This window comes from Ranitomeya imitator, chromosome 1, assembly GCF_032444005.1.
Source record: "Ranitomeya imitator isolate aRanImi1 chromosome 1, aRanImi1.pri, whole genome shotgun sequence".
Classification (NCBI taxonomy): Eukaryota; Metazoa; Chordata; class Amphibia; order Anura; family Dendrobatidae; genus Ranitomeya; species Ranitomeya imitator.
The window spans coordinates 861,850,488-861,968,443 of NC_091282.1; the positions used below are offsets into that span (position 1 = coordinate 861,850,488).

General features: G+C 47.0%; 1 protein-coding gene across 1 annotated transcript; it reads right to left on the reverse strand.

Annotated features, from left to right (window-relative positions):
• Window positions 1–1,973: 1,973 nt before the first annotated feature.
• On the reverse strand, window positions 1,974–57,764 carry LOC138658173 (calcyphosin-like protein). The gene is made up of 5 exons (XM_069745696.1): window positions 57,734–57,764; window positions 46,652–46,795; window positions 13,998–14,175; window positions 2,323–2,532; window positions 1,974–2,242 (listed from the first exon to the last, which is right to left on the reverse strand). The coding sequence occupies exons 2-5, from the start codon at window positions 46,786–46,788 to the stop codon at window positions 2,141–2,143; spliced, it is 627 nt and encodes a 208-aa protein (XP_069601797.1). The 5' UTR covers window positions 46,789–46,795; window positions 57,734–57,764; the 3' UTR covers window positions 1,974–2,140.
• Between the last annotated feature and the right edge of the window lie 60,192 nt (window positions 57,765–117,956).

Consider the following 117,956-nt stretch of genomic DNA (forward strand, 5'->3'; position numbering starts at 1 on the left):
GGCCATACCACTCATGAATGGTGAGGGCTTGGCAATTAATTCCCCCATAGTGAAGGATGATTACCGATGCCCCCGGAAGAAGCAGGAGGCACAACGCGCATCGGGGTGAGGGGACACGGCGGACACCAGCACATGCACCAGGTAATCATCCTTCACTATGGGGGAATTATGACAGGTGATGCCATATTGGATCTTAGCACCAGATGGGTGGCTGTAGATGGTTTAGCCTAGGAAGGTTTGGGGGATTGAATAACCCATGAGCCATGGTGCTCGGTTTGGTAGTAACTCGACTACCTATTATGAACTACAGTAAACAAGATAACCTCCATCTTTTGTATTTGGGTATGATTTTATATTTTCCATAGGCTGGTGGTATATTTAGGCTAAATATTTAGATATTTTTATCGGAGAAATTTTGGCATCCCTTGTTTAATTGCTTTATATGCACCATTTGGTGTGTTTAGTGATACAACATACCTGTATTGTAGCATATGTGTTTTGGTGCCCTTTATGGTGTCCCCTACCGTACTTTTTTGCTTTCTTTTATATGTATGTATTTTAAACTAATTACCAATAAATACTGTTTTTTAATGATTTTGGGATCTCTTCTTGTTCTCACATATATATTTTGTGGGATCTAGTTGTCGCATGAGAAAGAAGAAGACAAAGTAATTGCCAAGCCCTCACCATTCATGAGAAAGTAGAGGACAAAGTAATTGCCAAGCCATCACTATTGCAAGCCCTCACCATGCATGAGAAAAAAGAGGACAAAGTAATTGCCAAGCTATCGCCATCCCTGAGAAAGAAGAGGACAAAGTAATTGCCAAACCCTCACCATTCATGAGAAAGAAGAGGACAAAGTAATTGCCAAACCCTCACCATTCATGAGAAAGTAGAGGACAAAGAAATTGCCAAGCTATCGCCATCCCTGAGAAAGAAGAGGACAAAGTAATTGCCAAGCCCTCACCATTCATGAGAAAGAAGAGGACAAAGTAATTGCCAAGCTATCGCCATCCCTGAGAAAGAAGAGGACAAAGTAATTGCCAAGCCCTCACCATTCATGAGAAAGAAGAGGACAAAGTAATTGCCAAACCCTCACCATTCATGAGAAAGTAGAGGACAAAGAAATTGCCAAGCTATCGCCATTCCTGAGAAAGAAGAGGTCAAAGTAATTGCCAAGCCCTCACCATTCATGAGAAAGAAGAGGACAAAGTAATTGCCAAGCTATCGCCATCCCTGAGAAAGAAGAGGACAAAGTAATTGCCAAGCCCTCACCATTCATAAGAAAGAAGAGGACAAAGTAATTGCCAAACCCTCACCATTCATGAGAAAGAAGAGGACAAAGTAATTGCCAAACCCTCACCATTCATGAGAAAGTAGAGGACAAAGTAATTGCCAAGCTATCGCCATCCCTGAGAAAGAAGAGGACAAAGTAATTGCCAAGCCCTCACCATTCATGAGAAAGAAGAGGACAAAGTAATTACCAAACCCTCACCATTCATGAGAAAGAAGAGGACAAAGTAATTGCCAAACCCTCACCATTCATGAGAAAGTAGAGGACAAAGTAATTGCCAAGCTATCGCCATCCATAAGAAGAAGAGGACAAAGTAATTGCCAAGCCATCGCCATTGCACACCCTCACCATTTATGAGAAAGAAGAGGATAAAGTAATTGCCAATCCAACAAATAATGAGAACTAAAACACCAAGAAATTACCTGCATATTAGGAGACTAGATGGTCCACCTTGCAGATAAGTACTGCAGCAGTTTACTCGCACTGATGCTCCTTTATTCGGAATATTGGTGGGAATGCAGCAAATTTACTCTGATCAGTGAGTCATGGCATATCCTAGTGATATACCATTGTCAGAATACCCCTCTATTTTTTTTTATTTTCAATTCTAATGCTGCATAGAGCAATGCCAGAGTGTGTTATATATGGCAAGATCATCCATTGAATCATTGAATTAGGTTTATTAAACATTTGGGATAAAACATTTTCAGTAGAACGCTCCTTCATGTAAAATAATGGGGTGATGTAGTGCACTTTATTAGAAGTAATTATGTTGGTGGTATATAGTGAATATGTATGTGGCTGGGCACTTAGTTTAATGCAATAACAGGAAACACATACAGTATATTAAATTTTCCATTCATTCTTCATCATCACCACAAAGTATGCATCACTGTCTATAGAGGCACTGACCCCACTGTAATAATTCAAGAATTCTTCTTCTGTCACCTGAGAACAAAAGAAAATTTGTTGTGACTTCTGTCTCATATCTATGCATATTTCTATTGTGATTTATCCACCAGACATACCTGTCCATCCTTATTATTGGGGGAATCAAAGTTCTCCAAGAAATGTTGGAACACTTGTCTCTCATTCCATTCTCCGTTCTTATACTTCTGGTGAGATTTTGGGTTGTAGACTCCTTTTAGGTCTTCAATAGTGATTTTTCCATCTCCTGTTTTATCCATTTTATGGAAAGCCTCTATTATGACTTGTCTGCGAGCATTGGACATTGGAGGCTGCAGAGACAGAATTTGCGTGCGTTATTAATAGAATTTTAGCATCTTACACCAGTTACGTCCATATGACAACCAGTATACAATGAATGCTACAATGGGTTGTGTAATTATAATAATGGAGACAAAGCGCAGGAACATTGGCTATACGCACTCAATAAGTGAATAAAATGTGTTGCTATGTGGGACCTATGGTTGACCACACCAGGTTTGCTATTACATTTTTTATTAATGGATAATATGCTTACTCTTTTGGATACAACTATTTTAATTAGACATAAGATGGATTGATTTAATGGACTCTTGCAACATGTTAAGAAAGATCTGTTTGAGATCTATTTAAATATTTTTCAGGAAAAATGCGGAATTACTATTTAAGGCCCCCTTCACACGTCCGCTTTTTATGTCCATATGCGGTCCGTTTTTTAAGGACTGCAAATACGGACACACACACACACCCATTGTATTCAATGGTGGTGCGCACATGTCATATTTTCCGTGTGAAAAACTCACAGGCATGTTTTTTTTTTCAGCACCATGGATGGAATGCATGCTACACACGTGCACACTGATGATACACAGATTACATCCGTGTGACACGTTGTTAAAAATCGTTATTGCGCAAAAATATCTAATCAAGACTTAACCAGGTGCGTTATTCTTAAAAGAAAAATGTCATGATTTTCTGAGGAAAGTATAGTGGTTTATTGACTAGTCCACAGAAAAACCAAATTGCAGAAAACATAAAAATAGATTGTCCATGTGTAGATATCAGCGCTTTTCTTGTTACTCATCTTTCCAAGGTCCTGAATGGTAGAAGTCATCTGTCTGTGTGGAGTTTGAAGGTCATCATGGCATGGAGTAGCTAACAGCTGTTGTTCCTCGTGTCTTGTCCCATGTCCATGGAGAATGATGGTGAAGGCAGGGAGGTGACCGTCCCACGTGACAAAAGCCCCCCACCCTCCTTAGAGACGTTATTTATATGATTTCTACAGATCACATGTCCTCTGTATATGGAGTTAACTTATACTCTGAGCTACATACACAGAAATAGCTTTAGATAGTGTCAGCAAGAAACCATGTGCTCGGTACAGAATAAAAATAAGAATAATTAATATTTAACACACGTCCCGGAATTAAATGAAATGCTCTGGAGTACTGCTCTGGGGAAAGAAGTACACTCAGTGCTTTTCCCAGCCACTGACTACAACTATCATCATACTCGCCCTTGTCTCCCTGCGATCAGCCAGACTAGGGGACACTGATGAGAGTTGTAGTCAGCATCCGCCATCTGTGAATAGCGTGCATGAAATATATTCATTTAAAAACCGACGCAGAATCCAACTTATTTTGAACTTCCAGCTGAGGGAAAGCAGACAGCGGGGGTCTGGTGTTATCATTCTAGGAAGGGGCCAATATCCATAAAGGTTCCCAGCCTATTACTATCAGCTCACAGCTGTCTGCGTAGCCTTTACTGGTTATTAAAAAGCACAAAACTCACGGTGACTTCACACAACACCGGCTTCACTCTCCTCCCCTGCTTAGATCCAGATTAAGCTTTGGAGCGCCAGCCCTTCAGATGATGCTTGTTATTATAAATCCTATAACATCACTGATGGGGCTGGCGCTTCAAACCATCAGAAGGCTCCAATCAGATGGATTGTCCGATTCCTATTTCCAGATCGGAAGTTGCAGAGCCTGCATGACAACTGAGGAATATATGACCCACACAGAGATGCGCTCACAGGAAGCAGCACAGGTAATAAATGCGCTAGAAAACTGATTGTTAGGAGCATTAGGACATATGGAAAGGGGGTGAAATAGTAGTTTAAAACCCCTTTAAAAGCCTCAGCATGACTGCTGTGTCTGAAGGCAGCCTTAAGGTAAGTTCACACAGGGCGCTTTTGCTGCTTTTTTTTTTCTGCAGCAAAACCTGATCGTCTTGGCAGGAAAGAAGCTGCGTCAAAAATGCAGGATTAGGTGCGTTTTTAGATGCGGATTTGGTGCGTTTTTTTTTCTCTTTGTCCTTGCTTGACCCTGGTATTGTCGAAGGCGCTTCATGGGAAAGAGGGAAATACCTCCTGCTCACACCCTTTCAATCCCTTACCTTTAGTCCCAACACGACCACCCAAACCCATTTTCCCAATTAAAACAGAAACAGGTGTTTCTTTTGGAATTATGTAGGCCACAGCAGCCTGTTTATTAAACAAAACAACAGTTAACAATGAATGTAAAAGCATACATTTCACAAACTAGGAGAAGTCCTTGGAGCCCACAAGAATCTGGTGATTTTAACCATACCGCGAACATAACTTAAAACCATATTTTACTCCCAGCCGTTGTAACCCTGCCTCGGGAGCACCAAAAACCCCACAAGAGGGTTCACTGTTCGCGGTAAAAACTGGAGATCCGACCACCCCTGCCGGAACTCCCCACCACCATTCACCAGATCCTAAACATATTAAACTCCAAAACAGAGGAGCCATATACCGATGGACCCCCCAAACCAATTTCCACCAACTCCAAGGACTCCCCCCAGCCGCCACAACGAGAGGCCTTTGAACACCTTAAAGGCCCGAGACCCCACCCGACCAAAAAGCTATGGCCCTTTCAATGCCCTCCTGCAACCCGAGAGCCCAGAAATCCATTCCCACAGCATTCAAATGAACGCCGTCCGCCAACCAATACTCCCCTTTTCCTGATTCCAGTTCAAAATGTCTAACTGCTGCGCCCCCATTCCTAACCACAAAGGTGGACACCGCCCTGTTAACCTTTATGCGGGCCTTGTCAATTTTTACCAAAGACCGCATGTGCTTCCACCGTTTCCGCGGCACGATTTCCGACCAAACGATACTCAACCCCGGTACAAAACCCACAACCGCAAATAATCCTGCTTTATGTCTCTAACCAACTCCCGAAAAGGTCGGACCCCTAGATCGTTACCCCCCACGTGCAAGACCAAAACGTCGGGATCTCTATCCAATCTCATGCTGTTATGGATCTCCCGCAACACGTGATTCCAGGCCATTCCCCGAAAACCGAGCCACCGGATGACTGCCACGCTTCGGTCAAAACCAAGTTGCCTGCCCTCAGTCCGAACATCGGCGCGCAGAGCTCCCCAATGCACGTACGAGTGTCCGAGAATCCACACCAATAAAGCCTGGGGACCTGGAAAACAAAACACAAACTCAACAAATGTCACCGCCTAAGGAAAGCCACTCCATCCAGACCTATAAAACCGCCTCAACCACCCCTTGTGTCCGCACATAACTCTTAAAACGGTTGGAGCGCCACCTACCAATCCTGCGAATGGCGGAATCCCCCAACCCCCCAATTGCCGCCCCAGTTGCGGCTCCTATCCGGAAGGAGTGAGGGGCAAAACAAGCGCCATCCAAACCTAACAAAGCAATCGCCTTTTTAAAGACCGCCGTGAACTGGTATCGAGACAAGCAGGAACCGTCTTGGTGACATTACAAAGACCGATCACACCTAGGCTGAAGGCCCCAAAAGCTGTTAAGGCAAGAGACCGGACACATAATAGAACCCGCGACTGAACCCAAAACAATTCTACTACCCCGACCCTCCTGATCCGACTTTGAACGTCGCAACCATAGCTCCACCCGACCCTCAGCCAACAACACGTCTCTGGCCAACAAGCCCCCCGCCCCTTTTTTGTTAGGTGCCACCAACTCACCTACTCTAAACGCCCCAAAAAAGGCCAACAAAAAAGCCAGCCGAAACAAACAAAGCTCAAAAAACGAAAAACACAATGAAGACAACGCCTCGCCCAACTTTTCCAAAACGTTAAAAGACACGGCCGCCTTGAATCTATTCTTCCGGACCGCCGCCTGAAACCTTTTACAGCCCTCTGCACCAAAAATGACTTGGTGATATCGTCCTGACACCGCACTTTGCAACCAAAAGCCAAAGCCGCCATGACTCTTGACACCTTGGCAGACGACCAACCCACTAATGCCCCCCGGCTTAACCATGGCAACAAGATCCCGACCTGATCCTGGTGGCTCAGCCCACCCGATGCAGCCGCTAACAAAACCTCCCACTCCCGCCAAATTGCCTGATAAGCCTCCCAGGTTCTGGGAGCCAACAACGCCTTAATCAACGCCTGAGCGTCCCGGACACCACTAGCCAAAGTTCTGGAGGGCACTCCAAACCGACCATCTCCGCCTCCGGGGCCAATGACCGAAAACGATCGAACTGTAAACGAGAACGAGAGTCAGCGATAGAATTATGAACTCCCGGCACATGCGACGCTGTGACATGCGCTTTCAAAGTCAAACACAACAACACCAAATGCCGTAACACGCAAACCACCGGAGGCGATGATGCGGACAAACTGTTAATCGCGCACACCACCCCCATGTTATCGCAGCGAAACCGAACGTGCCTGTTCCGAAAAATCCCTTGCCACAAGTGCACCGCTACCAGAATGGGAAAAATCTCCAAAAGAGCAATGTTACGAACCAAACCGGAAGAAATCCAACTCGCCGGCCATTTTGCCGCACACCATTGCCCTTGAAAGTATGCTCCAAAACCCGAACCTCCGGCTGCATCAGTAAATAACTCCAAAGACTCGTTGTCAATCACTCCCGCCATAAACAAAGACCTGCCGTTATACGACTTCAGGAACTCACACCACACTGCCAAATCCTCCTTGTGCTCGGCCGATAACCGCACGAAATGGTGAGGAGCCTTAACTCCCGCCATGGCGCTAGCCAACCTCCTAGAAAAAACTCGTCCCATCGGCATGACTCGACAAGCAAAATTAAGTTTACCAAACAGTGATTGCAGGTCTCGCAAAGGCAACTTACGCAGGTGACCAGCCCGCCCAACGTCTTCCCGCAGGCCCGCCACTTTGTCCTCGGGCAACCGAAACTCCCACCGCACGGTATCAATGACTATGCCTAAGAAACACAAACACGTACTCGGGCCCTCTGTCTTACCAGGGGCCAGCGGAACGCCGAACCGCAAAGCCACCCATTCAATCGCACTCAAAATCCTCGAACAACAATCAAACCCCGCCGGGCCGACGCACAAAAAATCGTCTAAGTAGTGCAGTACCGAGTCACAACCAGACACATCCCGCACAACCCATTCCAAAAAGGAACTAAACGCCTGGAACAGAGCACAAGACAACAAACAACCCATGGGCAAACATCTGTCAACAAAAAATCGATCCTCCCAAAAACAACCAAGAAGTCTAACGCTAGACGGATGAACCGGCAGCAATCGAAAAGTGAATTCTATGTCCGTTTTTGCAAGAAGGGCGCCTTTTCCGCATTTTTGCACCCAAACTACCGCCTCATCAAATGATGCGTAAACCACTGAAAACAACTCAGGATCAATGCCGTTGTTCACCAACCTACCCTTAGGATACGACAGGTGCTGAATAAGGCAAAATTTACCCGCTTCCTTCTTAGGGACCACCCCCAGGGGGGAAACAACTAAGTCCTCAAACGGAGCATGGTCAAATGGGCCCGCCATGCGGCCCAGAGCCACCTCCTTGCGTAACTTCTCCGAAACCACCTCAGAGTGTAACAAGGCTGAATGCAAATTTTTCCTAACCAAAGGAACCATAAAAGGAGGGGCCGGAATAACAAAACCTTCCATAAAACCGGACAACAACAAGGCCGCCTTTTCCCTATCCGGGTACCTATTTAGATAAGGGACCATCCTTTCCACCATCACCGGAGTCTCCCCCATGGGAATTACCTGAACCTGATTTTGCCTTGCCCTTCTTAAAGCATTTTGCGGCTCCGTGGGAGGAACCACTGCAGTGGGAGCACAAATGTTTAAACTTACAATTGGCTCCAAATTTGCACTGTCCCTCATTAAATTGCCAGCGGACGCCCAACTTCTGTCCGCCTGCCTGACCAGCGTTGCCTGAGGTACTCCCCGCACCGGACTGTGATCCATGGCCGGACACACCGGCCCCCCCCCTGAAAGGGATGGCCGAACTTGTACTGCGCCATTACCCGCAACCAGAGACCAATATCTTTCTGGTCCCACCAAATGGCCGGCCGCACTGCTTTTCTCTGCCTAAACTGCTCGTCATACCTAAGCCACGCCTGACCGCCATATACCCTGTGAGCCTCACTGATGGAATCCATGTAGCAAAATAGCCCCGAGCAATTCTCAGGAGCCTTCTCGCCAATGACACTGGCCAGAATGGCAAAAGCCTGAAGCCAGTTAGCGAAAGTCTGGGGAATCAAACGCCAACGCCGTTTTTCTTCCTCCTCCTTTTTTGAATCCTCCTTCTTTCCCTTATCAATGTTAAATTTCTCTAGCGGAAGCAGTGAAAAAATTTCAACATACTCGTCCTTACTTATCTTTTCCCTCACCTCTTTCTTAAGATGCGCCCCCAACGGGCCCTCAAAACACACGTATACTTCGCCGTGCGCCCTATCATCTAAGTGGACCCTGCACTCCTTTTCCTTCTCAGTCTGCACAGAAACAGAAACCGGCTCCGCGACCTCGGCCTGCACCACTGCTGCATTAACCGGACTGCGCTGCGCACCAGACCAAACACCCAAAAATCCCTGCAGAGCCACATCGCGATCCAATCTAGCTAGCAGGTTCTGCACACTAGCCAAAAGCTCCCGCACCCCTGCCACTTCACCGCCGCCTGCTACCCCTGCCGCAGCTACGCCGCTAAGCGCTCCCTGAGCACCACTAAACGCAGGCGCACCAGCATCAGAAAGACAAACACGAGACACAAACGCATACTCACCGGGCTGCAAGGGATCTGTGGTCCCTCCAGCCGGAGTGCTGGTATCCGGACGTCCACGAGCTGTCCAATCCGCCACCGACCCGTCCACCGATGTGCCCTGGAGGTGTCCATCAGACCCGCTGCTCCGTGAGGTCGCCGACACGTGGGACACCGGATTCGGACTCCAAGCGATAGGGGGAGACTCCGCCTGGACCGGTGAGGGCACGTCCTGCTGACCGGCGCCAGCCGCACTCCCGGCCGCTGCAGGAGGCTGTCCGCTCCACAGCCCTGGAGAAGGGGGACCCCCCGCCGCTGCTGCAGGGGCCGACCCAGTGCCGTCCAGCCTCGGACCACCCGCCCCGCTTCCATCCACCGCTCCTCTGGACCCAGCTTGCACCGCCGAGGCAGGCCGCGCGGCAGGAACAACACCGCCGCGGCCTCCCGCTGTTCTAGGCTCCAGGCGCTGCCCGGCGTGTCTAGGCTCCGCCCCCATCGCACCACGAGGTGAGGGCCTCGCAACCGCCGCTGCGCCCCGTCTGGCAGTCGGATTACTCCCAGGCCGGGGCCTGCTCCCCGCTGCTCTTACCGGCGCCCGGCCTGGAGGGTCCTGGGAGGGGCTCCTGCGCCTGCGGGGGGCGCTTGGCCTGGGATCCGGTGAAAGGCGCTCGGGGGGCCGTGACCGCCGAGCTCACCGATCAAGAGGGGGGACCACCGGCAAGGATCCGCCGGCGCCGGCGTCCAGCAGGTGGGCCACCTGCACCTCCAGCCATCCAGGAGGCCGAGAGGCTGCAGCCGCCCTCAGGCTCTGCAGCACAGTGTCCACTCCAGACATGCTGCTTCTTGTGAAGGTGAGCGGAAACTGACCGGCCCCCGCCCCCTGACACTTCTCTAACCCCTCCACCACTAGCCCCCACCCCCTAATGTAATTAACCTCTTCAGCCCCACCCCCTCCTCTCCAACCCATTGTCATGCTGGCCTTCCCTTCGGCCCTGGGGGGAGGGGACGGCTCGCTCCGGCCTGTCCTAATGTCCTTGCATTTTCAGCAGCAAAAACGCAGCAAATAATGATAGCTGCGTTTTTGCTGTGTTTTTTTCAACACCCATTGAAGTCAATGGGTGAAAAAAAGCAGCAAAAACGCTGAAAGAAGTGACATGCTCTACGTCCAAAAAACGCAGCAAAGCACAAAATACTGACCAAACAAAAAACCAATGTGTGTGCGTGAGATTTCTGAAACTTCATAGGCTTTGCTGGTATTGTAAAAAGCAGCTGAAAACTAGCATAAAAAACAGAGCAAAAACGCCCCGTGTGAACTTACCCTTAGGGTATGTTTCCACGTTCAGGAAACGCTGCGTTTTTGACGCTGCTTTGAGCCGCAGCGTCAAAAACGCAGCGTCCAGATGTTACAGCATAGTGGAGGGGATTTAATGAAATCCTGTCTCCACTATGCAGTAAAAAACGCATGCGGCAGACCCGCGAAAATGCACATGCGGCGTGTCTTTTCAGAACGCAGCATGTCGTTACAATGAGCAAAACACGCAAGGACAACGCAGGTGACCTGCTAGTGACCTCAGGTGCAGATTTGGTCAGGATTTTACCTGCATAAAATCCTGACCAAATCCTGAAGCAAGCCTGATCGTGGACACATACCCTTAATGTGCATCTTACTTATTTGGAGATTAACGAGGTGTGTAACTGAAGGACACCGCTAGCATTGCTCATCTGACCGCCACACTAGATAAAGAAGGATAAGTTGGGGAACTAGCTGATGTGATCAGGCTAACTAGGAGATAAACGTGCAGTCAGTCCCATGTGATGTCCACTTTTACTTACACTTCTTCGTTTTGACAAGTCAGAAGGAAAATCAGCTGGCCTGCTATTCTGGTGATGCTGGGGATGGCAAAGGTGAATCCTTTTATGGAGATTTAAAGTATCCAAATCCTCTTCAGACAAGTGTTTCTGATTTATTTCCGATTTATTGGATGAGGTAGAGATGTCAGACTGTGTGGGCTAGCCATTTTATAGTATATTTACACTGAACCTGCCCTAATATTGTATAGATCTGCATAATGATTTATTCTAAAAGGCATAATTTGTATGTTACGCAGCTTACTTGATCCTCAGTTACTCAGACTTGATCTCAACATTCACTCCTTTACTTGCCTCTGCAGCAGGGGCAAATTCTTGACTGTGTTAGTGTATTGTGTATCACAATATGTGCATAGCTCTAGTGAAAATTATGTTACATTTATAGATTTTCAATCAGTTTTGCTTTGTATAACCCTTTCACACAAAGCATACAGAGTATTGAAATTTGCATGCTGGTTGGTACCTCTTAAAGAAGATCTGTTATCAGATGCCAGAATAAAAGCTGCATACATTATTGATTATCTTTCTTGGACCTGATGAGGCTAATATACTTACTTTGAAAATCGATGTTGGGACACCGAGCCCTTGATTGATTCCAGCTAAAGGAGTTAGGCCAGTCTCACACATCCAGATAATTCCGGTACCGGAAAAATCGGTACCGGAATTATCCGTGTCCGTGTGTCCGTGCGTTTATGTGGCACATCAGTGTGGCACACGTGCAGCACACGTGTGCCGCCCGTGTGCCGACTGGGTACCACACGGAGCGTGCAGGAGACAGCGCTAGAGATAAGCGCTGTCCCCTGCATCTGGTGCTGAAGCCGCCATTCATATCTTCTCTCCAGCAGCGTTCGCTGGATAGAAGATATTTTTGTTTTTCGTGTTTAAAATAAAGATCCCTGTCCCCACCCCCCTCCCACCCCCTGTGCGCCCGCCCGCTGTTAATAAAATACTCACCTGGCTCCCTCGCAGCGTCCTGTCCTCGCCGCACCTTATCCTGTAGTGAGCGGTCACGTGGTGCCGCCCATTACAGTAATGAATATGCGGCTCCACCCCTATGGGAGGTGGAGGCGCATATTCATGACTGTAATCGGCGGCCCCACGTGACCGCTCATAGAGGAGAAGCTGCGGCGAGGCCACCCAGCCTGACTGATAGCTGCAGCTTGTACTGAGCAGTGTGAGATCGCAACAGCAGGAGGGACACTGAGGAGTCTATAATAAAATGTATCTTGCTCATATTCATTAATGATCTGGTAGAAGGTTTACACAGTAAAATATCGATATTTGCAGATGATACAAAACTATGTAAAGCAGTTAATACAAGAGAAGATAGTATTCTGCTACAGATGGATCTGGATAAGTTGGAAACTTGGGCTGAAAGGTGGCAGATGAGGTTTAACAATGATAAATGTAAGGTTATACACATGGGAAGAGGGAATCAATATCACCATTACACACTGAACGGGAAACCACTGGGTAAATCTGACAGGGAGAAGGACTTGGGGATCCTAGTTAATGATAAACTTACCTGGAGCAGCCAGTGCCAGGCAGCAGCTGCCAAGGCAAACAGGATCATGGGGTGCATTAAAAGAGGTCTGGATACACATGATGAGAGCATTATACTGCCTCTGTACAAATCCCTAGTTAGACCGCACATGGAGTACTGTGTCCAGTTTTGGGCACCGGTGCTCAGGAAGGATATAATGGAACTAGAGAGAGTACAAAGGAGGGCAACAAAATTAATAAAGGGGATGGGAGAACTACAATACCCAGATAGATTAGCGAAATTAGGATTATTTAGTCTAGAAAAAAGACGACTGAGGGGCGATCTAATAACCATGTATAAGTATATAAGGGGACAATACAAATATCTCGCTGAGGATCTGTTTATACCAAGGAAGGTGACGGGCACAAAGGGGCATTCTTTGCGTCTGGAGGAGAGAAGGTTTTTCCACCAACATAGAAGAGGATTCTTTACTGTTAGGGCAGTGAGAATCTGGAATTGCTTGCCTGAGGAGGTGGTGATGGCGAACTCAGTCGAGGGGTTCAAGAGAGGCCTGGATGTCTTCCTGGAGCAGAACAATATTGTATCATACAATTATTAGGTTCTGTAGAAGGACGTAGATCTGGGGATTTATTATGATGGAATATAGGCTGAACTGGATGGACAAATGTCTTTTTTCGGCCTTACTAACTATGTTACTATGTTACTATGCTCCATGTATGGCTTGTTTTTGATGAAAAAGTATTTACTAATTTTTTTTTTTTTTCCAAACTGTATTTATTAAACATTTTCAATTAAACATTTTCAACATTAGCATATCAACATGCAAACATAGGTACACGGAATTACCTCTCCCTTTCCGGTAATACAGAAGCCCACTATTAAAGACGATAACTATTTTAGCGATCCAGTTTGCAAGTTAAAGGCAAAGTGCCTCTCAATCAAGGTAAACATAAGGCTAAAGACATAGAATTCAACATGGAAATACAATACGAGTGGACTACCACTCTGTAACTAGATAACCCCAAATGGTGAGAGAGGGGAAGTAATAGCTAAAGAAAAGATGAAGAACAAAAAAGAGGGGGGAGGGGTCAACAAACAGACTAGGGAAAAGTATTTACTAATTTAATACTGTTACCAAAAAACACTAGAAAAAAATGAAATGCATGGTGCTTTTCCACATGTGCTTTAAAACATTGAAAGTTAGTGTATGTGTCGGAGCAGTGAGGATGACTTCTGTAAAAGAGCTGTTGAGTATAATATAATTATTTAACATATTACAGCATAGTTGTACCACACAGTTCTCTGCAAGAGCAAATACATGGGGCATTCACAAAATACATGAAGCCATTATCGTCTGCCATTTGTTCTTACCCTGATAGAATTCAAGAATTCATCAAAGTTGATGGTTCCATTTTCATTTTTGTCAAACTGCACAAAAATGTCCTGTATTTCTTCTGGTTGCAGTGAGAGGCCGTAGTTTTGCAGTCCTTTGGTAAATTCTTCCAAATCCAATGAATTACTGTAATTATCATCCATTATACGAAAAGCTCTGTATTTTATTATAAAGAAAGCATACAACAGTGTGACAAGTAGAGAAGTTTCAGCCAAACCAAAAAAACAACAAAAACATTTGTTTCACGAGCATTTCCACCATTCTTAAAGGGAACCTGTCAGGCGAATCATGCTGCCCAAACCGCAGGCAGCAACAATCACAGCCTCTCTGCTCGACTGGTGCAGTTAGGTACATTATTCTCCGAGTTGTGCTGGTGTTTCAGAGAAGATCTGCAGATCTGACTGGGGATCAGAACTGGAGAGCAGACTAGTCCAGCTAGTTGACTGACAAGTCTCTTCCTCTCAAGTACGCAGGGATAGAGCTGTCAGTCACATGCAGCGGCACGGGGAAGGTTTTAAAAGTATGTTTAAGTATTTTTAAAGTATATCTTTTTCTGTAAAGCGGAACGTTTCAGTGAATATGATACCTGGCTGAAATTGTGCAGCCAAGCTTCAATACTTTCTGCCTGCGATTTGGGCAGCATGAAGTACCTGACAGGTTCCATTTAAACATAATTACATTTAAACACCATGCCCCCTTGACAAAAAAAGACCATAGTGATGAACACTAAATAAAAAGGTCTATGTCTCTGGAACCAAATGGTGGATTTAAAAAAAATAAAAAACTTAATACACAGGAGAACAGCAGGCATAAATAAAAAAAAAAACTGCCTATTTTTCACGTTGTAAGAGATCCTCTTTAAATGATCCATGTGCCCTCAACTAGACAAAACTATTCAACAAGGTTAAAAAAAATTGCTCCCAAATCCATTTTTTTTTAAATATGCTATTGGAGCGCCCGCCAGGGCCTAGGGGTACTCGGTACAGGGTCCGATCTTCATTAAAGGGGTGGTCACGGTGGCAGCGACCCGGTCACGGTGGCAGCGACCCGGTCCGTGGCTCTGGGCGTCCAAATAAAAGGAAAGGACTTTAAAGGGGTTATTTGAAATAAAGTTTGTTCATGATGCCACCTGTGGTATTTGGTCAGAGGTGACCAACGCTGCTTAAAGGGGTCCTCTGGGGAGTGATGGCACTGCATCAAGGATGGTATAGCTCCCCACAGGTGAAGGTGGGTCCCCAGGGCTCCCGGTGTATTTGGCAGAGATAGTGTTGTGCCAGAAATAATCAGATGACACAAGGTTGCAGTCTCTTTACTTGTTTACTGGTGATTCACAGCCAAAGTCCAGGGTACCGGTAACAGGTGTTGGTAAGGTCTGGTCGGCCTGGAAGCGATTATGGATCCCCCTTTCCAGGTGAGGTTGTAAGCCTTCCTTCTTGCTCTGTAAGGCGAATCCCTTGCTGCCTAAGGCTCCACACAAGGTCCTCTCTTTCCCTGTCCTAAGACAGTACCCGAATGGTAGGCAACGTGAGCCTTTTTAAAGGTGTCTCTAAGATAAGTTTGGGCTCTGTATGTTGCTGTACCTTCGGGTGTGGATGCGGACAGACAACCTGAAGTCTTCTGCCCTCCGGTTCTGCTATGGGACGTACAGTTCCACACAGCCTCGGGCTCCTGGTGCCCGGTTAGGCTACGTTCACATTGGCGTTCCGCCAATGTGCGTCGCTGTTGCGCCGGCGACGCAGCGGCGACGCAGCGGCGACGCGCCCCTATGTTTAACATAGGGGACGCGTGCGTCGTTTTGGTGGCGTTTTTCGCCACGTGCGTCGTTTCCGACGCTAGCGTCGGACGCAAGAAAACGCTACTTGTAGCATTTTCTGTGCGTCCGATTTTCGTCGGAAAACGACGCACGCGTCGCAAAACGCGCGCGTTTTTGCGCGCGTTTGCGTGCGTTTGCGCGCGTTTTAGCGTGCGTCGCGCGTTGCGTCGCCGACGCACGGCGGCGCAACGCTAATGTGAACGTAGCCTTACTGCGCAACAGCCTGGAAGGAGCTCAGTCACAGCTTCCTTACAGCTCCTTAATTTTCCTGTGCTTTTTCCCTCTGGTACGTCCTACAGGTACAACGCTGTCTGCCTCTCCTCTCTGGCCTGGAGCTGCAGCACCTCGTGGCTGCACGGCCCCAGCTTCTCTCTCTCTCCAACTCCCTGTCTGACCCAAACTAACTTACTCTCTAACTCCTCCTCCAAGCCAGAATATATATCTAGGGAAGCTTCCCTGAAACCAGGTTCAGAGCTCCCCTTCTGGTCTGGAATCAGAACATGTTGTGTGTATTTACCACCTGTTAAAGGGATCCTCCTCGCTTCCAGACATGGCATCACCCTCCCCAAAAGGAAAGCGACACCACAGTAACAGTTGGCTTCCTGGGGTGTTACACTATCAACATTGAATATTTGCTGTAAATTTCTTGCATTTTTGTATTACGGGAACTGACTGTGTTTTTTAACAATGTAAATGAACTAACTGTATATATATATATATATATATATATATATATATATATATATATTATCTTGGATGCTCTTCGTTTTTTGTAGGTTGGTGGCTTGTAATGCCATACTGCACTGTCATGACAGGCTGAGGGGTTGGCTGCAGAAACAACAGTCTTGGCCGTTGTCCACTAGAGAAGAGGGTGTGTATTGTAAGTGGGCACAGGTAGAGCCATGGTTATACAAGGTATTGCAGATGTGCCGCACAATCTGACTATCAAAGGGCAGCTGTTGGGAGGAATTTGGAGGTGCAGATTAAATGGTATGTTTTGCAACAATAGGAGAAGAGAGTTTGGTAGAAACATTTGCTTACATGGATTGAAATATAACGATGGTCCTAGGAAAAGGCCTAATGTATGGAGATTTACCTCTGAGGTAGGGGAGAATTGTAATTCTGTTGTACTGTGATGATGACCTTGGACCCAGTGGATGCTTTTTAGGTCCTGTCAGGGTTGTGATGTGCACAAATTATGAGTAGGGATGGGCGGACCAGTGGATGTTCGGGTCTCTCAGGTTTGGCCGAACTTTGCAAAAAAGTTCGGATCGGGCACCAGAATGGCACTCGAACTCAAACCCCATTCAAATAAATGGGGGGCCTCGAAAATCTGGTTGTTCCCACACTGTCATCTGTGTGACAGCACAGGAAACAACGGCTCTAACCAGCGGTAACCTTACTGAAGTCAAAGAGACATAAAAACAAATTTTGTTAAAATTAGCAAAACATAAATAAATGTTAACATCTGTTATGGCTGTAATCATACTGACCCAAAGAATAAAGTTGTTTTATCACTTATACTGCACAGGCATGAAAAATAAAAGTAGCTCTTGAACTGCTGTTTTTTGTTCATTCTGGCTTACAAAAATCATTTTGTGGCTTGGTTCATATTTCTCCTGTGCTCTAGGCTGAGCACTCACCTCACCTTTAAAAGGGGTTGTCCGGTCCAAATCGATAAGTCTGCAGTCACTCTGTGAGACTGCAGACTTATGAATGCCCCCAGCGAACACACTATGCACTGCGAGGATTCGCTGTTTTTGGACCCAGAACTGCAGGTTATGTATGCGCTATATGGAGTGCCCCCGTAGGGAAGTGGGGTACTCGGAGCCGGGCCCTTCGGTTCTCAAGGGGGATGTCACGGTGGCTGACCCGGTCCGTGGCCCTCGGGAGGTCCATTGTAAATGGGGGAAAGGTCTTTAAAGGGGAAATGTTCGTGACGCCACCTGTGGTATTCGGTCAGGGTGAACGACGCTGCTTAGGGGTCCACTGGGGTGATGTTATGGCAGCTGGATGGTATACCTTCCCACAGGTGAAGTGTGTCTCCAGGGCAGTGTAGATGGTGGATGGTGAAAGGCGCCGTGAAGAACGTGGACACAAGGTTGCAGTCTCTTTACCTTTACTGAAGGCTTCAGCGTCCACAGTCCAGAGCACCAGATCACAGGGCAGGCAGAGTCCGGCCGGTCTGAAGGCAAATCCAGAGTCCCCTTATCCAGGTGGAAATCAGTAGCCTTCCTCTAGCGCCTGGATGTTGTAGTACCTTACTGCTAAGCTTCTCATAAGGTCCTCACAACTGATGTTGGTGTTCTAGATGTTATGTCTTTCTCTCTGTCCCCCAGATGGATAGGAACAACCCGTATGACTGGTTGCCTGAGGCTTTTTACAGGAGCTCTAGGATACCCCGGCCTCCACAGTTGCCACCGTGCCTGGGTAAAGGTCGGGCAACTAATATGGAATTAGCTGTCCTGCCGGTCTCTGGAGCCAGGCTTGGAGACGATGACTCCCTCGGTGTTCCGGCTACCGGATCCTGCGCCTTAAGAAAGGAGGCAGCCTTTTACAGGGCAGAGCTCCTTCTGGTTTCCTCTCCTTTTGCTATGACTTCATTTCTCACTCTCTGCAACACAATTCTCCTTCAATGTCTCTTTCTTAGGACTTTTGTTATTAGTTATTTATTTATTTCTTATGAACCACGGCCTATGTCATGGCTGTCCCACCTCTAATATTCAACTACACTTTCTATATCTCCACATTGTCCCCCCCACCATGCTACCTCCTCTCCATATTGTGCCCCCAATTCACACTGTCCCCTCTCCATATCCATTCTGTGCCCCTTTTCACACACTGCCCTCACACTGCCCACCACACTGCCCTCTTAAAACTGTAACTACTCGTCACACTGTCTCTCTACACAGCATGATGGTCACTACAGCCGCTGATACGGTATTATATCCACAACAATCCCCCAATATATAGTATGGTCCCACAAGACCTCCCCCATATATAGTATGATGTCCACCACACACCCCCATAAATAGTTTGATGTTCAAAACAGCCCCCATGTATACTATGATCCCAACAACACCCCATACAGTATTATGGCCCACAAACAACACCCCAAACAGCAATCCGCCTGAAAAAGATAATATGGCCCACAAAATACAAGCATCCCAACATGAAAACGATATGTCCAGTCTCATTTTCTAAAAGTTACCGTAGCTACTTCTGTAAGGAAGGTAAGGCAGCGGTAAACTGGTGATTGCGTCAGTACACATGGGCCAGTGATGTGTGCTTGTGCCCAGACTGAAACGTGCCAGCCAGCCCTTGTTTTTTACCATCAGTATTTCATTAGTGATTTTCACGTATGAAAAAAAATGAATGAATTACAAAGCTTCTCCCATACATTACAATGTTAATCATGGACCATGCAAATTGTACACTTGTGCTATGTGTTGTCTATGTGCTGTCCGCGATTGTCACAGGTTCATATTGGTGATTTTGTGATGCTGATAAAAAATGAAAATGTCTGATTTTTTTTTTTTTTAGGGGGGGGGGGGGGCCATGGTGAGCAAAAACATACAAGCCTATGAACAGCACCATAGACTATAATGGAAAAGCAATAATGAAAACCACAGTTTGACCATGTACGTTAGAAACGGACGTCTGAATGAGACCTGACTGTCATTAACGTGCATCCACCGATCAGCTACATGCAAGTCAGTCAACGTCCTATAGGGCCTACTCACATAGGAGGCCACACTTCTCTGTGCACACAGCGACTGTTAATATGTTTTGTGCACATAGAATGTCCTGTTGTCAGGAGCGCATGTCCTGTTTACCAGGAGCAATGTGCTACCAAGTACCTTGATTTTTAAGCCATCTGTGACTAATAATCATTTTGCTCTTACATCAGGTTATTACTGACCTATTTAAATGAGCCAATAATCAGGAAGATGCATGTGGTGGGCCACTGGGAAGGCGCCAGATGTTGCAGAAGGGCCAGCTGGGGTTTGTAGTCCTACTGGCAGCAGATAATGATGTCACTGTAGCTGAAGTGTGTCGCTGGACCCCTCAACACTTCCCTCGTGTCCAGAACAATTGTCAATAGCAGGAGGTGGTACTTGTGGATAGTATAGGACCCCCCGTGCCACTCCTGTAGCGGTGGTGTCTGGGTGCAGAGTTTTTAGCGCCCGTGGTGTTTGTGCAATCTCAAGAAGCCAGACACACAGGTGACCTTGTAAACGTAACAATTTTACTGAAAGAGGTAACGGGTACAGTCAGCGTCGGACTGGAGCACCTTGGGCCCACCAGAGAAAATAATTCTTGGGGCCCACTATTTAGCTACATAGAAATAAATACAAGACCACTAATTGTGCGGTAAAACGCGCTAATAACAGGGTTTAAGTAAGGTAGTACACGTCTTAATTCTGTAGCAGGGATTGGGGTAGCCCCCTCATAGAATATAAAGTAGCCCCCTCATATAGTATAATGTATCCCCTTCATAGTATATAAAGTAGTCCCCTCATATAGTATAATGTAGCCCCCTCACAGAATATAATGCAGCCCTCATATAGAATATAATGTAGCCCCCTCATAGCATATAATTTAGCCCCCCATAGAACATAATGCAACCAGCCTCAAAGTATAATGCAGCCCCCCGTAGGGTATAATGCAGCCCCCTTAGAGTATAGTGCAACCCTCTCATAAGTTATAATGCAGCCCCCCATAGAATATAATGTTGCCCCCTCAAAAGGTATAATGCAACCCCCTTCAAATAGTATAATAGTATAATACAGCCCCCCACAGAATATAATGTAGCCCCCTTAGAGTAGCCCCCTCATAAGGTATAATACAGCCCCTCGATGAAATATAATGCAGCCCCCCACAGAATATAATGTATCATGCTGCACGGTGGCTCAGTGGTTAGCACTGCAGCCTTGCTGTGCTGGAGTCCTAGGTTCAAACCCCACCAAGGACAACATCTGCAAGGAATTTGCATGTTCTCCCTGTGTTTGCGTGGGTTTCCTCCGGGTACTCCGGTTTCCGCCCACATTCCAAAGACATACTGATAGGGAATTTAGATTGTGAGCCCCATCATGGACAGCAATGACAATGTGTGCAAACTGTAAAGCGCTGCGGAATATGCTAGCGCTATATAAAAATTAAGATTATTTATTATTATGCTGCCCCCCCTAATAGGGTATCATGCTGCCCCCCTCATAGGGTATCATGCTGCCCCCATCATAAGGTATCATGCTGCCCCCCATAGCATATCATGCTGCCCCCTCATAGCATACCATGCTGCCCCCCCTCATATGGTATCATGCTGCCCCCCTCATAGGGTATCATGCTGCCCCCTCTCATAGGATATCATGCTGCCCTTCCCTCATAGGGCATCATGCTGCTCCCCTCTCAAAGGATATCATGCTGCTCCCCTCATAGGGTATCATGCTGCCCCCCCTCATAGGGTTATATGCTGCCCCCCCTCATAGGGTATCATGCTGCCCCCTCATATAGTATCATGGTGCCCCCCATAGGGTGTCATGCTGCCCCCCTCATAGGGTATCATGCTGCCCCCTCATAGGATATCATGCTGCCCCCATAAGGTATCATGCAGCTTTCCCATAGGGTATCATGCATCTCCCCCCATAGGGTATCATGCAGCTCCCCCCCATAGGGTATCATGCTGCTCCCTTCCCATAGGGTATCATGCAGCTCCCCCATAGGATATCATGCAGCTCACCCTCCCATAGGGTATCATGCAGCTCCCCCCCATACAAACAGGACTCACTGATATACGGTATATAAAAAAAAACCCACAATACTCACCTCTCCTCCTCGCTCCCACGGTGATTATGGCGGCGGCTCTGCTCCGATGTTACACAGCAGGTACGCGATGAAGTGACGTCATCGCGCACACGCTGTATGTCAGAGGCAGATGGGAATGATGGGAGCGGTAGCGTCATCTGACGCTCTTTCCTCCATTAATGCGCACTGGGAGGCAGCGCTGACGCCGGGACCCCGTGGCTTACGGCCCCATAGCAGCTGCGTGAGCTGGGGGCCCCTGAGGGAGTGGGGGCACTGGTGACCGGGCCCTGATAGCGGACAGTATTAGCTGCAGTCTGCGGCAAACACTGCCCGCTATTAAAGTGAAAGGAAGTCACTCCTCTCCACGCCCCATTTCACTTTAGCAGCGGGAACAGGCTTAGGCTTCCTGTCACCTGCTGCTGCTCCGCTGGCACCGGGGGCCCTCATAGCAGCTGCGTGGTGTGCCACTATTAGCGACACCCCACTGGCTGGGGACCCCTGGAGCAGTGGGGGCCCTAGGCAGCTGCTGGACCTGTATGCCAGCAGGTGTCAGGACCTGGGCCCACCGGAGAATCCTCCGGTTCCCCGGTGGCGCAGTCAGACCCAGAGTACAGTCTCTCTCTTAAAGGCAAAGTTCACAGTATATTGTGCATATGAGAGTAATGATTCTCTCCTCATGAGACAAGCAAGGTTATGGCCGCTCAGGGCAACTGGAGCTAAATTCTCTTTACTTGCTATTAGAGGAAGTGTGGCGCCCCAGGGTCCTGGTCGTCACAATAATGTCGCTTTCCTCATCCTGGAGAGTGATGCTACATTTGGAGGCAAGAAAGGATAACTTATTCACACTCCAGGCCACCAGGGGGAGCTTTTGATCCTATTTACTAGGTGACCCCCCATATATATATAACTGGTAGTCTATAAGGAGAGTTAGAAAGTTCCAGACAGCAGTCTGAGGAGGATAGAGGGTTTATGGAGCTGTGCATGCCCTAAGAGCTGCAGCTCCCAGAAAGAGACAAATAGGAAGCTGAATACATTGGCAGTGAGCGTGCAGGAAATCAAAGCACGGGAGAGGATACCAGAAGCCCCAAGCAGGCTGCTTCCTTCTGAGGCGCAGATAACCGGTAGCTGGAACACCGAGGTAGTAAGGACCTCTACGCCTTACTTCAGAGACCGGCAGGACAGCTAATTGCACGTTACCTGTCCGCACCAACACCCAGGAGGCATGGTGACATCACACAGAGCCGGGTTATCTAAGAGACCCTATAAACAGGCTCAGGTCACCAGTCATATGGGTTCTGTCCTATCCTATACGGGGGACAAAGAGAGAGAGAGAAACACCACATCTGTGAGGACCTTACGAGAGGCTTAGCAGTAAGGGACTACACCACTACGGCGCAAGGGAAGGCTATTGATTTCCAACTGGACAAGGGAAATCTGGACTTACCTCCAAACCGGCTGGACCCTACCTGTCCTGTGATCTGGTGCTCTGCACTGTGGCTGCTGAAACCAACAGTAAACAAGATAAAGAGACTGCAATCCTGTGTCCTCGTTCTTCACTGCACTTCTCACCATTCTACTATCTACACACTGGGAAACCCTGAGGATATAATTCACCTGTGGGAAGATATACCATCGAGCTGCCATAACATCACCCCAGCGGACCCCTTAAAGCAGTGTCAGTCACCCTGACCGAATACCACAGGTGGCGTCACAAACAAACTCATTTAAAGACTTTTCCCTTTTACATGGGCGCCCTGGGTCACGGACAGGGTCGCCACCGTGACATCCCCCTGAAACAGCAGGACCCGGTACCGAATACCCCACGGCCCTGGCAGGCGACTCAGAAAGTGTTATGCGCAGTCCAAGAAATATTACACTGATGAAGGGACCTTCACAGATTGGCTGTTGTGTAGGTTAAGAAAAGTCGGTGGCGTGGCAGCCACGTGGATCTGGTCCTGGCTGGAAGCAAACAGGATAACCAACATGCAGGAGAGTACATGTGCAGCGTTATCTCTCCTGACTGGATGAGGCTTCACTCTTTTGTGAAGAAGATTATGAGGAGAAAAATATCCCCCCAGCGTAGTGTCTGCTTTCCCAGGCAACTTCAACCGCCCCCAGAACTTGAAGTTACCTTAGGAAGTGTGTGAGCCCTCAGCCATGAGCTGGAAGGCTCCTCCTAGCCTTTTCTATGGCAGGTTGTTGCGAGGAGAATAATCACTTAACCTTCATATACACACATTGGCCAGTAGATGGCAGCAAAGCACATTTATGAATCATCAGTATACAAACTAATTCTGACACACTGGAACAAATCTACTACCACACGACAACTGTCTCATTCAGCAGCAGTAGAATCAGTACCCGGGTACCACATGCGCTCTTACAATCACACATTGCACAATTATTGGCTCATTTAAATTGGCCATAATTCCTTGGCTGCTAGCTATGCAGGTCTGCAGCACAAACCGTTTTCATTTTATGCTGCTGATGTCACGATATCTGACAACCCAACGGGGGGGGGTGGGGGGGTGGGGTGTATTAGCGGTCGGCGGACAGCACAACAAACACAACGGGATGGTAAATGGGTGAGGCTAGTGCACTGGCAAGCAAGGGTGCTAGCCTCACCACTGCAGATAGTACAACACAGGGGACAGTGATAAACCCGAGACTGACAGGATAATAACACAATTAAGCTTTACAATTTCCTCTGCTGCAAAGCACTGCACAGCAGAATAAAGGCACCAGGATCACAAGCTCACAAAACCAGCTGATAAACCACAGCAGCCAGCAAGCTCCATACTCCAGGCTTGGTCACTGTAGGTTGCTCTATCACTGACAGTCAGCTGATGCATCAGGTGACGATTTAACCCCTTCCCGACCCATGACGCCACGTAGGCGTTATGAAAGTCGGTGCCAATCCGACCCATGACGCCTATGTGGCGTCATGGAAAGATCACGTCCCTGCAGATCCGGTGAAAGGGTTAACTCCAATTTCACCCAATCTGCAGGGACAGGGGAGTGGTACTTTAGCCCAGGGGGGTGGCTTCACCCCCCCGTGGCTACGATCGCTCTGATTGGCTGTTGAAAGTGAAACTGCCAATCAGAGCGATTTGTAATATTTCACCTAAAAAACTGGAGAAATATTACAATCCAGCCATGGCCGATGCTGCAATATCATCGGCCATGGCTGGAAACACTGATGTGCCCACCCCCCACCCCACCGATCGCCCCCCCCAAGCCACTGATCTGTGGTCCACTCCCCTCCGTCCTGTGCTCCGCTCCCCCGTCCTCCTGTCCGCTCCCCCTGTACTCATATGCCACCCCCCCATGCTCCGACGTCCCCCCATGCCCCGATCTCCCCCCCTTATACTTACCGAGGCTCCTGGGGTCCGTCCGTCCGTCTTCTTCATGGGTGCCGCCATCTTCCAAAATGGCGGGCGCATGCGCAGTGCACCCGCTGAATCTGCCGGCCGGCAGATTCCTTCCATGTACAGTTTGATCACTGTGATAAAACATCACAGTGATCAAAATAAAAAAAAAGTAAATGACCCCCCCTTTATCACCCCCATAGGTAGGGACAATAATAAAATAAAGAAACATTTTTTTTTCCACTACAGTTGGAATTAGGGTTAGGGTTAGGGTTAGGGAATGTGCACACGTATTCTGGTCCTCTGCGGATTTTTCCGCAGCGGTTTTTATAAATCCGCAGTGTAAAACCACTGCGGATTTATCGCGGATTTTACCACGGTTTTTCTGCGGATTTCACTGCGGTTTTCTATTGGAGCAGTTGTAAAACCGCTGCAGAATCCGCAGAAAGAAGTGAAATGTGCGGAATGTAAACCGCTGCGTTTCCGCACAGTTTTTTCCGCAGCATGTGCGCAGCGTTTTTTATAAACTCATGGGAAACTGCTGCGGACCTGCAGCGGCGGAAACGCTGTGGATCCGCAGCGTTTTCCGCATCGTGTGCACATACCCTTAGAAGTAGGCTATGTGCACACGGTGTGGATTTGGCTGCGGATCCGCAGCGGATTTGGCTGCGGATCCGCAGCGGATTGGCCGCTGCGGATTCGTAGCAGTTTTCCATCAGCTTTACAGTTCCATGTAAACCTATGGAAAACCAAATCCGCTGAGCCCATGGTGCGGAAAATACCGCACGGGAACGCTATGTTGTATTTTCCGCAGCATGTCAATTCTTTGTGCGGATTCCGCAGCGTTTTACACCTGTTCCTCAATAGGAATCCGCAGGTGAAATCTGCACAAAAAACACTGGAAATCTGCGGTAAATCCGCAGGTAAAACGCAGTACCTTTTACCCGCGGATTTTTCAAAAATGGTGCGGAAAAATCTCACACAAATCCGCAACGTGGGCACATAACCTTAGAGCAGGGGTCCCCAACTCCAGTCCTCAAGGCCCACCAACAGGTCATGTTTTCAGGATTTCCTTTGCATTGCACAGGTGATGCAATTATTACCTGGGCAAGACTAAGGAAATCCTGAAAACATGAAATGTTGGTGGGCCTTGAGGACTGGAGTTGGGGACCCCTGCCTTAGAGTTAGGGTTGGAAATAGAGTTAGGGTTGGAATTAGGGCTAGGGTTGGAAATAGGGTTAAGATTAGGCTTGTGGTTAGGGTTATGGTTAGGGGTGTGTTGGCGTTAGGGTTGTGGTTAGGGGTGTGTTGGGGTTAGGGTTTGGATTAGGGTTAGGATTATGTTTAGGGTTGGGATTAGGGTTAGGGGTGTGTTGGGGTTAGGGCTGTGGTTAGGGGTGTGTTGGGGTTAGGGTTGTGATTAGGGTTATGGCTAGAGTTGAGATTAGGGTTAGGGGTGTGTTTGGGTTAGTGTTGGAGTTAGAGTTTAGGGGTTTCCACTGTTTAGGCACATCAGGGGTCTCCAAACGCAACATGGCGCCACCATTGATTACAGCCAATCTTACGTTCAAAAAGTCAAATGGTGCTCCCTCCCTTCCGAGCCCCGACATGCGCCAAAACAGTGGTTTACCCCCACATATGGGGTACCAGCATACTCGGGACAAACAGGGCAACAACTATTGGGGTCCAATTTCTCCTGTTACCCTTGTGAAAATAAAAAACTGCTTGCTAAAACATCATTTTTGAGGAAAGAAAAATTATTTTTTATTTTCACGGCTCTGCGTTACAAACTTCTGTGAAGCACTTGGGGGTTCAAAGTGCTCACCACATATCTAGATAAGTTCCTTTGGGGGTCTAGTTTCCAAAATGTGGCCACTTGTGGGGGGGTTCTACTGTTTAGGCACATCAGGGGCTCTGCAAATGCAACATGACGCCCGCAGACCATTCCATCAAAGTCTGCATTTCAAAGCGTCACTACTTCCCTTCCGAGCCCCGACGTGCACCCAAACAGTGGTTTACCCCCACATTTGGGGTACCAGCATACTCAGTGCAAACTGGGCAACAACTATTGGGGTCCAATTTCTCCTGTTACCCTTGTGAAAATAAAAAATTGCTTGCTAAAACATCATTTTGAGGAAAGAAAAATTAATTTTTTATTTTCATGGCTCTGCGCTATAAACTTCTGTGAAGCACTTGGGGGTTCAAAGTGCTCACCACATATCTAGATAAGTTCCTTGGGGGGTCTAGTTTCCAAAATGGGGTCACATGTGGGGGTTTTCTGCTGTTTAGGCACATCAGGGGCTCTGGAAATGCAACATGACACCCGCAGACCATTCCATCAATGTCTGCATTCCAAAAGGTCACTACTTCCCTTCTGAGCCCCGACGTTTGCCCAAACAGTGGTTCCCCCCACAAATGGGGTATCAGCGTACTCAGGACAAACTGGACAACAACCTTTGGGGTCCAATTTCTCCTGTTACTTCCATGGGAGGTCTAGTTTCCAAAATGGGGTCACATGTGGGGGAGCTCTAATGTTTAGGCATACAGGGGCTCTCCAAACGCAACATGGTGTCCGCTAACGATTGTAGCTAATTTTTCATTCAAAAGTCAAATGGCGCTCCTTCCCTTCCGAGCCTTGCCATGTGCACAAACAGTGGTTTGTGACCACATATGAGGTATCGGTGTACTCAGGAGAAATTGCCCAACACATTTTAGGATCCATTTTATCCTGTTGCCCATGTGGAAATGAACAAATTGAGGCTAAAAAAAATTTTTTGTGAAAAAAAAATACTTTTTCATTTTTACGGATCAATTTGTGAAGCACATGGGGGTTCAAAGTGCTCACTATGCATCTAGATAAGTTCCTTGGGGGGTCTAGTTTCCAAAATGGAGTCACAGGTGGGGGAGCTCTAATGTTTAGGCATACAGGGGCTCTCCAAACGCAACATGGATTGGAGCTAATTTTTCATTCAAAAGTCAAATGGCGCTCCTTCCCTTCCGAGCCTTGCCATGTGCACAAACAGTGGTTTGTGACCACATATGAGGTATCGGTGTACTCAGGAGAAATTGCCCAACACATTTTAGGATCGTGCGCCCAAACAGTAGTTCCCCCCCACATATGGGGTATCGGCGTACTCAGGACAAATTGTACAATAACTTTTGGGGTCCAGTTTCTCTCTTTACCCTTGGGAAAATAAAAAAATTGTTGCTAAAAGATCATTTTTGTGACTAAAAAGTTAAATGTTCATTTTTTCCTTCCATGTTGCTTCTGCTGCTGTGAAGCACCTGAAGGGTTAATAAACTTCTTGAATGTGGTTTTGAGCACCTTGAGGGGTGCAGTTTTTAGAATGGTGTCACTTTTGGGTATTTTCAGCCATATAGACTCCTCCAAGTGACTTCAAATGTGAGGTGGTCCCTAAAAAAAATGGTTTTGTAAATTTCGTTGTTAAAAATGAGAAATCGCTGGTCAAATTTTAACCCTTATAACTTCATAGCAAAAAAAAATGTTGTTTCCAAAATTGTGCTGATGTAAATTAGATATGTGGGAAATGTTATTTATTAACTATTTTGTGTCACATAACTCTCTGGTTTAACAGAATAAAAATTCAAAATTTGAAATTTGCGAAATTTTCAAAATTTTAGCCAAATTTCCATTTTTTTCACAAATAAATGCAAAAATTATTGACCTAAATTTACCACTAACATGAAGCCCAATATGTCACGAAAAAACAATCTCAGAACCGTTAGGATCCGTTGAAGCGTTCCCAAGTTATTACCTCATAAAGGGACACTGGTCAGAATTGCAAAAAACGGCCAGGTCATTAAGGTCAAAATAGGCTGGGTCATGAAGGGGTTAAAGGATGGTGGGAGTAGTGTCCACCTGCATCAGCTGATCTAACAACTCGGCAGTTACAACAGATTGCCAGCAAGGGAAACTGGCATTACCCCCCCCCCCGCTGGTCCTGAAAGGAAAAAAGTTTAATTTAAATCATAGTGGAACCAGAGCTGCCACAAATCCAAAAATGATTTGTGACAGCTGACCTGTACTTAGACTATCTAAAGATTAAGGTTACAGAAGTTACAAGAACTGGGCTAGTGTTCTTGAAAATGCCAGGGCTGAATTTCAGTCCCCATCCGGCCCTGAAGGCATTGATATTACTAGTCCAGGTTGGTATTATCAAGGTGAAAGAAAACAAAAGGTGGCTCTGTGGAGGTAGAGGACAACAGAAGGGTGGACGAGGCTGCTAACGTAGCAGTGGAGCGCCCCGTCAGGGCAAGGGGTTACTCGGTAACGGGTCCGGTGTTCACAGGGGGATGTCACAGTGGCTGACCAGGTCCATGGCCCTGGGACGTCCGTATAAAAGGGAAAGGTCTTTAAAGGGAATAAAGTTTGTGTTCGTGACGCCACCTGTGGTATTCGGTCAGGGTGACCGACACTGCTTTAAGGGGTCCGCTGGGGTGATGTTATGGCAGCTAGATGGTATACCTTCCCACAGGTGAAGTATATCCCCAAGGCTTCCCAGTATGTAGATGGTGACCGCTGCACGGCCAGCTCTACCCTCACCTACTGTATCCTCACCCATCCCTTGTAGATTGTGAGCCCTCGCGGGCAGGGTCCTCTCTCCTCCTGTACCAGTTGTGACTTGTATTGTTCAAGATTATTGTACTTGTTTTATTATGTATACCCCTCCTCACATGTAAAGCGCCATGGAATAAATGGCGCTATAATAATAAATAATAATAATAGCCCAGTGAAGAACGAGGACACAAGGTTGCAGTCTCTTTACCTTTACTGAAGACTTCAGCATCCACAGTCCAGGGCACCAGATCACAGGGCAGGTAGAGTCCGGCCGGTTTGGAGGCAAGTCCAGAGTCCCCTTGCCCAGGTGGAAATCAATAGCCTTCCGTTGCGCGGTAGTGGTGTAATCCCTTACTGCATAAGCTTCAAATAAGGGCCTCACAGATGTGGTGTCTCTCTCTCTCTGTCCCCCGTAGTTGGATAGGACAAAACCCGTATGACTGGTGGCTTGAGGCTGTTTATAGGGACTCTAGCACGCCCCGGCCTTTGAGGGGTGCCACCGTGCCTCCTGGGTGTAGGTGCGGACAAGTAACGTGCAATTAGCTGTCCTGCCGGTCTCTGAAGTAAGGCATAGAGGTCCTTACTACCTCGGTGATCCGGCTACCAGTGTTCTGTGCCTCAGAAGGAGCAGCCTGCTCCTGGCTGGTCCCCTTCTGGTATCCTCTCCTGTGCCTTTCTTTTCTTCATGCTCTCTGCAACACAATTCTGCTTTCAAAATGTCTCTTTCTGGGAGCAGCAGCTCTTAGGGCATGCACATCTCCGTGGACCCTCTCCTCTGTCCTCTGACAGGAATCCACTCCTGCCAGGAACAGCTTCCCTGAAGGACTGACTAACTTTCCCTACAGCGTACCAGTTATATATATGTGGGGAGTCACCTAGTAAATAGGATCAAAAGCTCCCCCTGGTGGCCTGGAGTATGAATGTGTTGCATGTTTGTGATACCTGGATGCAGTTATCCATCCTTGCCTCCAAACGTAGCATCACTCTCCCCGGAAGGAAAACAATACTACTGTGATGACCAGGACCCTGGGGAGCCACAGCAGCAAGCCAGCCCAGGGAACAGAGGACGATGGCGGGGAGTCAGTGAATTCCAGCCACAGTGAGCCTAGATGTCCTAATATCTCTCCAGCAACAGGGTGCCCAAACAGAGAAGGAACACTGGGGGAGAATGGGACCTGAGCTCAAATGGAGTATGGGAAAATAGGAATGGCAAAAGCAATATATGGCCTCACTGATGCCTCAAAACGTCACATGTGTAAATGTCTTCTGGATTGCTCCTGGTTTCAGGTACCCAGCTGTGAAACATGTGTAGTCCTGTGTCATCTGTCCACAGCACAACCCAGGTAAAACAGTAAAAGTCCATAAGAAAGCGACACCAAGGCCTCTGTACCCATTTCAGAGACTGCAGATTCACTACATACAGCTACCCAAGGTAGGAATGTATAAATATGTCCTAGTGTATGTAGATCTCTTCTCTGGTTGGCTGGAATCGTATCCGGTAAAATGTGTTAATGCTAAAATGACTGCAGACAAACTGATGAAAAGACTGATCTGCAGATACAGCGTCCCAGAAACCATAGACAGTGACAGGGGTCATGGGCGGACATACCGCCGGTTCAACTGGTGCAGCTGCACCGGGGCCCGGAGGCTCTGGGGGGCCCCTGCAGGGCGGCCAGGGACGCTGCTACGATTTGGCGATTTGACTATTTGAGCCCTTTGGCTCATGCGGCAGAAGAGAGAGGGCGGCAGACTACTGGATTTGCGCTGCTAGGTTTTTTTTTTTTTTTTCATAAAACTCCGGGTTCAAGTGCCCGCCCCCCCTCCTCCCTCCCTCCTGCCCGCCCCCCCTCCCTGAAGACGTAATACTCACCTTCCTCCAGCGGTGGCTGCAACTGCGTCTCAGCGCCGGCAGCGCGTCCTGTCTTCAGCGGTCACATGGTACCGCTCATTTAAGGTCATGAATATGCGCATATTCATGACCTTAATTAGCGCTATCATGTGACCGCTGAAGACAGGAAGGAAGACGCTGCAGAAGAGATGCCAGGAAGTTCTGTTCTGTGCCGCACGGTGAGAGGTAAGTATGACAGGGAAAAAGGATGGGGAGGCATGCACACAGGGGAGAAGGATGGGGAGCTATGCACACAGGGGAGAAGGATGGGGAGCCATGCACACAGGGAAAAAGGATGGGGAGCCATGCACACAGGGGAGAAGGATGGGGGAGCCATGCACACAGGGGAGAAGGATGGGGGAGCCATGCACACAGGGGAGAAGGATGGGGGAGCCATGCACGCAGGGTGGGAGGATAGGGGAGGCATGCACGCAGGGGAGAAGGATGGGGGAGCCGTGAACGCAAGGGAGAAAGATGGGGAGCCGTGAACGCAGGGAAGAAGGATGGGGGAGCCGTGAACGCAGGGGAGAAGGATGGGGGAGCCGTGAACGCAGGGGAGAAGGATGGGGGAGCCGTGAACGCAGGGGAGAAGGATGGGGGAGCCCAGCACGCAGGGGAGAAGGATGGGGGAGCCGTGAACGCAGGGGAGAAGGATGGGGGAGCCGTGAACGCAGGGGAGAAGGATGGGGGAGCCGTGAACGCAGGGGAGAAGGATGGGGGAGCCCAGCACGCAGGGGAGAAGGATGGGGGAGCCGTGAACGCAGGGGAGAAGGATGGGGGAGCCGTGAACGCAGGGGAGAAGGATGGGGGAGCCCAGCACGCAGGGGAGTAGGATGGGGGAGCTGTGAACACAGGGGAGAAGGATGGGGGAGCCGTGAACGCAGGGGAGAAGGATGGGGGAGCCCAGCACGCAGGGGAGAAGGATGGGGGAGCTGTGAACGCAGGGGAGAAGGATGGGGGAGCCGTGAACACAGGGGAGATGGAATTACGGGAGCCGTGAACGCAGGGGAGAAGGATGGGGGAGCCATGCACACAGGGTGGGAGGATGGAGTATAAATATGGAGTATAAATACTAGGCCCTATAGGGGGGACACAGTGTGAGAGGACAGTGTGAAGAGGGGGCCGGTATAGAAAGGAGAGGTCAGTGTGAAGAGCATATACCATAAGAGGGACAGTGTGGGGGTCATATTTTGTGCAGACAATATAGTGAGGGGCAATTTTTTATTCCGGAGCATTATAATGACACTTGTATCTTTAACCCATTAGTGACCGAGCCAAATTTTTGAAATCTGACCAGTGTCACTTTATGTGGTAATAACTCTGCAACACTTCAACAAATCCCAGTGATTTTGAGATTGTTTTTTCGTGACACATTATACTTTATGATAATGGTAAATTTTGTTCAACATTTTTTGTGTTTATTTATAAAAAATATCAAAAATTTTAGAAAAATTTTAAAAAATTAGCAATTTTCTAAATTTGAATGATTATCCCTTTAATCCAGATAGTCATACAACAGCAAACCATTAATAAATAACATTTCCCACATGTCTGCTTTACATCAGCACCATTTGTAAAATGTTATTTTATTTTGTTAGCATTTTTGGAGGTTTAAAAATGTAGCAACAATTTTTCATTTTTTCAAAGAAATTTACAAAATTTATTTTTTTAGGGACTTATCCATGTTTGAAGTGACTTTAGGGGTCCCATATATTGGGAAACCCACAAACGTGATACCATTTTAAAAACAGCACCCCTAAACATATTGAAAACTGCTGTCAGGTAGTTTATTAACCCTTCAGGTGCTTTACAGGAATTAATGCAAAGTGGTATGACAGAAATGAAAATGTGTATTTTCACCACCTAAATGTTGCTAACTTCTAAACAGATTACTACAGCCGGCAGACTCTAAGGCCGCTATTTGGTCATGAATTGCCATCGCAAACATCAGGACCACAAAATCATGATCTGAGGGCACCAATTGTGACAAAGAAGAAGCCCCCACACACTGTTAACCATTTATAATGATGTAGTCACTATTGACAGCAGCATCTAAGGGGTTAAACAGATTTAGATGGTGCAAATACTGATCGTGGCTGGTACAGCAAGTTGTCAGCTATAGTGGTCAGCCGACAGATGCTGGATTGTCATCTGTATGGGGAGGCTATTCTCTTATATCTCAGGTCAGTTAAAAGACGTATTGGCGGTCATTAAGGGGTTAAGGGCGTCATGTGGAGACTTTCTGCAAAAGAGCAGAAAAGATGGAAGTCTGCAGAGACGGCTGTGACTGAGAAAACTCATCATGGGGTCTGGACAAGATGAAGAAAAGAAGAACGGCTCCAGAGTCAACGCCATCTATAAGGTACCTGGATGTAAATGTTATTTGTGATACTAACTAATTCTCATGTTTTTATTTATGTTAGGAGATTTAAAGGGGATGTCCAGGTTTGTGATGAGTCTGCAGTCATTCTTTGTGACTGCACACTTCTGACTTCTCACAGTGCGCACTGCACGCTGTCAGGATTCTCTTGTGCTGGTGATTTACATACATGCGGTCATGTGCTGACTAGACATGTGTAGCCTCTGTCATTGAAAATGAACTGAGCGAGGCCGGGCACGTCTAGTCGGAATGTGGTCAGAAGTATACAAATCACATGCTTGTGCTGACATGACCGTCCACCGGCAAGGGAGAATCCTAGAAGTGTGCAGTCAATTAGTTGTGAGAATTCAGAAGCTGCGATGTCAGGATTCAGCTCTGCAGGTTCCAGTAGTCGTCACATGGACACTTCACTCATATGCGACTTTCATACTTATGGTCCTGTGACATCGAGCTTCTCTTCTTGCTTCTCTCAGTTTTTCACTGAACATTGAGAGCATTAGGGAGAGGAGCTCGTGGGCACATGACTGAGTGTGCAAATCGCATATGTCCTTGGCGGAGGGGGGGCACCAAAATGAATTCTTGTCCCTGGTGCCAGAAACCCTAGATACACCTCTGCTGGTATGCTACTGCGAGCGGCGATTACCGGGTCCGGTGGAGGGATGTGTGTGCACAGGCAGTGAGGCAGGGACTGTGTGGGGGGGTCGCCATTTTTCCGTTCGCCTCAGGCAGCAGAGAGGCTAGGTTCACCCCTCAGGGCGGCTAATATAGAGGGCAATCTGGCCAGTCTATCCGGCCCCGAGGCTCCGGGGGCCCCCTGGCCAGATTGCCCTCATGTGCGGCAGGCATGGAGCAATCCCTGCAGCTCCGCTGCCTGCAAGAGAAAATGGCAACGGATCTGCAGGGAATGGATGCTTCCTGCTTCCTTTCTCACACAGCAGCGGCTCAGCTGAATGACATCATCATTCCGCGCTGTGGCTGTGCGAGACAGGAAGCTGCCGGCGTGCAGCTTCAGGATAGGATCCGTGCGCAGAGGTCTTCTTCACGGCTGCTCCTCCTCCCGGCTCGTCCTGTCTGGCACCTTCTCCCTGCACACACTTCCAGCCTGTGCAGAACGGCGTCTGCACACTCATGCCTGGAAGGAAGCTGCAGCTGTGCAGGACCTCAATCACCCCCTGAACAGGAGGTAAAGAACGGTCTGAATGTGACGGATTGTTTGCAGAGTAAAGAGGGGAGGCAGGGGCTGCAGTCAGAGACTAGAAGCAGTGATTTACTGACTGTGACCCCGGAGCTTTGTGTTCTCTGGTCAGTGCAGGATTTTCATCGACACACAGCAGGGACCAGAGAGTTCAGAACTTGGGAACACAGTCACTAAATCACTGGGTCTATTCTCTGACGGGACTCCAGTCATCACTGCAGTATCAGATCCAGGCTGGGACTGACCCCTGAGCCCATCCCCCAGTGAAGACTTTTTCACATATACTGTATCTGTTGCATTAAACACACAGGTACAATACATAGACACATATAAGGGTATGTTTCCACTGTCAGTAAACTCTGCGGATTGGACGCTGTGTACATCCGCAGCATCCAGTCCGCAGCGTCCTGATGTTACAGCATAGTGCATGAGATTTCAAGGAATCCAATGTCCACTATGTATGCAGCGGCACCCGCAGCTTCCCTGCAGAGACGGACATGCGGCACATCTTTCTAGACCGTAGCATGTCTATTTATCTTGCGGAGACGCTCAGTCTCCACAAGATAAATATCACAGTCCAATGTATAGGATGCGGTGATTCCGCATGTGTTCAATGAACACATGCGGAAGCATCACTCGTACAAAAGCTGGCAGCGCTTTGGACCGAGCGGACATGTGCTGCATCCAAAGCATATATATATATATATAGCTTTGTCGCCTTTAAAGAAGGGGGGGCCCAGACACATTTCCTGCACAGGGGCCCCAAGCTGTCTGTGTCCGCCCCTGACAGGGGTACACGTTTCACTGGAGAAATAATGATGGAAAATTATGCAGGCCCTGGGAATACAGCAAGCATTTCATACATAATATCATCCACCAAGTATTGGGAAAGTGGAAAGGTTAAATGGGACACTTAAACTAAAAATTCAAAAGGCCAAGGCAGAGACAGCAAAGATCTGGGTACAGTGCTTGTCTCTTGTCTCCTTTTGAAGTCCTGTTTGGTAGTGCACCAAAGATGGGTCTGTACTTTCCACAAGTGCTACAAATGCAATATGGTACTATGACGGACCATGTCCAGGCCTTGCAGAAAAGTCTTAATGTGGTGCATAAACATGTGTTTTCATCCATTCCAGATCCTAATGCCATACCTCCCCACCGTCCCTCATTGTGCGGGACTTTCCCGGATTTGACTCTTTGCCCCGCTGTCCAGCGCAGGACGCTCTGATCCCGGGAGACAGCAGGAGAACTCCGTCACACCCCCTTTTGTTAGGCCACGCCCCTTCCCCATGTTCCTGAGTCTCCCAGCGTCACTGGTGAGAGAGGGAGAGAGGGGACACTTCTAGTTTGAGGTAACAGCCGAACACAGCCTGGGTGCCGGCGGCAATGTAAGCAGCAGAGCAGTGTGAGTGGACTGGATGCCTGGCTAGTGTAATGGTGCTTGGAATGAGTGGGGCTGAGCAGGGAGGGATGGACACACTCACAGCCTCTGTTTGCCTGGGCTGCTCACTGCTGTGTTATCTGCAGATCAGTGTGAGTGAGATCGATGACTCCCTGACAGGTCTGTCTCCCTGGGAGAGGGTGACAACACAACGCTATTGTGGCTGCTATTAACCCCCCCCCCCCCCCCCCCCCCCCCGCATAAAAAGGGCTAAACCAAAGCCCCTGTGACAGTCTGACACTGTAATGTAGCAGAGCCATGTGTGTACAAGGTGTGTGAATCGGAGCAGCATGTGAAAGGTGTATGGAGCAGAGTCGTGTGTGTAAGACGTGTACGGAGCCGTGTGTACGAGGTGTACGGAGCGGAGCAGCGTGTGTACAAGGTGTGCAGAGCAGCGTGTGCAATGTGTATGGAGCGGAGCCGTGTGTGTGCGAGGTGTACAGAGTGGAGCCGTGTGTGTATGAGGCGTACAGAGCGGAGCCGCATGTGCAAGGTGTATGGAATGGAGTCGTGTGTGTACGAGGTGTACGGAGCAGAGCCACGTGTGTACGAGGTGTACGGAGCGGAGCCGTGTGTGTACGAGATGTATGGAGAGGAGCCGTATGTGTATGACGTGTACGGAGTGGAGCCATGTGTGTGCAAGGTGTACGGAGCGGAGCAGCGCGTGCAATGTGGACGGAGCGGAGCCGTGTGTGTACGAAGTGTACGGAGCGGATCCGTGTGTGTATGAGGTGTATGGAGCGGAGTCGTGTGTGTACGAGGTGTATGGAGCGGAGCCGCATGTGCAAGGTGAATGGAGCGCAGTCATGTGTGTACGAGGTGTACGGAGCAGAGCCTCATGTGCAAGGTGTATTGAGCGGAGCCATGTGTGTACGAGATGTATGGAGAGGAGCCGTGTGTATGAGGTGTACGGAGTGGAGCCGTGTGTGTACAAGGTGTATGGGGAGGAGCCGTATGTATAAGGTGTACGGAGCGGAGCCGCATGTGCAAGGTGTATGGAGCGGAGTCGTGTGTGTACGAGGTGTATGGAGCGGAGTCGCATGTGTACGGAGCGGACGCTGGCTGTGTCAGATCGGAGCAATATTGCTCCTCGCTCTGACACGGACTGGCACAGGAGACACGGAGGTCTTTATCAGTGGCATATCACAGCTGCAGCGACGTGAGCAGTCAGCGGCGCAGCTGGATGACACCATTCAGCGCCGTGGGTGTCATCCAGCTGCTGCGAGGGAGCGCGGTGAAAGGTGTCTGTGTGTAGTGATGGAGAAGGCAATGATGGGGGTGGGGTAACCATGTGTGGCCATTATACTGTACCCAGCATTATGTGTGGCAATTATTCTATACCCAGCATCGTGTGGGGCCATTATACTGTACAAAGCATAATGTGGCGCCATAATACTGTATGGACCATCACGTGGGGCAAGTATGCTGTACGCAGCATCATGTGGGGCCATTATACAGTATGGAGCATAATGTGGCCAATGGCCATTGTACAGTATGGCGCGTCGTGTGTGGCCATTATACAGTATGGAGCGTCGTGTGTGGCCATTGTACACTATGGAGCGTCGTGTGTGGCCATTGTACACTATGGAGCGTCGTGTGTGGCCATTGTACACTATGGAGCGTCGTGTGTGGCCATTGTACACTATGGAGCGTCGTGTGTGGCCATTGTACACTATGGAGCGTCGTGTGTGGCCATTGTACAGTATGGAGCGTCGTGTGTGGCCATTGTACAGTATGGAGCTTCGTGTGTGGGGCCATTGTATAGTATGGAGCGTCGTGTGTGGCCATTGTATAGTATGGAGCGTCGTGTGTGTGGCCATTGTATAGTATGGAGCGTCGTGTGTGGCCATTGTACAGTATGGAGCGTCATGTGTGGCCATTGTACAGTATGGAGCGTCGTGTGTGGCCATTGTCCAGTATGGAGCGTCATGTGTGGCCATTGTATAGTATGGAGCGTCGTGTGTGGCCATTGTCCAGTATGGAGCATCGTGTGTGGCCATTGTATAGTATGGAGCATCGTGTGTGGCCATTGTACAGTATGGAGCATCGTGTGTGGCCATTGTACAGTATGGAGCGTCGTGTGTGGCCATTGTCCAGTATGGAGCGTCGTGTGTGGCCATTGTACAGTATGGAGCGTCGTGTGTGGCCATTATACAGTATGGAGCGTCGTGTGTGTGGCCATTGTACAGTATGGAGCGTCGTGTGTGGCCATTGTACAGTATGGAGCGTCGTGTGTGTGGCCATTGTACAGTATGGAGCGTCGTGTGTGGCCATTGTCCAGTATGGAGCGTCGTGTGTGGCCATTGTACAGTATGGAGCGTCGTGTGTGGCCATTGTACAGTATGGAGCGTCGTGTGTGGCCATTATACAGTATGGAGCGTCGTGTGTGGCCATTGTCCAGTATGGAGCGTCGTGTGTGGCCATTGTACAGTATGGAGCGTCGTGTGTGGCCATTGTCCAGTATGGAGCGTCGTGTGTGGCCATTGTATAGTATGGAGCGTCGTGTGTGGCCATTGTCCAGTATGGAGCGTCGTGTGTGGCCATTGTCCAGTATGGAGCGTCGTGTGTGGCCATTGTATAGTATGGAGCGTCGTGTGTGGCCATTGTCCAGTATGGAGCGTCGTGTGTGGCCATTGTCCAGTATGGAGCGTCGTGTGTGGCCATTGTCCAGTATGGATCGTCGTGTGTGGCCATTGTATAGTATGGAGCGTCGTGTGTGGCCATTGTCCAGTATGGAGCGTCGTGTGTGGCCATTGTATAGTATGGAGCATCGTGTGTGGCCATTGTACAGTATGGAGCGTCGTGTGGGGCCATTGTCCAGTATGGAGCGTCGTATGTGGCCATTGTATAGTATGGAGCATCGTGTGTGGCCATTGTACAGTATGGAGCATCGTGTGGGGCCATTGTCCAGTATGGAGCGTCGTGTGTGGCCATTGTACAGTATGGAGCGTCGTGTGTGGCCATTGTACAGTATGGAGCGTCGTGTGTGGCCATTGTCCAGTATGGAGCGTCGTGTGTGGCCATTGTATAGTATGGAGCGTCGTGTGTGGCCATTGTCCAGTATGGAGCGTCGTGTGTGGCCATTGTCCAGTATGGAGCGTCGTGTGTGGCCATTGTATAGTATGGAGCGTCGTGTGTGGCCATTGTCCAGTATGGAGCGTCGTGTGTGGCCATTGTCCAGTATGGAGCGTCGTGTGTGGCCATTGTCCAGTATGGATCGTCGTGTGTGGCCATTGTATAGTATGGAGCGTCGTGTGTGGCCATTGTCCAGTATGGAGCGTCGTGTGTGGCCATTGTATAGTATGGAGCATCGTGTGTGGCCATTGTACAGTATGGAGCGTCGTGTGGGGCCATTGTCCAGTATGGAGCGTCGTATGTGGCCATTGTATAGTATGGAGCATCGTGTGTGGCCATTGTACAGTATGGAGCATCGTGTGGGGCCATTGTCCAGTATGGAGCGTCGTGTGTGGCCATTGTACAGTATGGAGCATCGTGTGGGGCCATTGTACAGTATGGAGCGTCGTGTGTGGCCATATTTTTTTGTTTATAATTATTGTTTACGAAACATTGTGATCAGAAGTGCTAAATGGGTGTGGTTGGGGCATGGCTAATTGTGAAATGGGTGTGGTCAGAGGTGTGGCCTACTTTGTCCCTCTTTCCCTTCCTCAAAAGTTGGGAGGTATGCCTAATGCAATTGCAATCGTGCATGAGAGGAGCCTAGGTCCATGGTTTGACCACATCCACCTCAGTGAAACTTGAGGGAAACCCCACCTGGATCCACGCCAGTCACTGCAAAAAGGTTATTTCACCGGCAGAATGACTGTTCTACTAATTACCTTGCTGGGAGTAGCAAGAATTGCACCCTACAGAGTCACTGGATAAACAATATTAAATATGGACAGCGACAGCAAACTTATTTGCCATCATGCTTTTCTTATAAAGGACATGGAAGGAAAAAAGCCAAAAGACTGTTGGATCTGTACACACAGCCCAGTATCTGCAAGGACTATGCTGTACTTAGCCTTACACCTGGATCCACGGGAGGTATTAACAGAGACGCTAGTCTCTGAAAGAGAAATTTCAACAATAGTGTTCTGTCCATTCTAATAGGACAGTGTAATTCGTCTCATGCATTAAAGGGAACCTGTCACCCCGTTTTTTGAGATTGAGCTATAAATACTGTTAAATAGGGCCTGCGCTGTGTGTTACTATAGTGTATGTAGTGTACCCCGATTCCCCACCTATGCTGAGAAATAAGTTACCAAAGTCGCCGTTTTCGCCTGTCAATCAGGCTGGTCAGGTCGGGTGGGCGTGGTGACATCGCTGGTTCTTCCTCAGCTTTACGTTGGTGGCGTAGTGGTGTCCGCATGTTGAGGTGACTAATCCACTGTGGGCACGTGAACAAGCAGCGCGCGATCTGCGCTGTCATCCCTTTCGTCGGTGGGTGCGGCCATCTTCCTGGGGCCGCGCGTGCGCAGATCGAGTGCTCTGCTGCACGGGGCTTCAGGAAAATGGCCGCGGGATGCCGCGCGTGCGCATTAGAGATCGCGGCGGCCATTTTCCCAAAGCCGAGATGCAAACTGTGTTATAGCACCACCCAGTGGTGGTTAAATTTATTATCTGTGTTTTTTAGTAATAATTAGAGTGTTGCATTGTGGGATTGCACCAAGGCATTTTGGGATGAGGAACCTCCATTTTCTCTCTGTGTTCTTCCTGGACACACGTGTTCTTCTGCTGTGTTGGAACTACCTCACTTACTTGCCATTCTGGTTAAGTTTATCCGGTAAGATCATTATCCCTGTTCTTGCAATGTAGTGTTGTACAGAATGTGATTAACTGTATAGCAGTCAGTACACAGGAAATGTGTTTACCAGGGACTTACTGTTTGTAGTTATGTACATAGGTTGCATCATACTGTATATTTTCTTTGTCAGTTGTAAAGTATTAGCTGTGTGATTGTTTAGCCCAATACTTATATATGTCATGTGTATTCCTTTAGTTTTACCGCATTTCAATACCTGTTACCAATAAACAAGTTAGACTACAGAGAACAGTCTGCTTATTTGGAAGACAGAAGTGGTTTAATAGTGGTTTATGCTGTATGTTGGATCCCACACCGTATCAACGTGTATGAAGACAGAACAAATAGAATGTATTGGATGCGGTAAATCCGAGTTCAGTGAACAGATGTGGATATACCTATGTTCAATAGACGTCAATGCTTTAGACGCAGCGAACATAGCCTTACATGTACAGCCATAAACAGCTGCATATTACACATATTACATTATCCCATTACTGTAGATAATGATTAAAATGGTTATTTAACCCCTTTACCCCCAAGGGTGGTTTGCACGTTATGGACCGGGCCAATTTTTACAATTCTGACCACTGTCCCTTTATGAGGTTATAACTCTGGAACGCTTCAACGGATCCCGGTGATTCTGACATTGTTTTCTCGTGACATATTGTACTTCATGATAGTGGTAAAATTTATTTGATATTACCTGCGTTTATTTGTGAAAATAACGGAAATTTGGCGAAAATTGTGAAAATTTCGCAATTTTCCAACTTTGAATTTATATGCAATTAAATCACAGAGATATGTCACACAAAATACTTAATAAGTAACATTTCCCACATGTCTACTTTACATCAGCACAATTTTGGAACCAAAATTTTTTTTTGTTAGGGAGTTATAAGGGTTAAAAGTTGACCAGCAATTTCTCATTTTTACAACACCATTTTATTTTAGGGACCACATCTCATTTGAAGTCATTTTGAGGGGTCTATATGATAGAAACTACCCAAGTGTGACACCATTCTAAAAACTGCACCCCTCAAGGTTCTCAAAACCACATTCAAGAAGTTTATTAACCCTTCAGGTGCTTCACAGGAATTTTTGGAATGTTTAAATAAAAAATAACATTTAACTTTTTTTCACAAAAAATTTATTTCAGCTCCAATTTGTTTTATTTTACCAAGGGTTACAGGAGAAAATGGACCACAAACGTTGTTGTATAATTTGTCCTGAGTACGCTGATACCCCATATGTGGGGGTTAACCACAGTTTGGGCGCATGGCAGAGCTCGGAAGGGAAGGAGCGCCATTTGACTTTTCAATGCAAAATTGACTGGAATTGAGATGGGACGCCATGTTGCGTTTGGAGAGCCACTGATGTGCCTAAACATTGAAACCCCCCACAAGTGACACCATTTTGGAAAGTAGACCCCCTAAGGAACTTATCTAGAGGTGTGGTGAGCGTTTTGACCCACCAAGTGCTTCACAGAAGTTTATAATGCAGAACCGTAAAAATAAAAAATCATTTTTTTTCACAAACATCTTTTCGCCCCCAATTTTTTATTTTCCCAATAGTAAGAGAAGAAATTGGACCACAAAAGTTGTGGCACAATTTGTCCTGAGTACTCTGATACCCCATATGTGGGGGTAAACCATTGTTTGGGCGCATGGGAGAGCTCGGAAGGGAAGGAGCGCCGTTTGACCTTTCAATGCAAAATTGACAGGAATTGAGATGGGACGCCATGTTGCGTTTGGAGAGCCACTGATGTGCCTAAACATTGAAACCCCCCACAAGTGACACCATTTTGGAAAGTAGACCCCCTAAGGAACTTATCTAGATGTGTGGTGAGCACTTTGACCCAATAAGAGCTTCACAGAAGTTTATAATGCAGAGCCGTAAAAATAAAACAAAATTTTTTTCCCACAAAAATAATTTTTTAGCCCCCAGTTTTGTATTTTCCTGAGGGTAACAGGAGAAAATGGACCCCAAAAGTTGTTGTGCAATTTGTCCTGAGTGTGCTGATACCCTATATGTGGGGGAGAACCAGCGTTTGGGCGCATGGGAGCGCCATTTGGAATACAGACTTAGATGGAATGGTCTGCAGGCGTCACATTGTGTTTGCAGAGACCCTGATGTACCCAAACAGTAGAAACCCCCCACAAGTGACCCCATATTGGAAACTAGACCCCCCCAAGGAACTTATCTAGATGTGTTGTGAGAACTTTGAGCCCCCAAGTATTTCACTACAGTTTATAACGCAGAGCCGTGAAAATAAAAAAAAAAATTTCCCCTCAAAATTATTTTTTAGCCCCCAGTTTTGAATTTTCTCGAGGGTAAAAGGAGAAATTGGACCCCAAAAGTTGTTGTCCAATTTGTCCTGAGTGCGTTGATACCCCATATGTGGGGGGGAACCAGCGTTTGGGCGCATGGGAGGGCTCGGAAGGGAAGGAGCGCCATTTGGAATGCAGACTTAAATGGAATGGTCTGCAGGCGTCACATTGCGTTTGCAGAGCCCCTAATATACCTAAACAGTAGAAACCCCCACAAGTGACCCCATATTGGAAACTAGACCCCCCCACGAACTTATCTAGATGTGTTGTGAGAACTTTGAGCCCCCAAGTGTTTCACTACAGTTTATAACGCAGAGCCGTGAAAATAAAAAAAAAAAATTCCCCTCAAAATTATTTTTTAGCCCCCAGTTTTGTATTTTCTCGAGGGTAAAAGGAGAAATTGGACCCCAAAAGTTGTTGTCCAATTTGTCCTGAGTACGCTGATACCCCATATGTTGGGGTAAACTCCTGTTTGGGCACACGGGAGAGCTCGGAAGGGAAGGAGCACTGTTTTACTTTTTCAATGCAGAATTGGATGGAATTGAGATCGGTCGCCATGTCGCGTTTGGAGATCCCCCTGATGTGCCTAAACAGTGGAAACCCCCCAATTATAACTGAAACTCTAATCCAAACACACCCTTAACCCTAATCCCAACGGTAACCCTAACCACACCTCTAACCCAGACACACCCCTAATCCTAATCCCAGTCACAAATGTAATCCAAACCCTAACCCTAACTTTAGCCCCAAGCCTAACTGTAGCCTTAACCCTAACCCTAGCCCTAACCCTAGCCCTAACCCTAGCCCCAACCCTAACCCTAGCCCTAGCCCTAACCCTAACCCTAACCCTAGTCCCAACCCTAGCCCTAGCCCTAACCCTAGCCCTAACCCTAGCCCTGACCCTAGCCCTAACCCTAGCCCTAGCCCTAACCCTAGCCCTAACCCTAGCCCTAACCCTAATGGGAAAATGGAAATAAATACATTTTTTCATTTACTTTTATAGCGGGTTTTTTAGCGGATTTTTATGATTGGCAGCCGTCACACACTGAAAGACACTTTTTATTGCAAAAAATATTTTTTGCGTTACCACATTTTGAGAGCTATAATTTTTCCATATTTGAGTCCACAGAGTCATGTGAGGTCTTGTTTTTTGCGGGACGAGTTGACGTTTTTATTGGTAACATTTTCGGGCACGTGACATTTTTTGATCGCTTTTTATTCCGATTTTTGTGAGGCAGAATGACCAAAAACCAGCTATTCATGAATTTCTTTTGGGGGAGGCGTTTATACCGTTCCGCGTTTGGTAAAATTGATAAAGCAGTTTTAATCTTCGGTTCAGTACGATTACAGCGACACCTCACTTATATCATTTTTTTTATGTTTTGGCGCTTTTATACGATAAAAACTATTTTATAGAAAAAAATAATTATTTTTGCATCGCTTTATTCTGAGGACTATAACTTTTTTATTTTTTTGCTGATGTTGCTGTATGGCGGCTCATTTTTTGCGGGACAAGATGACGCTTTCAGTGGTACCATGGTTATTTATATCCGTCTTTTTGATCGCGTGTTATTCCACTTTTTGTTTGGCGGTATGATAATAAAGCGTTGTTTTTTGCCTCGTTTTTTTTTTTTTTTTTCTTACGGTGTTTACTGAACGGGTTAAGTAGTGGGCCAGTTTTATAGGTCGGGTCGTTACGGACGCCGCGATACTAAATATGTGTACTTTTATTGTTTTTTTTTTATTATTTAGATAAAGAAACGTATTTATGGGAATAATATATATTTTTTTTTTTTTCATTATTTAGGATTTTTTTTTTTTTTTACACACTTGGAAATTTTTTTTTTTACTTTTTTTTACATTGTCCCAGGCGGGGGTGACAATAAAGATCGGTGATCTGCCCGTTTGCACAGCACTCTGACAGATCACCGATCTGTCTGAGAGCAGTGCAGCGTTACCAAGTGCCTGCTCTGACCCGGATCCGTGGCCATTTTGGATCCGGGACTTACTGCAGGGAGGGAGGTAGGAGACCCCCGGAGCAACGCGATCACATCGCGTTGCTGCGGGGGTCTCAGGGAAGCCCCCTCCCTGCGCGATGCTTCCCTGCACCGCCGGCACATCGTGATCATCTTTGATCGCGGTGTGCCGGGGGTTAATGTGCGATAAGCAGCTGACACCCGGCCACGATCGGCGACGCTCCCCCCGTGAGCGCGGCCGATCGCGCTGGACGTAATATTCCGTCCTTGGGAATTAAGGCCCACCCCACATGGACGGAATATTACGTCCAATGGCAGAAAGGGGTTAATAACAGAATATATGTTAATATAATATAATAATAATAATATAATTTTAAATATAATATAATAATAATATAATTTTAGCAAGCAGAAGATAATTAATAAGTTGGGTGAAACATACTATCAAAATGGCATACCCTAAGGGTATGTGTCCACCTTCAGGATGGCCGGCGGTTTAGTTGGAGCGGCAAACCCGCTCTGCGCTAAGCTCCGCCCCCTTCTGGGACGCGATGATGCCGGATGTGTTCATAGCACACATCTGGGATCATCGTACCCCATGCATAGGGCCCTGTGTTATACCTTGCGGCGACGCAGCATCGCCGCAAGGTATACGGACATGCTGCGATCTTAAAAGACGCCGCATGTCCGGAGTCACAGGGCCGCCGCGTGCGTGTTACCACGCATAGTGGAGATGGGATTTCATTAAATCCCCTCCACTATGCTGTAACATCTGGACGCTGTGTGTTTGACGCTGTGTCTCTATGCACGTGGAAACATACCCTTAAACTTATGGACTCCCATTTTTAATACCTGTATATACAGTAGTTATGTGGACAAGGAGACTTTGGGTTCCCTCAGGCACCAGTAATGGGGTGTGACTGCTACCTTTGTACCTTATATAGCTCGGCCATTAGATAGTAACCAACAAACAATTATATTTTCTGTTATGACTGTTTATTATCAGATATGAGTAAATAAAGCATAGACAGATTAGGAGCTAGCATTTTGTGAGCTTACCTGCCAAGACCTTTTATTCCAGATGCCCCTCTTGCCAGACACTGCAGCCTCAGCTTCTCTACAGGGTCCTGACACTGGGGAATCTGACGTCGAGCTTTAGCTATCATGTCTCGCTCTAATTGGGATACAGCAGCCATGATGGTCCTAGAAAAAAGCAACAGCATTTCAGATAGGATAGTTGCACACGTTGCGGATTTTGATGCGTTTCTGCAGCGTTTTTGGGACTCGCGGAATTGCATCAAATCAGCAGTGTAGTACAGTAACAATGATAGTCAATGGGAATTTGAGAATTGCTGTGCACATGTCAATTCTTTGTGCGGAAACGGAGCGTTTCTGCACCCATTGACTATACATTGAGTAAGGCAAATCCGCACATCAAAAAAGGCATGACAATCCACAACAAATCCACAAGTAATCCGCACGAAATCCGCACGAAATCCGCATGAAATCCGCATCAATTCTGCATTAAATTAGCAAGCATTATGGACTGCTTTTTCTGCCAAGAGATGCAGATTCTGTACGGAAAATTCTGCCGGCCAATCAGCAATGTGTGCACATACCCTTAACCCCTTAATCCCATGACGTACTATCCCGTCAAGGTGACCTGGGACTTAATTCACAGTGACGGGATAGTACGTCATATGCGATTGGCAGCGCTCACGGGGGGAGTGCGGCCAATCGCGGCCGGGTGTCAGCTGACTATCACAGCTGACATCTGGCACTATGTGCCAGGAGCGGTCACGGACCGCTCCCGGCACATTAACCCCCGGCACACTGCGATCAAACGTGATTGCAGTGTTCCGGCGGTACAGGTAAGCATTGCGCAGGGAGGGGGCTCCCTGCGGGCTTCCCTGAGACGATCGGTACAAGGCGATGTGCTCACCTTGTACCAAGCGTCTCCTTCCTGCAGGCCCCTGATCCAAAATGGCCGCGGGGCTACTTCCGGGTCCTGCAGGGAGGTGGCTTACCAAGTGATTGCACAGAGCAGGCGCTGGTAAGCCAGGAGCAGTTCTCATCAGATCGCTGATCTGACACAGTGCTCTGCAAAGTGTCAGATCAGCGATCTGTCACTATACAGTGATATCCCCCCTGGGACAAAGTAAAAAAGTAAAAAAAAATTTTTTTTAAATGTGTAAAAAATAAAATAAAATTCAGAAATAAAGAGAAATAAAAAAAAAAATATTGTTCCCATAAATACATTTCTTTATCTAAATAATAAAAAAAAACAATAAAAGTACACATATTTAGTATCGCCGCGTCCCTAACAACCCGACCTATAAAACTGGCCCACTAGTTAACCCCTTCAGTGAACACCTTAAAAAAATTTAAAAAACGAGGCAAAAAACAACGCTTTATTATCATACCGCCGAACAAAAAGTGGAATAACACGCAATCAAAAAGACGGATATAAATAACCATGGTATCGCTGAAAACTTCATCTTGTCCCGCAAAAAACGAGCCACCATACAGTATCAGCAGCAAAAAAATAAAAAAGTTATACTCCTCAGAATAAAGCGATGCAAAAATAATTATTTTTTCTATAAAATAGTTTTTATCGTATAAAAGCGCCAAAACATAAAAAAATAATCTAAATGAGGTATCGCTGTAATCGTACTGAGCCGAAGAATAAAACTGCTTTATCCATTTTACCAAACATGGAATGGCATAAACGCCCCCCCCAAAAGAAATTCATGAATAGCTGGTTTTTGGTCATTCTGCCTCACAAAAATCGGAATAAAAAGCGATCAAAAATGTCACATGCCCAAAAATGGTACCAATAAAAACGTCAACTCGTCCCGCAAAAAACAAGACCTCACATGACTATGTGGACCAAAATATGGAAAAATTATAGGTCTCAAAATGTGGAAACGCACAAAATATTTTTTGCAATAAAAAGCATCTTTTAGTGTGTGATGGCTGCCAATCATAAAAATCCGCTAAAAAACCCGCTATAAAAGTAAATCAAACCCCCTTCATCACCCCCTTAGTTAGGGAAACATAAAAAAAATGTATTTATTTCCATTTTCCCATTAGGGTTAGGGCTCGGGTTAGGGCTAGGGTTAGGGCTTGGGCTAGGGTTAGGGCTAGGGTTAGGGCTAGGGTTAGAGTTAGGGCTAGAGTTAGGGCTAGGGTTGGGGTTAGGGTTGGAATAAGGGTTGGGGTTAGGGTTGGGGCTAGAGTTAGGGTTGGGGCTAAGGTTAGGGCTAGGGTTAGGGCTACAGTTAGGGTTAGTGCTACAGTTAGGGTTGGGGCTAAAGTTAGGGCTGGGGCTAAAGTTAGAGCTGCGGCTAAAGTTAGGGTTAGGGTTGGGGCTAAAGTTAAGGTTAGGGCTACAGTTAGGGTTGGGGCTAAAGATAGGGTTAGGGTTGGGGCAAAAGTTAGGGTTAGGGTTGAGGCTAAGTTTAGGGTTTGGATTACATTTACGGTTGGGATTAGGGTTAGGGGTGTGTCAGGGTTAGGGGTGTGGTTAGGTTTATGGTTGGGATTAGGGTTAGGGGTGTGTTTGGGATATAGTTTCAGTTAGAATTGGGGTTTTTCACTGTTTAGGCACATCAGTGCTCTCCAAACGCGACATGGCGTCCGATCTCAATTCCAGCAAATTCTGCGTTGAAAAAGTTAAACAGTGCTCCTTCCCGTCTGAGCTCTCCAGTGCGCCAAAACATGGGTTTACCCCAACATATGGGGTATGAGCATACTCAGGACAAATTGGACAACAACTATTGGGGTCCAATTTCTCTTGTTACCCTTGGGAAAATAAAAATTTGGGGGCTAAAAAAACATTTTTGTGGGAAAAAAATAAATTTTTTTTCATGACTCTGCGTTATAAACTGTAGTGAAACACTTAGGGGTTCAAAGCTGTCAAAACACATCTAGATAAGTTCCATGAGGGGTCTGATTTCCAATATGGGGTCACTTGTGGGGGATTTCTACTGTTTAGGTGCATCAGGGGCTCTGCAAATGCAACGTGACGCCTGCAGACCAATCCATTTCAGTCTACATTCCAAATGGCGCTCCTTCCCTTCCGAGCTCTTCCATGCGCCCAAACGGTGGTTCCCTGTTATGATCTGGTGGCCTAGGAGCAGCATGAGACGGACTCTGGAGAAGGTGGTCCCTGTACTGACCGCAAACCCTGAACCTAGCAGCGCAACTAGAAGTAGCCGTGGGGGGGTACCTAACACTCCCTAGACCACTCGGCACAGCCTAAGATCTAACTACCCCTAAAGACAGAAACAGGAAACCTATCTTGCCTCAGAGAAAATCCCCAAAGGATAGATAGCCCCCCACAAATATTGACTGTGAGAGGAGAGGGAAATAACATACGTAGATATGAAATCAGATTTTAGCATAGGAGGCCATACTAGCTAAAAAGAAAGAATAGAACAGAGTACTATGCGGTCAGTATAAAACACTAGAAAATATCCACCGCAGAAAATACGGATCACCACATCTGACTAAAGACATGGGGGGTATATCTGCATCTCCAGAGAAATAGCTAGGCTGCAAAAAATCCTTCACAGACTAAGCTGGACAAGACAAAAACATGAAAATGCACAGAACTTTAAGGCCGGCGTCACACTTGCGAGTTTTACGGACGTAAGAGCGCAGAAACTACGTCCGAAAAACTCGCAAAACATACGGCACAATTATTCTCTATGCCCCTGCTCCTATCTGCCGTATTAAACTGATCAGTATTATACGGCTTTCTACGGCCGTAGAAAATCGCAGCATGCTGCGTTTGTCACCGTATTGCGCAAATAAAACGTCAATGAAAGTCTATGGAAGCCCCAAAAATACGGATTACACACAGACCAGCAGTGTGACTTGCGAGGAATACGCAGCGCTGTTAGAGAGAAAAGCCGGCAATTCAGTGCGGTGTACAGTAAAATCACACTGACAGCTTAGGCTCCTTTCACACTAGCGTCGGAATCTCCCCGTCGCAGTGCGTCGGGGAGAGATTCCGACGCTAGCGTTTGCTGCATTGCACAATGGGTGCAGCGGATGCGTTTTTCCGGCGCATCCGCTGCCCCATTGTAAGGTGCGGGGAGGTGGGGGCGGAGTTCCGGCCGCGCATGCGCGGTCGGAAAAAGCGGTCCGTCAGGAGAAAAAAACGTTACATGTAGCGTTTTTTTCTCCCGACGGTCCGCAAAAGCACGACGCATCCGTTGCTCGACGGATGCGACGTGTGGCAATCCGTCGCAAATGCGTCGTCAATGCAAGACTATGGGGAAAAAACGCATCCTGCAAGCACTTTTGCAGGATGCGTTTTTTCTGCAAAACGACGCATTGTGACGGATTGCAGAAAACGCTAGTGTGAAAATAGCCTTACAGTAGAACAGGTAGAATAAATGTGTACACATAGAATAGGTATATATATATATATATATATATATATATATGTCAGTGAGACACATATATGTATATATATTAATATTTCTTCCAGCGCGATATAGCAGAAAGCCGGTAATTCAATTACCGGCTTTTGCTTTCTCCTTCCTAAACCCGACATGATATGAGACATGGTTTACATACAGTAAACCATCTCATATCACCATTTTTTTTGCATATTCCACCCTACTAATGTTAGTAGTGTGTATGTGCAAAATTTGGCCGCTCTAGCTATTAAATTAAAGGGTTAAATGGCGGAAAAAATTGGTGTGGGCTCCCGCACAATTTTCTCCGCCAGAGTAGTAAAGCCAGTGACTGAGAACAGATATTAATAGCCTGGAGAGGGTCCATGGTTATTGCCCCCCCCTGGCTAAAAACATCTGCCCCCAGCCACCCCAGAAAAGGCACATCTGGAAGATGCGCCTATTCTGGCACTTGGCCACTTTCTTCCCATTCCCGTGTAGCGGTGGGATATGGGGTAATGAAGGGTTAATGCCACCTTGCTATTGTAAGGTGACATTAAGCCTAATTAATAATGGAGAGGCGTCAATTATGACACCTATCCATTATTAATCCAATACTAGTAAAGGGTTAAAAAAACACACACATTATTAAAAATTAATTTAATGAAAAAATCACAGAGGTTGTTGTATTAATTTATTCTACTCTCAATCCACTCACTGAAGACCCTCGATCTGTAAATAAAAAAAAAAAATAAACCAACAATATCCATACCTTCCGAGGATCTGTCACGTCCAACGATGTAAATCCATCTGAAGGGGTTAAAATATTTTGCAGCCACGAGCTCCGCTAATGCAGCTGCTCATGTCTGCAAAACCCCGGAGAATGTAGGTAAAGTAGGTCATTGACCTATATTTACCTGCATTTGCGGTGAGGCGCCCTCTGCTGGCTGTTCCTAGATCGTGGGAACTTTCCTAGAAAGCTCCCTGGCTCGAGTTCATATGAGGACAACCAGCAGAGGGCGCCCTCTTATGATCTCGAGCCTGGGAGCACCTTGTGGTAGTACAAGATGTCGGACCCCCACTGAACTGATATTGATGACCTATCCTTAGAATAGGTCATCAAGTAATATCATATATTTGGAGAACCCGTTTAAGGAAGAGTAAAAAACATCAACTACATGTTGGAGCAATCTTGATTTTATTCTTCTTTTCCTCTGGAGGGCGTATATATTAGTTCAGTGACTCAGCTTTTCATGGTTTCTTATTTTCTGTTGCTATTGGAATGATCCCTGAGGATTTTTTCCTCTCCTGTGAATTCCCTTGTTGATATTTGTTTTCATCGAGGAATGTACGGAATGGGATCAGACACCAGAAATAAAATGCACCATTTATAACGCAGTGTAATTACTGCTGCTAAATCATTGCCAACATTCTCCATCCTTTACAAATATATACCATAGTGTTATATACTGTACAGTGAAAGAGGGAAAATGCTCCAGAAAGGGAAACATCCACCATACAGCAAAACACATTTAACCCCTTCATGACATATGAGGTATATATAGGTCATATGTCGTGTCCCTGACTTTGATGCAGGCTCACACTCCAAGTCTGCATTTTTCCTCGTACATGATGGCTGATTTAACCAGTCATGTGCTTTTTAAAAAAATGAAAAAAAACAACAACACCAAACAAAATGGAAAATGGCTCTGTGATGAAGGGGTTAATTAGAACATGGCATACTGGGGAAAAGATAATGGGAGAAAGGAATTTATCATGACTTTTGCAACAGTTTTATTGTGTCTAAAATCCTTGAATTGTTTTGCACCTTTCTGCAAAGAAATTCACCATGTTTGCTATGTTGTGCAACTCTTACACTTATTAAAACTGGATGGAAAAAGGACAAGGTGAACTATGCAAATAATCTGTAGGTCAGATTTATGATTTGCAACTTCTTAAAGAAAAGCTGATACGAATGCCACCTAATCTGAGTGCAGCATAATGTAGAGACCCTGATTCCATCGTTGTGTCACTTACTGGTCTGATTTTGATAAAATCACTGTTTATTAGCAGGAGATTATCACTAGAGGACTAGTAAATCTGCTGAGATGTAGTCTTCCATATTCATGAGCTCTGTATAACCCCATTCACACCATTGATTGGTAGCTTTCTGTCTATGCACAGTGTACATAGAAAGCTGTCATATCAGTGGTGTGGGCGGGTTATTACAGAGCTCAGCATTCAGAGAACTGGTAGCTCTGCAGCAGATAAAGCAGTGATTTTATCAATAATGTAGCAAGCAGCTGAGTAAGGCCTCTTTCACACTTCCGTTGGAATGTGAATGTCACAATGCGTCGTTCTGTGAAAAAAACGCATCCTGCAAAGTTGCCCGCAGGATGCGTTTTTTCACATAGACTTGTATTACTGACGTATCTCGACGTATGGACACACGTTCCATACGTCGTGCACTGGATGCGTCGGTATTTGGCGGCCCGTCATTACGAAAAAACGTTCAATGTAACGTTTTTTCGTCCGTCGAAACCACCATTTCCGACTGCGCATGCGCGGCCGGAACTCCGCCCCCTCCTCCCCGGAACTCAAAATGGGCAGCGGATGCGTCTGAAAACTGCATCCGCTGCCCACGTTGTGCACAATTGTGCACAACGTCCGTTGGTACGTGGGGCCGACGGTTTGCGACGGCCCCGTACTGACGGAAATGTGAAAGAGGCCTAAGTGATACATAATTGGAATCAGGGTCTCTGCCCCTACATCATGATGCTCACAGATCGTTTATCTAAAACCTGTTGACAGATTCCCATTAAAAGTTGAAATTCTCACTCCAGTAAGGGGGTTGGTATAAAAAGCGGAAAATAGCTCTAGATAGAAGGGCTAAATCTAAAAATGGGCCAGATTTATCAAACACTATGCAACAGTTTGATACATTTGTAGCAAATAATGGCGACATAGCCAGCAGCTAAACTAATTTAAAAAAAAAAAAAAAATTCCCTTCATGTTGAATTCCACCCAATGTGTTTTTTCCACTCTTTTATTGGTTGTTGAATAAAAACATTTTTGGATTGAAATTTTGATTTAAATCCTATAATTGACAAGTTCCTGAAATGTGATCAATCAAAAATTTGGTGGCCAATTACTATTAATCTTTTTTGCTTTTAAGATTTAATTTATGTGGATGTGCTGAGTTCCAACATTTTAATGTATACAGCTCTTGCAAAAATTAAGAGGCCACTGCAAAATGTTCAGTTTGTCTGATTTTTCTCTTTATAGTTATATTTTTGAGTAAAATGTAAATTGTTCTTTTATTCTATAAACTTCTGACAACATGTCTCCGAATTTCCAAGCAATAAATTTTGTCTTTTTTTTTCTGACAAAGAATAATGGTCAAAATAAAAAACCCAGTGCTTTCAGATCTCAAATAATGCGAAGAAAACAAGTTCATAATAATTTAGAAACAACAATACTAATGTTTTAACTCGGGAAGAGTTCAGATATATTTTGTGGAATAACCATGTCATGCTGCTGCAATGCAGGCTTCACTAGATGGCAGTAGAGAGGAAGCAGGTCTGCACCTAACAGAGCTAACCTGCAGTGTGACAGTGAGGCAGCAGAATATTCAAAACAAGCAGGGTCAAATCCTAGACTGTAGCGCAGTATCAAAGGAAAAAGCAAACTCAAGGTCAAAGACAAGCCAGGGGGTCAGTAACAGTCAGAAGCGGATAAGCCAAAAGACAAATGACAGAAACAGGTCAGGATAGACGCCAAGTCAAACCGGGGAGTCTGCACTCTAAAAGGAAATACTGAGTCAAGACAGGAACAGGGGAAAACAAAGACACAGGTTCAGACAGCAAATGCAGCAGGACAAATCAGAGCAATCAGTCAGCTTACAGCAGCACTAGGCAGAGACTATAACTGACATGATCTGCAGGACACAACGGAGGCTAAATAGCAAACCTGAGACCAGACTGAGGCTGAGAAAGTTAATCTCTGACATGATCAGACCGGGAAAAGGGAAGACAGGACTCAAAACCCAGTCTGGATCATGACAAACCATGATTTTTAATCACGGCTTTCATGCATCTTGGCATGTTTCCACCAGTCTTTCCCACTGCATCTGGCACAAAAATGTAAGCTGTTCTTATTTGTTTGATGGCTTGTAAGTATCCATCATCCCCTTGATTATATTCCAGAGGCTTTCAATGGGGTTCAGGTCTGGAGATTGGGCTGCCCATGACAGGGTTTTGATGTGGTAGTCTCTTAATTTTTGCCAGAGCTGTATACCATAATTGTTTTACTATAAGACACACTTTTTAGAAAGGATACATCTTGCTAGAAAGTGTGGGTATCTTGAAGTTCTCTGTGATTGGGAAGAGCACTCATATAGCATACTTCTTGATCATTAAGGCTAGGTTCTCATTTCGTTTTAGTGTGAGCGCTAACGGACAGCGTTGCACGGCAAAATTAACGCCGTGCAACGCGTCTGTTTAGCGCTCCCGTTGCCAGCAATGTTAAAGCGCATTGCTAGCGCATGCCATTTTCGGCACGCGCTAGCGATGTGCCGTTCTTTTGTGGCGCGCCTTGGACGCTGCTTGCAGCGTCCGCGGCGCGCTCGAGGTCCGTTCCCCGCTCTCGCAGATCGGGGATCTGCGCTAGCGGGGACGTTTAACGCGACCCCTAAAAAGACATTGCGTTAGCGCAATCCGCTAGCGCTTAGCGCTAAACGGATTGCCCTAACGCAATCTGAACCTAGCCTAAGGGAACTATTAAGTGACTCTCTCCTCCTGCCTATTTCTAATCTATCTGATCAGTGCAGGAGAGGAAGCTGAAAGGGACCTGCTGAGTCATCATGCTGCATGTCCTGAAACAGCAGACCACTTAACACTAGAGCAGAAGGACCATCTAGTTTACAGTCATGTGATCAGTCATATTTCCTGAGGAAAAAGAAAGGGGAGTAAGAAGACTTTATGCCTAAACTATTCTTGTACTAATCTACTCATGAATAAAATCAGTGTAAGATGCGTGCATTAGAGGAGAGGTGTGCGCATGTGCGTGCATCCAGCAGAGCTCTACTTAAAAGGAATCAGTCAGGTCATTTTTGTGTACCCTAGTAATAGTATCCTGAAATAGAGCTTGGGCAGCCCTTTAAGGGTACGTAACTTATGTTACTGACTGAATCAGTGACACTGGCAGAGGGGTGAGCGAGATTATGGGTGGGGGAAGGGGTGAATATTTATTTGTAATTTACATATGTTTAACTTGCCGAGGTGAGACAATACATCCCTCAGTGACCTGCCCCCTATTTTATATACTGCATAGAGTTATAGTTTGAAAAAAAAAATCACTTTCATCAGGCAGGCTGCGGTGTCGGCGCCCGTGCTGTTGCATAAAAAGGTGGATAATATGCTTGTTTTCATGTTATTTAGACATAGTTCTAGACATTTTCTTAATCAAAATGCAAAGGCAGGCTGCGGGGGACGCCAGAAGGTGAGAATATCACAATTTTTATTTTTTTTTAAATATTTTTAACATTAGATCTTTTTACTATTGATGCTGCGTAGGCAGCATCAATAGTAAAAAGTTGGTGACATTTGTCAAACACTATGTTTGACAAGTGTGACCAACCTGTCAATCAGTTTTCCAAGCGATGCTACAGATTACTTGGAACACGCTAGCATTCTGCAAGCTAATTACGTTTGGAAAACGCTAGTGTTTAGCAGGAAAATGCATGCGAATTCCGCATGCGTTTTACCCGCGGCACAGTTGCGGAATTGCCATGGAAATTTCCGCGGCAATTCCTGACGTGTGCACATAGCCTTGCTGAAAACTGAAAATAAACATTAAACAACAACCACAAGACGGATTTCATCAACCCAGGTATCATTTTAATCAGTATAACGGCGCCAACCTGACACTGTCTGTAGGTTATTGTGTAACAATCCTGCTGACAGGTTCCTTTAATTTTTGTACTAAAATAGGCGCCTGTGTTTGATCACACCACTTATACTTCTGCGGCTTCTATTAAGTTCCATTTGTATGCCAAAATCTGTAACTTTTTTTTTATCCTTTAAGAGTTATTTATTATGCTTTGCTTCTATAGTGCTGTCATATTCCACAGCACTTTACAGGCATAATCACCGCTGTCCCCATTGGAGCTCACAATCTAGATTCCCTATCAGTATGTCTGGAGTGTGGTAGGAAACCGGGGAACCCAGAGGAAACGCACGCAAACACGGGGAGAACTTAGAAACTCCCTGCAAATGTTGTCCTTGGTGGGATTTGAACTCAGGACCCCAGTGCTGCAATGCTAACCACTGAGCCACCGCCCTGCCCACATAGCTTTTGATGGATCATTTTCCTTACTTTGAGTTTATTAATGTAATAGTCAGGAATACATATTCGGGATAATAAATTATTAATCCTACATCTAATTATCACATGATGAAGAAAGTGGCCCCCATTATCCAAGATATAAACTGCATATTTATATACATAGCTATGTGAGATGAACTATAAGAAAACTTACATTATCACTAAAATATCCACAGCATAGTAATTGTAATAATAATAGTAATAATAATGTCTTTTATTGGGAAGTGCATGTGCATGCTATGTGAATGACACCCTTTTTTTCTTTGCCAATTTTTTAATAAGTAAAACATTTTCTCACGGATGAGAAAAGTATCAATTAACAGTATGGTTCGCGGTATAGCAATCTTACCTGTAACTGCTCGTTGCCTCTGCTGACACAGCCTGTATGTGAGCTGGGGTACTTGAGGGATACTCAGTAGTTACAGCTCATTAATTCTGTAGCCGTAGAGATGTATATACCCTGTATCCGTAGTAACATCAGCATCCTCCTGCGTCATTATACTTCAGCATACAACCCAAAGGACAACCCTGTCCTCCTACTGAAGAATATTCTTCTTCGTTGTGTGATAGGTACCTAAATATGTATAACCCCCTCTATTTATAAGATAACACAAGGGGTCTGCAATTCATTTTCCCAAGATGCCACATGAGAGACTGTAAGTGTTGTTGGGGGCCGATACTACATTAATTCTGTTTATTATTTTACGTCAATTTTAGCTGCTTCTGCTAGTAAATGTTATAATAGGGCTTATTGTAAAATGTATTCTTACCAATAGCTGCTAGTCAAAACCATATAACTTACTGCTGTTTACAAAGCTTAGAAACCATACTGCTCCTGTTATTCAGCCATTGTACCTTGATCAACTGCTACCCTCATAGAGTATGATGCCCCCACAGCCCCTCACATAGTATAATTCCCATATGGCTTCCCCCATACAGTATGATGACCCACATGGCTCCAACTTGACTGTTTGATTACACTAGCGGCATCATCTCCTCAGCATGATGGATCCCCCATAGTAGTATGGATTCTCACAGCTCCTTCTGCACAATATGATAGACTCCCACGCCTTCCTCAGCACAGTATGTTGGACACCCACGGCTCCCTTTACACAGTATAATGGTCCCCCATGACTCCGTCCACACAGTATGATAACCCACATGGCTCCCACTCGGCTGTTTGATTACACTAGCAGCATCCTCTCCTCAGTATGATGGATCCCCCATAGTAGTATGGATTCTCACAGCTCCTTCTGCACAGTATGATAGACCCCCATGCCTTCCTCAACACAGTATGTTGGACACCCACGGCTCCCTTCGCACAGTATAATGGCCCCCCATGACTCCATCCACTTTGTATGATAACCCACATGGCTCCCTTATCACAGTATTATGGACCTCACGGTCTCTCCACAATATATGATGGAGTCCATATCCCACCTCCCCTCACACAGTATGATGGACCTCACAGCCTCCCCACACACACAGTAGGATGGTTCCCCACCACCACATAGATTAAGATTGCCCCACAGTCTGCCACACAGCATGATGTACTGCACAATATGGTGAACCCCACAACTCCACATCACAGTATAATGGCCCACAAAGGTTTCTCACAGCTTGCCTAGAAATCTGCCTCAAAAGTCTCAACACACCAAAAATTCTTCTAAAACCACAATAAAAATATTTTTATACTTTTTCATAGATTTTTTTTAGCATGATAAATTTATGTAAGAAAACACTGTGTGGATATACATTTTGACTGCGACTATTATTTTGAACTATTGTGGTTTGACAAGTAGTTAAAATCTGCATTCCACAATAGTAGCATATGATGGCTATGACTGTGATGGTTCCCACATTTCTCCACACAGCATGATGTGCCGCAGAATATGATGTGGAATAGATAAGAGAGAATCTGTCGCGCTGCTCACTCGGCAAGAAGTAAAAGCATAAGTAGAACCAACATATCATAAAATATGAAACAAGAGATTTAAGTATACATGGATTCTGTCTGCAGGAAGGAAAAGCTGAAGAGTCAGAAAGACATGTAGGAGCAAGCTGGAGGAAGAGTAGCTGGTTGAGGAGAAAACCGCGTCTGAAGAGCTAGGGACACTTCATGTCAGATATTGAGAAAAACATGCATATGTGTCTTTTTATATAGTGTATGGAAACAACCTTTTCCTTCCCGCAGCCAGAATCCATGTGTTACCTGTCAACAGATAGGCTGGGTTCACACTTTGCGGTTTTTACCGCGGAACCGCCGCGATTTTGATGCTGCGGGTCCGCAGCAGTTTCCATAGCGTTTCCATTTACATGTAAACCCTATGGAAACCGCAAACCGCTGTGCACATGCTGTGGGAAAAACCGCGCAGAAACGCAGCGGTTTAAAACCCGCAGCATGTCACTTCTTTGTGCAGAATCGCTGCGATTCTGCACCTATAGGAATGCATTGAACCGCTTCCTTCCCGCATGGGGCTGTGCCCACGTTGCGGGAAGTAAGCGGCTAATGTGCGGTTCCTACCCGGGGTGGAGGAGAGGAGACTCTCCTCCAGGCCCCGGGAACCATATTTGGGGTTAAAAAAAAGAATAAAAATAAATAATCATGTTATACTCACCCTCTGAAGTCTCAGCGCTGCACACGGCCGTCCAGTCAGAGTAGCTGTGCGACCAGGACCTTCGGTGACGTCGCGGTCACATGACCGTGACGTCATGAAGGGTCCTGGTCGCACAGCATCTTTGGAACCGGACCGCCGGCTGCAGCGCCGAGGAGATCGGGACGTCAGAGGGTGAGTATAACCAATTTTTATTATTTTTAACATTACTATTGATGCTGCATATTGCTGCATATGCAGCATCAATAGTATAGGCGGAAACCCGCAGCGGAAACCGCGGAACAAACCGCGATAAATCTGCAGGGAGAACCGCAGTTGTTTTGCCCTTCAGATTTATCAAATTCGCTGCGGGAGAACCTGCAGAGGGACGCCGCAAAGTGTGAACATGGCCATATAGACTGAATGTTTGTTTGTTCTTTTTTGCTTCCCTCACAGATTGCCGCACAGGTTCTGTGTATCTGTCTGCAGCTTGTTCACACTCAGTCTATCCTTATCTTCAGGGCGCTAGTGTATATAAATATATTTTTTTAGAAAATGATTTACCCCACAACTCCCCATCACAGTATAATGGCCCACAAAGTTCCCTCACAGGTTGCATAAAAATCTGCTTCAAAGCTCTCGCACACCAAAAATGCTTCTAAAACCACATTACAGCTTTTTTTTCTATTTTCTTTCATTGATTTATAGCATGATAAGTTTAGGAAAAAAAAAAACACTGTGTGGACATACATTTTGCCTACAACCATAATTTTGAACTACTGCGGTTATAGAAGTAGTTTAAATCTGCATGCCACAACAGTAGCATAGCTATCAGAGGTGGGGTGAGGAATGAGAGCAGAAGTAGCATATTGGTAGCTACCACCTCTCTTAAAGGGACACTGTCACCTGGATTTGGAGGGAACAATCTTCATCCATGGAGGCGGGGTTTTGGGGTTTTTGATTCACCCTTTCCTTACCCGCTGGCTGCATGCTGGCTGCAATATTGGATTGAAGTTCATTCTCTGTCCTCCATAGTACACGCCTGCGCACCTTGTTTGTTTTTATTACTGATCAGTATTGTAGTATTCAGTCACTATGTGGTGGGGCAATGCTGGAGACACTGGGGCAATGCTGGAGACACTGAGGCAGATTGCTGGACACACTGGAGCAATGCTGGAGACACTGAGGCAGATTGATGGACACACTGGGGGCAATGCTGGAGACACTGGGGCAGATTGCTGGACACACTGGGGGCAATGCTGGAGACACTGGGGCAGATTGCTGGACACACTGGGGTAATGCTGGAGGACACACTGGGGCAGATTGCTGGAGACACTGGAGCAATGCTGGAGACACTGGGGCAGATTTCTGGACACACTGGGGGCAATGCTGGAGGACACACTGGGGCAATGCTGGAGACACTGGGGGCAATGCTGGAGACACTGGGGCAATGCTGGAGACACTGGGGCAATGCTGGAGACACTGGGGCAGATTGCTGGACACACTGGGGCAATGCCGGAGACACTGGGGCAGATTGCTGGACACACTGGGGGCAATGCTGGAGACACTGGGGCAGATTGCTGGACACACTGGGGTAATGCTGGAGGACACACTGGGGCAGATTGCTGGAGACACTGGGGCAATGCTGGAGACACTGGGGCAGATTTCTGGACACACTGGGGAAATGCTGGAGGACACACTGGGGCAGATTGCTGGAGACACTGGGGCAATGCTGGAGACACTGGGGCAGATTGCTGGACACACTGGAGTAATGATGGAGGACACACTGGGGCAGATTGCTGGAGACACTGGGGCAATGCTGGAGACACTGGGGCAATGCTGGAGACACTGAGGCAGATTGCTGGACACACTGGAGCAATGCTGGAGACACTGAGGCAGATTGATGGACACACTGGGGGCAATGCTGGAGACACTGGGGCAGATTGCTGGACACACTGGGGGCAATGCTGGAGACACTGGGGCAGATTGCTGGACACACTGGGGTAATGCTGGAGGACACACTGGGGCAGATTGCTGGAGACACTGGAGCAATGCTGGAGACACTGGGGCAGATTTCTGGACACACTGGGGGCAATGCTGGAGGACACACTGGGGCAATGCTGGAGACACTGGGGGCAATGCTGGAGACACTGGGGCAATGCTGGAGACACTGGGGCAATGCTGGAGACACTGGGGCAGATTGCTGGACACACTGGGGCAATGCCGGAGACACTGGGGCAGATTGCTGGACACACTGGGGGCAATGCTGGAGACACTGGGGCAGATTGCTGGACACACTGGGGTAATGCTGGAGGACACACTGGGGCAGATTGCTGGAGACACTGGGGCAATGCTGGAGACACTGGGGCAGATTTCTGGACACACTGGGGAAATGCTGGAGGACACACTGGGGCAGATTGCTGGAGACACTGGGGCAATGCTGGAGACACTGGGGCAGATTGCTGGACACACTGGAGTAATGATGGAGGACACACTGGGGCAGATTGCTGGAGACACTGGGGCAATGCTGGAGACACTGGGGCAGATTGCTGGACACACTGGGGGCAATGCTGGAGGACACACTGGGGCAGATGATTGCTGGAGACACTGGGGCAATGCTGGAGACACTGGGGCAGATTGCTGGACACACTGGGGGCAATGCTGGAGGACACACTGGGGCAGGTGATTGCTGGAGACACTGGGGCAATGCTGGAGACACTGGAGCAATGCTGGAGACACTGGGGCAGAAAGCTGGACACACTGGGGGTAATATGCTGGAGACACTGGGGCAGATTGCTGGACACACTGGGGGCAATGCTTGATACTCTGGGGCAATGCTTTATACTCTGGGGCAATATGCTGGACATACTGGGGCAGATTGCTGGACACACTGGGGGTAATATGCTGGACACACTGTGGGTAATATGCTGGACACACTGGGGCAGATTGCTGGACACACTGGGGGCAGGACTGGAGGCATGGGCAGAATGTAGACACGGGGCATGATTGGAGACACGGGGCAGAATGAAAGACATGGGGCAGGATTGGATCATGGGGCAGGATGGATACGATGGAGACAGATGGGGCAGGATGGGGAGATCATATGGTGTAGAATGGATACTCATGAGTGCAGGATGGGAGAACATATGGCTGGAGCCAGGAATGAGACACACGGGGCCAGGGTGGGGAATATTATTACCATAGGGGCTAATTAAGGGATATTATTACTGCAGTGATGTATTTATTTTATTTTTGAGTATACTGTTTTAAATGGGGGGGCGGTCCTGTTACTGTGCAGAGTGACACTATATCGCCTTTTTTTCTCCATGTGGTGTAATGTACAAGTTGTGAAAAATTAAGTAATGTGTTCTGCAAGCAGAGCTCGAGATAACTATGTTATTTCCTGCAGAAACAAGTCCTGGCTGGAAGAAATGATGGCGGTCTGTGCTGGATGAAAGATGAAGGACTTCACCTAGAGACATCACTGGTGAGTCAGTGTTACCTATACACTGACACTATACACTGTATACTATATACAGAGGTCCTGTGTACAATGTCACCAGTGATCACTGTATAACCTCTACACAGACACTGCATACTAAGTACAGATCTCCTGTGAATACTGGCACTTATGGTGATAGTATTGTGTTTGTTTGTTTGTTTTTATTACTGATCAGTATTGTAGTATTCAGTCACTATGTGGTGGTAATATGTGGTCTGGAAATGGTGTTGTGGTATTTGTCCCTTGAATGTGCTATTTGGTCACCAAGCGGTGGTAATATGTGGTCTTGACATGGTGCGGTGGTATTCGTTCCTTGTATGTGATATTTTTCGATCACTGTAGTTGTAATTTGTGGTCTGGTCATGATGTGGTGGTATTTGTTCCTTGTATGTGATATTATTGGTCAAAATATACCTAAATTGTATTGCAGATTTTTACAAATGTTTAATAGGTTACAGTAGAGTCGGGGGGGAGCCAAACTCGGGAAAAGCCCCGGGCGGCAAAAGCTCTAGCTACGCCTCTGGGAGGCCATTGTACAGTTTGGGTGCTAATGCTGGGGCCATTATATAGTTTGGGGCTACTGGGGGCCATTATACATTGTAGGAGCTAATCTGCGGGCCATTATACTATAGCTTGGGGGCTACTATACTGGCCCTCATACAGTGTGGGAGCTACTGTGGGGGCCATACAGTATGTAGGCCATTATACAGTGTGGAGGCCGTTATACAGTTTGGTAGCTAATGTGTGGCCAATTTACAGTTTGAGAATTACTGTGGAGGCTATCATACAGTGAGGGAACTACTTTTGGGGACCCTCATACAGTGTGATGTCCCTCATAAAGTGTAGGGACTATTGTGAGGGATGACATACAGTGTGAGGGCCATTATTCAGTATAGGGACCCTCATAAAGTGTGGGTAACTACAGTGAGAGCCATTATATAGTGTGAGGGCTACTGTAGGGCCATTATACAGTTTTTTGGTTCATTATACAGTGTGAGGACTACTGTAGGGACCATTATATAGTTTGGGGGTTACTGTGATAGCGTTAATGCAGGGTGGGGGCTAGTATATGGTGTGGGGCCATTGTACAGTATGGGGGCTACTGTGGGGGCCTTTATACAGAGTGGGGACTACTGTGGGGGCCATTATACAGTGTGAGAACCATTGTAAAATGTCAGTGCCGTTATACAGTGTGTGGACTACTGTGGGGCCAATATATAATGTGGGGGCCATTATACAGTGTGGGGACTACTCTGTTAGTCATTATATTGTATCTTGGCCATATCAATGTTGGTCATTGTATAGAGATTTATTTTCAGTAACAGCGTGGTCATCTGCTGGGGTTTCCCTAACCTACAAGTAGAGTCTGCTAACATAGTTGTAATCAAAATTATCTAGTTAGGGGCCCACTCAAATGCACCTAACTATGTACTCCTGATTACAACTATGGTGGTGGACCCTAACCCTAGGTGTACTGTAGGTATAGGAAAACCTAAGCAGATGACTGTGCTGTTACTGAAATAAAGCTCTACAATGACCAACACTGACCCCTGAGCTGAACCCCTAGTTACGCCTCTGCACAACATCCTACACTTTTTGTTCTGATTCCACCCTAGAAAAAATAAAACATGTCAAAAAATACTGCTGTGTTTTTACTATGCATTTAGCGCCAGAAATCAGAGGCAGTACATTTAATTTTTAATGTAGATTAGCATTTTGAATTGATGCCTGTCAAGATTAGAAAACTTTAGTTTCATGCGTCCATCTCTCAGCTTTTCCTAGGAACGCAATGAGTGACAGCTCAGCCGCTCTATAAAGTCAGCACTCTTGTATGAACTTCTCAGGCTCTAATGGCACTCTTGATAATCTAGAGATGAATGAAACTTGGCACTCAATTTTTGAGAAGAAAAGCTTCTTAGTTTATTGATGCATCCAGACAAACAAAACCGCTAAACGTTTTCGGTCCACACCGGACCTTCGTCAGAGCGTTTCTTAGACATTGACTGGATGAGGAAGCTAATGAGCCTGAATGAGCGTCAGCCAGAGCACGGGATATAGGAGCTGCAGTCTGCTGCAGGATCACAAAGGAAGGTGAAGCGCCAGAGGAGAGGCACAAAGCCTGGAGGGAGTAACGGCGCTGGATCCTGAGCGCTAGTAATGCAGAGCAGAGGAGAACCGACCCAGACAAACCATGACAAGATACTGTCAGGTTCAATGATGGAGAGGTTGAAGTCTTGCCCAAGGTAGCCTTTCCTACCAACCCTAGGCACTGTAACATAGTAACATAGTAACATAGTTAGTAAGGCCGAAAAAAGACATTTGTCCATCCAGTTCAGCCTATATTCTATCATAATAAATACCCAGATCTACGTCCTTCTACAGAACCTAATAATTGTATGATACAATATTGTTCTGCTCCAGGAAGACATCCAGGCCTCTCTTGAACCCCTCGACTGAGTTCGCCATCACCACCTCCTCAGGCAAGCAATTCCAGATTCTCACTGCCCTAACAGTAAAGAATCCTCTTCTATGTTGGTGGAAAAACCTTCTCTCCTCCAGACGCAAAGAATGCCCCCTTGTGCCCGTCACCTTCCTTGGTATAAACAGATCCTCAGCGAGATATTTGTATTGTCCCCTTATATACTTATACATGGTTATTAGATCGCCCCTCAGTCGTCTTTTTTCTAGACTAAATAATCCTAATTTCGCTAATCTATCTGGGTATTGTAGTTCTCCCATCCCCTTTATTAATTTTGTTGCCCTCCTTTGTACTCTCTCTAGTTCCATTATATCCTTCCTGAGCACCGGTGCCCAAAACTGGACACAGTACTCCATGTGCGGTCTAACTAGGGATTTGTACAGAGGCAGTATAATGCTCTCATCATGTGTATCCAGACCTCTTTTAATGCACCCCATGATCCTGTTTGCCTTGGCAGCTGCTGCCTGGCACTGGCTGCTCCAGGTAAGTTTATCATTAACTAGGATCCCCAAGTCCTTCTCCCTGTCAGATTTACCCAGTGGTTTCCCGTTCAGTGTGTAATGGTGATATTGATTCCCTCTTCCCATGTGTATAACCTTACATTTATCATTGTTAAACCTCATCTGCCACCTTTCAGCCCAAGTTTCCAACTTATCCAGATCCATCTGTAGCAGAATACTATCTTCTCTTGTATTAACTGCTTTACATAGTTTTGTATCATCTGCAAATATCGATATTTTACTGTGTAAACCTTCTACCAGATCATTAATGAATATGTTGAAGAGAACAGGTCCCAATACTGACCCCTGCGGTACCCCACTGGTCACAGCGACCCAGTTAGAGACTATACCATTTATAACCACCCTCTGCTTTCTATCACTAAGCCAGTTACTAACCCATTGACACACATTTTCCCCCAGACCAAGCATTCTCATTTTGTGTACCAACCTCTTGTGCGGCACGGTATCAAACGCTTTGGAAAAAATCGAGATATACCACGTCCAATGACTCACCGTGGTCCAGTCTATAGCTTACCTCTTCATAAAAACTGATTAGATTGGTTTGACAGGAGCGATTTCTCATAAATCCATGCTGATATGGAGTTAAACAGTTATTCTCATTGAGATAATCCAGAATAACATCCCTCAGAAACCCTTCAAATATTTTACCAACAATAGAGGTTAGACTTACTGGCCTATAATTTCCAGGTTCACTTTTAGAGCCCTTTTTGAATATTGGCACCACATTTGCTATGCGCCAGTCCTGCGGAACAGACCCTGTCGCTATAGAGTCACTAAAAATAAGAAATAATGGTTTATCTATTACATTACTTAGTTCTCTTAGTACTCGTGGGTGTATGCCATCCGGACCCGGAGATTTATCTATTTTAATCTTATTTAGCCGGTTTCGCACCTCTTCTTGGGTTAGATTGGTGACCCTTAATATAGGGTTTTCATTGTTTCTTGGGATTTCACCTAGCATTTCATTTTCCACCGTGAATACCGTGGAGAAGAAGGTGTTTAATATGTTAGCTTTTTCCTCGTCATCTACAACCATTCTTTCCTCACTATTTTTTAAGGGGCCTACATTTTCAGTTTTTATTCTTTTACTATTGATATAGTTGAAGAACAGTTTGGGATTAGTTTTACTCTCCTTAGCAATGTGCTTCTCTGTTTCCTTTTTGGCAGCTTTAATTAGTTTTTTAGATAAAGTATTTTTCTCCCTATAGTTTTTTAGAGCTTCAATGGTGCCATCCTGCTTTAGTAGTGCAAATGCTTTCTTTTTACTGTTAATTGCCTGTCTTACTTCTTTGTTTAGCCACATTGGGTTTTTCCTATTTCTAGTCCTTTTATTCCCACAAGGTATAAACCGCTTACACTGCCTATTTAGGATGTTCTTAAACATTTCCCATTTATTATCTGTATTCTCATTTCTGAGGATATTGTCCCAGTCTACCAGATTAAGGGCATCTCTAAGCTGTTCAAACTTTGCCTTCCTAAAGTTCAATGTTTTTGTGACTCCCTGACAAGTCCCCCTAGTGAAAGACAGGTGAAACTGCACAATATTGTGGTCGCTATTTCCTAAATGCCCAACCACCTGCAGATTTGTTATTCTGTCAGGTCTATTAGATAGTATTAGGTCTAAAAGTGCTGCTCCTCTGGTTGGATTCTGCACCAATTGTGAAAGATAATTTTTCTTGGTTATTAGCAGAAACCTGTTGCCTTTATGGGTTTCACAGGTTTCTGTTTCCCAGTTAATATCCGGGTAGTTAAAGTCCCCCATAACCAGGACCTCATTATGGGTTGCAGCTTCATCTATCTGCTTTAGAAGTAGACTTTCCATGGTTTCTGTTATATTTGGGGGTTTGTAACAGACCCCAATGAGAATTTTGTTACCATTTTTCCCTCCATGAATTTCAACCCATATGGACTCGACATCCTCATTCCCTTCGCTAATATCCTCCCTTAAAGTGGACTTTAGACAAGACTTTACATAGAGACAAACCCCTCCTCCTCTCCGATTTTTACGATCCTTTCTAAACAGACTGTAACCCTGTAAGTTAACTGCCCAGTCATAGCTTTCATCTAACCATGTCTCGGTTATTCCCACTATGTCAAAGTTACCTGTAGATATTTCTGCTTCTAGTTCTTCCATCTTGTTTGTCAGGCTTCTGGCGTTTGCGAGCATGCAGTTTAGAGGATTTTGTTTTGTTCCAATCTCCTCACTGTGGATTGTTTTAGAAATGTTCTTACCTCCCTTCTGAGTATGTTTTTCTGGGTCGTCTTTGTTCGAGTCTAATGTTTTTCTTCCCGTCCCCTCTTCTTCTAGTTTAACGCCCTCCTGATGAGTGTAGCGAGTCTTCTGGCGAATGTGTGTTTCCCAGGTTTGTTGAGGTGTAGTCCGTCTCTGGCGAGGAGTCCATCATACCAGTAATTCACACCGTGGTCCAGGAATCCAAATCCTTGTTGTCTGCACCATCGTCTTAGCCAGTTGTTTGCATCAAGGATCCTGTTCCATCTCCTGGTGCCATGCCCGTCTACTGGAAGGATAGAAGAAAAAACTACCTGTGCATCCAGTTCCTTTACTTTCTTCCCCAACTCTTCAAAGTCCTTGCAGATTGTCGGTAGGTCCTTCCTTGCCGTGTCATTGGTGCCAACATGTATCAGAAGAAATGGGTGGACGTCCTTGGAGCTGAAGAGCTTTGGTATCCTATCGGTCACATCCTTGATCATCGCACCTGGAAGGCAGCATACTTCTCTTGCAGTTATGTCCGGTCTGCAGATGGCTGCTTCAGTGCCTCTCAGTAGTGAGTCTCCCACCACCACCACTCTTCGTTGCTTCTTGGCTGTACTTTTTGCTGTCACTTGTTGCTGTGTGCCCTTTTCTTTTTTGCTTGCTGGTATTGCTTCATTCTTAGGTGTGCCATCTTCATCCTCTACAAAGATTTGATATCGGTTCTTCAGTTGTGTGGTTGGTGATTTCTCCATGGTCTTCTTGCTTCTTTTGGTCACATGCTTCCACTCATCTGCTTTTGGAGGTTCTCTGACACTTTTTGCACCTTCTGTGACCAGTAGAGATGCTTCTGTTCTGTCTAGAAAGTCTTCATTCTCTTGATGAGTTTCAAAGTTGCTATTCTTTCTTCCAGACCCCGCACCTTTTCTTCTAAAAGGGCCACTAGTCTACACTTCTGACAGGTGAAATTTAATTCTTCTTCTGGTCGATCTGTGAACATGTAGCACATGCTGCAGCTCACCATGTAGGTTGTCACATCTGCCATGTTGCTCCTAGATCCTGCTGACTTGCTGTGTGTTTTCCTTCTTGTGTAATCTACTCAGCCAAGCTCTCTTGCAATAATGTCCTACAGGCAAAAATTTGGTGATGCTTTCGAAGCAGCTGGTCCCGGCTGTACCCAACGGTCTTCTAGCTTAGGGAGACTTCGCTTCTCCCAGAAGGCACCTGGAATATGCAAATTAGCCTCCTGAAGCTTGAATCCCTGGTTGTTTCCTGGTTTCACTGTTTCACTGTTGTTTCCTGGTTTCTTGGGGCAGGACCGAAGAGACCTTCCCTGAAGATTGCCACCAGAGCCTCATTGTTCCAAGTGAGTTCTGAAGACAAGGTACGGAAACGGACTGCATACTGGCCCTCAGAGAGATTACCTTGGCATATCCAGAGCAGAAAAAAGGCTGCAGAAGAAATGCTACCAGGCTCTCGAAGACTTTACAAAAGGCTTCCAAGAAGGACTGTAGGTTCGACGCTCTCCTCTGCTCTGCACTACTAGCGCTCAGGATCCAGCGCCGTTACTCCCTCCAGGCTTTGTGCCTCTCCTCTGGCGCTTCACCTTCCTTTGTGATCCTGCAGCAGACTGCAGCTCCTATATCCCGTGCTCTGGCTGACGCTCATTCAGGCTCATTAGCTTCCTCATCCAGTCAATGTCTAAGAAACGCTCTGACGAAGGTCCGGTGTGGACCGAAAACGTTTAGCGGTTTTGTTTGTCTGGATGCATCAATAAACTAAGAAGCTTTTCTTCTCAAAAATTGAGTGCCAAGTTTCATTCATCTTTAATATACGGGGTGGACACCCTACTTGAGCACCGCCAACCCTCATATCTACTGAGTGCCGTGTTTCCTTACCGTATCATTCTTGATAATCTGTCTGCATCTGTATTGTAGCACCTGCACCTCTGCCTGCAGTCCCTCTCTCCCTGCAGAGACATCAGCGTACTCACCACCAAGGGTCCCGTTCTGCTCCTTCCTGGTCTGCTGCTGCCCGGGGTGTATGCACTCTTAGCAGGACTCCAGGCACTGTGCTTAGAGCGCGTGCACGCACACTTCCTCTGTCTTAAAGGGGCCACGCACGTTCCTCTAAAGTTTCCCCAGCCAATAGCTGGTGGTCTCTTACTATTTAAACTGCCTCCTCCAACATGGAGGTGGCTGTGCAATGTTGTGAGTTTGTTCCTAACACACTTGTCAGTTCTCAGGTCCCTGTACTTGCATCTCAGCCTGCTGCACCATCCAGTACTTCCTTCAATGGCAGCAGTCTGCTGCACCCGCCAATGCTTCCTTCAATGGTAGCTGAGTCTGCTGCACCCGCCAGTGCTTCTTTCAGCGGTAGTCGAGCCAGCAGCACCCACCAGTGCTTTCCTCAATGGCATCTGAGCCAGGTGCTCCCGCCAGTGCTCACCTCAATGGCAGCTGAATCAGCTGCACCCGCCAGTGCTCACCTCAATGGCAACTGAGCCAGCTGCACCTGCCTGTGCTCACCTCAATGACAGTTGAGCCAGCTGCACCCGCCAGTGCTCACTTCAATGGCAGCCGAGCCAGCTGCACCCACCAATGCTCATCTCTCTGTAAGACTGTCCTGTCTGCACCTGCGGTTCCTGTCATCTTCTCTGCCTGTCTGCATCTGTTGGACATTCGAGCCATTCCAGCTATCCGTTCCTAGGGGTCAGCTACCATCTACTGAAGGTCAGTCCTGGAGTAGCACCTGGATCACCTCCCTTGTCTCTCCATGGACTGCAGTGTCATTAGCTGCTGCGTGTCCGTGGTCGGATTAGGTGAGGCTCCTAGTCATGCTCCTCCACATCTTCCTTGGGCTTTGGCACAGTGGTTGCACCACCCAGTCCCTTACAGTTTGCACAGGCTCCCAGTCGTCTTCCATCTCAGACCTATGCCAGGAGGTCTCCCTACAGAATGATCAGCAGGACAAGATTCTATCCTATCTACGGTCTGTGAATACTCATCTAGATACGTTGGCAGTATTGACCGCTTCCACATCCTCTCAGGTGGCAGTTACCAACACGGTGACCCACCAGGCAGCCATTTATGCACCAGGTTCCGGACCTCGTCTGTCGGCTCCTCCACGCTTTGGTTGAGAACCCATCCAGTGTCCGTGGTTCATTAACCAGTGCACGCTGCACTTCAAACTTCTGGCTCATCAGTTCACCTCGGACTAAGCCAAAGTGGCCTTGATCATGTCACACCTATCTGTTGAGGCCCTAGCATGCTCAATCCTCTGTGGGAAAGAAGGGATCCGTTAATGTCGAACCTACAGTCCTTCTTGGAAGCCTTTTGTAAAGTCTTCGAGAGCCTGGTAGCATTTCTTCTGCAGCCTTTTTTCTGCTCTGGATATGCCAAGGTAATCTCTCTGAGGGCCAGTATGCAGTCCGTTTCTGTACCTTGTCTTCAGAACTCACTTGGAACAATGAGGCTCTGGTGGCAATCTTCAGGGAAGGTCTCTTCGGTCCTGCCCCAAGAAACCAGGAAACAACAGTGCCTAGGGTTGGTAGGAAAGGCTACCTTGGGCAAGACTTCAACCTCTCCATCATTGAACCTGACAGTATCTTGTCATGGTTTGTCTGGGTCGGTTCTTCTAGGGTTAATTCCTGTAGCCTCACATTGATCCTGGGTGGAAATTTTATAGCCTCCATCTGGGACTTTGTCAGTGATACTTCCGTCCTTGGCTAAGTGTATTGACCCCTGAGTGAGTTTTGTGCTGTGTGCTGGTTTGCTTGATCCCTTGGCTTTTTGACTCGGTCTGTTCTCTGGATACTGTTTGTTGGATTCCGTCTCTGTACTTTCTCTGTCCGTTTGGTATTGACCTCTGCTTGGCCCCTACTGTCCGTTCTGTCTAGTCCCTTGGTACCGTTACGCTATCCCGTGCTCTGACCCCTGCCTGATCTGTTTATGTCTCTGTCTGTGCCCCTTGGTAGTTCTGTTCTTTAGTTACGTTTCTGGGAGTGTTCCTTCAGCTTCTAGCTCCCTTGAGCTTAGGCCACGCCCTCCAGCAGTCAGGTGATTCAGGTCCTGTCAGGCCTGAAGCAATCTCTCTCCAGTCTCGCTTGCCCCGCATTTCTGGGAGTCTGTGGCTCTCTCCGGGTCCTGTCTTCCCAGGAGATAGCATCGGTGAGTGTCACTTATAACTCTCTTCGTGATATATCTGTCTCCTTCGGCAAAGGGTCTTTTGTTTAATTTGCCCACCTGGACTCTGGCTCTGCGGGTAACTTTGTTCAACAGACTGTGGTCGAGCGGTATAAGTTTCCGGTCCTATGTCTTCCGGATCCATTTGTGATTTCTCCACTGGATGGAAAGCCATGTTCCAAGAACTGGTGAAAGACATCTTCCGTGACCTGCTCTATAAGTGTGTGGTATAATACCTGGATGACATCTTGGTATTCTCTCCTGATCTGCCAACACACAGGAAGGACGTTCGCCAGGTTAAGAACTAACCGTCTCTACGCCAAATATGAAAAGTGCGTCTTCGAACAGTCCCTTCCGTTTCTGGGGTACATCGTTTCTGAGACCAGTCTGAAGATGGATCCTGAGAAGGTATCTGCTGTCATGAAATGTCCCCGTCCAGATGGTCCTAAGGCTATCCAGTGGTTTATCGGGTTTGCGAATTATTATCGCCAATTTATTTCGCATTTTTCTTCCTGACCTGCTGCTATTTCTGCTCTGGCCTGCAAAAGGAGCTAATCCTAAGGAATGGACTCCTGAAGCAGAAGAAACCTTTGTACGCCTCAAGCAGGCATTCTCCTCAGCTCCGATGCTGCATTGCCCAAATCATAACAAACAGTTCTTCCTGGAGGTGAATGCATCTTCCACAGGGGCCAAAGCCATCCTCACTCAGAAGTCTTCTTCCACTGGCAAAAGAATTCATTCTTCAGATTGTTCGTCTACATGGTCTACCGCTTCACATTGTCTCTGATAGAGGTGTCCAGTTTACCTTTCGTTTCTGGAGGGCCACCTGTAAGCTACTGGATGTTACTTTGGATTTCTCATCTTCTTACCATCCTCAGTCCAATGGCCAAGTGGAATGAGTCAATCAGATCCTAACTAATTTTTTCAGGCATTTTGTCAATGCTCATCAAAGTGAGTGGGTCAAACTCCTGCCTTGGGACAAAGTCTCTTACAATAACCACATGAGTGAGTCTCTGCCAAACCTCCATTTTTTGTGGTTTACGGTAAACACCCCACAGTGCCATTCCCTTTGGCTGTCACCTCCGATATTCCAGCTGCCGATTCCCTCTTCAGGATTTTTTCTGAGATCTCGGACACCAAAACGTATTTGGTAAAATCCTCCGAACGGATGAAAAAACACGCGGAGAAGAGATGTCTGGATTCATCCTGGAGATATGGTCTGGCTATCATCTTATTATATCTGCCTCAAGATACCATCCAATAAATTGGGTCCTCACTTCTTTGGTCCCTTCGAGGTGTTGAAACAGATTAATCCAGTAGCCTACAAACTCAAACTCCTGGCCTCCTTGCAAATCCCCAAATTCCTTCCATATGTCTATTCTCAAACCTGTTGTCCTCAGTTCTTTCTTCAAGGTTCCTGGTGCCACTCCGACTCCTGACAGCGCTGAGGATGTTTTTGAGGTAGAGAACATTTTGGCCACCAAGAAGGTAAGTGGAAAGACCTTTTTTCTTGTGGACTGGAAGGGTTTGGCCCTGAGGAGAGGTTCTGGGAGCCCGGGGAGAACAACCATGCCCTTCTCCTCCTGGAGAAATTTCTGACAGGCTTAAAAAAGAGGGGGCTTCACTGTGCTTAAAGAGTGAGCGCGCACACTTCCTCTTTCTTAAAGGGGAAGCGCGCGTTCCTCTAAAGTTCCTCCGTGTTTTTTCCTTTATGCTGAATCAACCAGGGATTCAAGCTTCAGGAGGCTAATTTGCATATTCCAGGTGCCTTCTGGGAGAAGCGAAGTCTCCCTAAGCTAGAAGATCGTTGGGTACAGCCGGGACCAGCTGCTTCGAAAGCATCACCAAACCAGGGATTCAAGCTTCAGGAGGCTAATTTGCATATTCCAGGTGCCTTCTGGGAGAAGCGAAGTCTCCCTAAGCTAGAAGATCGTTGGGTACAGCCGGGACCAGCTGCTTCGAAAGCATCACCAAACCAGGGATTCAAGCTTCAGGAGGCTAATTTGCATATTCCAGGTGCCTTCTGGGAGAAGCGAAGTCTCCCTAAGCTAGAAGATCGTTGGGTACAGCTGGGACCAGCTGCTTCGAAAGCTTACGGCGCGCGAATTTTTGCCTGTAGGACATTATTGCAAGAGAGCTTGGCTGAGTAGATTACACAAGAAGGAAAACACACAGCAAGTCAGCAGGATCTAGGAGCAACATGGCAGATGTGACAACCTACATGGTGAGCTGCAGCATGTGCTACATGTTCACAGATCGACCAGAAGAAGAATCCAATTTCACCTGTCAGAAGTGTAGACTAGTGGCCCTTTTAGAAGAAAAGGTGCGGGGTCTGGAAGAAAGAATAGCAACTTTGAAACTCATCAAAGAGAATGAAGACTTTCTAGACAGAACAGAAGCATCTCTACTGGTCACAGAAGGTGCAAAAAGTGTCAGAGAACCTCCAAAAGCAGATGAGTGGAAGCATGTGACCAAAAGAAGCAAGAAGACCATGGAGAAATCACCAACCACACAACTGAAGAACCGATATCAAATCTTTGTAGAGGATGAAGATGGCACACCTAAGAATGAAGCAATACCAGCAAGCAAAAAAGAAAAGGGCACACAGCAACAAGTGACAGCAAAAAGTACAGCCAAGAAGCAACGAAGAGTGGTGGTGGTGGGAGACTCACTACTGAGAGGCACAGAAGCAGCCATCTGCAGACCGGACATAACTGCAAGAGAAGTATGCTGCCTTCCAGGTGCGATGATCAAGGATGTGACCGATAGGATACCAAAGCTCTTCAGCTCCAAGGACGTCCACCCATTTCTTCTGATACATGTTGGCACCAATGACACGGCAAGGAAGGACCTACCGACAATCTGCAAGGACTTTGAAGAGTTGGGGAAGAAAGTAAAGGAACTGGATGCACAGGTAGTTTTTTCTTCTATCCTTCCAGTAGACGGGCATGGCACCAGGAGATGGAACAGGATCCTTGATGCCAACAACTGGCTAAGACGATGGTGCAGACAACAAGGATTTGGATTCCTGGACCACGGTGTGAATTACTGGTATGATGGACTCCTCGCCAGAGACGGACTACACCTCAACAAACCTGGGAAACACACATTCGCCAGAAGACTCGCTACACTCATCAGGAGGGCGTTAAACTAGAAGAAGAGGGGACGGGAAGAAAAACATTAGACTCGAACAAAGACGACCCAGGAAAACATACTCAGAAGGGAGGTAAGAACATTTCTAAAACAATCCACAGTGAGGAGATTGGAACAAAACAAAATCCTCTGAACTGCATGCTCGCAAACGCCAGAAGCCTGACAAACAAGATGGAAGAACTAGAAGCAGAAATATCTACAGGTAACTTTGACATAGTGGGAATAACCGAGACATGGTTAGATGAAAGCTATGACTGGGCAGTTAACTTACAGGGTTACAGTCTGTTTAGAAAGGATCGTAAAAATCGGAGAGGAGGAGGGGTTTGTCTCTATGTAAAGTCTTGTCTAAAGTCCACTTTAAGGGAGGATATTAGCGAAGGGAATGAGGATGTCGAGTCCATATGGGTTGAAATTCATGGAGGGAAAAATGGTAACAAAATTCTCATTGGGGTCTGTTACAAACCCCCAAATATAACAGAAAGCATGGAAAGTCTACTTCTAAAGCAGATAGATGAAGCTGCAACCCATAATGAGGTCCTGGTTATGGGGGACTTTAACTACCCGGATATTAACTGGGAAACAGAAACCTGTGAAACCCATAAAGGCAACAGGTTTCTGCTAATAACCAAGAAAAATTATCTTTCACAATTGGTGCAGAATCCAACCAGAGGAGCAGCACTTTTAGACCTAATACTATCTAATAGACCTGACAGAATAACAAATCTGCAGGTGGTCGGGCATCTAGGAAATAGCGACCACAATATTGTACAGTTTCACCTGTCTTTCACTAGGGGGACTTGTCAGGGAGTCACAAAAACATTGAACTTTAGGAAGGCAAAGTTTGAACAGCTTAGAGATGCCCTTAATCTGGTAGACTGGGACAATATCCTCAGAAATGAGAATACAGATAATAAATGGGAAATGTTTAAGAACATCCTAAATAGGCAGTGTAAGCGGTTTATACCTTGTGGGAATAAAAGGACTAGAAATAGGAAAAACCCAATGTGGCTAAACAAAGAAGTAAGACAGGCAATTAACAGTAAAAAGAAAGCATTTGCACTACTAAAGCAGGATGGCACCATTGAAGCTCTAAAAAACTATAGGGAGAAAAATACTTTATCTAAAAAACTAATTAAAGCTGCCAAAAAGGAAACAGAGAAGCACATTGCTAAGGAGAGTAAAACTAATCCCAAACTGTTCTTCAACTATATCAATAGTAAAAGAATAAAAACTGAAAATGTAGGCCCCTTAAAAAATAGTGAGGAAAGAATGGTTGTAGATGACGAGGAAAAAGCTAACATATTAAACACCTTCTTCTCCACGGTATTCACGGTGGAAAATGAAATGCTAGGTGAAATCCCAAGAAACAATGAAAACCCTATATTAAGGGTCACAAATCTAACCCAAGAAGAGGTGCGAAACCGGCTAAATAAGATTAAAATAGATAAATCTCCGGGTCCGGATGGCATACACCCACGAGTACTAAGAGAACTAAGTAATGTAATAGATAAACCATTATTTCTTATTTTTAGTGACTCTATAGCGACAGGGTCTGTTCCGCAGGACTGGCGCATAGCAAATGTGGTGCCAATATTCAAAAAGGGCTCTAAAAGTGAACCTGGAAATTATAGGCCAGTAAGTCTAACCTCTATTGTTGGTAAAATATTTGAAGGGTTTCTGAGGGATGTTATTCTGGATTATCTCAATGAGAATAACTGTTTAACTCCATATCAGCATGGGTTTATGAGAAATCGCTCCTGTCAAACCAATCTAATCAGTTTTTATGAAGAGGTAAGCTATAGGCTGGACCACGGTGAGTCATTGGACGTGGTATATCTCGATTTTTCCAAAGCGTTTGATACCGTGCCGCACAAGAGGTTGGTACACAAAATGAGAATGCTTGGTCTGGGGGAAAATGTGTGTAAATGGGTTAGTAACTGGCTTAGTGATAGAAAGCAGAGGGTGGTTATAAATGGTATAGTCTCTAACTGGGTCGCTGTGACCAGTGGGGTACCGCAGGGGTCAGTATTGGGACCTATTCTCTTCAACATATTCATTAATGATCTGGTAGAAGGTTTACACAGTAAAATATCGATATTTGCAGATGATACAAAACTATGTAAAGCAGTTAATACAAGAGAAGATAGTATTCTGCTACAGATGGATCTGGATAAGTTGGAAACTTGGGCTGAAAGGTGGCAGATGAGGTTTAACAATGATAAATGTAAGGTTATACACATGGGAAGAGGGAATCAATATCACCATTACACACTGAACGGGAAACCACTGGGTAAATCTGACAGGGAGAAGGACTTGGGGATCCTAGTTAATGATAAACTTACCTGGAGCAGCCAGTGCCAGGCAGCAGCTGCCAAGGCAAACAGGATCATGGGGTGCATTAAAAGAGGTCTGGATACACATGATGAGAGCATTATACTGCCTCTGTACAAATCCCTAGTTAGACCGCACATGGAGTACTGTGTCCAGTTTTGGGCACCGGTGCTCAGGAAGGATATAATGGAACTAGAGAGAGTACAAAGGAGGGCAACAAAATTAATAAAGGGGATGGGAGAACTACAATACCCAGATAGATTAGCGAAATTAGGATTATTTAGTCTAGAAAAAAGACGACTGAGGGGCGATCTAATAACCATGTATAAGTATATAAGGGGACAATACAAATATCTCGCTGAGGATCTGTTTATACCAAGGAAGGTGACGGGCACAAGGGGGCATTCTTTGCGTCTGGAGGAGAGAAGGTTTTTCCACCAACATAGAAGAGGATTCTTTACTGTTAGGGCAGTGAGAATCTGGAATTGCTTGCCTGAGGAGGTGGTGATGGCGAACTCAGTCGAGGGGTTCAAGAGAGGCCTGGATGTCTTCCTGGAGCAGAACAATATTGTATCATACAATTATTAGGTTCTGTAGAAGGACGTAGATCTGGGTATTTATTATAATGGAATATAGGCTGAACTGGATGGACAAATGTCTTTTTTCGGCCTTACTAACTATGTTACTATGTTACTATGTAATCCTGCCCGTGGTCTTTTTCTTCTTCAATGCTATGGCTGGATTTGTTGTTTTCCCCAAGAGGTGGTATAACAGAACATCAATCCAGGAAAAGTTCTTTATGTAAGTTCTGTAGTAGGACAGGAATCCTAAGATCTTCCTCAGGTCCCCCACATTAGATGGATGCTTGTCTTTTAAGGCCATTACCTAATTGATTTTTGCTGGGTCCATGGTTTTAATCTTCATCCACTGCACACTGCCATCACTTCTTCCAACCTGGACTCATCTCTGCAGGAAATAAAACAGTTATCTAGAGCACGGTGTGCAGACCACATTACTTAATTTTTTTCCCAACTTCTACGCTACACCAGGTGAAGAAAAAAAGGCAACATAGTGTCGCTCTGCACAGTAACAGGACCCTCCCCATTGAAAACAGTATCCTCAAAAAATAAAATACATCACTGAGTAATAATATCACTTCATTAGCCCCTACAGTAATAATATCCCCTATCCTGGCCCCCTTGTGTCTCATTCCTGGCTCCAGCCATATGTTCTCCCATCCTGCCCTTACAAATATTCATTCTGCCCTTATGTGATGTCCCATCCTGCTCCATTTGATCTCCCCATCCCGCCCCATCTGTCTCCATTCTGCCCCATCTGTCTCCATTCTGCCCAATCTGTCTCCATTCTGCCCAGTCTGTCTCCATCCTGCCCAATCTGTCCCATGATCCTGCCCCATCTGTCCCATGATCCTGCCCCATCTGTACCATGATCCTGCCCATCTGTCCCATGATTCTGCGTCATCTGTCCAATGATCCTGCCCCATCTGTCCCATGATCCTGCCCCATCAGTCCCATGATCCAGCCCCATCTGTCCCATGATGCCGCATCTATCTCCATCCTGTCCCATCTGTCTCCATCCTGTCCCATGATCCTACACCATGTGTCTCCATCCTGCCCCATCTGTCTACATCCTGCGCCATGTGTCTCCATCCTAGCTCATTATCCTATACTATCTGGCTCCATCCTGCCCCATCTGTCTCCATTCTGCCCCATGTTTCTGCCCCATCTATCTCCATCCTGTCCCATCTGTCTCCATCCTTCCCCATGATCATGCCCCATGTGTCTCCATCCTGCCCCATGTGTCTCTATCCTGCCCCATGATCATGCCCCATGTGTCTCCATCTTGCCCCATGATCCTGCTCCATCTGTTTCCATCCTGCCCCATCTGTCTCCATCTTGCCCAATCTGTCTTCATCCTACCCCATTTATCTCCATCCTGTCCTATGTGTCTCCATCCTGCCCCATCGGTCTCCATCCTGCACCATGATCCTGCACCATGTGTATCCATCCTGCCCCATCTGTCTCCATCCTGCCCCATGTGTCTACACCCTTCCCTATGATCATGCATTATCTATATTCATCCTACCCCATGTTCCTACCCATCAATCTCCATCCTGCCCCATCTGTCTCCATCTGCCTCATCTGTCTCCATCCTGCACCATCCGTCTCCATCCTTCCCCTTCTATTTCCATCCTGCCTCATGACCCGATGCGTCTTAATTATGCCTCATCTGTTCCATCTGTCTCCCTACTACGCCATGATCCTGCCCCATCTATCTCCATCCTATCCAATCTGTCTCCATCCTGCCCCATGATCCTGCACCACATATCTCCATCCTGCCCCATCTGTGTCCATGCTGCCCCATGATCCTACACTATGTGTCTCCATCCTGCTCCATCTGTCTCCATCATGCCCCACGGTCTCAATATTGTCCCATGATCCTGCACCATGTCACATGGTAGAGGAGTAGGAAGACGTTGATTTTTGGACTCAACCTCTGTTAATTAGGTCTTGCAGATATTCTTTCACTTCGCGGTGCAAAGCTTTAGGCATAGACATGTAACATCTGGTTACTCGGGTAGTGTTAGGTTGATTTTCAGGTGCAATGACAGGATACTCCCTATATCATAATCATCCTTCCAGAATGTGTTACACTCTTCCCTTAACACCTATTTCGCTACCGCTAAATCTTTGTTACTCAGGTGCTCAAGGGATGCTAGAGGGTCCCAGGCTCCTGAGGTTGGTTGTGTGGTTCTTTCCCTGAGCACACTTTGCTCCATGGTTTGGAAACCGAATTCACTGCGGAAACCTGGACTGGCATCACACTGGCTGGATACACTGTCTTAATGGTATCAATGTGGCCTAACACAGTCTTAGGGTTCAACCTAACTTCATGCATTGTCATATTAATAATAATAATAATAATAATCTTTATTTTTATATAGCGCTAACATATTCCGCAGCGCTATACAGTTTGCACAGATTATCATCACTGTATCAGATGGGGCTCACAATCTAAATACCCTATCAATATGTCTTTGGAATGTGGGAGGAAACCGGAGTACCCGAAGGAAACCCACGCAAACACGGGGAGAACATACAAACTCCTTGCAGATGTTGTCCAGAGTGGGATTAGAACCCAGAACCACCGTTCTGTCATATTCATCACCAGCACTGTCAGTCGGGCAAAACCATCAGTAATGTTTATAAGCACAATTTCACCTTGGATGAGACCATCAGAAAGTTCTGATGAGTCTTTCAGCATAAACAGTCTCCTCTAGAGTTTTCTTCCTGATTCCACCTGAACTCCACACCTCACCTCACCATTCTGTTTGCAGGGATGATGGTTGGACCCAGGCTTACCATTGCTTCTTTCATGTCCATTGTGTTTTGTGCTTTACTTAAGCCACAAATCACATTTTCCGCCACAACTTTGGGTATGGCCAGAGATGTGGTTACTGCCTCCACCACAAGTGTCCTTGATTTGTGTTTCTTGATTACCTCACTAATTATGTTCTAACCCATGATAGGTTCTTTTGCCACATACTGATCACTGGTTGCAAGAAAGGGTTCCAATAACTAAATGACTTTGTAGTTCTACGTGGCGCTGAGTTTAAATGTCACTTACACCCGGCCTATGAAAGAAATTTTGGTCTGATTGACAGCTTTGCAGTGGAATTACACCTGTCCTAAGAGTTCTTTTAGTGAATGAAGGTAGGTGTGGCAGATGGCATCTTCGCCATTCTTCAATTAAGAGGTTCCCTTGGCCACCTGTGTCCTACAGCACTATCACCAGGAGTTCATCTAACTTACACTGTATGAAGCATCTTAGGTTGATGAGGCTATCCTTACTGATTGAGGATTCCTCGTGTTCCCAGAAATGCAGTCCGACTTCTGCACTGGGCATTAAGTAGCATATGTCCCTGACTTTCTTTCAGCTGTTGAAGATGGTCAACCAACTGGGCATAGTGCTGATACAGCCATTTCATCTCAAAAGCTGTTCTGGGGGTTGGTGGTATTTGTGTTTGCTTTTAAGGCCTCATCCGTGTCTCAGTTACCAGTCACCCTGCACTGGCAATCTTCGGCTTTTTAACCCCAGGAATCGTGATCCTTGACAATCATTGGCATAATGTCTTTCTTCACCACATCTTAGACAATGGACAGAAGTAGCACTCTGATTTGATGTCCAGCAAGCTTCCCAAGTAGGATATCTTATTTTGGAACCCACCCCTGGGTCTAAAAGGTCTGGGCTCTGGCCTGGTGCAAATCAACTTCTTCATCTCTGTCAACTCAGTTTGGAGTTCTCCAATTACCCCTTCCCCGTCAGGGCCAGCTGTTTTCTCTTTCACTGGCGATTTGCGGTTCGCTATTGGTAGTGATGCTGGAGAGCCTCCAGGATGATCTTCTGACTAACAGCTAGGGGTCACTCTCTAACTTCAGCTGGATCATTTTGGTAGTTTTGGTAGCAGAGCCTGTCGTGACACCTAAGGTGTCACTGGTGCTGCCTAGGGGGCGCTATCAGGGGGGCACAAATAAATGTAGAGTGCAGAAACAAGTCACGCAGAACTCAAGGACCTTACTCTAATTAGAGTGAGTACAGGACCTGACACAGAGCAGTCACGTGACCAGGGGACGGAGCCACAGCACATGAGTGTAGGGAATGACACTTAACACACAGTGTGCAGGGCACATACAGAAAATGTAGTCAAATAGAGCCATGGCTCAAAGCCAGGAGGGAGTGAAGCCAAGGGGTCTGATAACCAGGAGAGACAGAGCAATACAAAGCAAAATGCAAACACGGATGTCAGAGAACAAAGCCGAGTCATACACAGCAAGGCACACTAGCACAGAGGCACAATGTTTACGAACGAGAACCTGGGTCAGCAACCAGAAGCCGAGTATATGTAATTATCACCGACACACAATCCAGGAACTGCCATCATTAAATAGCTGCCCCAGAACCAAAGAGAGGCGGACTAAAATTAACCCTGACCTGACCAGGATGGAGGTTACACCATCCTGCCCAGAGTCATGACAGTACCCCCCCTCAACAGGGGGCCACCGGATCCCCAGGTTTCCCAGAAAACCGGGCATGAAAGTAGCGCACCAGGCAATCAGTATGAACTGATCGGGCAGAAACCCAGGATCAGACCATACCCCTTCCAGTGCACAAGATACTGGAGGGAATGGAGGACCAATTGGGAATCCACGATGCGCTCCACCTCGAACTCCTCCTGGCTATCCACCAACACAGGTGGTGAAAGACGCAATCACGCTTCTTCCACAGCCTCCAATGGTTTCAGCAGGGCCCTATGGAAGACATTGGGGATCTTAAAAGATGCTGGAAAATGCAAATGAAATGCCACTGGGTTGATCACCCCTGAGATTTCATACGGGCCAATAAACTTAGGTCCCAATTTTGCAAAAGGAACCTTAAGTTTAATGTTCTTGGTAGAAAGCCACACTTTATCCTTAACCCGAAGAGTGGGTCCCATAGTCCGGTTCCTGTCAGCAAAAAGCTTAAATTCCTCTGAGCCCCCCCAATATTTCTTTGGACCTCCCGCCATAAATTCCCCAACTGCTATACAGCAATATCAGCCCCCAGGCAACCGGGGTCCAGGCGATAAAACTCCCCAAAGTATGGATTAAACACTTAATTACAGAAGAAAGTGGAGTTACCTATAGAGTGGTTAACACGGTTATTAAATGTGAATTCTGTTAAAGGAAGTCGAAGTCGTCAGACCAGTCCACTTGACTGGAAGTGGCAAGTCAACACAAAATTTGTTCTAATGACTGATTGGTTCGTTCGGTCTGATCAATGGTCTTCAGATGGTAAGCAGACGAAAAAGACAACTCAATACCCAACCTTCTACAAAACACCCTCCAGAAACCTGAACACAAACTGCACACCACAGTTAGACACCACATTCAAGGGCACACCATCCAAACGAACCACATGTTGAACGAACAACCGAGACAAGATCTCAGCAGAGGGTAGAGCCACTAAGGGTACAAAGTGTGCTTGTTTCGTAAACCTGTCTACCACCACCCAGATGATAGTATAAAACTTGGAGGGAGGAAGATTGGTGATAAAGTCCATGGACAAACGTGTCCATGGTCTATCAGGAGCTGGTAAAGGGGCCAATTCCCCGGCTGGCCGGTTATGAGAGCTCTTAGCGCGGGCACACACTTCACAGGCAGACACAAACTTCTTCACATCAGATGAAAGTGAGGCCCACCAAAAACCCCTCGCTATGGCCCCACGAGTGGCCAAAATCCCCGGATGTCCACTCAGTGCTGAATCATGGAACTACTGGGGGACTTTCTGTCGAAGTTGAACAATTTTCCAACTGGCTTGGACGGAGGAGCCTGAGACTGGGCTTCCCGAATCTCCTGTTCCAAACCTGCAGACACATCAGCCACCACCACCCTGGGTTGAAGAATGGAGGATGGAGGTTCAAGGGGAGAAACTGGGTCCAGACTATGAGACAAGGCATCAGCCTTCACATTTTTTGAGCTAAAACAAAACGTGATCGAGAACTGGAATCGGGAAAAAAGTGACCATCTGGCTTGCCTGGGGGTCAACCTTTTAGCAGACTCAATATACACCAGGTTCTTGTGGTCCGTAATTACTGTAATGGGATGAACTTCTCCCTCCAAAAAATGCCTCCACTCCTCCAAGGTCAACTTAATCGCAAGAAGTTCCCTATTACTCATGTCATAATTTCTCTCCGCCGGGGAGACCTTCCTGGAAAAGAGGGCGCATGGTCTCAAATTGGCAAGGCCCCTGGGACAACACTGCCCCCACCTCCGAGGCATCAACCTCCACCACAAAAGGTTCAGATGGATCAGGCTGAATAAGAACCGGGGCAGTCATAAAACATTTTTTTGAGAGTGAGAAACGCCACTACCGCTGAGGCAGACCAGTTCATAGCATCAGCCCCCTTCTGTGTCAGGTCAGTGAGGGGCTTGACCACCTGAGAGAATCCTTTAATAAACCTCCGGTAGTAATTGGCAAATCCCAAGGAGCGTTGAAGCCCCTTCAGGTCCCGGGGTTGAACCCAATCTACTATGGCCTGCACCTTTTTTGGATCCATACGAAACCCCCTCACTAGAGATAATGAACCCCAAAAAAGGCAGTTCCTGGGCAAAAAACGAGCATTTCTCTAGCTTAGCAAAAAGTTGGATCCCCCTGAGTCTCTGAAGAACAGCCCGAAGGTGACCAATATGTGACTGCTTGTCAAGGGAATAAACTAGAATGTCATCCAAGTATATCACCACAAACTGCCCAATAAAATCAGAAAACACATAAGTGACGAAGTTCTGGAAAACTGCAGGGGCATTGGTCAGACCAAACGGCATAGCTAAATTTTGAAACAGCCCCTCTGAGGTGAGAAATACAGACTTCCACTCATCCCCCTCCCGTACCCGGATGAGGTTATATGCCCCCTGCAAGTCAAGTTTTGAAAACCATTTGGCCCCGGACAAGTCGTTACTAGTGTTGAGCATTCCGATACCGCAAGTATCGGGTATCGGCCGATATTTGCGGTATCGGAATTCCGATACCGAATTAAGATACTTCCCGCGTATCGGATACCGGAATCGGAAGTTCCCAGAATTCAAACTGAACGCAGCAGCCAATGAGGAATGATTGGAAGTGTGGGCACATCCTGTTTAGCATGGTGGGCATGTAAGTACTGGCAAGGCTTGGATTGGCTGCTGAAATGATGTCACTCTGCACTATAAAAAACGCTGCCGCCATTTTGCGCTCACTCTGCTGTGATTTCAGTTAGGGACAGGACGCTGTGTTCTAACTGAGGGCCAGTCGAGCTAGCTAATTGCTTTATTTTCCTTTCCAAAGGCTAATTTAGCAAAACGCTGTGTGTTCTTCACTGTTCACCTTGCTCTTGCCTTGCAGTGCTGTTTTAACAGCGTTCTGCAAGGTCTCTGTGTGTGTGTGTGTGTGCAGCTCACTCTGTAGTCTGTGTGCAGCCATATACCCGGTTGTATTCAGCTCAGGGGGGGTTCACACTGCCTCACACAGTTGTCCTTTTTTGCTCTTAGTGCAGCCTGCTGCACATTTTTTCTCAAATTTCCTATTAGTGTTTTTCCACCAGTCTCCAGCTCTATTGTGGAAAAACACTACATAGGATAACCTAGAGCAGAGGTCCCCAACTCCAGTCCTCAAGGCCCACCAACAGGTCAGGTTTTCAGGATTTCCTTAGTCTTGCCCAGGTAATAATTGCATCACCTGTGCAATGCAAAGGAAATCCTGAAAACATGACCTGTTGGTGGGCCTTGAGGACTGGAGTTGGGGACCTCTGACCTAGAGGGGGGTTTTTGGGCCTTGCAGCGCCGTTTACGGCTGTCTGCACGGTCTCCGTGTGAGCCCAGCTCGCCCTGTAGTCTGTGTGCAGCCATAGCCGGTTGGATTCAGCTCAGGGTTCGTTACTGGCTCATACTTTGAGAAAAATTTTACTTTTTTTCAAATAGTGCAGCCTGTTTAAAATTTGAAAAAAAAAAATTCCTATTAGTGTCTTTCCACTCGTATCCAGCTAAATAGTGGAAAAACACTATATAGGATAACCTAGAGGAGGGTTTTTTGGCCTTGCAGCGCCGTTTACGGCTGTCTGCACGGTCTCCGTGTGAGCCCAGCTCGCCCTGTAGTCTGTGTGCAGCCATAGCCGGTTGGATTCAGCTCAGGGTTCGTTACTGGCTCATACCTAGAGAAAAATTTTACTTTTTTTCAAATAGTGCAGCCTGTTTAAAATTTGAAAAACAAAAATTCCTATTAGTGTCTTTCCACTCGTATCCAGCTAAATAGTGGAAAAACACTATATAGGATAACCTAGAGGAGGGTTTTTTGGCCTTGCAGCGCCGTTTACGGCTGTCTGCACGGTCTCTGTGTGAGCGCAGCTCGCCCTGTAGTCTGTGTGCAGCCATAGCCGGTTGGATTCAGCTCAGGGTGCGTTACTGCCTCATACCTTGAAAAACAATTTCCTTTTTTTCAAATAGTGCAGCCAGTTTAAAATTTGAAAAAAAAAATTCCTATTAGTGTCTTTCCACTCGTATCCAGCTAAATAGTGGAAAAACACTATATAGGATAACCTAGAGGAGGTTTTTTTGGCCTTGCAGCGCCGTTTACGGCTGTCTGCACGGTCTCCGTGTGAGCCCAGCTCGCCCTGTAGTCTGTGTGCAGCCATAGCCGGTTGGATTCAGCTCAGGGTTCGTTACTGGCTCATACCTTGAGAAAAATTTAACTTTTTTTCAAATAGTGCAGCCTGTTTAAAATTTGAAAAAAAAAATTCCTATTAGTGTCTTTCCACTCGTATCCAGCTAAATAGTGGAAAAACACTATATAGGATAACCTAGAGGAGGGTTTTTTGGCCTTGCAGCGTCGTTTACGGCTGTCTGCACGGTCTCTGTGTGAGCGCAGCTCGCCCTGTAGTCTGTGTGCAGCCATAGCCGGTTGGATTCAGCTCAGGGTGCGTTACTGCCTCATACCTTGAAAAACAATTTCCTTTTTTTCAAATAGTGCAGCCAGTTTAAAATTTGAAAAAAAAAATTCCTATTAGTGTCTTTCCACTCGTATCCAGCTAAATAGTGGAAAAACACTATATAGGATAACCGAGAGGAGGGTTTTTTGGCCTTGCAGCGCCGTTTACGGCTGTCTACACGGTCTCCGTGTGATTTAAACTAGCTCTGTAGCCCGATCTGCACCAAAAAAAAAGTTAAGTTCACCAAACACAACTTAACACTTGTGTAGGCCACATTTGAAAAATAATAAAGTTTAGTCCACAATTTACAACATTAGTGTTTCTTACACCTGTTAGGAGGAGCATTTCAGGAATAAGCACACTAAGGCCTTAGTACTTTTCTGCTTATCTTTATCTGTCAACCAAGATGAAGAGGGCAGGGAGTAAGGCACGTGGGCGTGGGCGCGGAGCAGGGAGAGGAGCAGGGAGAGGACGTGGTGATTCTGTGCCTGCTGCGGGCGCCGGTGACTCGTCGTCACTCAGTTTCAGCAGGGAACAGTCCTTCATGCGCAGCTTTGTCGGAGAGCGCCGTGCACCGCTGCTACGTGAAGACCAAATTGAAGCCGTTGTCGGGTGGATGGCAGCTAACGCCTCGGCATCGACTTCAGTTAGTGCCACATCCTCTCAGGCACAGAGCACTGGAGAGCAGCCATCTGTCTCTTCACCACCTGCCAAATTGGCCAGGCAGTCAGAGAGCCCAGGACAGGAGCCGTCTCTACTTCTGTTCTCTGAATCTCTTGGCTTGGAAACAGGGGGCCAGCCAAGCAGCATTGGAGAAATGGAAAAAGAGGCAGTGTGCAGTGATGCCCAAAAGCTTTATCTCTCTGACTCTGAAGAGGCAGGTGGGCCAGTGCCTCCGGTGACCACAGCGCAGTACGCATCTGATGATGAAACTCAGGTGCCGCTTTCTGATGCGTACTGTGCTGCCGAGACTACCCAGGAGGAGCAGTTGGTGGCAGAGGGTAGTTGAGATGATGAGGTCCTTGACCCATCGTGGCGTGAGGAACAGGAAGGTGGTGGGAGCAGCTCTGAGGAAGAGCTTCCCCTTACGGGCCAAAGAGGGAGAGGGAGGGGGAAGACTGCGGAGCCTGTAGCCTCCACTTTGGCACCCGTTAGGAGCCTGTCTCTTTCCAAAGCCAAAAAGGGCGCTCCCAAGACTTGCAGTGCCTGGTCCTTTTTTGACACAGTTGCAGATGACATTTGTTTTGTCAAATGCAAGCTGTGTCATCAGAAAGTAAAAAGAGGTAAAAGTGTCAGCAACCTCAATACCACAAATATGTGGAAACATGTGCGGAACAGGCACGCGGTGGAGTTACAGAAACACAGTGAAGACGTAGGCCAACCAACAGCGGCAGCTACCACCTCTTCATCTCGTGTTGCCTCTTCCTCCACTGTTGTCCAGAGACCTAGTGTAATTCCACCCACAGCACCACCTTCCCAGTCATCCTCACACTCCCAGTCTACTCTACAGCCATCGGTAGTCCAGGCATGGGAGAAAAGGCGGGCATTCTCGGCCAACCACCCCCGAGCACAGGCTCTGAATGCAGGCATTGCCAAACTGTTGTCCCTGGAAATGCTCTCGTTCAGGCTGGTGGAGACTGACAGCTTCCGTGACTTGATGGCATTGGCAGTCCCACAGTACAAGGTGCCCAGCCGCTTTTACTTCAGCAGGCAGGCTGTCCCTGCCCTGCACAGGCATGTTGAGGCAAACATAAAACATGCGCTACTGAATTCCGTCAGTAGCAAGGTCCACCTCACCACCGATGCGTGGACCAGTCAGCATGGACAGGGGCGATATGTTTCCCTCACTGCCCATTGGGTCAATGTTGTTGAGCCAGGTACAGATCGTGCGAGTGGCGCAGGACGTGTCCTGCCCACTCCAAGGATTGCAGGAATCCAGTCTGTACGCATCGACTCCTCTTACACCAGTTCCTCTGATTCCTCTCTGCAGGATCCGTCACAGTCCACCTCCACATGGACCCGTGAACGTTTACCTATGACCGACATGAGCACAGCCGTGGCCAAACGTCAGCAGGCCGTCTTGAAACTAGTTTCATTGGGGCATCGAAGCCACACAGCGCAGGAGCTGTGGAATGCCATCAAGCAGGAGAGCGATGTGTGGTTACTGCCAGCGAATCTCCAGCCAGGCATGGTAGTGTGTGACAATGGCCGAAATCTGGTGGCAGCTTTGGCCCTTGGCAACCTCACTCACATCCCATGTCTGGCACATGTGCTCAATTTGGTTGTGCAGAGTTTTCTGAGGGACTATCCGGATCTTGATGCCCTGCTGCACAAGGTCCGCCTAGAGTGTGCTCACTTGTGGCGTTCCAGCTTGGCCAGATCCCGCATTGCTGCTCTGCAGCGCCGATTCCGCCTTCCGGAACACCGCATCATATGTGACCTACCTACCCGGTGGAATTCCACGTTACATATGTTGGAGCGGTTGTGTGAGCAGCAGCAAGCAGTTATGGAGTACCAGCTGCATCAGGCGCAAAGAAGTCGCAGTCAGCGCCGATCAGACTTCACAACCACAGAGTGGGCCACTATGAAGGACGTCTGCCAGGTTTTGCGTCCTTTTGATTATTCCACGCGGATGGCAAGTGCAGATGATGCACTAGTCAGCATGACTGTCCCCCTTATCTGCCTGCTTCAGCAAACTTTGCAAGGGTTAAGGGATGATGTGGTGGAAGAGGTGGAGGATGAGGAGTCACCTTTTCCATCAGCTTCTGGAGAGTCAGCGCCACGTGGTTCCTCACAAATGGGTACGCAGGGGCCAATTTGTGAGGAGGATGAGGAGGAGTCAATGGAGGAGGAAGAGCTCCGTCCAGAGGAGGGAGCGACACAATTGTCCAGTGGTCAGTGTGTACAGCGAGGGTGGGGTGATGACGAGCGGGCAGAGATCATGTCTCAAGCAGGGGACAGCGTTTCTGGGCCAGTTGGCACTCTGCAGCACATGGTGGATTTCATGCTGCAGTGCCTGAGAAACGACCGCCGCATCGACCACATTCTCAACATGCCTGATTATTGGGTGTTCACCCTCCTCGATCCTCGCTACCGGGACAACGTCCAAAACCTCATCCCTGCGTTGACCCGGGAGCGTAAATTGCGGGAGTACCACGACACACTGGTGAATTCCATCATCTTCTCCTGTCCAACTGAGAGGAGTGCTGCTAGTGCTTTACAAAGCAGCTCAGTGCGTCGAGGCAGTGGGGGAGGCTCTGCCCAAAGAGGGAGCAGAAGCAGTGCCTCTGCCCAAGGCAAGCCCAGTATGGCACAACTCTGGCACACTTTTGTGTGCCCGCCCCAAATGTCTACACCATCACCGGCGGCTCCAGTCAGCAGGAGGCAACGGTTCCGTCAGATGGTGACAGACTACATGGCTTGCCCTCTTACTGTACTCCCAGACGGCTCTTCCCCGTTCAAGTTTTGGGTCTCTAAGCTGGATACATGGCCAGAGCTAAGCCAGTATGCATTGGAGGTGCTGGCTTGCCCTGCGGCTAGTGTCTTATCGGAACGTGTCTTTAGTGCCGCAAGTGGTGTACTAACAGACCGTCGCATGCGACTATCCTCCGATAACGTTGACCGGCTTACTTTCCTGAAAATGAACCAGGCCTGGATCTCGCAGGAATTTGCCACTCCTCTGCCTGATTAAGTAATTGGGTGTCATCCAGGTCTCCTGCTGTGTTCATCTTTCTACCACCTGAACTGCTATTCCTGGGCTCCAACACCGCCAGTTGCGGCTCAGAAGTGCAGGCTGCACAGTAAAAACATACGACCCAGTGTTATTGGGTTTCAGTAACGTCAGCTGATCCCCAGCTGTGTAGCCGGCAATGTGTCCTGCGACCGCCACGCTGGCACAACAACCTAAATGTAAGGGAACTTGTCCCCCCCCCCCCCGTCGTTTGTTACTGAAAGAGCTATCTTGTGCAGCAGTAATGCTGCACAAGGAAAAGGTAGCTCTTTTTTTTTTAGCTCTTTGCACACGCAGAACTTAACACTTATAAAATGTGTTCACTGATACCGTTATACCGTCCCGGAGCTGGGACTTTCCTTTGTAATGTGATGCAGCACAGCCGTCATTCCTACCCCCTTGGTGCCATGCGCTGCCTCCTCAGCGTTGTTTTAAGCTGTCACAGAGCCTGCGCTGTTCTGTTATCCCTTGGGCATGCCCTATTTGCGCTGCCTGTCTTCTGACATAATTTGGTGTCAGGCTGGCTGCGCCTGTGCGGCCGCGCTGCCCGAGATCCCGCCTCGCAGTGTCTTCTGATTGAGTCACACTGCGGGCCTGGGATCCATGGGCATGCGCAGTGCATATCTTCCCCTCGGGCTCTCGCTCATTTCCCTCTGCCTTCTTTAGACTGTGCGCCGTCAGCTGATCCCTAGCATGCCACGGCCGTGACACCGCACAGTCTGAAGAAGAGGGAAGGAGGGGAGTGAGAGTCGAGGTTATGCACTGTGCGTGCCCATGGTTCCAAGGCCCGCAGTGGGATTACGTTAGACGAGACTGCGAGGTGGGATCTGGAGCAGCGTGGACGCACAGGCACTGACAGCCTGACACCAAATTATGTCAGAAGACAGGCAGCGCTAATTGGGCATGGCCAAGGGCTAACAGAACAGCGCAGGCTCCGTGACAGCTTAAAACAACGCTGAGGAGGCAGCGCACGGCATCAAGGGGATAGGAATGACAGCTGTGCTGTGTCCCATTACGAAGGAAATTCGCACCTCCGGAACGGTTTAACGGTATAAAGGGACACATTTTTAGTGTTTACTTCGGTGTTTGCAAGGAGCATAATTAAAAGAGCAACCTTTTCCTTTTGCATCCTTAGTGCTGCACAAGATGGCTCTTTCAGCTACAAACGTCTTGGGGGGGGGTTAAAGGTTCCCTTTCAACTTGCTCCAATCAGGCTTCGGCCTACACTCTGTTCCTCTGCTCCTCCTGCTGTCCCTGGGCTCTAACACCGCCAGTTGGTGCCTGGAAGTGCTGTGTGCACAGTCAACAGTCGCTCCTCTGTTATTGGGGTTCAGTAACGTCAGCTGATCCCCAGCTGTGTGTGCGGCAATACCTCCAATCTGCTCCTCCTGCTGTCCCTGGGCTCTAACACCGCCAGTTGGTGCCTGGAAGTGCTGTGTGCACAGTCAACAGTCGCTCCTCTGTTATTGGGGTTCAGTAACGTCAGCTGATCCCCAGCTGTGTGTGCGGCAATACCTCCAATCTGCTCCTCCTGCTGTCCCTGGGCTCTAACACCGCCAGTTGGTGCCTGGAAGTGCTGTGTGCACAGTCAACAGTCGCTCCTCTGTTATTGGGGTTCAGTAACGTCAGCTGATCCCCAGCTGTGTATCCGGCAACGTGTCATGCGACCGCCACACTGGCACAACTAAAATGTAAGGGGACCTGTCCCCCCCCCCCCCCCCAGGCGTTTGTTACTGAAAGAGCCACCATGTGCAGCACTAATACTGCACAAGGGAAAGGTCGCTCTTGAAATTATGCTCCTTGCAAACGCTGAACTACACACTCATGTAATGTGTCCCCTCACACCGTCCAACCGTCCCGGAGGTGGGACTTTCCTTTGTAATGTGACGCAGCACAGCCGTCATTGCTACCCCCTTGGCACCGTGCGCTGCCTCCTTAGCGTTGTTTGATTCCGTCATGGACCCTGCGCTGTTATGTTATCCCTTGGCCATGCACAGTTTGCGCTGCCCGTCCTCTGACATCATTTGTTGTCGTCCTGGCTGCGCCTGTGCGTCCACGCTGCCCGAAATCACACCTCGCAGTGTCGTCTAATGTGATCCCACAGTGGGCCTGGTATCCATGGCCATGCGCAGTGCATATACTAGCCTCTCACTCCCCTTCTGTTGTGAATTCTGTGGCTGAATTCACTCCTGTGGTCACAAGTGGTACTGCAGCTTCTGAGCTTCCTCCCTCAGGTGTTCTGGTGAGCTCGTTAACTGCTTCATTACTTAACTCCGCCTGATGCTGCTATCCTTGCTCCTTGTCAATGTTTCAGTGTTGGATCTGAGCTTCTCCTGATTGTTCCTGTGACCTGCTGCTCTGTATAGCTAAGTGCTTTTTGCTTTTTTGTTGCTTTTTTTCTGTCCAGCTTGTCTTTTGTTTTGCTGGAAGCTCTGAGACGCAAAGGGTGTACCGCCGTGCCGTTAGTTCGGCACGGTGGGTTTTTTTTGCCCCCTTTGCGTGGTTTTGCTTTAGGGTTTTTTGTAGACTGCAAAGTTCGCTTTACTGTCCTCGCTCTGTCCTAGAATATCGGGCCCCACTTTGCTGAATCTATTTCATCCCTACGTTTTGTCTTTTCATCTTACTCACAGTCATTATATGTGGGGGGCTGCCTTTTCCTTTGGGGAATTTCTCTGGGGCAAGTCAGGCCTATTTTTCTATCTTCAGGCTAGCTAGTTTCTTAGGCTGTGCCGAGTTGCCTAGGTAGTTGTTAGGCGCAATCCACAGCCGCTTTTAGTTGTGTTTAGGATAGGATCAGGTGTGCAGTCTACAGAGTTTCCACGTCTCAGAGCTCGTTCTTGTATTTTTGGGTATTTGTCAGATCACTGTGTGCGCTCTGATCGCTAAGCACACTGTGTTTCTGGATTGCCTTCATAACACCTGTCATTAGCAAACATAACAGTACAAGGAGCCTAAGTAATGATTCTCAATAGAGGGAAAGAAAAAGTTCTGACATCATTTTTTTTTTTTTCTCAGCTCTGTGTTCACTTTTTTTTTTTCCCCTAGACATTTGGGTGATTCTGGACACAGGTGTGGACATGGATATTCAGGGTCTGTGCTCTTCAATGGATAATCTCGTTATAAATGTACAAAAAATTCAAGATACTATTGATCAGAAATCTATGTTAGAACCAAGAATTCCTATTCCTGATTTGTTTTTTGGAGATAGAACTAAGTTTCTAAGTTTCAAAAATAATTGTAAGCTATTTCTGGCCTTGAAACCTCATTCTTCTGGTAATCCTATTCAACAGGTTTTGATTATTATTTCTTTTTTGCGCGGCGACCCTCAAGACTGGGCATTTTCTCTTGCGCCAGGAGACCCTGCATTGAGTAGTGTCGATGCGTTTTTCCTGGCGCTCGGATTGCTGTACGATGAGCCTAATTCAGTGGATCAGGCTGAGAAAAATTTGCTGGCTTTGTGCCAGGGTCAGGATGATATAGAAGTATATTGTCAGAAATTTAGGAAATGGTCAGTACTCACTCAGTGGAATGAATCTGCGCTGGCAGCTTTGTTCAGAAAGGGTCTCTCTGAGGCTCTTAAGGATGTCATGGTGGGATTTCCTATGCCTGCTGGTTTGAATGAGTCTTTGTCTTTGGCCATTCAGATCGGTCGACGCTTGCGCGAGCGTAAATCTGTGCACCATTTGGCGGTACTGCCTGAGGTTAAACCTGAGCCTATGCAGTGCGATAGGACTATGACTAGAGTTGAACGGCAGGAATACAGACGTCTGAATGGTCTGTGTTTCTACTGTGGTGATTCCACTCATGCTATTTCTGATTGTCCTAAGCGCACTAAGCGGTCCGCTAGGTCTGCCGTCATTGGTACTGTACAGTCCAAATTCCTTCTGTCCATTACCTTGATATGCTCTTTGTCGTCGTTTTCTGTCATGGCGTTTGTGGATTCGGGCGCTGCCCTGAATCTGATGGATTTGGATTATGCTAAACGTTGTGGGTTTTTCTTGGAGCCTTTGCGGTGTCCTATTCCATTGAGAGGAATTGATGCTACACCTTTGGCCAAGAATAAACCTCAATACTGGGCCCAGCTGACCATGTGCATGGCTCCTGCACATCAGGAAGTTATTCGCTTTCTGGTGTTGCATAATCTGCATGATGTGGTCGTGTTGGGGAGTTATGTGAAGGAATCCCTGGAGAAGGGACATATTCGCCCATCGTCATCACTAGAGTTGAGCGACCTTGACCTTTTTAGAGTCGAGCCGGGTTTTGCGAAACCCGACTATGTCCAAAGTCGGGTCGAGTGAAATCGGCCGATTATGACGTAAAGTCGGGATCGACCGAAACACGAAACCCAATGCAAGTCAATGGGGCAGCATAGTCGGCAGTGAGTGGGGGCCAGGAAAACACCTAGAGTGGCCATTTTAATGTCAAAACCATCCATTCTTCTTAATGAAGCTTGTCAAGCGTAATTTACCTTATAATAATTGGAAGGCATTTGAAATTGGGGGTCATTTGGCTAAAGTTGTGGGGGGTAGGGCTGGTTCAAGTAATTAGTGGGCCCAGGAAATCTGGACCACGTCACGGCAGTGGAGCAGGGAGAGGTAAGTATTTCAACTTTGCAAGTGCTGTGAACCTGAGCAAGCAGGGGGGGCCCACTCGTTGGCATTGGCACTGGCACAGGGCCCCTCAATGTACAGCGGTGTGTTTGCACGGCGGGGGCGCCTCCCACCGGCAGCAACACTTTTGCGTACTATGAGAGGCCCTGTGCCAGTGACGTCGCCAACTAGTATTCCTCCCCCCACCTGATGAAGGAACCTGCACTTTCATCTGCACCTTCCTCTTTGTCCCCGTGTAAGGTGGTATGGTATGCGGGAAGAGCAACCTGACTTTCAGCAGGGTCACAATGTTGTTGTGTAGCGTGCACGGGGAATGTTGCGTTATGGGTCAATGTACCAGCAGACTCATCTATCACTGGCTGGGCAATGGGCACGATGAAGTGGAAACACAGATATAGGCCCAAAGAAGAAAGTGGGCTAAATGCAGTTCAAAATTGGTAACACAGGAATAACCAGGGGGCATTGCAGTGGAGGACAACTGGAATGAGAGGCTGACACAGAGAGTAGGGCCAAATCAGTAAGTAGTCGAAATGCAGTTCAAAATTGGCAACCGTAGTAAACAGGCGGCACAGCTTTGTTCAGTGGAGGAGAACAGCAAGGAGTGGCAGACACCGATAGTAGGCCCCAACCCAACTAGTAGGCCAAATGCAGTCTAACATTAACAACTACTTAACGAGAGGCTGAAAATGGTATTTCAGGACAGGAAACCAGGAGAACAGCAAGGAGTGGCAGACACCGATAGTAGGCCCCAAACCAACTAGTACGCCAAATGCAGTTGTTCCATTTAACCACAATTTAATGAGAGCCTGAAGATAGAAGCTCAGGAAAGGCAACCTGGGGAACACCTTGGAGTGTAACACACCATCTCTCTCCACCCCATACCCATTTTGTAGGCCTAATGCTGTGTACTTTTCTACAACTACTAAACGAGAGTCGGAAGACCGAAGCAATGGCAAGGAAACCTGGGGAACACCTTGGAGTGTAACACACCATCTCTCTCCACCCCATACCCAATTTGTAGGCCTAATGCAGCCTACTTTCCGACACCTACTAAACGAGAGCATGAAGATCGAAGCTCAGGAAAGGCAACCTGGGGAACACCTTGGAGTGTAACACACCATCTCTCTCCACCCCATACCCATTTTTTAGGCCTAATGCAGTGTACTTTTCTACAACTACTAAACGAGAGTCGGAAGACCGAAGCAATGGCAAGGAAACCTGGGGAACACCTTGGAGTGTAACACACCATCTCTCTCCACCCCATTCCCCATTTTTTAGGCCTAATGCAGCCTACTTTCCGACACCTACTAAACGAGAGCATGAAGATCGAAGCTCAGGAAAGGCAACCTGGGGAACACCTTGGAGTGTAACACACCATCTCTCTCCACCCCATACCCATTTTGTAGGCCTAATGCTGTGTACTTTTCTACAACTACTAAACGAGAGTCGGAAGACCGAAGCAATGGCAAGGAAACCTGGGGAACACCTTGGAGTGTAACACACCATCTCTCTCCACCCCATACCCAATTTGTAGGCCTAATGCAGCCTACTTTCCGACACCTACTAAACGAGAGCATGAAGATCGAAGCTCAGGAAAGGCAACCTGGGGAACACCTTGGAGTGTAACACACCATCTCTCTCCACCCCATACCCATTTTGTAGGCCTAATGCTGTGTACTTTTCTACAACTACTAAACGAGAGTCGGAAGACCGAAGCAATGGCAAGGAAACCTGGGGAACACCTTGGAGTGTAACACACCATCTCTCTCCACCCCATACCCAATTTGTAGGCCTAATGCAGCCTACTTTCCGACACCTACTAAACGAGAGCATGAAGATCGAAGCTCAGGAAAGGCAACCTGGTGAAAACCTTGGAGTGTAACACAACCTGTCTCTACACCCCATACCAAATTTGTAGGCCTAATGCAGCGTAGTTTCCACCAACTACTAAACGAGAGCCGGAAGATCGAAGCTCATGAAAGGCAACCCGGGGAACACCTTGGAGTGTAACACAACCTCTCTCTACACCACGAAAGGGCTGATTCTTAGGAAGGAAGGCTGTTGTAAATAAGCATTGCGCGTCCGAGGGTGATTATATTCTTATTCGGTATCTACTCACCCTCGGACGCGCCATGCTTCTTGATTTGTAATTAATGTTTATTTGCAATGTGCTTTTGACTTACTCAATTATTTTTTTAATTATTGATTTTATTAAATTAATAGTTTAACATCTTATTGGAAATAATTTAAAGGAGACGCGACAGGACAACACTCGGTGGATGCCATATCTGTGTTAACAACTCCAAAAAACTTTCAGTTAACTTCTTGCAGGAGAAAGAAATTGTAGCTGTTGGACCTTTGTAGTACAGTTCCAGATATTTGTTGTGTGTTTGTTTTGATTGTTAAAATGTCTGCATTTGAGATCTCAACACGATCTTATTTTTTATAATCAAATTAATTTTTTAAATATTTTATTAGGTTGGTTCAAGGGGTACACGGGCCGCAGTAGACAGGTCAGTGGAGGCCTAGTGGAAGGAGGGACCGCAGATGCGCCACTGTTTCACCCATACACAATTAGTAGGCCTAATGCAGCGTAGTTTCCAACAGCTACTAAACGAGAGCCGGAAGATCGAAGCTCAGGAAAGGCAACCTGGGGAACACCTTGGAGTGTAACACAACCTCTCTCTACACCACGGAAGGGCTGATTCTTAGGAAGGAAGGCTGTTGTAAATAAGCATTGCGCGTCCGAGGGTGATTATATTCTTATTCGGTATCTACTCACCCTCGGACGCGCCATGCTTCTTGATTTGTAATTAATGTTTATTTGCAATGTGCTTTTGACTTACTCAATTATTTTTTTAATTATTGATTTTATTAAATTAATAGTTTAACATCTTATTGGAAATAATTTAAAGGAGACGCGACAGGACAACACTCGGTGGATGCCATATCTGTGTTAACAACTCCAAAAAACTTTCAGTTAACTTCTTGCAGGAGAAAGAAATTGTAGCTGTTGGACCTTTGTAGTACAGTTCCAGATATTTGTTGTGTGTTTGTTTTGATTGTTAAAATGTCTGCATTTGAGATCTCAACACGATCTTATTTTTTATAATCAAATTAATTTTTTTTATATTTAATGATTTTGGTTCAAGGGGTACACGGGCAGCAATAGACAGGTCAGTGGAGGCCTAGTGGAAGGAGTGACGGCAGACAGGCATCAAAGGCCTAACATTGGGCTGGCTGTAGGCAAGTTAAAATTGGTTCCAGGGGAACACGGCCATCAGTGGCCTGGTCAGTGTAGTTGTAGTTGAAAGAACGGGACGCAGACAGGCTTCGAAGGCCTAACATAATAACATAGGGCTGGCTGTAGGCAAGTTAAAATTGGTTCCAAGGGAACACGGCCATCAGTGGCCTGGTCAGTGTAGTTGTAGTTGAAAGAACGGGACGCAGACAGGCTTCGAAGGCCTAACATAACAAACTTGGGCTGGCTGTAGGCACTTTTAAATTTGTTCCAGGGGTACATGGGCAGCAGTGTATGGTCAGTGGAAGTCTAGTGGAAGGAGTGACCGCAGACAGGCTTACAAGGCCTAACATAACAAACTTGGGCTGGCTGTAGGCACTTTTAAATTGGTTCCAGGGGTACACGGGCAGCAGTGGTCTGGTCAGTGGAAGTCTAGTGGAAGGAGTGACCGCAGACAGGCTTCCAAGGCCTAACATAACAAACTTGGGCTGGCTGTAGGCACTTTTAAATTGGTTCCAGGGGTACACGGGCAGCAGTGGTCTGGTCTGTGGAAGTCTAGTGGAAGGAGTGACCGCAGACAGGCTTCGAAGGCCTAACATAACAAACTTGGGCTGGCTGTAGGCACTTTTAAATTGGTTCCAGGGGTACACGGGCAGCAGTGGTCTGGTCAGTGGAAGTCTAGTGGAAGGAGTGACCGCAGACAGGCTTCCAAGGCCTAACATAACAAACTTGGGCTGGCTGTAGGCACTTTTAAATTGGTTCCAGGGGTACACGGGCAGCAGTGGTCTGGTCAGTGGAAGTCTAGTGGAAGGAGTGACCGCAGACAGGCTTCCAAGGCCTAACATAACAAACTTGGGCTGGCTGTAGGCACTTTTAAATTGGTTCCAGGGGTACACGGGCAGCAGTGGTCTGGTCTGTGGAAGTCTAGTGGAAGGAGTGACCGCAGACAGGCTTCGAAGGCCTAACATAACAAACTTGGGCTGGCTGTAGGCACTTTTAAATTGGTTCCAGGGGTACACGGGCAGCAGTGGTCTGGTCAGTGGAAGTCTAGTGGAAGGAGTGACCGCAGACAGGCTTCCAAGGCCTAACATAACAAACTTGGGCTGGCTGTAGGCACTTTTAAATTGGTTCCAGGGGTACACGGGCAGCAGTGGTCTGGTCTGTGGAAGTCTAGTGGAAGGAGTGACCGCAGACAGGCTTCGAAGGCCTAACATAACAAACTTGGGCTGGCTGTAGGCACTTTTAAATTGGTTCCAGGGGTACACGGGCAGCAGTGGTCTGGTCAGTGGAAGTCTAGTGGAAGGAGTGACCGCAGACAGGCTTCCAAGGCCTAACATAACAAACTTGGGCTGGCTGTAGGCACTTTAAATTGGTTCCAGGGGTACATGGGCAGCAGTGTATGGTCTGTGGAAGTCTAGTGGAAGGAGTGACCGCAGACAGGCTTCGAAGGCCTAACATAACAAAATTGGGCTGACTGTAGACACTTTTAAATTGGTTCCAGGGTAACACGGCCAGCAGTGGCCTGGTCAGTGTAGTAGTTGTAGAAAGAAGGGACCGCAGACAGGCTTCGAAGGCCTAACATAACAAAAATGTCAAAACAATGGTATTGTCAGTGCCAGGCATTGAAGGATGTCAGCGCCTAGACTACACATTGGTGAAGCTGTGAGAGATAATTTTGCTAGTGGTAGAGCACTGTTTGAGCTGGGGGGGGAACTGTCTTGTGGCCGGCGGTACAGGCACAGGGCCCCTCATATTACAACGGTGTGTCTGACGTTGGGTGCGCACCACCACCGCCAGAGACACTTTATTGTACTATGAGGGACCCAGTGGCAGTGCCGTCGACCAAAAGCGGCCACACCCACCTCTTCAGACAAACAGCACTCTCAAGGGTCCAAGCGCAAAGTGGCGATAGCACGGCCCCGTGTGGGGAGTTTGGCCATTTCGTGAGGTGGAAACATGTCGTATGCTGGACAATCAGGTGAAGAAAATTACGAGATTGGAAAAGTCATTCAGAATAGTCCACAGGCAAGACCTTTTCATAGGAAAGCTAGGTGTCAGCCGGGCAGGGTGGGGCAAAAGATTTTGAAATCCAGTTGTGGTTCATTTTAATGAAGGTTAGATCATCTACATTTTGGGTAGCCAGACGAGTCCTTTTTTCTGTTAGTATTGAACCTGCAGCACTGAATACTCTTTCTGATAGGACACTAGCTGCCGGGCAAGCAAGCTCCTGCAATGCATATTCTGCCAATTCTGGCCAGGTGTCTAATTTGGATGCCCAGTAATCAAATGGGAATGACGGTTGAGGGAGAACGTCGATAAGGGATGAAAAATAGTTTGTAACCATACTGGACAAATGTTGTCTCCTGTCACTTTGAATTGATGCTGCAGTACCTGTCCTGTCTGCGGTCATAGAAAAATCACTCCACAACCTGGTCAGAAAACCCCTCTGGCCAACGCCACTTCTGATTTCTGCCCCTCTAACACCTCTGGTCTGCTGGCCCCTGGAGCTCGTGTGAGAACGATCACGGGCGCTGTGTGCAGGGAATGCCAGAAGCAAACGGTCAACAAGAGTTGATTGTTTTGTTGCTAATATTAGTTCCAAGTTCTCATGTGGCATAATATTTTGCAATTTGCCTTTATAGCGAGGATCAAGGAGGCAGGCCAACCAGTAATCGTCATCGTTCATCATTTTTGTAATGCGTGTGTCCCTTTTGAGGATACGCAAGGCATAATCCGCCATGTGGGCCAAAGTTCCCGTTGTCAAATCTGCGGTTGTGCTTGGTTGAGGGGCAGTTGCAGGCAAATCTACGTCACTTGTGTCCCTCAAAAAACCAGAACCCGGCCTTGCCACGCCACCAATTTCCCGTGCCCCCGGGAAAGCTTCCTCATTAAAAATATACTCATCCCCATCATCCTCCTCATCCTCCACCTCCTCTTCGCCCGGTACCTCGTCATGTACACTGCCCTGACCAGACAATCGCTGACTGTCATCAAGGCTTTCCTCTTCCTCTGGTGCAGACGCCTGATCCTTTATGTGCGTCAAACTTTGCATCAGCAGACGCATTAGGGGGATGCTCATGCTTATTATGGCGTTGTCTGCACTAACCAGCCGTGTGCATTCCTCAAAACACTGAAGGACTTGACACATGTCTTGAATCTTCGACCACTGCACACCTGACAACTCCATGTCTGCCATCCTACTGCCTGCCCGTGTATGTGTATCCTCCCACAAAAACATAACAGCCCGCCTCTGTTCGCACAGTCTCTGAAGCATGTGCAGTGTTGAGTTCCACCTTGTTGCAACGTCTATGATTAGGCGATGCTGGGGAAGGTTCAAAGAACGCTGATAGGTCTGCATACGGCTGGAGTGTACAGGCGAACGGCGGATATGTGCGCAAAGTCCACGCACTTTGAGGAGCAGGTCGGATAACCCCGGATAACTTTTCAGGAAGCACTGCACCACCAGGTTTAAGGTGTGAGCCAGGCAAGGAATGTGTTTCAGTTGGGAAAGGGAGATGGCAGCCATGAAATTCCTTCCGTTATCACTCACTACCTTGCCTGCCTCAAGATCTACAGTGCCCAGCCACGACTGCGTTTCTTGCTGCAAGAACTCGGACAGAACTTCCGCGGTGTGTCTATTGTCGCCCAAACACTTCATAGCCAATACAGCCTGCTGACGTATGCCAGTAGCTGCCCCATAATGGGAGACCTGGTGTGCAACAGTGGCAGGTGCGGATGGAGTGTTTGTGCGACTGCGGTCTGTGGACGAGCTCTTGCTTCTGCAGGAGGACGAGGAGGAGGAGGAGGAGGAGGGGGTGCGAACGGCTACAGACAACTGTTTACTAGACCGTGGGCTAGGCAGAACTGTCCCAAACTTGCTGTCCCCTGTGGACCCTGAATCCACCACATTTACCCAGTGTGCCGTGATGGACACGTAACGTCCCTGGCCATGCCTACTGGTCCATGCATCTGTTGTCAGGTGCACCTTTGTGCTCACAGATTGCCTGAGTGCATGGACGATGCGCTCTTTAACATGCTGGTGGAGGGCTGGGATGGCTTTTCTGGAAAAAAAGTGTCGACTGGGTAGCTCGTAGCGTGGTACAGCGTAGTCCATCAGGTCTTTGAAAGCTTCGCTTTCAACTAACCGGTAGGGCATCATCTCTAACGAGATTAGTCTAGCTATGTGGGCGTTCAAACCCTGTGTACGCGGATGCGAGGCTAAGTATTTCCTTTTTCTAACCATAGTCTCATGTAGGGTGAGCTGGACTGGAGAGCTGGAGATCGTGGAACTAGCGGGGGTGCCGGTGGACATGGCAGACTGAGAGACGGTGGGAGATGGTATTGTTGCCGCCGGTGCCCTAGATGCAGTGTTTCCTACTACGAAACTGGTGATTCCCTGACCCTGACTGCTTTGGCCTGGCAAAGATACCTGCACAGATACAGCAGGTGGTGCGCTAAATGGTGGTCCTACACTGCCGGAAGGGATGTTGCGTTGATGACTAGCTTCATTGGCCGAGGGTGCAACAACCTTAAGGGACGTTTGGTAGTTAGTCCAAGCTTTCAAATGCATGGTGGTTAAATGTCTATGCATGCAACTAGTATTGAGACTTTTCAGATTCTGACCTCTGCTTAAGGAAGTAGAACATTTTTGACAGATGACTTTGCGCTGATCAATTGGATGTTGTTTAAAAAAATGCCAGACTGCACTCTTTCTAGCATCGGATACCTTTTCAGGCATTGCAGACTGAGCTTTAACCGGATGGCCACGCTGTCCTCCACCAGGTTTTGGCTTTGCCACGCGTTTTGGGCAAGATACGGGCCCGGCAGATGGAACCTGTGGCGATGTTGATGCCTGCTGCGGCCCCTCCTCCTCCTCTGCTTCAGAACTGCTGCCGCCTGCACCCTGTTCCCCCAATGGCTGCCAATCGGGGTCAAGAACTGGGTCATCTAATAACTCTTCTTGTACCTCCTGCGCAACTTCGTCTGTGTCACCGTGTCGTTCGGTGGTATAGCGTTCGTGATGGGGCAACATAGTCTCATCAGGGTCTGATTCTTGATCAGCACCCTGCGAGGGCAATGTTGTGGTCTGAGTCAAAGGACCAGCATAGTAGTCTGGCTGTGGCTGTGCGTCAGTGCACTCCATGTCAGATTCAATTTGTAATGGGCATGGACTGTTAACTGCTTCACTTTCTAAGCCAGGGACGGTATGTGTAAAGAGCTCCATGGAGTAACCCGTTGTGTCGCCTGCTGCATTCTTCTCTGTTGTTGTTTTTGCTGAAGAGGACAAGGAAGTGACTTGTCCCTGACCGTGAACATCCACTAACGACGCGCTGCTTTTACTTTTACCAGTTTCACGAGAGGAGGCAAAAGAGCTAGAGGCTGAGTCAGCAAGATAAGCCAAAACTTGCTCTTGCTGCTCCGGCTTTAAAAGCGGTTTTCCTAATCCCAGAAAAGGGAGCGTTCGAGGCCTTGTGTAGCCGGACGACGAACCTGGCTCCACAGCTCCAGACTTAGGTGCAATATTTTTTTCCCCACGACCACCTGATGCTCCACCACTACCACTACCCTCATTACCAGCTGACAATGAACGCCCCCGGCCACGACCTCTTCCACTAGACTTCCTCATTGTTTTAAAAACGTAACCAAACTAACGTTATTTGTTGCAGTCACACAACTTACACGGTGAGCTATAACTTCAGTATGATTTAGCTACCCCTTTACAGGTTGGTGAGACCACAGCGAAAATCAGGCCCAATGTTACACACTCTTTTTTTGGTGGCTGCAAATTAGAGAGATGCCCCACACGCAGGACTGTCACTGAAGCACAAATGTTAATATTAATGTCACACTATTATTTTTTTTTTATTTTTATTTTTTTCAGGAACACTTTAGAAACCCCCCCCCAAAAAAAAAATAGATTTTTGCAGGGAGAATTTAGAAAACAAATGTAACAAACTATATGCTTTCTATGGGCCACTGAGTGAGAGATGACGCACACAGGAATCAGGAGTGGCACACAAGCCCAGAGGCCAATATTTTTCTACCAATGATTGATGGAGTTATTTTCTCTGGTAGATTTTGGAACCCAAATCAAGGAAAAAAAATATAGGCTTTCTATGGACCACAATTGGAGAGAGAGAGAGAGAGAGAGAGAGAGAGAGAGAGAGATGGCACACCCAGGAGTCAAGACTGGCACACAAGCAGAAAGGCCAATATTAATCTCCCACTGTTTTTTTTGTTTGTTTTTTTTTTTTTTTTTTCAGGGAGACTTTAGAAAAAAAAATAATAAAAAAAATATGATTTTATCAGGAAGAATTTAGAAACCAAATAAAATAAAATGATTTTTTCAGGGAGAATTTATAAAAAAAATAAAAACAAAAATAGGCGTTCTATGGCCCACTGACTGAGAGATGACGCACACAGGAGTCAGGAGTGGCACACAAGCCCAGAGGCCAATATTTTTCTACCAATGATTGATGTAGTTATTTTCTCTGGTAGATTTTGGAACCCAAATCAAGGAAAAAAAATATAGGCTTTCTATGGACCACAATTGGAGAGAGAGAGAGAGAGAGAGATGGCACACCCAGGAGTCAAGACTGGCACACAAGCAGAAAGGCCAATATTAATCTCCCACTGTTTTTTTTGTTTGTTTTTTTTTTTTTTTTTCAGGGAGACTTTAGAAAAAAAAATAATAAAAAAAATATGATTTTATCAGGAAGAATTTAGAAACCAAATAAAATAAAATGATTTTTTCAGGGAGAATTTAGAAAACAAATAAAACCAAAAATAGGCGTTCTATGGCCCACTGACTGAGAGAGAGAGAGAGATGGAACGCTTAGTACTGGCACACAAGCCCAAAGGGCAATATTAATCTCCCTTTTTTTTTCCAGGGAGAATTTCTAAAACCCAAAAAAAAAAAAAAATAGGCTTTCTATGGCCCACTATTTGTGAGAGAGATGGGACGCTCAGGACTGGCACAGATGGCACGCTCAGGACTGGCACAGAAGCCCAGAGGCCAATATTAATCTCCCTTTTTTTCTGGGAGAATTTATAAAACCAAAAAAATATTTAAATAGGCTTTCTATGGCCCACTATTTGTGAGAGAGATGGCACGCTCAGGACTGGCACAGATGGCACGCTCACAACTGGCACACAAGCCCAGAGGCCAATATTAATCTCCCTTTTTTCAGGGAAAATTTATAAAACCAAAAAAAAAATTAAATAGGCTTTCTATGGCCCACTATTTGTGAGAGAGATGGCACGCTCACAACTGGCACACAAGCCCAGAGGCCAATATTAATCTCCCTTTTTTCAGGGAAAATTTATAAAACAAAAAAAAAAATTAAATAGGCTTTCTATGGCCCACTATTTGTGAGAGAGATGGCACGCTCAGGACTGGCACAGATGGCACGCTCACAACTGGCACACAAGCCCAGAGGCCAATATTAATCTCCCTTTTTTTCAGGGAGAATTTATAAAACCAAAAAAAAAATTAAATAGGCTTTCTATGGCCCACTATTTGTGAGAGAGATGGCACGCTCAGGGCTGGCACAGATGGCACGCTCAGGACTGGCACACAAGCCCAGAGGCCAATATTAATCTCCCTTTTTTTCAGGGAGAATTTATAAAACCCCAAAAAAAATAAAATAGGCTTTCTATGGCCCACTATTTGTGAGAGAGATGGCACACTCAGGACTGGCACACAAGCCCAAAGGCCAATATTAATCTCCCACTGTATTTTTATCAGGGAGAATTTATACACCCCACAAAAAAAAATACAGAAAAATGAAAAGGCTTTCTATGGCCCACTATGTGAGAGAGATGGCACACACAGGGATGGCACTCTAGCAGAAATGCCAAATTGCCAATCTTAATCTCCCACCAAAAAAAAAAAAAAAAAAAAAACAGGGAATGTCCTACAATTACTATCTCCCTGCCTGCAGTAATCTCAGCCAGGTATGGCAGGCAGCTACTATCTCCCTGCCTGCAGTAATCTCAGCCAGGTATGGCAGGCAGCAATAAGGAGTGGACTGATGCACAAATGAAATAAAAAGTGTGGACAAACAAAAAAGATAGCTGTGCAGAAAGGAAGGAACAAGAGGATTTGTGCTTTGAAAAAAGCAGTTGGTTTGCACAGCGGCGTACACACAGCAATGCAGCTGTCAGGGAGCCTTCTAGGGCAGCCCAATGAGCTACAGCGCTGAGGGGAAAAAAAAAAAAAAAAAAACTTCCACTGTCCCTGCACACCGAGGGTGGTGTTGGACAGTGCAAATCGCTGCAGCACAAGCGGTTTTGTGGTTAATGGACCCTGCCTAACGCTATCCCTGCTTCTGACAAAGCGGCAGCAACCTCTCCCTAAGCTCAGATCAGCAGCAGTAAGATGGCGGTCGGCGGGAACGCCTCTTTATAGCCCCTGTGACGTCGCAGACAGCAAGCCAATCACTGCAATGCCCTTCTCTAAGATGGTGGGGACCAGGACCTATGTCATCACGCTGCCCACACTCTGCGTTTACCTTCATTGGCTGAGAAATGGCGCTTTTCGCGTCATTGAAACGCGACTTTGGCGCGAAAGTCGCGTACCGCATGGCCGACCCCGCACAGGGGTCGGATCGGGTTTCATGAAACCCCGACTTAGCCAAAAGTCGGCGACTTTTGAAAATGTTCGACCCGTTTCGCTCAACCCTAGTCATCACCACTGGGAGCAGGGTTCTTCTTTGTAGCCAAGAAGGATGGTTCGCTGAGACCGTGTATTGATTACCGCCTTCTTAATAAGATCACTGTTAAATTTCAGTATCCCTTGCCATTGTTATCTGACTTGTTTGCTCGGATTAAGGGGGCTAGTTGGTTCACTAAGATAGATCTTCGTGGTGCGTATAATCTGGTGAGAATCAGGCAAGGAGATGAATGGAAAACTGCATTCAATACGCCCGAGGGTCATTTTGAGTATCTAGTGATGCCGTTCGGACTTGCCAATGCTCCATCTGTGTTTCAGTCTTTTATGCATGACATCTTCCGTGAGTATCTGGATAAATTCCTGATTGTTTACTTGGATGACATTTTGATCTTCTCAGATGATTGGGAGTCTCATGTGAAGCAGGTCAGAATGGTTTTTCAGGTCCTGCGTGCTAACTCTTTGTTTGTGAATGGATCAAAGTGTCTCTTCGGTGTGCAGAAAGTTTCATTTTTGGGGTTCATCTTTACCCCTTCTACTATCGAGATGGATCCAGTTAAGGTCCAAGCCATCCAGGATTGGATTCAGCCGACATCTCTGAAAAGTCTGCAAAAGTTCCTGGGCTTTGCTAATTTTTATCGTCGCTTCATCTGTAATTTTTCTAGCATTGCCAAACCATTGACCGATTTGACCAAGAAGGGTGCTGATTTGGTTAATTGGTCTTCTGCTGCTGTGGAAGCTTTTCAGGAGTTGAAGCGTCGTTTTTGTTCTGCCCCTGTGTTGTGTCAGCCAGATGTTTCTCTTCCGTTCCAGGTCGAGGTTGATGCTTCTGAGATTGGAGCAGGGGCGGTTTTGTCACAGAGAGGTTCTGATTGCTCAGTGATGAAACCATGTGCTTTCTTTTCCAGGAAGTTTTCGCCCGCTGAGCGTAATTATGATGTGGGCAATCGAGAGTTGCTGGCCATGAAGTGGGCATTCGAGGAGTGGCGTCATTGGCTTGAAGGAGCTAAGCATCGCGTGGTGGTATTGACTGATCATAAGAACTTGACTTATCTCGAGTCTGCCAAGCGCTTGAATCCTAGACAGGCCCGTTGGTCGTTATTTTTTGCCCGCTTCGACTTTGTGATTTCGTACCTTCCGGGCTCTAAAAATGTGAAGGCGGATGCTCTGTCTAGGAGTTTTGTGCCCGACTCTCTGGGTTTATCTGAGCCAGCGGGTATCCTCAAGGAAGGAGTCATTGTGTCTGCCATCTCCCCTGATTTGCGGCGGGTGCTGCAAAAATTTCAGGCGAATAAACCTGATCGTTGTCCAGCAGAGAAACTGTTCGTCCCTGATAGGTGGACTAATAAACTTATCTCTGAACTTCATTGTTCGGTGTTGGCTGGTCATCCTGGAATCTTTGGTACCAGAGAGTTAGTGGCTAGATCCTTCTGGTGGCCATCTCTGTCACGGGATGTACGTACTTTTGTGCAGTCCTGTGGGATTTGTGCTAGGGCTAAGCCCTGCTGTTCTCGTGCCAGTGGGTTGCTTTTGCCCTTGCCGGTCCCAAAGAGGCCTTGGACACATATTTCGATGGATTTAATTTCTGACCTTCCCGTTTCTCAAAAGATGTCAGTCATTTGGGTGGTCTGTGATCGCTTTTCTAAAATGGTCCATCTGGTGCCCTTGGCTAAATTGCCTTCCTCCTCTGATTTGGTACCTTTGTTCTTTCAGCATGTGGTTCGGTTGCATGGCATTCCTGAGAATATTGTTTCTGACAGAGGTTCCCAGTTTGTTTCAAGGTTTTGGCGAGCCTTTTGTGGTAGGATGGGCATTGACCTATCCTTTTCCTCGGCTTTCCATCCTCAGACTAATGGCCAGACCGAACGAACCAATCAGACCTTGGAAACATATCTGAGATGTTTTGTTTCTGCAGACCAGGATGATTGGGTGTCCTTTTTGCCGTTGGCTGAGTTCGCCCTTAATAATCGGGCCAGCTCGGCTACCTTGGTTTCTCCATTTTTTTGCAATTCTGGGTTCCATCCTCGTTTCTCTTCAGGACAGGTTGAGTCTTCGGACTGTCCTGGTGTGGATTCTGTGGTGGATAGGTTGCAGCAGATCTGGACTCAGTTAGTGGACAATTTGATCTTGTCCCAGGAGAAAGCTCAACTTTTCGCTAATCGCAGACGCCGTGTGGGTCCCCGACTTCGTGTTGGGGATCTGGTTTGGTTATCTTCTCGTCATATTCCTATGAAGGTTTCCTCTCCTAAATTTAAACCTCGTTTTATTGGTCTGTATAGGATTTCTGAGGTTCTCAATCCTGTGTCTTTTCGTTTGACCCTCCCAGACTCCTTTTCCATACATAATGTATTCCATAGGTCGTTGTTGCGGAGATACGTGGCACCTATGGTTCCATCTGTTGAGCCTCCTGCCCCGGTTTTGGTGGAGGGGGAATTGGAGTATATTGTGGAGAAGATTTTGGATTCTTGTGTTTCTAGACGGAAACTCCAGTATCTGGTTAAATGGAAGGGTTATGCTCAGGAAGATAATTCCTGGGTTTTTGCCTCTGATGTTCATGCTTCCGATCTTGTTCGTGCCTTTCATGCGGCTCATCCTGGTCGGCCTGGGGGCTCTGGTGAGGGTTCGGTGACCCCTCCTCAAGGGGGGGGGGGTATTGTTGTGAATTCTGTGGCTGAATTCACTCCTGTGGTCACAAGTGGTACTGCAGCTTCTGAGCTTCCTCCCTCAGGTGTTCTGGTGAGCTCGTTAACTGCTTCATTACTTAACTCCGCCTGATGCTGCTATCCTTGCTCCTTGTCAATGTTTCAGTGTTGGATCTGAGCTTCTCCTGATTGTTCCTGTGACCTGCTGCTCTGTATAGCTAAGTGCTTTTTGCTTTTTTGTTGCTTTTTTTCTGTCCAGCTTGTCTTTTGTTTTGCTGGAAGCTCTGAGATGCAAAGGGTGTACCGCCGTGCCGTTAGTTCGGCACGGTGGTTTTTTTTTGCCCCCTTTGCGTGGTTTTGCTTTAGGGTTTTTTGTAGACTGCAAAGTTCGCTTTACTGTCCTCGCTCTGTCCTAGAATATCGGGCCCCACTTTGCTGAATCTATTTCATCCCTACGTTTTGTCTTTTCATCTTACTCACAGTCATTATATGTGGGGGGCTGCCTTTTCCTTTGGGGAATTTCTCTGGGGCAAGTCAGGCCTATTTTTCTATCTTCAGGCTAGCTAGTTTCTTAGGCTGTGCCGAGTTGCCTAGGTAGTTGTTAGGCGCAATCCACAGCCGCTTTTAGTTGTGTTTAGGATAGGATCAGGTGTGCAGTCTACAGAGTTTCCACGTCTCAGAGCTCGTTCTTGTATTTTTGGGTATTTGTCAGATCACTGTGTGCGCTCTGATCGCTAAGCACACTGTGTTTCTGGATTGCCTTCATAACACCTGTCATTAGCAAACATAACACCTTCTTCACGCTTCTTCAGACTAGGCGGCGTCAGCTGATCCCTAATAGCATGCCACGGCCGTGACGCCGCACAGTCTGAAGAAGCAGGAAGGAGGTGAGTGAGAGGCGATGATATGCACTGCGCATGCCCATGGATCCCTGGCCCGCAGTGGGACTACATTAGATGACACTGCAAGGTTGGATCTCGGGCAGCTTGGACGCACAGGCACTGCCAGCCTGACACCTACATGATGTCAGAAGACGGGCACCGCTAACTGTGCATGGCCAAGGGATAACATTACAGCGCGGGCTCCGTGACAGAACCAAACAACGTTGAGGAGGTGGCGCCCGGCACCAAGGGGGTTGGAATGACGGCTGTGCTGTGTCACATTACAAAGGAAAGTCCCACTTCCGGGATGGTTTGACGGTGTGAGGGGACACATTATATGAGTGTGTACTTCAGCGTTTGCAAGGAGCATAATTTTCGGAGCCACCATTTTCCATGTGCAGTATTACTGCTGTACAAGATGGCTCTTTCAGCAACAAATGCCTGGGGGGGGGGGTTAAAGGTTCCCTTTCAACTTGCTCCACTGCAGGCTTCGGCCTACACTCTGCTCCTCTTTGATTCCCTGGGTTTCAACACTGTCAGTTGCCACCTGGAAGTGTTGTCTACACAGAAAAAACACTAGGTGATGTGTCAGTGGGGTTCAGCACCGCCAGCTGTTCCCCTGCTGTGTAGTCGGCAACGTGTCCAGCACAAGCCACGCTGGCACAACAGAACAAAAGCTGCCACCAGTGCAGGCTTCGGCCTACACTCTGCTCCTCTCCTCCTCCTGCTGACCCTGGGCTCAAACACCGCTAGTTTTTGCCCGGAAGTGCTAGCTGCACAGAGAAAAACACCAGCCAATGTGTTAGTGGGGTTCAGCAACGCCAGCTGTTCCCCTGCTGTGTAGCCGGCAACGTGACCTGCAAACGCCACGCAGGCACATGAACTGAAATTAAAGGGAACCTGGCCCCACCCCCCCTGTTATGGCCGGCAATCAGGCAACACAGTGTGTAGTAATCAGCGCACATACAGAGATCTGGCAACAACCAAAAACAACAGGACGAGCTCTGAGACGTGGAATCTCTGTAGACTGCAGTACCTGATCTATCCTCACACAACTATAAGCAGCAGTGGATTGCGCCTATCACTACCTATGCAACTCGGCACTGCCTGAGGAGCTGACTAGCCTGAAGATAGAAATACAAGCCTGACTTACCTCAGAGAAATACCCCAAAGGAATAGGCAGCCCCCCACATATAATGACTGTTAGCAAGATGAAAAGACAAACGTAGGAATGAAATAGATTCAGCAAAGTGAGGCCCGATATTCTAGACAGAGCGAGGATAGCAAAGAGAACTATGCAGTCTACAAAAAACCCTAAAACGAAAACCACGCAAAGGGGCAAAAAGACCCACCGTGCCGAACTAACAGCACGGCGGTGCACCCCTTTGCTTCTCAGAGCTTCCAGCAAAAGTTAATAGCAAGCTGGACAGAAAAAACAGAAAACAAACTAGAAGCACTTATCTAGCAGAGCAGCAGGCCCAAGGAAAGATGCAGTAGCTCAGATCCAACACTGGAACATTGACAAGGAGCAAGGAAGACAGACTCAGGTGGAGCTAAATAGCAAGGCAGCCAACGAGCTCACCAAAACACCTGAGGGAGGAAGCCCAGAGACTGCAATACCACTTGTGACCACAGAAGTGAACTCAGCCACAGAATTCACAACAGTACCCCCCCCTTGAGGAGGGGTCACCGAACCCTCACCAGAACCCCCAGGCCGACCAGGATGAGCCACATGAAAGGCACGAACAAGATCTGGGGCATGGACATCAGAGGCAAAAACCCAGGAATTATCTTCCTGAGCATAACCCTTCCATTTGACCAGATACTGGAGTTTCCGTCTAGAGACACGAGAATCCAAAATCTTCTCCACAATATACTCCAATTCCCCCTCCACCAAAACAGGGGCAGGAGGCTCCACAGATGGAACCATAGGTGCCACGTATCTCCTCAACAACGACCTATGGAATACATTATGTATGGAAAAGGAGTCTGGGAGGGTCAGACGAAAAGACACCGGATTGAGAATCTCAGAAATCCTATACGGACCAATAAAACGAGGTTTAAATTTAGGAGAGGAAACCTTCATAGGAATATGACGAGAAGATAACCAAACCAGATCCCCAACACGAAGTCGGGGTCCCACACGGCGTCTGCGATTAGCGAAAAGCTGAGCCTTCTCCTGGGACAAGGTGAAATTGTCCACTACCTGAGTCCAGATCTGCTGCAACCTGTCCACCACAGAATCCACACCAGGACAGTCCGAAGACTCAACCTGTCCTGAAGAGAAACGAGGATGGAACCCAGAATTGCAGAAAAATGGAGAGACCAAGGTAGCCGAGCTGGCCCGATTATTAAGGGCGAACTCAGCCAACGGCAAAAATGACACCCAATCATCCTGGTCAGCGGAAACAAAACATCTCAGATATGTTTCCAAGGTCTGATTGGTTCGTTCGGTCTGGCCATTAGTCTGAGGATGGAAGGCCGAGGAGAAAGATAGGTCAATGCCCATCCTACCACAAAAGGCTCGCCAGAACCTCGAGACAAACTGGGAACCTCTGTCAGAAACAATATTCTCAGGAATGCCATGTAAACGAACCACATGCTGGAAGAACAAAGGCACCAAATCAGAGGAGGAAGGCAATTTAACCAAGGGCACCAGATGGACCATTTTAGAAAAGCGATCACAGACCACCCAAATGACCGACATTTTTTGAGAAACGGGAAGGTCAGAAATGAAATCCATCGAAATATGTGTCCAAGGCCTCTTCGGGACCGGCAAGGGCAAAAGCAACCCACTGGCACGTGAACAGCAGGGCTTAGCCCTAGCACAAATTCCACAGGACTGCACAAAAGCACGCACATCCCGTGACAGAGATGGCCACCAGAAGGATCTAGCAACCAACTCCCTGGTACCAAAGATTCCTGGATGACCGGCCAGCACCGAACAATGAAGTTCAGAGATAACTTTACTAGTCCACCTATCAGGGACGAACAGTTTCTCGGCCGGACAACGATCAGGTTTATTAGCCTGAAATTTCTGTAACACTCTCCGCAAATCAGGGGAGATGGCAGACACAATGACTCCTTCCTTGAGGATACTCGCCGGCTCAGATAACCCCGGAGAGTCGGGCACAAAACTCCTAGACAGAGCATCCGCCTTCACATTTTTAGAGCCCGGAAGGTATGAAATCACAAAATCAAAACGAGCAAAAAATAACAACCAACGGGCCTGTCTAGGATTCAAGCGCTTGGCAGACTCAAGATAAGTAAGGTTCTCATGATCAGTCAATACCACCACGCGATGCTTAGCACCCTCAAGCCAATGACGCCACTCCTCGAATGCCCACTTCATGGCCAGCAACTCTCGGTTGCCCACATCATAATTACGCTCAGCAGCAGAAAATTTCCTGGAAAAGAAAGCACATGGTTTGAACACTGAGCAACCAGAACCTCTCTGTGACAAAACCGCCCCTGCACCAATCTCAGAAGCATCAACCTCGACCTGGAACGGAAGAGAAACATCAGGTTGACACAACACAGGGGCACAGCAAAAACGACGCTTCAACTCCTGAAAAGCTTCCACGGCAGCAGAAGACCAATTAACCAAATCAGCACCCTTCTTGGTCAAATCGGTCAATGGTCTGGCAATGCTAGAAAAATTACAGATGAAGCGACGATAAAAATTAGCAAAGCCCAGGAATTTCTGCAGACTTTTTAGAGATGTCGGCTGAGTCCAATCCTGGATGGCCTGAACCTTAACCGGATCCATCTCGATAGTAGAAGGGGAAAAGATGAACCCCAAAAATGAAACTTTCTGCACACCGAAGAGACACTTTGATCCCTTCACGAACAAGGAATTAGCACGCAGTACCTGGAAAACCATTCTGACTTGCTTCACATGAGACTCCCAATCATCTGAGAAGATCAAAATGTCATCCAAGTAAACAATCAAGAATTTATCCAGATACTCACGGAAAATGTCATGCATAAAAGACTGAAAAACAGATGGAGCATTGGCAAGTCCGAACGGCATCACCAGATACTCAAAATGACCCTCGGGCGTATTAAATGCCGTTTTCCATTCATCTCCCTGCCTGATTCTCACCAGATTATACGCACCACGAAGATCAATCTTAGTAAACCAACTAGCCCCCTTAATCCGAGCAAACAAGTCAGAAATCAATGGCAAGGGATACTGAAACTTAACAGTGATCATATTAAGAAGGCGGTAATCAATACACGGTCTTAGCGAACCATCCTTCTTGGCTACAAAAAAGAACCCTGCTCCCAATGGTGACGACGATGGGCGAATATGTCCCTTCTCCAGGGACTCCTTCACATAACTGCGCATAGCGGTGTGTTCAGGTACGGACAAATTAAATAAACGACCCTTAGGGAATTTACTACCAGGAATCAAATCGATAGCACAATCACAATTCCTATGCGGAGGTAGGGCATCAGACTTGGACTCTTCAAATACATCCTGAAAGTCCGACAAGAACTCTGGGATGTCAGAAGGAATGGATGACGAAATAGACAAAAATGGAACATCACCATGTACTCCCTGACAACCCCAGCTGGTTACCGACATAGAGTTCCAATCCAATACTGGATTATGGGTTTGTAGCCATGGCAACCCCAACACGACCACATCATGCAAATTATGCAGTACCAGAAAGCGAATAACTTCCTGATGTGCAGGAGCCATGCACATGGTCAGCTGGGCCCAGTACTGAGGCTTATTCTTGGCCAAAGGTGTAGCATCAATTCCTCTTAACGGAATAGGACACCGCAAAGGCTCCAAGAAAAATCCACAACGTTTAGCATAATCCAAATCCATCAGATTCAGGGCAGCGCCTGAATCCACAAACGCCATGACAGAATACGATGACAAAGAGCACATTAAGGTAATGGACAAAAGGAATTTGGACTGTACAGTACCAATAACGGCAGAGCTATCGAACCGCCTAGTGCGTTTAGGACAATTAGAAATAGCATGAGTAGAATCACCACAATAGAAACACAGTCTGTTCAGACGTCTGTGTTCTTGCCGTTCTACTTTAGTCATAGTCCTGTCGCACTGCATAGGCTCAGGTTTACTCTCAGACAATACCGCCAGATGGTGCACAGATTTACGCTCGCGCAAGCGACGACCGATCTGAATGGCCAAGGACATAGACTCATTCAAACCAGCAGGCATAGGAAATCCCACCATTACATCCTTAAGAGCTTCAGAGAGACCCTTTCTGAACAAAGCCGCTAGTGCAGATTCATTCCACAGAGTGAGTACTGACCACTTCCTAAATTTCTGACAATAGACTTCTACATCATCCTGACCCTGGCATAAAGCCAGCAGATTTTTCTCAGCCTGATCCACTGAATTAGGCTCATCGTAAAGCAATCCCAGCGCCTGGAAAAATGCATCAACATTACTCAATGCAGAATCTCCTGGTGCAAGAGAAAACGCCCAGTCCTGTGGGTCGCCGCGCAAAAAAGAAATAATAATCAAAACCTGTTGAATAGGATTACCAGAAGAATGAGGTTTCAAGGCCAAAAATAGCTTACAATTATTTCTGAAGCTCAGGAACTTAGTTCTGTCACCAAAAAACAAATCAGGAATCGGAATTCTTGGTTCTAGCATCGATTTCTGATCAATAGTATCTTGAATCTTTTGTACATTTACAACGAGATTATCCATTGAGGAGCACAGAGCCTGAATATCCATGTCCACAGCTGTGTCCTGAAGCACTCTAATGTCTAGGGGAAAAAAAAGACTGAAGACAGAGCTAAGAAAAAAAAATGATGTCAGGATTTCTTTTTTCCCTCTATTGGGAATCATTGGTGTGGCTCCTTGTACTGTTATGGCCGGCAATCAGGCAACACAGTGTGCAGTAATCAGCGCACATACAGAGATCTGGCAACAACCAAAAACAACAGGACGAGCTCTGAGACGTGGAATCTCTGTAGACTGCAGTACCTGATCTATCCTCACACAACTATAAGCAGCAGTGGATTGCGCCTATCACTACCTATTACAATCGGCACTGCCTGAGGAGCTGACTAGCCTGAAGATAGAAATACAAGCCTGACTTACCTCAGAGAAATACCCCAAAGGAATAGGCAGCCCCCTACATATAATGACTGTTAGCAAGATGAAAAGACAAACGTAGGAATGAAATAGATTCAGCAAAGTGAGGCCCGATATTCTAGACAGAGCGAGGATAGCAAAGAGAACTATGCAGTCTACAAAAAACCCTAAAACGAAAACCACGCAAAGGGGCAAAAAGACCCACCGTGCCGAACT

What these genes read in the sequence shown, in the direction of transcription:
- LOC138658173 (XM_069745696.1), bottom strand. Translation starts at nt 46,788, where the DNA reads ATGGCTGCTGTATCCCAATTAGAGCGAGACATGATAGCTAAAGCTCGA. An exon ending in AATTCTTGAATTCTATCAGG is followed by an intron (nt 2,533 to 13,997) that starts GTAAGAACAAAT and finishes CTGTCTCTGCAG; the next exon opens with CCTCCAATGTCCAATGCTCG. An exon ending in CCAATAATAAGGATGGACAG is followed by an intron (nt 2,243 to 2,322) that starts GTATGTCTGGTG and finishes TTTTGTTCTCAG; the next exon opens with GTGACAGAAGAAGAATTCTT.